The following is a 144,179-nucleotide window of genomic DNA, read 5'->3' on the forward strand; positions in this document are numbered from 1 at the left end:
TGAAAAGCACTACAAATGAACTCTGAAAATGTTGAAAGTTGGCATGCTATTATCATTTCACCCACATAGCATGTGTTAAAAAGTTGAGAGGGCTACGACAAAAACTGGATGCACTTCGTGCACAAAACGGACAATCTCTCTCGAAGTATCAGGGTTTCGAACGAGAACTCATCTCTTACAAAGGGATTTCATTTTTTTGAACTTATTTGAACTCCATACTTTTGTGTGTGTTCAAAATGCACCATTCAAAGGCACATAACAAAATTTCAACAATTTCTGTCTTCATTTGGTATGTTTCGTGGATTTACTTTTTTTTGAGCTAGTTGACCCTGAAATTGAAAAGCACTACAAATGAACTCTGAAAATGTTGAAAGTTGGCATGCTATCATCATTTCACCCACATAGCATGTGTTACAAAGTTGAGAGGGCTACGACAAAAACTGGATGCACTTCGTGTACAAAAAGGACAATCTCTCTCGAAGTACAAGGGTTTCGAACGAGAACTCATCTCTTACAAAGGGATTTCATTTTTTTGAACTTATTTGAACTCCATACTTTTTGTGTGTTCAAAATGCACCATTCAAAGGCACATCATAAAATTTCAACAATTTCTGACTTCATTTGGTATATTTCGTGCATTTACTTATTTTTTTTTGAGCTAGTTGACCCTGAAATTGAAAAGCACTACAAATGAAAATGTTGAAAGTTGGCATGCTATCATCATTTCACCCACATAGCATGTGTTACAAATTTGAGAGGGCTACGACAAAAACTGGATGCACTCCGTGTACAAAACGAACAATCTCTCTCGAAGTATCAAGGTTTCGAACGAGAACTTATCTCTTACAAAGGGATTTCATTTTTTTGAACTTATTTGAACTCCATACTTTTTGTGTGTTCAAAATGCACCATTCAAAGGCACATCACAAAATTTCAACAATTTCTGACTTCATTTGGTATATTTCGTGGATTTACTTTTTTTTTAGCTAGTTGACCCTGAAATTGAAAAGCACTACAAATGAACTCTGGAAATGTTCAAAGTTGGCATGCTATCATCATTTCACCCACATAGCATGTGTTAAAAAGTTGAGAGGGCTACGACAAAAACTGGATGCACTCCGTGTACAAAACGGACAATCTCTCTCGAAGTATCAGGGTTTCGAACGAGAACTCATCTCTTACAAAGGGATTTCATTTTTTGAACTTATTTGAACTCCATACTTTTGTGTGTGTTCAAAATGCACCATTCAAAGGCACATCACAAAAATTTCAACAATTTCTGTCTTCATTTGGTATGTTTCGTGGATTTACTTTTTTTTTTGAGCTAGTTGACCCTGAAATTGAAAATCACTACAAATGAACTCTGAAAATGTTGAAAGTTGGCATGCTATCATCATTTCACCCACATAGCATGTGTTACAAAGTTGAGAGGGCTACGACAAAAACTGGATGCACTCCGTGTACAAAACGGACAATCTCTCTCGAAGTATCAGGGTTTCGAACGAGAACTCATCTCTTACAAAGGGATTTCATTTTTTTGAACTTATTTGAACTCCATACTTTTTGTGTGTTCAAAATGCACCATTCAAAGGCACATCATAAGATTTCAACAATTTCTGACTTCATTTTGTATATTTCGTGCATTTACTTTTTTTTTTGAGCTAGTTGACCCTGAAATTGAAAAGCACTACAAATGAACTCTGAAAATGTTGAAAGTTGGCATGCTATCATCATTTCACCCACATAGCATGTGTTACAAATTTGAGAGGGCTACGACAAAAACTGGATGCACTCCGTGTACAAAACGAACAATCTCTCTCGAAGTATCAAGGTTTCGAACGAGAACTTTTCTCTTACAAAGGGATTTCATTTTTTTGAACTTATTTGAACTCCATACTTTTTGTGTGTTCAAAATGCACCATTCAAAGGCACATCACAAAATTTCAACAATTTCTGACTTCATTTGGTATATTTCGTGGATTTACTTTTTTTTTAGCTAGTTGACCCTGAAATTGAAAAGCACTACAAATGAACTCTGGAAATGTTCAAAGTTGGCATGCTATCATCATTTCACCCACATAGCATGTGTTAAAAAGTTGAGAGGGCTACGACAAAAACTGGATGCACTCCGTGTACAAAACGGACAATCTCTCTCGAAGTATCAGGGTTTCGAACGAGAACTCATCTCTTACAAAGGGATTTCATTTTTTGAACTTATTTGAACTCCATACTTTTGTGTGTGTTCAAAATGCACCATTCAAAGGCACATCACAAAATTTCAACAATTTCTGTCTTCATTTGGTATGTTTCGTGGATTTACTTTTTTTTTTGAGCTAGTTGACCCTGAAATTGAAAATCACTACAAATGAACTCTGAAAATGTTGAAAGTTGGCATGCTATCATCATTTCACCCACATAGCATGTGTTACAATGTTGAGAGGGCTATGACAAAAACTGGATGCACTCCGTGTACAAAACGGACAATCTCTCTCGAAGTATGAGGGTTTCGAACGAGAACTCATCTCTTACAAAGGGATTTCATTTTTTGAACTTATTTGAACTCCATACTTTTTGTGTGTTCAAAATGCACCATTCAAAAGCACATCACAAAATTTCAACAATTTCTGACTTCATTTGGTATATTTCGTGGATTCACTTTTTTTGAGCTAGTTGACCCTGAAATTGAAAAGCACTACAAATGAACTCTGAAAATGTTCAAAGTTGGCATGCTATCATCATTTCACCCACATAGCATGTGTTAAAAAGTTGAGAGGGCTACGACAAAAACTGGATGCACTCCGTGTACAAAACGGACAATCTCTCTCGAAGTATCAGAGTTTCGAACGAGAACACATCTCTTACAAAGGGATTTCATTTTTTGAACTTATTTGAACTCCATACTTTTGTGTGTGTTCAAAATTCACCATTCAAAGGCACATCACAAAATTTCAACAACTTCTGACTTCATTTGGTATGTTTCGTGGATTTACTTTTTTTTGAGCTAGTTGACCGTGAAATTGAAAAGCACCACAAATGAACTCTGAAAATGTTCAAAGTTGGCATGCTATCATCATTTCACCCACATAGCATGTGTTAAAAAGTTGAGAGGGCTACGACAAAAACTGGATGCACTCCGTGTACAAAACGGACAATCTCTCTCGAAGTATCATGGTTTCGAACGAGAACTCATCTCTTACAAAGTGATTTCATTTTTTGAACTTATTTGACCTCCATACTTTTTGTGTGTTCAAAATGCACCATTCAAAGGCACATCACAAAATTTCAACAATTTTTGACTTCATTTGGTATATTTCGTGCATTTACTTATTTTTTGGAGCTAGTTGACCCTGAAATTGAAAAGCACTACAAATGAACTCTGAAAATGTTGAAAGTTGGCATGCTATCACCATTTCACCCACATAGCATGTGTTAAGAAGTTGAGATGGCTACGACAAAAACTGGATGCACTCCGTGTACAAAACGGACAATCTCTCTCGAAGTATGAGGGTTTCGAACGAGAACTCATCTCTTACAAAGGGATTTCATTTTTTTAACGTATTTGAACTCCATACTTTTTGTGTGTTCAAAATGCACCATTCAAAGGCAAATCACAAAATTTCAACAATTTCTGACTTCATTTGGTATGTTTCGTGGATTTACTTTTTTTTTTGAGCTAGTTGACCCTGAAATTGAAAAGCACTACAAATGAACTCTGAAAATGTGGAAAGTTGGCATGCTATCATCATTTCACCCACATAGCATGTGTTACAAAGTTGAGAGGGCTACGACAAAAACTGGATGCACTCCGTGTACAAAACGAACAATCTCTCTCGAAGTATCAGGGTTTCGAACGAGAACTTATCTCTTACAAAGGGATTTCATTTTTTTGAACTTATTTGAACTCCATACTTTTTGTGTGTTCAAAATGCACCATTCAAAGGCACATCACAAAATTTCAACAATTTCTGACTTCATTTGGTATATTTCATGGATTTACTTTTTTTTTAGCTAGTTGACCCTGAAATTGAAAAGCACTACAAATGAACTCTGGAAATGTTCAAAGTTGGCATGCTATCATCATTTCACCCACATAGCATGTGTTAAAAAGTTGAGAGGGCTACGACAAAAACTGGATGCACTCCGTGTACAAAACGGACAATCTCTCTCGAAGTATCAGGGTTTCGAACGAGAACTCATCTCTTACAAAGGGATTTCATTTTTTTAACTTATTTGAACTCCATACTTTTGTGTGTGTTCAAAATGCACCATTCAAAGGCACATCAAAAAATTTCAACAATTTCTGTCTTCATTTGGTATGTTTCGTGGATTTACTTTTTTTTTGAGCTAGTTGACCCTGAAATTGAAAATCACTACAAATGAACTCTGAAGATGTTGAAAGTTGGCATGCTATCATCATTTCACCCACATAGCATGTGTTACAAAGTTGAGAGGGCTACGACACAAACTGGATGCACTCCGTGTACAAAACGGACAATCTCTCTCGAAGTATCAGGGTTTCGAACGAGAACTCATCTCTTACAAAGTGATTTCATTTTTTGAACTTATTTGACCTCCAAACTTTTTGTGTGTTCAAAATGCACCATTCAAAGGCACATCACAAAATTTCAACAATTTCTGACTTCATTTGGTATATTTCGTGCATTTACTTATTGTTTGGAGCTAGTTGACCCTGAAATTGAAAAGCACTACAAATGAACTCTGAAAATGTTCAAAGTTGGCATGCTATCATCATTTCACCCACATAGCATGTGTTAAAAAGTTGAGATGGCTACGACAAAAACTGGATGCACTTCGTGTACAAAACGGACAATCTCTCTCGAAGTATCAAGGTTTCGAACGAGAACTCATCTCTTACAAAGGGATTTCATTTTTTTGAACTTATATGAACTCCATACTTTTTACGTGTTCAAAATGCACCATTCAAAGGCACATCACAAAATTTCAATAATTTCTGACTTCATTTGGTATATTTCGTGGATTTACTTATTTTTTTGAGCTAGTTGACCCTGAAATTGAAAAGCACTACCAATGAACTCTGAAAATGTTGAAAGTTGGCATGTTATAATCATTTCACCCAAATAGCATGTGTTACAAAGTTGAGAGGGCTACGACAAAAACTGGATGCACTTCGTGTACAAAACGGACAATCTCTCTCGAAGTATCAGGGTTTCGAACGAGAACTCATCTCTTACAAAGGGATCTCATTTTTTTAACTTATTTGAACTCCATACTTTTTGTGTGTTCAAAATGCACCATTACAAGGCACATCACAAAAGTTCAACAATTTCTGACTTCATTTGGTATATTTCGTACATTTACTTTTTTTTTTTGAGCTAGTTGACCCTGAAATTGAAAAGCACTACAAATGAACTATGAAAATGTTGAAAGTTGGCATGCTATCATCATTTCACCCACATAGCATGTGTTAAAAAGTTGAGATGGCTACGACAAAAACTGGATGAACTTCGTGTACAAAACGGACAATCTCTCTCGAAGTATCAGGGTTTCGAACGAGAACTCATCTCTTACAAAGGGATCTCATTTTTTTGAACTTATTTGATCTCCATACTTTTTGTGTGTTCAAAATGCACCATTCAAAGGCACATAACAGAATTTCAACAATTTCAGACTTCATTTGGTATGTTTCGTGCATTTACTTATTTTTTTTGAGCTAGTTGACCCTGAAATTGAAAAGCACTACAAATGAACTCTGAAAATGTTGAAAGTTGGCATGCTATCATCATTTCACCCACATAGCATGTGTTAAAAAGTTGAGAGGGCTACGACAAAAACTGGATGCACTTCGTGTACAAAACGGACAATCTCTCTCGAAGTATCAGGTTTGAAACGAGAACTCATCTCTTACAAAGGGATTTCATTTTTTTTAACTTATTTGAACCCCTTGTTTTTCTGTGTTCAAAATGCACCATTCAAAGGCACATCACAAAATTTCAACAATTTCTGACTTCATTTGGTATATTTCGTGCATTTACTTATTTTTTTTGAGCTAGTTGACCCTGAAATTGAAAAGCACTACAAATGAACTCTGAAACTGGATGCACTTCGACAAAAACTGGATGCACTTCGTGTACAAAACGGACAATCTCTCTCGAAGTATCAGGGTTTCGAACGAGAACTCATCTCTTACAAAGGGATTTCATTTTTTTGAACTCCATACTTTTTGTGTGTTCAAAATGCACCATTCAAAGGCACATCACAAAATTTCAACAATTTCTGAATTCATTTGGTATATTTCGTTGATTTTTTTTTTCAGCTAGTTGACCCTGAAATTGAAAAGCATTACAAATGAAATCTAAAAATGTTGAAAGTTGGCATGCTATCATCATTTCACCCACATAGCATGTGTTAAAAATTTGAGAGGGCTACGACAAAAACTGGATGCACTTCGTGTACAAAACGGACAATCTCTCTTGAAGTATCATCGTTTCGAACGAGAACTCATCTCTTACAAAGGGATTTCATTTTTTTAACTTATTTGAACTCCATACTTTTTGTGTGTTCAAAATGCACCATTCAAAGGCACATCACAAAATTTGAACAATTTCTGACTTCATTTGGTATATTTCGTGCATTTACTTTTTTTTTTGAGCTAGTTGACCCTGAAATTGAAAAGCACTACAAATGAACTCCGAAAATGTTGAAAGTTGGCATCCTATCATCATTTCACCCACATAGCATGTGTTAAAAAGTTGAGATGGCTACGACAAAAACTGGATGCACTTCGTGTACAAAACGGACAATCTCTCTCGATGTATCAGAGTTTCGAACGAGAACTCATCTCTTACAAAGGGATTTCAGTTTTTTGAACTTTTTTGAACTCCATACTTTTTGTGTGTTCAAAATGCACCATTCAAAGGCACATCACAAAATTTCAACAATTTCTGACTTCATTTGGTATATTTCGTGGATTTACTTTTTTTTGAGCTAGTTGACCATGAAATTGAAAAGCACTACAAATGAACTCTGAAAATGTTGAAAGTTGGCATGCTATCATCATTTCACCCACATAGCATGTGTTACAATGTTGAGAGGGCTACGACAAAAACTGGATGCACTTCGTGTACAAAACGGACAATCTCTCTCGAAGTATGAGGGTTTCGAACGAGTACTCATCTCTTACAAAGGGATTTCTTTTTTTTGAACTTATATGAACTCCATACTTTTTGTGTGTTCAAAATACACCAATCAAAGGCACATCACAAAATTTCAACAATTTCTGACTTCATTTGGTATATTTCGTGCAATTACTTATTTTTTTGAGCTAGTTGACCCTGAAATTGAAAAGCACTACAAATGAACTCTGAAATGTTGAAAGTTGGCATGCTATCATCATTTCACCCACATAGCATGTGTTTAAAAGTTGAGATGGCTACGACAAAAACTGGATGCACTTCGTGTACAAAACGGACAATCTCTCTCGAAGTATCACGGTTTCGAACGAGAACTCATCTCTTACAAAGGGATTTCATTTTTTTGAACTTACTTGAACTCCATACTTTTTTGTGTGTTCAAAATTCACCATTCAAAGGCACATCACAAAATTTCAACAATTTCTGACTTCATTTGGTATATTTCGTGGATTTACTTTTTTTTTTTTGAGCTAGTTGACCCTGAAATTGAAAAAGCACTACAAATGAACTCTGAAAATGTTGAAAGTTGGCATGCTATCATCATTTCACCCACATAGCATGTGTTACAAAGTTGAGAGGGCTACGACAAAAACTGGATGCACTTCGTGTACAAAAAGGACAATCTCTCTCGAAGTATCAGGGTTTCGAACGAGAACTCATCTCTTACAAAGGGATTTCATTTTTTTAACTTATTTGAACTCCATACTTTTTGTGTGTTGAAAATGCACCATTCAAAGGCACATCATAAAATTTCAACAATTTCTGACTTCATTTGGTATATTTCGTGCATTTACTTATTTTTTTTGAGCTAGTTGACCCTGAAATTGAAAAGCACTACAAATGAACTCTGAAAATGTTGAAAGTTGGCATGCTATCATCATTTCACCCACATAGCATGTGTTACAAATTTGAGAGGGCTACGACAAAAACTGGATGCACTCCGTGTACAAAACGAACAATCTCTCTCGAAGTATCAGGGTTTCGAACGAGAACTTATCTCTTACAAAGGGATTTCATTTTTTTGAACTTATTTGAGCTCCATACTTTTTGTGTGTTCAAAATGCACCATTCAAAGGCACATCACAAAATTTCAACAATTTCTGACTTCATTTGGTATATTTCGTGGATTTACTTTTTTTTTAGCTAGTTGACCCTGAAATTGAAAAGCACTACAAATGAACTCTGGAAATGTTCAAAGTTGGCATGCTATCATCATTTCACCCACATAGCATGTGTTAAAAAGTTGAGAGGGCTACGACAAAAACTGGATGCACTCCGTGTACAAAACGGACAATCTCTCTCGAAGTATCAGGGTTTCGAACGAGAACTCATCTCTTACAAAGGGATTTCATTTTTTTAACTTATTTGAACTCCATACTTTTGTGTGTGTTCAAAATGCACCATTCAAAGGCACATCACAAAATTTCAACAATTTCTGTCTTCATTTGGTATGTTTCGTGGATTTACTTTTTTTTTTTGAGCTAGTTGACCCTGAAATTGAAAATCACTACAAATGAACTCTGAAAATGTTGAAAGTTGGCATGCTATCATCATTTCACCCACATAGCATGTGTTACAAAGTTGAGAGGGCTACGACAAAAACTGGATGCACTCCGTGTACAAAACGGACAATCTCTCTCGAAGTATCAGGGTTTCGAACGAGAACTCATCTCTTACAAAGTGATTTCATTTTTTGAACTTATTTGACCTCCATACTTTTTGTGTGTTCAAAATGCACCATTCAAAGGCACATCACAAAATTTCAACAATTTCTGACTTCATTTGGTATATTTCGTGCATTTACTTATTGTTTGGAGCTAGTTGACCCTGAAATTGAAAAGCACTACAAATGAACTCTGAAAATGTTCAAAGTTGGCATGCTATCATCATTTCACCCACATAGCATGTGTTAAAAAGTTGAGATGGCTACGATAAAAACTGGATGCACTTCGTGTACAAAACGGACAATCTCTCTCGAAGTATCAAGGTTTTGAACGAGAACTCATCTCTTACAAAGGGATTTCATTTTTTGAACTTTTTTGAACTCCATACTTTTTGTGTGTTCAAAATGCACCATTCAAAGGCACATCACAAAATTTCAACAATTTCTGACTTCATTTGGTATATTTCGTGGATTTACTTTTTTTTGAGCTAGTTGACCATGAAATTGAAAAGCACTACAAATGAACTCTGAAAATGTTGAAAGTTGGCATGCTATCATCATTTCACCCACATAGCATGTGTTACAATGTTGAGAGGGCTACGACAAAAACTGGATGCACTTCGTGTACAAAACGGACAATCTCTCTCGAAGTATGAGGGTTTCGAACGAGTACTCATCTCTTACAAAGGGATTTCTTTTTTTTGAACTTATTCGAACTCCATACTTTTTGTGTGTTCAAAATACACCAATCAAAGGCACATCACAAAATTTCAACAATTTCTGACTTCATTTGGTATATTTCGTGCAATTACTTATTTTTTTGAGCTAGTTGACCCTGAAATTGAAAAGCACTACAAATGAACTCTGAAATGTTGAAAGTTGGCATGCTATCATCATTTCACCCACATAGCATGTGTTTAAAAGTTGAGATGGCTACGACAAAAACTGGATGCACTTCGTGTACAAAACGGACAATCTCTCTCGAAGTATCACGGTTTCGAACGAGAACTCATCTCTTACAAAGGGATTTCATTTTTTTGAACTTACTTGAACTCCATACTTTTTTGTGTGTTCAAAATTCACCATTCAAAGGCACATCACAAAATTTCAACAATTTCTGACTTCATTTGGTATATTTCGTGGATTTACTTTTTTTTTTTTGAGCTAGTTGACCCTGAAATTGAAAAAGCACTACAAATGAACTCTGAAAATGTTGAAAGTTGGCATGCTATCATCATTTCACCCACATAGCATGTGTTACAAAGTTGAGAGGGCTACGACAAAAACTGGATGCACTTCGTGTACAAAAAGGACAATCTCTCTCGAAGTATCAGGGTTTCGAACGAGAACTCATCTCTTACAAAGGGATTTCATTTTTTTAACTTATTTGAACTCCATACTTTTTGTGTGTTGAAAATGCACCATTCAAAGGCACATCATAAAATTTCAACAATTTCTGACTTCATTTGGTATATTTCGTGCATTTACTTATTTTTTTTGAGCTAGTTGACCCTGAAATTGAAAAGCACTACAAATGAACTCTGAAAATGTTGAAAGTTGGCATGCTATCATCATTTCACCCACATAGCATGTGTTACAAATTTGAGAGGGCTACGACAAAAACTGGATGCACTCCGTGTACAAAACGAACAATCTCTCTCGAAGTATCAGGGTTTCGAACGAGAACTTATCTCTTACAAAGGGATTTCATTTTTTTGAACTTATTTGAGCTCCATACTTTTTGTGTGTTCAAAATGCACCATTCAAAGGCACATCACAAAATTTCAACAATTTCTGACTTCATTTGGTATATTTCGTGGATTTACTTTTTTTTTAGCTAGTTGACCCTGAAATTGAAAAGCACTACAAATGAACTCTGGAAATGTTCAAAGTTGGCATGCTATCATCATTTCACCCACATAGCATGTGTTAAAAAGTTGAGAGGGCTACGACAAAAACTGGATGCACTCCGTGTACAAAACGGACAATCTCTCTCGAAGTATCAGGGTTTCGAACGAGAACTCATCTCTTACAAAGGGATTTCATTTTTTTAACTTATTTGAACTCCATACTTTTGTGTGTGTTCAAAATGCACCATTCAAAGGCACATCACAAAATTTCAACAATTTCTGTCTTCATTTGGTATGTTTCGTGGATTTACTTTTTTTTTTTGAGCTAGTTGACCCTGAAATTGAAAATCACTACAAATGAACTCTGAAAATGTTGAAAGTTGGCATGCTATCATCATTTCACCCACATAGCATGTGTTACAAAGTTGAGAGGGCTACGACAAAAACTGGATGCACTCCGTGTACAAAACGGACAATCTCTCTCGAAGTATCAGGGTTTCGAACGAGAACTCATCTCTTACAAAGTGATTTCATTTTTTGAACTTATTTGACCTCCATACTTTTTGTGTGTTCAAAATGCACCATTCAAAGGCACATCACAAAATTTCAACAATTTCTGACTTCATTTGGTATATTTCGTGCATTTACTTATTGTTTGGAGCTAGTTGACCCTGAAATTGAAAAGCACTACAAATGAACTCTGAAAATGTTCAAAGTTGGCATGCTATCATCATTTCACCCACATAGCATGTGTTAAAAAGTTGAGATGGCTACGATAAAAACTGGATGCACTTCGTGTACAAAACGGACAATCTCTCTCGAAGTATCAAGGTTTTGAACGAGAACTCATCTCTTACAAAGGGATTTCATTTTTTTGAACTTCTATGAACTCCATTCTTTTTGTGTGTTCAAAATGCACCATTCAAAGGCACATCACAAAATGTCAACAATTTCTGACTTCATTTGGTATATTTCGTGGATTTACTTACTTTTTTTGAGCTAGTTGACCCTAAAATTGAAAAGCACTACAAATGAACTCTGAAAATGTTGAAAGTTGGCATGATATAATCATTTCACCCACATAGCATGTGTTACAAAGTTGAGAGGGCTACGACAAAAACTGGATGCACTTCGTGTACAAAACGGACAATCTCTCTCGAAGTATCAGGGTTTCAAACGAGAACTCATCTCTTACAAAGGGATCTCATTTTTTTTAACTTATTTGAACTCCATACTTTTTGTGTGTTCAAAATACACCATTAAAAGGCACATCACAAAATTTCAACAATTTCTGACTTCATTTGATATATTTCGTGCATTTACTTATTTTTTTTGAGCTAGTTGACCCTGAAATTGAAAAGCACTACAAATGAACTATGAAAATGTTGAAAGTTGGCATGCTATAATCATTTCACCCACATAGCATGTGTTAAAAAGTTGAGATGGCTACGACAAAAACTGGATGCACTTCGTGTACAAAACGGACAATCTCTCTCGAAGTATAAGGGTTTCGAACGAGAACTCATCTCTTACAAAGGGATCTCATTTTTTTGAACTTATTTGATCTCCATACTTTTTGTGTGTTCAAAATGCACCATTCAAAGGCACATCACAAAATTTCAACAATTTCTGACTTCATTTGGTATATTTCGTGCATTTACTTTGTTTTTGAGCTAGTTGACCCTGAAATTGAAAAGCACTACAAATGAACTCTGAAAATGTTGAAAGTTGGCATGCTATCATCATTTCACACACATAGCATGTTTTAAAAAGTTCAGAGGGCTACGACAAAAATTGGATGCACTTCGTGTACAAAACGGACAATCTCTCTCGAAGTATTAGGGTTTCGAACGAGAACTCGTCTCTTACAAAGGGATTTCATTTTTTTACTTACTTGAACTCTATACTTTTTGTGTGTTCAAAATGCACCATTCAAAGGCACATCACAAAATTTGAACAATTTCTGACTTCATTTGGTATATTTCGTGCATTTACTTATTTTTTTGACCTAGTTGACCCTGAAATTGAAAAGCACTACAAATGAACTCTGAAAATGTTGAAAGTTGGCATGCTATCATCATTTCACCCACATAGCATGTGTTAAAAAGTTGAGATGGCTACGACAAAAACTGGATGCACTTCCTGTACAAAACGGACAATCTCTCTCGAAGTATCAGGGTTTCGAACGAGAACTCATCTCTTACAAAGAGATTTCATTTTTTTGAAATTATTTGAACTCCATACTTTTTGTGTGTTGAAAATGCACCATTCAAAGGCACATCACAAAATTTCAACAATTTCTGACTTCATTTGGTATATTTCGTGGATTAACTATTTTTTTGAGCTAGTTGACCCTGAAATTGAAAAGCACTACAAATGAACTCTGAAAATGTTGAAAGTTGGCATGCTATCATCATTTCACCCACATAGCATGTGTTAAAAAGTTGAGAGGGCTACGACAAAAACTGGATGCACTTCGTGTACAAAACGGACAATCTCTCTCGAAGTATCAGGGTTTCGAACGAGAACTCATCTCTTACAAAGGGATTTCATTTTTTTGAACTTATTTGAACTCCATACTTTTTGTGTGTTCAAAAATCACCATTCAAAGGCACATAACAAAATTTCAACAATTTATGACTTCATTTGGTATATTTCGTGGATTTACTTTTTTTTTTGAGCTAGTTGACCCTGAAATTGAAAAGCACTACAAATGAACTCTGAAAATGTTGAAAGTTGGCATGCTATCATCATTTCACCCACATAGCATGTTTTAAAAAGTTGAGATGGCTACGACAAAAACTGGATGCACTTCGTGTACAAAACGGACAATCTCTCTCGAAGTATCAGGGTTTCGAACGAGAACTCATCTCTTACAAAGGGATTTCATTTTTTTGAACTTATTTGAACTCCATACTTTTGTGTGTGTTCAAAATGCACCATTCAAAGACACATCACAAAATTTCAACAATTTCTGTCTTCATTTGGTATGTTTCGTGGATTTACTTTTTTTTTTGAGCTAGTTGACCCTGAAATTGAAAAGCACTACAAATGAACTCTGAAAATGTTGAAAGTTGGCATGCTATCATCATTTCACCCACATAGCATGTGTTACAAAGTTGAGAGGGCTACGACAAAAACTGGATGCACTTCGTGTACAAAAAGGACAATCTCTCTCGAAGTATCAGGGTTTCGAACGAGAACTCATCTCTTACAAAGGGATTTCATTTTTTGAACTTATTTGAACTCCATACTTTTGTGTGTGTTCAAAATGCACCATTCAAAGGCACATCACAAAGTTTCAACAATTTCTGTCTTCATTTGGTATGTTTCGTGGATTTACTTTTTTTTTTGAGCTAGTTGACCCTGAAATTGAAAATCACTACAAATGAACTCTGAAAATGTTGAAAGTTGGCATGCTATCATCATTTCACCCACATAGCATGTGTTACAAAGTTGAGAGGGCTACGACAAAAACTGGATGCACTCCGTGTACAAAACGGACAATCTCTCTCGAAGTATCAGGGTTTCGAACGAGAACTCATCTCTTACAAAGTGATTTCATTTTTTGAACTTATTTGACCTCCATACTTTTTGTGTGTTCAAAATGCACCATTCAAAGGCACATCACAAAATGTCAACAATTTCTGACTTCATTTGGTATATTTCGTGCATTTACTTATTGTTTGGAGCTAGTTGACCCTGAAATTGAAAAGCACTACAAATGAACTCTGAAAATGTTCAAAGTTGGCATGCTATCATCATTTCACCCACATAGCATGTGTTAAAAAGTTGAGATGGCTACGATAAAAACTGGATGCACTTCGTGTACAAAAGGGACAATCTCCCTCGAAGTATCAAGGTTTTGAACGAGAACTCATCTCTTACAAAGGGATTTCATTTTTTTGAACTTCTATGAACTCCATTCTTTTTGTGTGTTCAAAATGCACCATTCAAAGGCACATCACAAAATTTCAACAATTTCTGACTTCATTTGGTATATTTCGTGGATTTACTTACTTTTTTTGAGCTAGTTGACCCTAAAATTGAAAAGCACTACAAATGAACTCTGAAAATGTTGAAAGTTGGCATGCTATAATCATTTCACCCACATAGCATGTGTTACAAAGTTGAGAGGGCTACGACAAAAACTGGATGCACTTCGTGTACAAAACGGACAATCTCTCTCGAAGTATCAGGGTTTCAAACGAGAACTCATCTCTTACAAAGGGATCTCATTTTTTTTTAACTTATTTGAACTCCATACTTTTTGTGTGTTCCAAATACACCATTAAAAGGCACATCACAAAATTTCAACAATTTCTGACTTCCTTTGGTATATTTCGTGCATTTACTTTTTTTTTTTGAGCTAGTTGACCCTGAAATTGAAAAGCACTACAAATGAACTATGAAAATGTTGAAAGTTGGCATGCTATCATCATTTCACCCACATAGCATGTGTTAAAAAGTTGAGATGGCTACGACAAAAACTGGATGCACTTCGTGTACAAAACGGACAATCTCTCTCGAAGTATAAGGGTTTCGAACGAGAACTCATCTCTTACAAAGGGATCTCATTTTTTTGAACTTATTTGATCTCCATACTTTTTGTGTGTTCAAAATGCACCATTCAAAGGCACATCACAAAATTTCAACAATTTCTGACTTCATTTGGTATATTTCGTGCATTTACTTTGTTTTTGAGCTAGTTGACCCTGAAATTGAAAAGCACTACAAATGAACTCTGAAAATGTTGAAAGTTGGCATGCTATCATCATTTCACACACATAGCATGTTTTAAAAAGTTCAGAGGGCTACGACAAAAACTGGATGCACTTCGTGTACAAAACGGACAATCTCTCTCGAAGTATTAGGGTTTCGAACGAGAACTCGTCTCTTACAAAGGGATTTCATTTTTTTTACTTACTTGAACTCTATACTTTTTGTGTGTTCAAAATGCACCATTCAAAGGCACATCACAAAATTTGAACAATTTCTGACTTCATTTGGTATATTTCGTGCATTTACTTATTTTTTTGACCTAGTTGACCCTGAAATTGAAAAGCACTACAAATGAACTCTGAAAATGTTGAAAGTTGGCATGCTATCATCATTTCACCCACATAGCATGTGTTAAAAAGTTGAGATGGCTACGACAAAAACTGGATGCACTTCCTGTACAAAACGGACAATCTCTCTCGAAGTATCAGGGTTTCGAACGAGAACTCATCTCTTACAAAGAGATTTCATTTTTTTGAACTTATTTGAACTCCATACTTTTTGTGTGTTCAAAATGCACCATTCAAAGGCACATCACAAAATTTCAACAATTTCTGACTTCATTTGGTATATTTCGTGGATTAACTTTTTTTTTGAGCTAGTTGACCCTGAAAATGAAAAGCACTACAAATGAACTCTGAAAATGTTGAAAGTTGGCATGCTATCATCATTTCACCCACATAGCATGTGTTAAAAAGTTGAGAGGGCTACGACAAAAACTGGATGCACTTCGTGTACAAAACGGACAATCTCTCTCGAAGTATCAGGGTTTCGAACGAGAACTCATCTCTTACAAAGGGATTTCATTTTTTTGAACTTATTTGAACTCCATACTTTTTGTGTGTTCAAAAATCACCATTCAAAGGCACATAACAAAATTTCAACAATTTATGACTTCATTTGGTATATTTCGTGGATTTACTTTTTTTTGAGCTAGTTGACCCTGAAATTGAAAAGCACTACAAATGAACTCTGAAAATGTTGAAAGTTGGCATGCTATCATCATTTCACCCACATAGCATGTTTTAAAAAGTTGAGATGGCTACGACAAAAACTGGATGCACTTCGTGTACAAAACGGACAATCTCTCTCGAAGTATCAGGGTTTCGAACGAGAACTCATCTCTTACAAAGGGATTTCATTTTTTTGAACTTATTTGAACTCCATACTTTTGTGTGTGTTCAAAATGCACCATTCAAAGACACATCACAAAATTTCAACAATTTCTGTCTTCATTTGGTATGTTTCGTGGATTTACTTTTTTTTTGAGCTAGTTGACCCTGAAATTGAAAAGCACTACAAATGAACTCTGAAAATGTTGAAAGTTGGCATGCTATCATCATTTCACCCACATAGCATGTGTTACAAAGTTGAGAGGGCTACGACAAAAACTGGATGCACTTCGTGTACAAAAAGGACAATCTCTCTCGAAGTACAAGGGTTTCGAACGAGAACTCATCTCTTACAAAGGGATTTCATTTTTTTGAACTTATTTGAACTCCATACTTTTTGTGTGTTCAAAATGCACCATTCAAAGGCACATCATAAAATTTCAACAATTTCTGACTTCATTTGGTATATTTCGTGCATTTACTTATTTTTTTTTGAGCTAGTTGACCCTGAAATTGAAAAGCACTACAAATGAAAATGTTGAAAGTTGGCATGCTATCATCATTTCACCCACATAGGATGTGTTACAAATTTGAGAGGGCTACGACAAAAACTGGATGCACTCCGTGTACAAAACGAACAATCTCTCTCGAAGTATCAAGGTTTCGAACGAGAACTTATCTCTTACAAAGGGATTTCATTTTTTTGAACTTATTTGAACTCCATACTTTTTGTGTGTTCAAAATGCACCATTCAAAGGCACATCACAAAATTTCAACAATTTCTGACTTCATTTGGTATATTTCGTGGATTTACTTTTTTTTAGCTAGTTGACCCTGAAATTGAAAAGCACTACAAATGAACTCTGGAAATGTTCAAAGTTGGCATGCTATCATCATTTCACCCACATAGCATGTGTTAAAAAGTTGAGAGGGCTACGACAAAAACTGGATGCACTCCGTGTACAAAACGGACAATCTCTCTCGAAGTATCAGGGTTTCGAACGAGAACTCATCTCTTACAAAGGGATTTCATTTTTTGAACTTATTTGAACTCCATACTTTTGTGTGTGTTCAAAATGCACCATTCAAAGGCACATCACAAAAATTTCAACAATTTCTGTCTTCATTTGGTATGTTTCGTGGATTTACTTTTTTTTTTGAGCTAGTTGACCCTGAAATTGAAAATCACTACAAATGAACTCTGAAAATGTTGAAAGTTGGCATGCTATCATCATTTCACCCACATAGCATGTGTTACAAAGTTGAGAGGGCTACGACAAAAACTGGATGCACTCCGTGTACAAAACGGACAATCTCTCTCGAAGTATCAGGGTTTCGAACGAGAACTCATCTCTTACAAAGGGATTTCATTTTTTTGAACTTATTTGAACTACATACTTTTTGTGTGTTCAAAATGCACCATTCAAAGGCACATCATAAAATTTCAACAATTTCTGACTTCATTTTGTATATTTCGTGCATTTACTTTTTTTTTTGAGCTAGTTGACCCTGAAATTGAAAAGCACTACAAATGAACTCTGAAAATGTTGAAAGTTGGCATGCTATCATCATTTCACCCACATAGCATGTGTTACAAATTTGAGAGGGCTACGACAAAAACTGGATGCACTCCGTGTACAAAACGAACAATCTCTCTCGAAGTATCAAGGTTTCGAACGAGAACTTATCTCTTACAAAGGGATTTCATTTTTTTGAACTTATTTGAACTCCATACTTTTTGTGTGTTCAAAATGCACCATTCAAAGGCACATCACAAAATTTCAACAATTTCTGACTTCATTTGGTATATTTCGTGGATTTACTTTTTTTTTAGCTAGTTGACCCTGAAATTGAAAAGCACTACAAATGAACTCTGGAAATGTTCAAAGTTGGCATGCTATCATCATTTCACCCACATAGCATGTGTTAAAAAGTTGAGAGGGCTACGACAAAAACTGGATGCACTCCGTGTACAAAACGGACAATTTCTCTCGAAGTATCAGGGTTTCGAACGAGAACTCATCTCTTACAAAGGGATTTCATTTTTTGAACTTATTTGAACTCCATACTTTTGTGTGTGTTCAAAATGCACCATTCAAAGGCACATCACAAAATTTCAACAATTTCTGTCTTCATTTGGTATGTTTCGTGGATTTACTTTTTTTTTTGAGCTAGTTGACCCTGAAATTGAAAATCACTACAAATGAACTCTGAAAATGTTGAAAGTTGGCATGCTATCATCATTTCACCCACATAGCATGTGTTACAAAGTTGAGAGGGCTACGACAAAAACTGGATGCACTCCGTGTACAAAACGGACAATCTCTCTCGAAGTATCAGGGTTTCGAACGAGAACTCATCTCTTACAAAGTGATTTCATTTTTTGAACTTATTTGACCTCCATACTTTTTGTGTGTTCAAAATGCACCATTCAAAGGCACATCACAAAATTTCAACAATTTCTGACTTCATTTGGTATATTTCGTGGATTTACTTTTTTTTTAGCTAGTTGACCCTGAAATTGAAAAGCACTACAAATGAACTCTGGAAATGTTCAAAGTTGGCATGCTATCATCATTTCACCCACATAGCATGTGTTAAAAAGTTGAGAGGGCTACGACAAAAACTGGATGCACTCCGTGTACAAAACGGACAATCTCTCTCGAAGTATCAGGGTTTCGAACGAGTACTCATCTCTTACAAAGGGATTTCATTTTTTGAACTTATTTGAACTCCATACTTTTGTGTGTGTTCAAAATGCACCATTCAAAGGCACATCACAAAATTTCAACAATTTCTGTCTTCATTTGGTATGTTTCGTGGATTTACTTTTTTTTTGAGCTAGTTGACCCTGAAATTGAAAATCACTACAAATGAACTCTGAAAATGTTGAAAGTTGGCATGCTATCATCATTTCACCCACATAGCATGTGTTACAAAGTTGAGAGGGCTACGACAAAAACTGGATGCACTCCGTGTACAAAACGGACAATCTCTCTCGAAGTATCAGGGTTTCGAACGAGAACTCATCTCTTACAAAGGGATTTCATTTTTTTGAACTTATTTGAACTCCATACTTTTTGTGTGTTCAAAATGCACCATTCAAAGGCACATCATAAAATTTCAACAATTTCTGACTTCATTTTGTATATTTCGTGCATTTACTTATTTTTTTTTGAGCTAGTTGACCCTGAAATTGAAAAGCACTACAAATGAACTCTGAAAATGTTGAAAGTTGGCATGCTATCATCATTTCACCCACATAGCATGTGTTACAAATTTGAGAGGGCTACGACAAAAACTGGATGCACTCCGTGTACAAAACGAACAATCTCTCTCGAAGTATCAAGGTTTCGAACGAGAACTTATCTCTTACAAAGGGATTTCATTTTTTTGAACTTATTTGAACTCCATACTTTTTGTGTGTTCAAAATGCACCATTCAAAGGCACATCACAAAATTTCAACAATTTCTGACTTCATTTGGTATATTTCGTGGATTTACTTTTTTTTAGCTAGTTGACCCTGAAATTGAAAAGCACTACAAATGAACTCTGGAAATGTTCAAAGTTGGCATGCTAACATCATTTCACCCACATAGCATGTGTTAAAAAGTTGAGAGGGCTACGACAAAAACTGGATGCACTCCGTGTACAAAACGGACAATCTCTCTCGAAGTATCAGGGTTTCGAACGAGAACTCATCTCTTACAAAGGGATTTCATTTTTTGAACTTATTTGAACTCCATACTTTTGTGTGTGTTCAAAATGCACCATTCAAAGGCACATCACAAAATTTCAACAATTTCTGTCTTCATTTGGTATGTTTCGTGGATTTACTTTTTTTTTTGAGCTAGTTGACCCTGAAATTGAAAATCACTACAAATGAACTCTGAAAATGTTGAAAGTTGGCATGCTATCATCATTTCACCCACATAGCATGTGTTACAAAGTTGAGAGGGCTACGACAAAAACTGGATGCACTCCGTGTACAAAACGGACAATCTCTCTCGAAGTATCAGGGTTTCGAACGAGAACTCATCTCTTACAAAGTGATTTCATTTTTTGAACTTATTTGACCTCCATACTTTTTGTGTGTTCAAAATGCACCATTCAAAGGCACATCACAAAATTTCAACAATTTCTGACTTCATTTGGTATATTTCGTGCATTTACTTATTGTTTGGAGCTAGTTGACCCTGAAATTGAAAAGCACTACAAATGAACTCTGAAAATGTTCAAAGTTGGCATGCTATCATCATTTCACCCACATAGCATGTGTTAAAAAGTTGAGATGGCTACGATAAAAACTGGATGCACTTCGTGTACAAAACGGACAATCTCTCTCGAAGTATCAAGGTTTTGAACGAGAACTCATCTCTTACAAAGGGATTTCATTTTTTTGAACTTCTATGAACTCCATTCTTTTTGTGTGTTCAAAATGCACCATTCAAAGGCACATCACAAAATTTCAACAATTTCTGACTTCATTTGGTATATTTCGTGGATTTACTTACTTTTTTTGAGCTAGTTGACCCTAAAATTGAAAAGCACTACAAATGAACTCTGAAAATGTTGAAAGTTGGCATGCTATAATCATTTCACCCACATAGCATGTGTTACAAAGTTGAGAGGGCTACGACAAAAACTGGATGCACTTCGTGTACAAAACGGACAATCTCTCTCGAAGTATCAGGGTTTCAAACGAGAACTCATCTCTTACAAAGGGATCTCATTTTTTTTAACTTATTTGAACTCCATACTTTTTGTGTGTTCAAAATACACCATTAAAAGGCACATCACAAAATTTCAACAATTTCTGACTTCATTTGGTATATTTCGTGCATTTACTTATTTTTTTTGAGCTAGTTGACCCTGAAATTGAAAAGCACTACAAATGAACTATGAAAATGTTGAAAGTTGGCATTCTATCATCATTTCACCCACATAGCATGTGTTAAAAAGTTGAGATGGCTACGACAAAAACTGGATGCACTTCGTGTACAAAACGGACAATCTCTCTCGAAGTATAAGGGTTTCGAACGAGAACTCATCTCTTACAAAGGGATCTCATTTTTTTGAACTTATTTGATCTCCATACTTTTTGTGTGTTCAAAATGCACCATTCAAAGGCACATCACAAAATTTCAACAATTTCTGACTTCATTTGGTATATTTCGTGCATTTACTTTGTTTTTGAGCTAGTTGACCCTGAAATTGAAAAGCACTACAAATGAACTCTGAAAATGTTGAAAGTTGGCATGCTATCATCATTTCACACACATAGCATGTTTTAAAAAGTTCAGAGGGCTACGACAAAAACTGGATGCACTTCGTGTACAAAACGGACAATCTCTCTCGAAGTATTAGGGTTTCGAACGAGAACTCGTCTCTTACAAAGGGATTTCATTTTTTTTACTTACTTGAACTCTATACTTTTTGTGTGTTCAAAATGCACCATTCAAAGGCACATCACAAAATTTGAACAATTTCTGACTTCATTTGGTATATTTCGTGCATTTACTTATTTTTTTGACCTAGTTGACCCTGAAATTGAAAAGCACTACAAATGAACTCTGAAAATGTTGGAAGTTGGCATGCTATCATCATTTCACCCACATAGCATGTGTTAAAAAGTTGAGATGGCTACGACAAAAACTGGATGCACTTCCTGTACAAAACGGACAATCTCTCTCGAAGTATTAGGGTTTCGAACGAGAACTCATCTCTTACAAAGGGATTTCATTTTTTTTAACTTATTTGAACTCCATACTTTTTGTGTGTTCAAAATGCACCATTCAAAGGCACATCACAAAATTTCAACAATTTCTGACTGCATTTGGTATATTTCGTGGATTAACTTTTTTTTTGAGCTAGTTGACCCTGAAATTGAAAAGCACTACAAATGAACTCTGAAAATGTTGAAAGTTGGCATGCTATCATCATTTCACCCACATAGCATGTGTTAAAAAGTTGAGAGGGCTACGACAAAAACTGGATGCACTTCGTGTACAAAACGGACAATCTCTCTCGAAGTATCAGGGTTTCGAACGAGAACTCATCTCTTACAAAGGGATTTCATTTTTTTGAACTTATTTGAACTCCATACTTTTTGTGTGTTCAAAAATCACCATTCAAAGGCACATAACAAAATTTCAACAATTTATGACTTCATTTGGTATATTTCGTGGATTTACTTTTTTTTTTGAGCTAGTTGACCCTGAAATTGAAAAGCACTACAAATGAACTCTGAAAATGTTGAAAGTTGGCATGCTATCATCATTTCACCCACATAGCATGTTTTAAAAAGTTGAGATGGCTACGACAAAAACTGGATGCACTTCGTGTACAAAACGGACAATCTCTCTCGAAGTATCAGGGTTTCGAACGAGAACTCATCTCTTACAAAGGGATTTCATTTTTTTGAACTTATTTGAACTCCATACTTTTGTGTGTGTTCAAAATGCACCATTCAAAGACACATCACAAAATTTCAACAATTTCTGTCTTCATTTGGTATGTTTCGTGGATTTACTTTTTTTTTGAGCTAGTTGACCCTGAAATTGAAAAGCACTACAAATGAACTCTGAAAATGTTGAAAGTTGGCATGCTATCATCATTTCACCCACATAGCATGTGTTACAAAGTTGAGAGGGCTACGACAAAAACTGGATGCACTTCGTGTACAAAAAGGACAATCTCTCTCGAAGTATGAGGGTTTCGAACGAGAACTCATCTCTTACAAAGGGATTTCATTTTTTTAACTTATTTGAACTCCATACTTTTTGTGTGTTCAAAATGCACCATTCAAAGGCACATCATAAAATTTCAACAATTTCTGACTTCATTTGGTATATTTCGTGCATTTACTTTTTTTTTTGAGCTAATTGACCCTGAAATTGAAAAGCACTACAAATGAACTCTGGAAATGTTCAAAGTTGGCATGCTATCATCATTTCACCCACATAGCATGTGTTAAAAAGTTGAGAGGGCTACGACAAAAACTGGATGCACTCCGTGTACAAAACGGACAATCTCTCTCGAAGTATCAGGGTTTCGAACGAGAACTCATCTCTTACAAAGGGATTTCATTTTTTGAACTTATTTGAACTCCATACTTTTGTGTGTGTTCAAAATGCACCATTCAAAGGCACATCACAAAATTTCAACAATTTCTGTCTTCATTTGGTATGTTTCGTGGATTTACTTTTTTTTCTGAGCTAGTTGACCCTGAAATTGAAAATCACTACAAATGAACTCTGAAAATGTTGAAAGTTGGCATGCTATCATCATTTCACCCTCATAGCATGTGTTACAAAGTTGAGAGGGCTACGACAAAAACTGGATGCACTCCGTGTACAAAACGGACAATCTCTCTCGAAGTATCAGGGTTTCGAACGAGAACTCATCTCTTACAAAGTGATTTCATTTTTTGAACTTATTTGACCTCCATACTTTTTGTGTGTTCAAAATGCACCATTCAAAGGCACATCACAAAATTTCAACAATTTCTGACTTCATTTGGTATATTTCGTGCATTTACTTATTGTTTGGAGCTAGTTGACCCTGAAATTGAAAAGCACTACAAATGAACTCTGAAAATGTTCAAAGTTGGCATGCTATCATCATTTCACCCACATAGCATGTGTTAAAAAGTTGAGATGGCTACGATAAAAACTGGATGCACTTCGTGTACAAAACGGACAATCTCTCTCGAAGTATCAGGGTTTCGAACGAGAACTCATCTCTTACAAAGTGATTTCATTTTTTGAACTTATTTGACCTCCATACTTTTTGTGTGTTCAAAATGCACCATTCAAAGCCACATCACAAAATTTCAACAATTTCTGACTTCATTTGGTATATTTCGTGCATTTACTTATTGTTTGGAGCTAGTTGACCCTGAAATTGAAAAGCACTACAAATGAACTCTGAAAATGTTCAAAGTTGGCATGCTATCATCATTTCACCCACATAGAATGTGTTAAAAAGTTGAGATGGCTACGATAAAAACTGGATGCACTTCGTGTACAAAACGGACAATCTCTCTCGAAGTATCAAGGTTTTGAACGAGAACTCATCTCTTACAAAGGGATTTCATTTTTTTGAACTTCTATGAACTCCATTCTTTTTGTGTGTTCAAAATGCACCATTCAAAGGCACATCACAAAATTTCAACAATTTCTGACTTCATTTGGTATATTTCGTGGATTTACTTACTTTTTTTGAGCTAGTTGACCCTGAAATTGAAAAGCACTACAAATGAACTCTGAAAATGTTGAAAGTTGGCATGCTATAATCATTTCACCCACATAGCATGTGTTACAAAGTTGAGAGGGCTACGACAAAAACTGGATGCACTTCGTGTACAAAACGGACAATCTCTCTCGAAGTATCAGGGTTTCAAACGAGAACTCATCTCTTACAAAGGGATCTCATTTTTTTTAACTTATTTGAACTCCATACTTTTTGTGTGTTCAAAATACACCATTAAAAGGCACATCACAAAATTTCAACAATTTCTGACTTCATTTGGTATATTTCGTGCATTTACTTATTTTTTTTGAGCAAGTTGACCCTGAAATTGAAAAGCACAACAAATGAACTCCAAAAATGTTGAAAGTTGGCATGCTATCATCATTTCACCCACATAGCATGTGTTAAAAAGTTGAGAGGGCTACGACAAAAACTGGATGCACTTCGTGTACAAAACGGACAATCTCTCTCGAAGTATCAGGGTTTCGAACGAGAACTCATCTCTTACAAAGGGATTTCATTTTTTTGAACTTATTTGAACTCCATACTTTTTGTGTGTTCAAAAATCACCATTCAAAGGCACATAACAAAATTTCAACAATTTATGACTTCATTTGGTATATTTCGTGGATTTACTTTTTTTTTTGAGCTAGTTGACCCTGAAATTGAAAAGCACTACAAATGAACTCTGAAAATGTTGAAAGTTGGCATGCTATCATCATTTCACCCACATAGCATGTTTTAAAAAGTTGAGATGGCTACGACAAAAACTGGATGCACTTCGTGTACAAAACGGACAATCTCTCTCGAAGTATCAGGGTTTCGAACGAGAACTCATGTCTTACAAAGGGATTTCATTTTTTTGAACTTATTTGAACTCCATACTTTTGTGTGTGTTCAAAATGCACCATTCAAAGACACATCACAAAATTTCAACAATTTCTGTCTTCATTTGGTATGTTTCGTGGATTTACTTTTTTTTTGAGCTAGTTGACCCTGAAATTGAAAAGCACTACAAATGAACTCTGAAAATGTTGAAAGTTGGCATGCTATCATCATTTCACCCACATAGCATGTGTTACAAAGTTGAGAGGGCTACGACAAAAACTGGATGCACTTCGTGTACAAAAAGGACAATCTCTCTCGAAGTATGAGGGTTTCGAACGAGAACTCATCTCTTACAAAGGGATTTCATTTTTTTAACTTATTTGAACTCCATACTTTTTGTGTGTTCAAAATGCACCATTCAAAGGCACATCATAAAATTTCAACAATTTCTGACTTCATTTGGTATATTTCGTGCATTTACTTTTTTTTTTGAGCTAATTGACCCTGAAATTGAAAAGCACTACAAATGAACTCTGGAAATGTTCAAAGTTGGCATGCTATCATCATTTCACCCACATAGCATGTGTTAAAAAGTTGAGAGGGCTACGACAAAAACTGGATGCACTCCGTGTACAAAACGGACAATCTCTCTCGAAGTATCAGGGTTTCGAACGAGAACTCATCTCTTACAAAGGGATTTCATTTTTTGAACTTATTTGAACTCCATACTTTTGTGTGTGTTCAAAATGCACCATTCAAAGGCACATCACAAAATTTCAACAATTTCTGTCTTCATTTGGTATGTTTCGTGGATTTACTTTTTTTTTTGAGCTAGTTGACCCTGAAATTGAAAATCACTACAAATGAACTCTGAAAATGTTGAAAGTTGGCATGCTATCATCATTTCACCCTCATAGCATGTGTTACAAAGTTGAGAGGGCTACGACAAAAACTGGATGCACTCCGTGTACAAAACGGACAATCTCTCTCGAAGTATCAGGGTTTCGAACGAGAACTCATCTCTTACAAAGTGATTTCATTTTTTGAACTTATTTGACCTCCATACTTTTTGTGTGTTCAAAATGCACCATTCAAAGGCACATCACAAAATTTCAACAATTTCTGACTTCATTTGGTATATTTCGTGCATTTACTTATTGTTTGGAGCTAGTTGACCCTGAAATTGAAAAGCACTACAAATGAACTCTGAAAATGTTCAAAGTTGGCATGCTATCATCATTTCACCCACATAGCATGTGTTAAAAAGTTGAGATGGCTACGATAAAAACTGGATGCACTTCGTGTACAAAACGGACAATCTCTCTCGAAGTATCAGGGTTTCGAACGAGAACTCATCTCTTACAAAGTGATTTCATTTTTTGAACTTATTTGACCTCCATACTTTTTGTGTGTTCAAAATGCACCATTCAAAGGCACATCACAAAATTTCAACAATTTCTGACTTCATTTGGTATATTTCGTGCATTTACTTATTGTTTGGAGCTAGTTGACCCTGAAATTGAAAAGCACTACAAATGAACTCTGAAAATGTTCAAAGTTGGCATGCTATCATCATTTCACCCACATAGAATGTGTTAAAAAGTTGAGATGGCTACGATAAAAACTGGATGCACTTCGTGTACAAAACGGACAATCTCTCTCGAAGTATCAAGGTTTTGAACGAGAACTCATCTCTTACAAAGGGATTTCATTTTTTTGAACTTCTATGAACTCCATTCTTTTTGTGTGTTCAAAATGCACCATTCAAAGGCACATCACAAAATTTCAACAATTTCTGACTTCATTTGGTATATTTCGTGGATTTACTTACTTTTTTTGAGCTAGTTGACCCTCAAATTGAAAAGCACTACAAATGAACTCTGAAAATGTTGAAAGTTGGCATGCTATAATCATTTCACCCACATAGCATGTGTTACAAAGTTGAGAGGGCTACGACAAAAACTGGATGCACTTCGTGTACAAAACGGACAATCTCTCTCGAAGTATCAGGGTTTCCAACGAGAACTCATCTCTTACAAAGGGATCTCATTTTTTTTAACTTATTTGAACTCCATACTTTTTGTGTGTTCAAAATACACCATTAAAAGGCACATCACAAAATTTCAACAATTTCTGACTTCATTTGGTATATTTCGTGCATTTACTTATTTTTTTTGAGCAAGTTGACCCTGAAATTGAAAAGCACAACAAATGAACTCTGAAAATGTTGAAAGTTGGCATGCTATCATCATTTCACACACATAGCATGTTTTAAAAAGTTCAGAGGGCTACGACAAAAACTGGATGCACTTCGTGTACAAAACGGACAATCTCTCTCGAAGTATTAGGGTTTCGAACGAGAACTCGTCTCTTACAAAGGGATTTCATTTTTTTTACTTACTTGAACTCTATACTTTTTGTGTGTTCAAAATGCACCATTCAAAGGCACATCACAAAATTTGAACAATTTCTGACTTGATTTGGTATATTTCGTGCATTTACTTATTTTTTTGACCTAGTTGACCCTGAAATTGAAAAGCACTACAAATGAACTCTGAAAATGTTGAAAGTTGGCATGCTATCATCATTTCACCCACATAGCATGTGTTAAAAAGTTGAGATGGCTACGACAAAAACTGGATGCACTTCCTGTACAAAACGGACAATCTCTCTCGAAGTATCAGGGTTTCGAACGAGAACTCATCTCTTACAAAGGGATTTCATTTTTTTGAACTTATTTGAACTCCATTCTTTTTGTGTGTTCAAAATGCACCATTCAAAGGCACATCACAAAATTTCAACAATTTCTGACTTCATTTGGTATATTTCGTGGATTAACTTTTTTTTTGAGCTAGTTGACCCTGAAATTGAAAAGCACTACAAATGAACTCTGAAAATGTTGAAAGTTGGCATGCTATCATCATTTCACCCACATAGCATGTGTTAAAAAGTTGAGAGGGCTACGACAAAAACTGGATGCACTCCGTGTACAAAACGGACAATCTCTCTCGAAGTATCAGGGTTTCGAACGAGAACTTATCTCTTACAAAGGGATTTCTTTTTTTTGAACTTATTTGAACTCCATACTTTTTGTGTGTTCAAAATGCACCATTCAAAGGCACATCACAAAATTTCAACAATTTCTGACTTCATTTGGTATATTTCGTGGATTTACTTTTTTTTTAGCTAGTTGACCCTGAAATTGAAAAGCACTACAAATGAACTCTGGAAATGTTCAAAGTTGGCATGCTATCATCATTTCACCCACATAGCATGTGTTAAAAAGTTGAGAGGGCTACGACAAAAACTGGATGCACTCCGTGTACAAAACGGACAATCTCTCTCGAAGTATCAGGGTTTCGAACGAGAACTCATCTCTTACAAAGGGATTTCATTTTTTGAACTTATTTGAACTCCATACTTTTGTGTGTGTTCAAAATGCACCATTCAAAGGCACATCACAAAATTTCAACAATTTTTGTCTTCATTTGGTATGTTTCGTGGATTTACTTTTTTTTTTGAGCTAGTTGACCCTGAAATTGAAAATCACTACAAATGAACTCTGAAAATGTTGAAAGTTGGCATGCTATCATCATTTCACCCACATAGCATGTGTTACAAAGTTGACAGGGCTACGACAAAAACTGGATGCACTCCGTGTACAAAACGGACAATCTCTCTCGAAGTATCAGGGTTTTGAACGAGAACTCATCTCTTACAAAGTGATTTCATTTTTTGAACTTATTTGACCTCCATACTTTTTGTGTGTTCAAAATGCACCATTCAAAGGCACATCACAAAATTTCAACAATTTCTGACTTCATTTGGTATATTTCGTGCATTTACTTATTGTTTGGAGCTAGTTGACCCTGAAATTGAAAAGCACTACAAATGAACTCTGAAAATGTTCAAAGTTGGCATGCTATCATCATTTCACCCACATAGCATGTGTTAAAAAGTTGAGATGGCTACGATAAAAACTGGATGCACTTCGTGTACAAAACGGACAGTCTCTCTCGAAGTATCAGGGTTTCGAACGAGAACTCATCTCCTACAAAGTGATTTCATTTTTTGAACTTATTTGACCTCCATACTTTTTGGGTGTTCAAAATGCACCATTCAAAGGCACATCACAAAATTTCAACAATTTCTGACTTCATTTGGTATATTTCGTGCATTTACTTATTGTTTGGAGCTAGTTGACCCTGAAATTGAAAAGCACTACAAATGAACTCTGAAAATGTTCAAAGTTGGCATGCTATCATCATTTCACCCACATAGAATGTGTTAAAAAGTTGAGATGGCTACGATAAAAACTGGATGCACTTCGTGTACAAAACGGACAATCTCTCTCGAAGTATCAAGGTTTTGAACGAGAACTCATCTCTTCAAAAGGGATTTCATTTTATTGAACTTCTATGAACTCCATTCTTTTTGTGTGTTCAAAATGCACCATTCAAAGGCACATCACAAAATTTCAACAATTTCTGACTTCATTTGGTATATTTCGTGGATTTACTTACTTTTTTTGAGCTAGTTGACCCTCAAATTGAAAAGCACTACAAATGAACTCTGAAAATGTTGAAAGTTGGCATGCTATAATCATTTCACCCACATAGCATGTGTTACAAAGTTGAGAGGGCTACGACAAAAACTGGATGCACTTCGTGTACAAAACGGACAATCTCTCTCGAAGTATCAGGGTTTCCAACGAGAACTCATCTCTTACAAAGGGATCTCATTTTTTTTAACTTATTTGAACTCCATACTTTTTGTGTGTTCAAAATACACCATTAAAAGGCACATCACAAAATTTCAACAATTTCTGACTTCATTTGGTATATTTCGTGCATTTACTTATTTTTTTTGAGCAAGTTGACCCTGAAATTGAAAAGCACTACAAATGAACTCTGAAAATGTTGAAAGTTGGCATGCTATCATCATTTCACACACATAGCATGTTTTAAAAAGTTCAGAGGGCTACGACAAAAACTGGATGCACTTCGTGTACAAAACGGACAATCTCTCTCGAAGTATTAGGGTTTCGAACGAGAACTCGTCTCTTACAAAGGGATTTCATTTTTTTTACTTACTTGAACTCTATACTTTTTGTGTGTTCAAAATGCACCATTCAAAGGCACATCACAAAATTTGAACAATTTCTGACTTCATTTGGTATATTTCGTGCATTTACTTATTTTTTTGACCTAGTTGACCCTGAAATTGAAAAGCACTACAAATGAACTCTGAAAATGTTGAAAGTTGGCATGCTATCATCATTTCACCCACATAGCATGTTTTAAAAAGTTGAGATGGGTACGACAAAAACTGGATGCACTTCCTGTACAAAACGGACAATCTCTCTCGAAGTATCAGGGTTTCGAACGAGAACTCATCTCTTACAAAGGGATTTCATTTTTTTGAACTTATTTGAACTCCATACTTTTTGTGTGTTCAAAATGCACCATTCAAAGGCACATCACAAAACTTCAACAATTTCTAACTTCATTTGGTATATTTCGTGGATTAACTTTTTTTTTGAGCTAGTTGACCCTGAAATTGAAAAGCACTACAAATGAACTCTGAAAATGTTGAAAGTTGGCATGCTATCATCATTTCACCCACATAGCATGTGTTAAAAAGTTGAGAGGGCTACGACAAAAACTGGATGCACTCCGTGTACAAAACGGACAATCTCTCTCGAAGTATCAGGGTTTCTAACGAGAACTTATCTCTTACAAAGGGATTTCATTTTTTTGAACTTATTTGAACTCCATACTTTTTGTGTGTTCAAAATGCACCATTCAAAGGCACATCACAAAATTTCAACAATTTCTGACTTCATTTGGTATATTTCGTGGATTTACTTTTTTTTTAGCTAGTTGACCCTGAAATTGAAAAGCACTACAAATGAACTCTGGAAATGTTCAAAGTTGGCATGCTATCATCATTTCACCCACATAGCATGTGTTAAAAAGTTGAGAGGGCTACGACAAAAACTGGATGCACTCCGTGTACAAAACGGACAATCTCTCTCGAAGTATCAGGGTTTCGAACGAGAACTCATCTCTTACAAAGGGATTTCATTTTTTGAACTTATTTGAACTCCATACTTTTGTGTGTGTTCAAAATGCACCATTCAAAGGCACATCACAAAATTTCAACAATTTCTGTCTTCATTTGGTATGTTTCGTGGATTTACTTTTTTTTTTGAGCTAGTTGACCCTGAAATTGAAAATCACTACAAATGAACTCTGAAAATGTTGAAAGTTGGCATGCTATCATCATTTCACCCACATAGCATGTGTTACAAAGTTGACAGGGCTACGACAAAAACTGGATGCACTCCGTGTACAAAACGGACAATCTCTCTCGAAGTATCAGGGTTTCGAACGAGAACTCATCTCTTACAAAGTGATTTCATTTTTTGAACTTATTTGACCTCCATACTTTTTGTGTGTTCAAAATGCACCATTCAAAGGCACATCACAAAATTTCAACAATTTCTGACTTCATTTGGTATATTTCGTGCATTTACTTATTGTTTGGAGCTAGTTGACCCTGAAATTGAAAAGCACTACAAATGAACTCTGAAAATGTTCAAAGTTGGCATGCTATCATCATTTCACCCACATAGCATGTGTTAAAAAGTTGAGATGGCTACGATAAAAACTGGATGCACTCCGTGTACAAAACGGACAATCTCTCTCGAAGTATCAGGGTTTCGAACGAGAACTCATCTCTTACAAAGTGATTTCATTTTTTGAACTTATTTGACCTCCATACTTTTTGTGTGTTCAAAATGCACCATTCAAAGGCACATCACAAAATTTCAACAATTTCTGACTTCATTTGGTATATTTCGTGCATTTACTTATTGTTTGGAGCTAGTTGACCCTGAAATTGAAAAGCACTACAAATGAACTCTGAAAATGTTCAAAGTTGGCATGCTATCATCATTTCACCCACATAGCATGTGTTAAAAAGTTGAGATGGCTACGATAAAAACTGGATGCACTCCGTGTACAAAACGGACAATCTCTCTCGAAGTATCAGGGTTTCGAACGAGAACTCATCTCTTACAAAGTGATTTCATTTTTTGAACTTATTTGACCTCCATACTTTTTGTGTGTTCAAAATGCACCATTCAAAGGCACATCACAAAATTTCAACAATTTCTGACTTCATTTGGTATATTTCGTGCATTTACTTATTGTTTGGAGCTAGTTGACCCTGAAATTGAAAAGCACTACAAATGAACTCTGAAAATGTTCAAAGTTGGCATGCTATCATCATTTCACCCACATAGCATGTGTTAAAAAGTTGAGATGGCTACGATAAAAACTGGATGCACTTCGTGTACAAAACGGACAGTCTCTCTCGAAGTATCAGGGTTTCGAACGAGAACTCATCTCCTACAAAGTGATTTCATTTTTTGAACTTATTTGACCTCCATACTTTTTGTGTGTTCAAAATGCACCATTCAAAGGCACATCACAAAATTTCAACAATTTCTGACTTCATTTGGTATATTTCGTGCATTTACTTATTGTTTGGAGCTAGTTGACCCTGAAATTGAAAAGCACTACAAATGAACTCTGAAAATGTTCAAAGTTGGCATGCTATCATCATTTCACCCACACAGCATGTGTTACAAAGTTGAGATGGCTACGACAAAAACTGGATGCACTTCGTGTACAAAACGGACAATCTCTCTCGAAGTATCAGGGTTTTGAACGAGAACTCATCTCTTCAAAAGGGATTTCATTTTATTGAACTTATTTGAACTCCATACTTTTTGTGTGTTCAAAATACACCATTCAAAGGCACATCACAAAATTTCAACAATTTCTGACTTCATTTGGTATATTTCGTGGATTTACTTACTTTTTTTGAGCTAGTTGACCCTCAAATTGAAAAGCACTACAAATGAACTCTGAAAATGTTGAAAGTTGGCATGCTATAATCATTTCACACACACAGCATGTTTTAAAAAGTTCAGAGGGCTACGACAAAAACTGGATGCACTTCGTGTACAAAACGGACAATCTCTCTCGAAGTATCAGGGTTTCCAACGAGAACTCATTTCTTACAAAGGGATCTCATTTTTTTTAACTTATTTGAACTCCATACTTTTTGTGTGTTCAAAATGCACCATTCAAAGGCACATCACAAAATTTGAACAATTTCTGACTTCATTTGGTATATTTCGTGCATTTACTTATTTTTTTTGACCTAGTTGACCCTGAAATTGAAAAGCACTACAAATGAACTCTGAAAATGTTGAAAGTTGGCATGCTATCATCATTTCACCCACATAGCATGTTTTAAAAAGTTCAGAGGGCTACGACAAAAACTGGATGCACTTCGTGTACAAAACGGACAATCTCTCTCGAAGTATTAGGGTTTCGAACGAGAACTCGTCTCTTACAAAGGGATTTCATTTTTTTTACTTACTTGAACTCTATACTTTTTGTGTGTTCAAAATGCACCATTCAAAGGCACATCACAAAATTTGAACAATTTCTGACTTCATTTGGTATATTTCGTGCATTTACTTATTTTTTTGACCTAGTTGACCCTGAAATTGAAAAGCACTACAAATGAACTCTGAAAATGTTGAAAGTTGGCATGCTATCATCATTTCACACACATAGCATGTTTTAAAAAGTTGAGATGGGTACGACAAAAACTGGATGCACTTCCTGTACAAAACGGACAATCTCTCTCGAAGTATCAGGGTTTCGAACGAGAACTCATCTCTTACAAAGGGATTTCATTTTTTTGAACTTATTTGAACTCCATACGTTTTGTGTGTTCAAAATGCACCATTCAAAGGCACATCACAAAATTTCAACAATTTCTAACTTCATTTGGTATATTTCGTGGATTAACTTTTTTTTTGAGCTAGTTGACCCTGAAATTGAAAAGCACTACAAATGAACTCTGAAAATGTTGAAAGTTGGCATGCTATCATCATTTCACCCACATAGCATGTGTTAAAAAGTTGAGAGGGCTACGACAAAAACTGGATGCACTCCGTGTACAAAACGGACAATCTCTCTCGAAGTATCAGGGTTTCTAACGAGAACTTATCTCTTACAAAGGGATTTCATTTTTTTGAACTTATTTGAACTCCATACTTTTTGTGTGTTCAAAATGCACCATTCAAAGGCACATCACAAAATTTCAACAATTTCTGACTTCATTTGGTATATTTCGTGGATTTACTTTTTTTTTAGCTAGTTGACCCTGAAATTGAAAAGCACTACAAATGAACTCTGGAAATGTTCAAAGTTGGCATGCTATCATCATTTCACCCACATAGCATGTGTTAAAAAGTTGAGAGGGCTACGACAAAAACTGGATGCACTCCGTGTACAAAACGGACAATCTCTCTCGAAGTATCAGGGTTTCGAACGAGAACTCATCTCTTACAAAGGGATTCCATTTTTTGAACTTATTTGAACTCCATACTTTTGTGTGTGTTCAAAATGCACCATTCAAAGGCACATCACAAAATTTCAACAATTTCTGTCTTCATTTGGTATGTTTCGTGGATTTACTTTTTTTTTTGAGCTAGTTGACCCTGAAATTGAAAATCACTACAAATGAACTCTGAAAATGTTGAAAGTTGGCATGCTATCATCATTTCACCCACATAGCATGTGTTACAAAGTTGACAGGGCTACGACAAAAACTGGATGCACTCCGTGTACAAAACGGACAATCTCTCTCGAAGTATCAGGGTTTCGAACGAGAACTCATCTCTTACAAAGTGATTTCATTTTTTGAACTTATTTGACCTCCATACTTTTTGTGTGTTCAAAATGCACCATTCAAAGGCACATCACAAAATTTCAACAATTTCTGACTTCATTTGGTATATTTCGTGGATTTACTTTTTTTTTAGCTAGTTGACCCTGAAATTGAAAAGCACTACAAATGAACTCTGGAAATGTTCAAAGTTGGCATGCTATCATCATTTCACCCACATAGCATGTGTTAAAAAGTTGAGAGGGCTACGACAAAAACTGGATGCACTCCGTGTACAAAACGGACAATCTCTCTCGAAGTATCAGGGTTTCGAACGAGAACTCATCTCTTACAAAGGGATTCCATTTTTTGAACTTATTTGAACTCCATACTTTTGTGTGTGTTCAAAATGCACCATTCAAAGGCACATCACAAAATTTCAACAATTTCTGTCTTCATTTGGTATGTTTCGTGGATTTACTTTTTTTTTTGAGCTAGTTGACCCTGAAATTGAAAATCACTACAAATGAACTCTGAAAATGTTGAAAGTTGGCATGCTATCATCATTTCACCCACATAGCATGTGTTACAAAGTTGACAGGGCTACGACAAAAACTGGATGCACTCCGTGTACAAAACGGACAATCTCTCTCGAAGTATCAGGGTTTCGAACGAGAACTCATCTCTTACAAAGTGATTTCATTTTTTGAACTTATTTGACCTCCATACTTTTTGTGTGTTCAAAATGCACCATTCAAAGGCACATCACAAAATTTCAACAATTTCTGACTTCATTTGGTATATTTCGTGCATTTACTTATTGTTTGGAGCTAGTTGACCCTGAAATTGAAAAGCACTACAAATGAACTCTGAAAATGTTCAAAGTTGGCATGCTATCATCATTTCACCCACATAGCATGTGTTAAAAAGTTGAGATGGCTACGATAAAAACTGGATGAACTTCGTGTACAAAACGGACAATCTCTCTCGAAGTATCAGGGTTTCGAACGAGAACTCATCTCTTACAAAGTGATTTCATTTTTTGAACTTATTTGACCTCCATACTTTTTTTGTGTTCAAAATGCACCATTCAAAGGCACATCACAAAATTTCAACAATTTCTAACTTCATTTGGTATATTTCGTGCATTTACTTATTGTTTGGAGCTAGTTGACCCTGAAATTGAAAAGCACTACAAATGAACTCTGAAAATGTTCAAAGTTGGCATGCTATCATCATTTCACCCACATAGCATGTGTTAAAAAGTTGAGATGGCTACGATAAAAACTGGATGCACTTCGTGTACAAAACGGACAATCTCTCTCGAAGTATCAAGGTTTTGAACGAGAACTCATCTCTTACTAAGGGATTTCATTTTTTTGAACTTCTATGAACTCCATTCTTTTTGTGTGTTCAAAATGCACCATTCAAAGGCACATCACAAAATTTCAACAATTTCTGACTTCATTTGGTATATTTCGTGGATTTACTTACTTTTTTTGAGCTAGTTGACCCTCAAATTGAAAAGCACTACAAATGAACTCTGAAAATGTTGAAAGTTGGCATGCTATAATCATTTCACACACACAGCATGTTTTAAAAAGTTCAGAGGGCTACGACAAAAACTGGATGCACTTCGTGTACAAAACGGACAATCTCTCTCGAAGTATCAGGGTTTCCAACGAGAACTCATTTCTTACAAAGGGATCTCATTTTTTTTAACTTATTTGAACTCCATACTTTTTGTGTGTTCAAAATGCACCATTCAAAGGCACATCACAAAATTTGAACAATTTCTGACTTCATTTGGTATATTTCGTGCATTTACTTATTTTTTTTGACCTAGTTGACCCTGAAATTGAAAAGCACTACAAATGAACTCTGAAAATGTTGAAAGTTGGCATGCTATCATCATTTCACCCACATAGCATGTTTTAAAAAGTTCAGAGGGCTACGACAAAAACTGGATGCACTTCGTGTACAAAACGGACAATCTCTCTCGAAGTATTAGGGTTTCGAACGAGAACTCGTCTCTTACAAAGGGATTTCATTTTTTTTACTTACTTGAACTCTATACTTTTTGTGTGTTCAAAATGCACCATTCAAAGGCACATCACAAAATTTGAACAATTTCTGACTTCATTTGGTATATTTCGTGCATTTACTTATTTTTTTGACCTAGTTGACCCTGAAATTGAAAAGCACTACAAATGAACTCTGAAAATGTTGAAAGTTGGCATGCTATCATCATTTCACACACATAGCATGTTTTAAAAAGTTGAGATGGGTACGACAAAAACTGGATGCACTTCCTGTACAAAACGGACAATCTCTCTCGAAGTATCAGGGTTTCGAACGAGAACTCATCTCTTACAAAGGGATTTCATTTTTTTGAACTTATTTGAACTCCATACTTTTTGTGTGTTCAAAATGCACCATTCAAAGGCACATCACAAAATTTCAACAATTTCTAACTTCATTTGGTATATTTCGTGGATTAACTTTTTTTTTGAGCTAGTTGACCCTGAAATTGAAAAGCACTACAAATGAACTCTGAAAATGTTGAAAGTTGGCATGCTATCATCATTTCACCCACATAGCATGTGTTAAAAAGTTGAGAGGGCTACGACAAAAACTGGATGCACTCCGTGTACAAAACGGACAATCTCTCTCGAAGTATCAGGGTTTCTAACGAGAACTTATCTCTTACAAAGGGATTTCATTTTTTTGAACTTATTTGAACTCCATACTTTTTGTGTGTTCAAAATGCACCATTCAAAGGCACATCACAAAATTTCAACAATTTCTGACTTCATTTGGTATATTTCGTGGATTTACTTTTTTTTTAGCTAGTTGACCCTGAAATTGAAAAGCACTACAAATGAACTCTGGAAATGTTCAAAGTTGGCATGCTATCATCATTTCACCCACATAGCATGTGTTAAAAAGTTGAGAGGGCTACGACAAAAACTGGATGCACTCCGTGTACAAAACGGACAATCTCTCTCGAAGTATCAGGGTTTCGAACGAGAACTCATCTCTTACAAAGGGATTCCATTTTTTGAACTTATTTGAACTCCATACTTTTGTGTGTGTTCAAAATGCACCATTCAAAGGCACATCACAAAATTTCAACAATTTCTGTCTTCATTTGGTATGTTTCGTGGATTTACTTTTTTTTTTGAGCTAGTTGACCCTGAAATTGAAAATCACTACAAATGAACTCTGAAAATGTTGAAAGTTGGCATGCTATCATCATTTCACCCACATAGCATGTGTTACAAAGTTGACAGGGCTACGACAAAAACTGGATGCACTCCGTGTACAAAACGGACAATCTCTCTCGAAGTATCAGGGTTTCGAACGAGAACTCATCTCTTACAAAGTGATTTCATTTTTTGAACTTATTTGACCTCCATACTTTTTGTGTGTTCAAAATGCACCATTCAAAGGCACATCACAAAATTTCAACAATTTCTGACTTCATTTGGTATATTTCGTGGATTTACTTTTTTTTTAGCTAGTTGACCCTGAAATTGAAAAGCACTACAAATGAACTCTGGAAATGTTCAAAGTTGGCATGCTATCATCATTTCACCCACATAGCATGTGTTAAAAAGTTGAGAGGGCTACGACAAAAACTGGATGCACTCCGTGTACAAAACGGACAATCTCTCTCGAAGTATCAGGGTTTCGAACGAGAACTCATCTCTTACAAAGGGATTCCATTTTTTGAACTTATTTGAACTCCATACTTTTGTGTGTGTTCAAAATGCACCATTCAAAGGCACATCACAAAATTTCAACAATTTCTGTCTTCATTTGGTATGTTTCGTGGATTTACTTTTTTTTTTGAGCTAGTTGACCCTGAAATTGAAAATCACTACAAATGAACTCTGAAAATGTTGAAAGTTGGCATGCTATCATCATTTCACCCACATAGCATGTGTTACAAAGTTGACAGGGCTACGACAAAAACTGGATGCACTCCGTGTACAAAACGGACAATCTCTCTCGAAGTATCAGGGTTTCGAACGAGAACTCATCTCTTACAAAGTGATTTCATTTTTTGAACTTATTTGACCTCCATACTTTTTGTGTGTTCAAAATGCACCATTCAAAGGCACATCACAAAATTTCAACAATTTCTGACTTCATTTGGTATATTTCGTGCATTTACTTATTGTTTGGAGCTAGTTGACCCTGAAATTGAAAAGCACTACAAATGAACTCTGAAAATGTTCAAAGTTGGCATGCTATCATCATTTCACCCACATAGCATGTGTTAAAAAGTTGAGATGGCTACGATAAAAACTGGATGAACTTCGTGTACAAAACGGACAATCTCTCTCGAAGTATCAGGGTTTCGAACGAGAACTCATCTCTTACAAAGTGATTTCATTTTTTGAACTTATTTGACCTCCATACTTTTTTTGTGTTCAAAATGCACCATTCAAAGGCACATCACAAAATTTCAACAATTTCTAACTTCATTTGGTATATTTCGTGCATTTACTTATTGTTTGGAGCTAGTTGACCCTGAAATTGAAAAGCACTACAAATGAACTCTGAAAATGTTCAAAGTTGGCATGCTATCATCATTTCACCCACATAGCATGTGTTAAAAAGTTGAGATGGCTACGATAAAAACTGGATGCACTTCGTGTACAAAACGGACAATCTCTCTCGAAGTATCAAGGTTTTGAACGAGAACTCATCTCTTACTAAGGGATTTCATTTTTTTGAACTTCTATGAACTCCATTCTTTTTGTGTGTTCAAAATGCACCATTCAAAGGCACATCACAAAATTTCAACAATTTCTGACTTCATTTGGTATATTTCGTGGATTTACTTACTTTTTTTGAGCTAGTTGACCCTCAAATTGAAAAGCACTACAAATGAACTCTGAAAATGTTGAAAGTTGGCATGCTATAATCATTTCACCCACATAGCATGTGTTACAAAGTTGAGAGGGCTACGACAAAAAATGGATGCACTTCGTGTACAAAACGGACAATCTCTCTCGAAGTATCAGGGTTTCCAACGAGAACTCATCTCTTACAAAGGGATCTCATTTTTTTTAACTTATTTGAACTCCATACTTTTTGTGTGTTCAAAATACACCATTAAAAGGCACATCACAAAATTTCAACAATTTCTGACTTCATTTGGTATATTTCGTGCATTTACTTATTTTTTTTGAGCAAGTTGACCCTGAAATTGAAAAGCACTACAAATGAACTCTGAAAATGTTGAAAGTTGGCATGCTATCATCATTTCACACACATAGCATGTTTTAAAAAGTTCAGAGGGCTACGACAAAAACTGGATGCACTTCGTGTACAAAACGGACAATCTCTCTCGAAGTATTAGGGTTTCGAACGAGAACTCGTCTCTTACAAAGGGATTTCATTTTTTTTACTTACTTGAACTCTATACTTTTTGTGTGTTCAAAATGCACCATTCAAAGGCACATCACAAAATTTGAACAATTTCTGACTTCATTTGGTATATTTCGTGCATTTACTTATTTTTTTTGAGCAAGTTGACCCTGAAATTGAAAAGCACTACAAATGAACTCTGAAAATGTTGAAAGTTGGCATGCTATCATCATTTCACACACATAGCATGTTTTAAAAAGTTCAGAGGGCTACGACAAAAACTGGATGCACTTCGTGTACAAAACGGACAATCTCTCTCGAAGTATTAGGGTTTCGAACGAGAACTCGTCTCTTACAAAGGGATTTCATTTTTTTTACTTACTTGAACTCTATACTTTTTGTGTGTTCAAAATGCACCATTCAAAGGCACATCACAAAATTTGAACAATTTCTGACTTCATTTGGTATATTTCGTGCATTTACTTATTTTTTTGACCTAGTTGACCCTGAAATTGAAAAGCACTACAAATGAACTCTGAAAATGTTGAAAGTTGGCATGCTATCATCATTTCACCCACATAGCATGTGTTAAAAAGTTGAGATGGGTACGACAAAAACTGGATGCACTTCCTGTACAAAACGGACAATCTCTCTCGAAGTATCAGGGTTTCGAACGAGAACTCATCTCTTACAAAGGGATTTCATTTTTTTGAACTTATTTGAACTCCATACTTTTTGTGTGTTCAAAATGCACCATTCAAAGGCACATCACAAAATTTCAACAATTTCTGACTTCATTTGGTATATTTCGTGGATTAACTTTTTTTTTGAGCTAGTTGACCCTGAAATTGAAAATCACTACAAATGAACTCTGAAAATGTTGAAAGTTGGCATGCTATCATCATTTCACCCACATAGCATGTGTTACAAAGTTGAGAGGGCTACGACAAAAACTGGATGCACTCCGTGTACAAAACGGACAATCTCTCTCGAAGTATCAGGGTTTCTAACGAGAACTTATCTCTTACAAAGGGATTTCATTTTTTTGAACTTATTTGAACTCCATACTTTTTGTGTGTTCAAAATGCACCATTCAAAGGCACATCACAAAATTTCAACAATTTCTGACTTCATTTGGTATATTTCGTGGATTTACTTTTTTTTTAGCTAGTTGACCCTGAAATTGAAAAGCACTACAAATGAACTCTGAAAATGTTCAAAGTTGGCATGCTATCATCATTTCACCCACATAGCATGTGTTAAAAAGTTGAGATGGCTACGATAAAAACTGGATGAACTTCGTGTACAAAACGGACAATCTCTCTCGAAGTATCAGGGTTTCGAACGAGAACTCATCTCTTACAAAGTGATTTCATTTTTTGAACTTATTTGACCTCCATACTTTTTGTGTGTTCAAAATGCACCATTCAAAGGCACATCACAAAAATTTCAACAATTTCTGACTTCATTTGGTATATTTCGTGCATTTACTTATTGTTTGGAGCTAGTTGACCCTGAAATTGAAAAGCACTACAAATGAACTCTGAAAATGTTCAAAGTTGGCATGATATCATCATTTCACCCACATAGCATGTGTTAAAAAGTTGAGATGGCTACGATAAAAACTGGATGCACTTCGTGTACAAAACGGACAATCTCTCTCGAAGTATCAAGGTTTTGAACGAGAACTCATCTCTTACTAAGGGATTTCATTTTTTTGAACTTCTATGAACTCCATTCTTTTTGTGTGTTCAAAATGCACCATTCAAAGGCACATCACAAAATTTCAACAATTTCTGACTTCATTTGGTATATTTCGTGGATTTACTTACTTTTTTTGAGCTAGTTGACCCTCAAATTGAAAAGCACTACAAATGAACTCTGAAAATGTTGAAAGTTGGCATGCTATAATCATTTCACCCACATAGCATGTGTTACAAAGTTGAGAGGGCTACGACAAAAAATGGATGCACTTCGTGTACAAAACGGACAATCTCTCTCGAAGTATCAGGGTTTCCAACGAGAACTCATCTCTTACAAAGGGATCTCATTTTTTTTAACTTATTTGAACTCCATACTTTTTGTGTGTTCAAAATACACCATTAAAAGGCACATCACAAAATTTCAACAATTTCTGACTTCATTTGGTATATTTCGTGCATTTACTTATTTTTTTTTGAGCAAGTTGACCCTGAAATTGAAAAGCACTACAAATGAACTCTGAAAATGTTGAAAGTTGGCATGCTATCATCATTTCACACACATAGCATGTTTTAAAAAGTTCAGAGGGCTACGACAAAAACTGGATGCACTTCGTGTACAAAACGGACAATCTCTCTCGAAGTATTAGGGTTTCGAACGAGAACTCGTCTCTTACAAAGGGATTTCATTTTTTTTACTTACTTGAACTCTATACTTTTTGTGTGTTCAAAATGCACCATTCAAAGGCACATCACAAAATTTGAACAATTTCTGACTTCATTTGGTATATTTCGTGCATTTACTTATTTTTTTTGAGCAAGTTGACCCTGAAATTGAAAAGCACTACAAATGAACTCTGAAAATGTTGAAAGTTGGCATGCTATCATCATTTCACACACATAGCATGTTTTAAAAAGTTCAGAGGGCTACGACAAAAACTGGATGCACTTCGTGTACAAAACGGACAATCTCTCTCGAAGTATTAGGGTTTCGAACGAGAACTCGTCTCTTACAAAGGGATTTCATTTTTTTTACTTACTTGAACTCTATACTTTTTGTGTGTTCAAAATGCACCATTCAAAGGCACATCACAAAATTTGAACAATTTCTGACTTCATTTGGTATATTTCGTGCATTTACTTATTTTTTTGACCTAGTTGACCCTGAAATTGAAAAGCACTACAAATGAACTCTGAAAATGTTGAAAGTTGGCATGCTATCATCATTTCACCCACATAGCATGTGTTAAAAAGTTGAGATGGGTACGACAAAAACTGGATGCACTTCCTGTACAAAACGGACAATCTCTCTCGAAGTATCAGGGTTTCGAACGAGAACTCATCTCTTACAAAGGGATTTCATTTTTTTGAACTTATTTGAACTCCATACTTTTTGTGTGTTCAAAATGCACCATTCAAAGGCACATCACAAAATTTCAACAATTTCTGACTTCATTTGGTATATTTCGTGGATTAACTTTTTTTTTGAGCTAGTTGACCCTGAAATTGAAAATCACTACAAATGAACTCTGAAAATGTTGAAAGTTGGCATGCTATCATCATTTCACCCACATAGCATGTGTTACAAAGTTGAGAGGGCTACGACAAAAACTGGATGCACTCCGTGTACAAAACGGACAATCTCTCTCGAAGTATCAGGGTTTCTAACGAGAACTTATCTCTTACAAAGGGATTTCATTTTTTTGAACTTATTTGAACTCCATACTTTTTGTGTGTTCAAAATGCACCATTCAAAGGCACATCACAAAATTTCAACAATTTCTGACTTCATTTGGTATATTTCGTGGATTTACTTTTTTTTTAGCTAGTTGACCCTGAAATTGAAAAGCACTACAAATGAACTCTGAAAATGTTCAAAGTTGGCATGCTATCATCATTTCACCCACATAGCATGTGTTAAAAAGTTGAGATGGCTACGATAAAAACTGGATGAACTTCGTGTACAAAACGGACAATCTCTCTCGAAGTATCAGGGTTTCGAACGAGAACTCATCTCTTACAAAGTGATTTCATTTTTTGAACTTATTTGACCTCCATACTTTTTGTGTGTTCAAAATGCACCATTCAAAGGCACATCACAAAATTTCAACAATTTCTGACTTCATTTGGTATATTTCGTGCATTTACTTATTGTTTGGAGCTAGTTGACCCTGAAATTGAAAAGCACTACAAATGAACTCTGAAAATGTTCAAAGTTGGCATGCTATCATCATTTCACCCACATAGCATGTGTTAAAAAGTTGAGATGGCTACGATAAAAACTGGATGCACTTCGTGTACAAAACGGACAATCTCTCTCGAAGTATCAAGGTTTTGAACGAGAACTCATCTCTTACTAAGGGATTTCATTTTTTTGAACTTCTATGAACTCCATTCTTTTTGTGTGTTCAAAATGCACCATTCAAAGGCACATCACAAAATTTCAACAATTTCTGACTTCATTTGGTATATTTCGTGGATTTACTTACTTTTTTTGAGCTAGTTGACCCTCAAATTGAAAAGCACTACAAATGTACTCTGAAAATGTTGAAAGTTGGCATGCTATAATCATTTCACCCACATAGCATGTGTTACAAAGTTGAGAGGGCTACGACAAAAAATGGATGCACTTCGTGTACAAAACGGACAATCTCTCTCGAAGTATCAGGGTTTCCAACGAGAACTCATCTCTTACAAAGGGATCTCATTTTTTTTAACTTATTTGAACTCCATACTTTTTGTGTGTTCAAAATACACCATTAAAAGGCACATCACAAAATTTCAACAATTTCTGACTTCATTTGGTATATTTCGTGCATTTACTTATTTTTTTTGAGCAAGTTGACCCTGAAATTGAAAAGCACTACAAATGAACTCTGAAAATGTTGAAAGTTGGCATGCTATCATCATTTCACACACATAGCATGTTTTAAAAAGTTCAGAGGGCTACGACAAAAACTGGATGCACTTCGTGTACAAAACGGACAATCTCTCTCGAAGTATTAGGGTTTCGAACGAGAACTCGTCTCTTACAAAGGGATTTCATTTTTTTTACTTACTTGAACTCTATACTTTTTGTGTGTTCAAAATGCACCATTCAAAGGCACATCACAAAATTTGAACAATTTCTGACTTCATTTGGTATATTTCGTGCATTTACTTATTTTTTTGACCTAGTTGACCCTGAAATTGAAAAGCACTACAAATGAACTCTGAAAATGTTGAAAGTTGGCATGCTATCATCATTTCACCCACATAGCATGTGTTAAAAAGTTGAGATGGGTACGACAAAAACTGGATGCACTTCCTGTACAAAACGGACAATCTCTCTCGAAGTATCAGGGTTTCGAACGAGAACTCATCTCTTACAAAGGGATTTCATTTTTTTGAACTTATTTGAACTCCATACTTTTTGTGTGTTCAAAATGCACCATTCAAAGGCACATCACAAAATTTCAACAATTTCTGACTTCATTTGGTATATTTCGTGGATTAACTTTTTTTTTGAGCTAGTTGACCCTGAAATTGAAAATCACTACAAATGAACTCTGAAAATGTTGAAAGTTGGCATGCTATCATCATTTCACCCACATAGCATGTGTTACAAAGTTGAGTGGGCTACGACAAAAACTGGATGCACTCCGTGTACAAAACGGACAATCTCTCTCGAAGTATCAGGGTTTCTTACGAGAACTTATCTCTTACAAAGGGATTTCATTTTTTTGAACTTATTTGAACTCCATACTTTTTGTGTGTTCAAAATGCACCATTCAAAGGCACATCACAAAATTTCAACAATTTCTGACTTCATTTGGTATATTTCGTGGATTTACTTTTTTTTTAGCTAGTTGACCCTGAAATTGAAAAGCACTACAAATGAACTCTGAAAATGTTCAAAGTTGGCATGCTATCATCATTTCACCCACATAGCATGTGTTAAAAAGTTGAGATGGCTACGATAAAAACTGGATGAACTTCGTGTACAAAACGGACAATCTCTCTCGAAGTATCAGGGTTTCGAACGAGAACTCATCTCTTACAAAGTGATTTCATTTTTTGAACTTATTTGACCTCCATACTTTTTGTGTGTTCAAAATGCACCATTCAAAGGCACATCACAAAATTTCAACAATTTCTGACTTCATTTGGTATATTTCGTGCATTTACTTATTGTTTGGAGCTAGTTGACCCTGAAATTGAAAAGCACTACAAATGAACTCTGAAAATGTTCAAAGTTGGCATGCTATCATCATTTCACCCACATAGCATGTGTTAAAAAGTTGAGATGGCTACGATAAAAACTGGATGCACTTCGTGTACAAAACGGACAATCTCTCTCGAAGTATCAAGGTTTTGAACGAGAACTCATCTCTTACTAAGGGATTTCATTTTTTTGAACTTCTATGAACTCCATTCTTTTTGTGTGTTCAAAATGCACCATTCAAAGGCACATCACAAAATTTCAACAATTTCTGACTTCATTTGGTATATTTCGTGGATTTACTTACTTTTTTTGAGCTAGTTGACCCTCAAATTGAAAAGCACTACAAATGAACTCTGAAAATGTTGAAAGTTGGCATGCTATAATCATTTCACCCACATAGCATGTGTTACAAAGTTGAGAGGGCTACGACAAAAAATGGATGCACTTCGTGTACAAAACGGACAATCTCTCTCGAAGTATCAGGGTTTCCAACGAGAACTCATCTCTTACAAAGGGATCTCATTTTTTTTAACTTATTTGAACTCCATACTTTTTGTGTGTTCAAAATACACCATTAAAAGGCACATCACAAAATTTCAACAATTTCTGACTTCATTTGGTATATTTCGTGCATTTACTTATTTTTTTTGAGCAAGTTGACCCTGAAATTGAAAAGCACTACAAATGAACTCTGAAAATGTTGAAAGTTGGCATGCTATCATCATTTCACACACATAGCATGTTTTAAAAAGTTCAGAGGGCTACGACAAAAACTGGATGCACTTCGTGTACAAAACGGACAATCTCTCTCGAAGTATTAGGGTTTCGAACGAGAACTCGTCTCTTACAAAGGGATTTCATTTTTTTTACTTACTTGAACTCTATACTTTTTGTGTGTTCAAAATGCACCATTCAAAGGCACATCACAAAATTTGAACAATTTCTGACTTCATTTGGTATATTTCGTGCATTTACTTATTTTTTTGACCTAGTTGACCCTGAAATTGAAAAGCACTACAAAGAACTCTGAAAATGTTGAAAGTTGGCATGCTATCATCATTTCACCCACATAGCATGTGTTAAAAAGTTGAGATGGCTACGACAAAAACTGGATGCACTTCCTGTACAAAACGGACAATCTCTCTCGAAGTATCAGGGTCTCGAACGAGAACTCATCTCTTACAAAGGGATTTCATTTTTTTGAAATTATTTGAACTCCATACTTTCTGTGTGTTCAAAATGCACCTTTCAATGGCACATCACAAAATTTCAACAATTTCTGACTTCATTTGGTATATTTCGTGGATTAACTTTTTTTTTGAGCTAGTTGACCCTGAAATTGAAAAGCACTACAAATGAACTCTGAAAATGTTGAAAGTTGGCATGCTATCATCATTTCACCCACATAGCATGTGTTAAAAAGTTGAGAGGGCTACGACAAAAACTGGATGCACTTCGTGTACAAAACGGACAATCTCTCTCGAAGTATGAGGGTTTCGAACGAGAACTCATCTCTTACAAAGGGATTTCATTTTTTTGAACTTATTTGAACTCCATACTTTTTGTGTGTTCAAAAATCACCATTCAAAGGCGCATAACAAAATTTCAACAATTTATGACTTCATTTGGTATATTTCGTGGATTTACTTTTTTTTTTTGAGCTAGTTGACCCTGAAATTGAAAAGCACTACAAATGAACTCTGAAAATGTTGAAAGTTGGCATGCTATCATCATTTCACCCACATAGCATGTTTTAAAAAGTTGAGATGGCTACGACAAAAACTGGATGCACTTCGTGTACAAAACGGACAATCTCTCTCGAAGTATCAGGGTTTCGAACGAGAACTCATCTCTTACAAAGGGATTTCATTTTTTTGAACTTATTTGAACTCCATACTTTTTGTGTGTTCAAAATGCACCATTCAAAGGCACATCACAAAATTTCAACAATTTCTGACTTCATTTGGTATATTTCGTGGATTAACTTTTTTTTTGAGCTAGTTGACCCTGAAATTGAAAATCACTACAAATGAACTCTGAAAATGTTGAAAGTTGGCATGCTATCATCATTTCACCCACATAGCATGTGTTACAAAGTTGAGAGGGCTACGACAAAAACTGGATGCACTCCGTGTACAAAACGGACAATCTCTCTCGAAGTATCAGGGTTTCTAACGAGAACTTATCTCTTACAAAGGGATTTCATTTTTTTGAACTTATTTGAACTCCATACTTTTTGTGTGTTCAAAATGCACCATTCAAAGGCACATCACAAAATTTCAACAATTTCTGACTTCATTTGGTATATTTCGTGGATTTACTTTTTTTTTAGCTAGTTGACCCTGAAATTGAAAAGCACTACAAATGAACTCTGAAAATGTTCAAAGTTGGCATGCTATCATCATTTCACCGACATAGCATGTGTTAAAAAGTTGAGATGGCTACGATAAAAACTGGATGAACTTCGTGTACAAAACGGACAATCTCTCTCGAAGTATCAGGGTTTCGAACGAGAACTCATCTCTTACAAAGTGATTTCATTTTTTGAACTTATTTGACCTCCATACTTTTTGTGTGTTCAAAATGCACCATTCAAAGGCACATCACAAAATTTCAACAATTTCTGACTTCATTTGGTATATTTCGTGCATTTACTTATTGTTTGGAGCTAGTTGACCCTGAAATTGAAAAGCACTACAAATGAACTCTGAAAATGTTCAAAGTTGGCATGCTATCATCATTTCACCCACATAGCATGTGTTAAAAAGTTGAGATGGCTACGATAAAAACTGGATGCACTTCGTGTACAAAACGGACAATCTCTCTCGAAGTATCAAGGTTTTGAACGAGAACTCATCTCTTACTAAGGGATTTCATTTTTTTGAACTTCTATGAACTCCATTCTTTTTGTGTGTTCAAAATGCACCATTCAAAGGCACATCACAAAATTTCAACAATTTCTGACTTCATTTGGTATATTTCGTGGATTTACTTACTTTTTTTGAGCTAGTTGACCCTCAAATTGAAAAGCACTACAAATGTACTCTGAAAATGTTGAAAGTTGGCATGCTATAATCATTTCACCCACATAGCATGTGTTACAAAGTTGAGAGGGCTACGACAAAAAATGGATGCACTTCGTGTACAAAACGGACAATCTCTCTCGAAGTATCAGGGTTTCCAACGAGAACTCATCTCTTACAAAGGGATCTCATTTTTTTTAACTTATTTGAACTCCATACTTTTTGTGTGTTCAAAATACACCATTAAAAGGCACATCACAAAATTTCAACAATTTCTGACTTCATTTGGTATATTTCGTGCATTTACTTATTTTTTTTGAGCAAGTTGACCCTGAAATTGAAAAGCACTACAAATGAACTCTGAAAATGTTGAAAGTTGGCATGCTATCATCATTTCACACACATAGCATGTTTTAAAAAGTTCAGAGGGCTACGACAAAAACTGGATGCACTTCGTGTACAAAACGGACAATCTCTCTCGAAGTATTAGGGTTTCGAACGAGAACTCGTCTCTTACAAAGGGATTTCATTTTTTTTACTTACTTGAACTCTATACTTTTTGTGTGTTCAAAATGCACCATTCAAAGGCACATCACAAAATTTGAACAATTTCTGACTTCATTTGGTATATTTCGTGCATTTACTTATTTTTTTGACCTAGTTGACCCTGAAATTGAAAAGCACTACAAATGAACTCTGAAAATGTTGAAAGTTGGCATGCTATCATCATTTCACCCACATAGCATGTGTTAAAAAGTTGAGATGGGTACGACAAAAACTGGATGCACTTCCTGTACAAAACGGACAATCTCTCTCGAAGTATCAGGGTTTCGAACGAGAACTCATCTCTTACAAAGGGATTTCATTTTTTTGAACTTATTTGAACTCCATACTTTTTGTGTGTTCAAAATGCACCATTCAAAGGCACATCACAAAATTTCAACAATTTCTGACTTCATTTGGTATATTTCGTGGATTAACTTTTTTTTTGAGCTAGTTGACCCTGAAATTGAAAATCACTACAAATGAACTCTGAAAATGTTGAAAGTTGGCATGCTATCATCATTTCACCCACATAGCATGTGTTACAAAGTTGAGTGGGCTACGACAAAAACTGGATGCACTCCGTGTACAAAACGGACAATCTCTCTCGAAGTATCAGGGTTTCTTACGAGAACTTATCTCTTACAAAGGGATTTCATTTTTTTGAACTTATTTGAACTCCATACTTTTTGTGTGTTCAAAATGCACCATTCAAAGGCACATCACAAAATTTCAACAATTTCTGACTTCATTTGGTATATTTCGTGGATTTACTTTTTTTTTAGCTAGTTGACCCTGAAATTGAAAAGCACTACAAATGAACTCTGAAAATGTTCAAAGTTGGCATGCTATCATCATTTCACCCACATAGCATGTGTTAAAAAGTTGAGATGGCTACGATAAAAACTGGATGAACTTCGTGTACAAAACGGACAATCTCTCTCGAAGTATCAGGGTTTCGAACGAGAACTCATCTCTTACAAAGTGATTTCATTTTTTGAACTTATTTGACCTCCATACTTTTTGTGTGTTCAAAATGCACCATTCAAAGGCACATCACAAAATTTCAACAATTTCTGACTTCATTTGGTATATTTCGTGCATTTACTTATTGTTTGGAGCTAGTTGACCCTGAAATTGAAAAGCACTACAAATGAACTCTGAAAATGTTCAAAGTTGGCATGCTATCATCATTTCACCCACATAGCATGTGTTAAAAAGTTGAGATGGCTACGATAAAAACTGGATGCACTTCGTGTACAAAACGGACAATCTCTCTCGAAGTATCAAGGTTTTGAACGAGAACTCATCTCTTACTAAGGGATTTCATTTTTTTGAACTTCTATGAACTCCATTCTTTTTGTGTGTTCAAAATGCACCATTCAAAGGCACATCACAAAATTTCAACAATTTCTGACTTCATTTGGTATATTTCGTGGATTTACTTACTTTTTTTGAGCTAGTTGACCCTCAAATTGAAAAGCACTACAAATGAACTCTGAAAATGTTGAAAGTTGGCATGCTATAATCATTTCACCCACATAGCATGTGTTACAAAGTTGAGAGGGCTACGACAAAAAATGGATGCACTTCGTGTACAAAACGGACAATCTCTCTCGAAGTATCAGGGTTTCCAACGAGAACTCATCTCTTACAAAGGGATCTCATTTTTTTTAACTTATTTGAACTCCATACTTTTTGTGTGTTCAAAATACACCATTAAAAGGCACATCACAAAATTTCAACAATTTCTGACTTCATTTGGTATATTTCGTGCATTTACTTATTTTTTTTGAGCAAGTTGACCCTGAAATTGAAAAGCACTACAAATGAACTCTGAAAATGTTGAAAGTTGGCATGCTATCATCATTTCACACACATAGCATGTTTTAAAAAGTTCAGAGGGCTACGACAAAAACTGGATGCACTTCGTGTACAAAACGGACAATCTCTCTCGAAGTATTAGGGTTTCGAACGAGAACTCGTCTCTTACAAAGGGATTTCATTTTTTTTACTTACTTGAACTCTATACTTTTTGTGTGTTCAAAATGCACCATTCAAAGGCACATCACAAAATTTGAACAATTTCTGACTTCATTTGGTATATTTCGTGCATTTACTTATTTTTTTGACCTAGTTGACCCTGAAATTGAAAAGCACTACAAAGAACTCTGAAAATGTTGAAAGTTGGCATGCTATCATCATTTCACCCACATAGCATGTGTTAAAAAGTTGAGATGGCTACGACAAAAACTGGATGCACTTCCTGTACAAAACGGACAATCTCTCTCGAAGTATCAGGGTCTCGAACGAGAACTCATCTCTTACAAAGGGATTTCATTTTTTTGAAATTATTTGAACTCCATACTTTCTGTGTGTTCAAAATGCACCTTTCAATGGCACATCACAAAATTTCAACAATTTCTGACTTCATTTGGTATATTTCGTGGATTAACTTTTTTTTTGAGCTAGTTGACCCTGAAATTGAAAAGCACTACAAATGAACTCTGAAAATGTTGAAAGTTGGCATGCTATCATCATTTCACCCACATAGCATGTGTTAAAAAGTTGAGAGGGCTACGACAAAAACTGGATGCACTTCGTGTACAAAACGGACAATCTCTCTCGAAGTATGAGGGTTTCGAACGAGAACTCATCTCTTACAAAGGGATTTCATTTTTTTGAACTTATTTGAACTCCATACTTTTTGTGTGTTCAAAAATCACCATTCAAAGGCGCATAACAAAATTTCAACAATTTATGACTTCATTTGGTATATTTCGTGGATTTACTTTTTTTTTTTGAGCTAGTTGACCCTGAAATTGAAAAGCACTACAAATGAACTCTGAAAATGTTGAAAGTTGGCATGCTATCATCATTTCACCCACATAGCATGTTTTAAAAAGTTGAGATGGCTACGACAAAAACTGGATGCACTTCGTGTACAAAACGGACAATCTCTCTCGAAGTATCAGGGTTTCGAACGATAACTCATCTCTTACAAAGGGATTTCATTTTTTTGAAATTATTTGAACTTCATACTTTTTGTGTGTTCAAAATGCACCATTCAAAGGCACATAACAAAATTTCAACAATTTCTGACTTCATTTGGTATATTTCGTGGATTTACTTTTTTTTTTGAGCTAGTTGACCCTGAAATTGAAAAGCACTACAAATGAACTCTGAAAATGTTGAAAGTTGGCATGCTATCATCATTTCACCCACATGGCATGTGTTAAAAAGTTGAGAGGGCTACGACAAAAACTGGATGCACTTCGTGTACAAAACGGACAATCTCTCTCGAAGTATCAGGGTTTCGAACGAGAACTCATCTCTTACAAAGGGATTTCATTTTTTAACTTATTTGAACTCCATACTTTTTGTGTGTTCAAAATGCACCATTCAAAGGCACATCACAAAATTTCAACAATTTCAGACTTCATTTGGTATGTTTCGTGCATTTACTCAATTTTTTTGAGCTAGTTGACCCTGAAATTGAAAAGCACTACAAATGAACTCTGAAAATGTAGAAAGTAGGCATGCTATCATCATTTCACCCACATAGCATGTGTTACAAAGTTGAGAGGGCTACGACAAAAACTGGATGCACTTCGTGTACAAAACGGACAATCTCTCTCGAAGTATCAGGGTTTCGAACGAGAACTCATCACTTACAAAGGGATTTCATTTTTTTGGAACTCCATACTTTTTGTGTGTTCAAAATGCACCATTCAAAGGCACATCACAAAATTCAACAATTTCTGAATTCATTTGGTATATTTCGTTGATTATTTTTTTTTGAGCTAGTTGACCCTGAAATTGAAAAGCATTACAAATGAACTCTGAAAATGTTGAAAGTTGGCATGCTATCATCATTTCACCCACATAGCATGTGTTAAAAATTTGAGAGGGCTACGACAAAAACTGGATGCACTTCGTGTACAAAACGGACAATCTCTCTTGAAGTATCAGGGTTTCGAACGAGAACTCATCTCTTACAAAGTGATTTCATTTTTTGAACTTATTTGACCTCCATTCTTTTTGTGTGTTCAAAATGCACCATTCAAAGGCACATTACAAAATTTCAACAATTTCTGACTTCATTTGGTATATTTCGTGCATTTACTTATTGTTTGGAGCTGGTTGACCCTGAAATTGAAAAGCACTACAAATGAACTCTGAAAATGTTCAAAGTTGGCATGCTATCATCATTTCACCCACATAGCATGTGTTAAAAAGTTGAGATGGCTACGATAAAAACTGGATGCACTTCGTGTACAAAACGGACAATCTCTCTCGAAGTATCAGGGTTTCGAACGAGAACTCATCTCTTACAAAGTGATTTCATTTTTTGAACTTATTTGACCTCCATACTTTTTGTGTGTTCAAAATGCACCATTCAAAGGCACATCACAAAATTTCAACAATTTCTGACTTCATTTGGTATATTTCGTGCATTTACTTATTGTTTGGAGCTAGTTGACCCTGAAATTGAAAAGCACTACAAATGAACTCTGAAAATGTTCAAAGTTGGCATGCTATCATCATTTCACCCACATAGCATGTGTTAAAAAGTTGAGATGGCTACGATAAAAACTGGATGCACTTCGTGTACAAAACGGACAATCTCTCTCGAAGTATCAAGGTTTTGAACGAGAACTCATCTCTTACAAAGGGATTTCATTTTTTTTGAACTTCTATGAACTCCATTCTTTTTGTGTGTTCAAAATGCACCATTCAAAGGCACATCACAAAATTTCAACAATTTCTGACTTCATTTGGTATATTTCGTGGATTTACTTACTTTTTTTGAGCTAGTTGACCCTCAAATTGAAAAGCACTACAAATGAACTCTGAAAATGTTGAAAGTTGGCATGCTATAATCATTTCACCCACATAGCATGTGTTACAAAGTTGAGAGGGCTACGACAAAAACTGGATGCACTTCGTGTACAAAACGGACAATCTCTCTCGAAGTATCAGGGTTTCCAACGAGAACTCATCTCTTACAAAGGGATCTCATTTTTTTTAACTTATTTGAACTCCATACTTTTTGTGTGTTCAAAATACACCATTAAAAGGCACATCACAAAATTTCAACAATTTCTGACTTCATTTGGTATATTTCGTGCATTTACTTATTTTTTTTGAGCAAGTTGACCCTGAAATTGAAAAGCACTACAAATGAACTCTGAAAATGTTGAAAGTTGGCATGCTATCATCATTTCACACACATAGCATGTTTTAAAAAGTTCAGAGGGCTACGACAAAAACTGGATGCACTTCGTGTACAAAACGGACAATCTCTCTCGAAGTATTATGGTTTCGAACGAGAACTCGTCTCTTACAAAGGGATTTCATTTTTTTTACTTACTTGAACTCTATACTTTTTGTGTGTTCAAAATGCACCATTCAAAGGCACATCACAAAATTTGAACAATTTCTGACTTCATTTGGTATATTTCGTGCATTTACTTATTTTTTTTGACCTAGTTGACCCTGAAATTGAAAAGCACTACAAATGAACTCTGAAAATGTTGAAAGTTGGCATGCTATCATCATTTCACCCACATAGCATGTGTTAAAAAGTTGAGATGGCTACGACAAAAACTGGATGCACTTCCTGTACAAAACGGACAATCTCTCTCGAAGTATCAGGGTTTCGAACGAGAACTCATCTCTTACAAAGGGATTTCATTTTTTTGAACTTATTTGAACTCCATACTTTTTGTGTGTTCAAAATGCACCATTCAAAGGCACATCACAAAATTTCAACAATTTCTGACTTCATTTGGTATATTTCGTGGATTAACTTTTTTTTTGAGCTAGTTGACCCTGAAATTGAAAAGCACTACAAATGAACTCTGAAAATGTTGAAAGTTGGCATGCTATCATCATTTCACCCACATAGCATGTGTTAAAAAGTTGAGAGGGCTACGACAAAAACTGGATGCACTCCGTGTACAAAACGGACAATCTCTCTCGAAGTATCAGGGTTTCGAACGAGAACTTATCTCTTACAAAGGGATTTCATTTTTTTGAACTTATTTGAACTCCATACTTTTTGTGTGTTCAAAATGCACCATTCAAAGGCACATCACAAAATTTCAACAATTTCTGACTTCATTTGGTATATTTCGTGGATTAACTTTTTTTTTGAGCTAGTTGACCCTGAAATTGAAAAGCACTACAAATGAACTCTGAAAATGTTGAAAGTTGGCATGCTATCATCATTTCACCCACATAGCATGTGTTAAAAAGTTGAGAGGGCTACGACAAAAACTGGATGCACTTCGTGTACAAAACGGACAATCTCTCTCGAAGTATCAGGGTTCCGAACGAGAACTCATCTCTTACAAAGGGATTTCATTTTTTTGAACTTATTTGAACTCCATACTTTTTGTGTGTTCAAAAATCACCATTCAAAGGCACATCACAAAATTTCAACAATTTCTGACTTCATTTGGTATATTTCGTGGATTTACTTTTTTTTTGAGCTAGTTGACCCTGAAATTGAAAAGCACTACAAATGAACTCTGAAAATGTTGAAAGTTGGCATGCTATCATCATTTCACCCACATAGCATGTTTTAAAAAGTTGAGATGGCTACGACAAAAACTGGATACACTTCGTGTACAAAACGGACAATCTCTCTCGAAGTATCAGGGTTTGGAACGAGAACTCATCTCTTACAAAGGGATTTCATTTTTTTGAACTTATTTGAACTCCATACTTTTTGTGTGTTCAAAATGCACCATTCAAAGGCACATCACAAAATTTCAACAATTTCTGACTTCATTTGGTATATTTCGTGGATTTACTTATTGTTTGGAGCTAGTTGACCCTGAAATTGAAAAGCACTACAAATGAACTCTGAAAATGTTCAAAGTTGGCATGCTATCATCATTTCACCCACATAGCATGTGTTAAAAAGTTGAGATGGCTACGATAAAAACTGGATGCACTTCGTGTACAAAACGGACAATCTCTCTCGAAGTATCAAGGTTTTGAACGAGAACTCATCTCTTACTAAGGGATTTCATTTTTTTGAACTTCTATGAACTCCATTCTTTTTGTGTGTTCAAAATGCACCATTCAAAGGCACATCACAAAATTTCAACAATTTCTGACTTCATTTGGTATATTTCGTGGATTTACTTACTTTTTTTGAGCTAGTTGACCCTCAAATTGAAAAGCACTACAAATGAACTCTGAAAATGTTGAAAGTTGGCATGCTATAATCATTTCACCCACATAGCATGTGTTACAAAGTTGAGAGGGCTACGACAAAAAATGGATGCACTTCGTGTACAAAACGGACAATCTCTCTCGAAGTATCAGGGTTTCCAACGAGAACTCATCTCTTACAAAGGGATCTCATTTTTTTTAACTTATTTGAACTCCATACTTTTTGTGTGTTCAAAATACACCATTAAAAGGCACATCACAAAATTTCAACAATTTCTGACTTCATTTGGTATATTTCGTGCATTTACTTATTTTTTTTGAGCAAGTTGACCCTGAAATTGAAAAGCACTACAAATGAACTCTGAAAATGTTGAAAGTTGGCATGCTATCATCATTTCACACACATAGCATGTTTTAAAAAGTTCAGAGGGCTACGACAAAAACTGGATGCACTTCGTGTACAAAACGGACAATCTCTCTCGAAGTATTAGGGTTTCGAACGAGAACTCGTCTCTTACAAAGGGATTTCATTTTTTTTACTTACTTGAACTCTATACTTTTTGTGTGTTCAAAATGCACCATTCAAAGGCACATCACAAAATTTGAACAATTTCTGACTTCATTTGGTATATTTCGTGCATTTACTTATTTTTTTGACCTAGTTGACCCTGAAATTGAAAAGCACTACAAAGAACTCTGAAAATGTTGAAAGTTGGCATGCTATCATCATTTCACCCACATAGCATGTGTTAAAAAGTTGAGATGGCTACGACAAAAACTGGATGCACTTCCTGTACAAAACGGACAATCTCTCTCGAAGTATCAGGGTTTCGAACGAGAACTCATCTCTTACAAAGGGATTTCATTTTTTTGAAATTATTTGAACTCCATACTTTCTGTGTGTTCAAAATGCACCTTTCAATGGCACATCACAAAATTTCAACAATTTCTGACTTCATTTGGTATATTTCGTGGATTAACTTTTTTTTTGAGCTAGTTGACCCTGAAATTGAAAAGCACTACAAATGAACTCTGAAAATGTTGAAAGTTGGCATGCTATCATCATTTCACCCACATAGCATGTGTTAAAAAGTTGAGAGGGCTACGACAAAAACTGGATGCACTTCGTGTACAAAACGGACAATCTCTCTCGAAGTATGAGGGTTTCGAACGAGAACTCATCTCTTACAAAGGGATTTCATTTTTTTGAACTTATTTGAACTCCATACTTTTTGTGTGTTCAAAAATCACCATTCAAAGGCGCATATCCAAATTTCAACAATTTATGACTTCATTTGGTATATTTCGTGGATTTACTTTTTTTTTTTGAGCTAGTTGACCCTGAAATTGAAAAGCACTACAAATGAACTCTGAAAATGTTGAAAGTTGGCATGCTATCATCATTTCACCCACATAGCATGTTTTAAAAAGTTGAGATGGCTACGACAAAAACTGGATGCACTTCGTGTACAAAACGGACAATCTCTCTCGAAGTATCAGGGTTTCGAACGATAACTCATCTCTTACAAAGGGATTTCATTTTTTTGAAATTATTTGAACTTCATACTTTTTGTGTGTTCAAAATGCACCATTCAAAGGCACATAACAAAATTTCAACAATTTCTGACTTCATTTGGTATATTTCGTGGATTTACTTTTTTTTTTGAGCTAGTTGACCCTGAAATTGAAAAGCACTACAAATGAACTCTGAAAATGTTGAAAGTTGGCATGCTATCATCATTTCACCCACATGGCATGTGTTAAAAAGTTGAGAGGGCTACGACAAAAACTGGATGCACTTCGTGTACAAAACGGACAATCTCTCTCGAAGTATCAGGGTTTCGAACGAGAACTCATCTCTTACAAAGGGATTTCATTTTTTAACTTATTTGAACTCCATACTTTTTGTGTGTTCAAAATGCACCATTCAAAGGCACATCACAAAATTTCAACAATTTCAGACTTCATTTGGTATGTTTCGTGCATTTACTCAATTTTTTTGAGCTAGTTGACCCTGAAATTGAAAAGCACTACAAATGAACTCTGAAAATGTAGAAAGTAGGCATGCTATCATCATTTCACCCACATAGCATGTGTTACAAAGTTGAGAGGGCTACGACAAAAACTGGATGCACTTCGTGTACAAAACGGACAATCTCTCTCGAAGTATCAGGGTTTCGAACGAGAACTCATCACTTACAAAGGGATTTCATTTTTTTGGAACTCCATACTTTTTGTGTGTTCAAAATGCACCATTCAAAGGCACATCACAAAATTCAACAATTTCTGAATTCATTTGGTATATTTCGTTGATTATTTTTTTTTGAGCTAGTTGACCCTGAAATTGAAAAGCATTACAAATGAACTCTGAAAATGTTGAAAGTTGGCATGCTATCATCATTTCACCCACATAGCATGTGTTAAAAATTTGAGAGGGCTACGACAAAAACTGGATGCACTTCGTGTACAAAACGGACAATCTCTCTTGAAGTATCAGGGTTTCGAACGAGAACTCATCTCTTACAAAGTGATTTCATTTTTTGAACTTATTTGACCTCCATTTTTTTTGTGTGTTCAAAATGCACCATTCAAAGGCACATTACAAAATTTCAACAATTTCTGACTTCATTTGGTATATTTCGTGCATTTACTTATTGTTTGGAGCTGGTTGACCCTGAAATTGAAAAGCACTACAAATGAACTCTGAAAATGTTCAAAGTTGGCATGCTATCATCATTTCACCCACATAGCATGTGTTAAAAAGTTGAGATGGCTACGATAAAAACTGGATGCACTTCGTGTACAAAACGGACAATCTCTCTCGAAGTATCAGGGTTTCGAACGAGAACTCATCTCTTACAAAGTGATTTCATTTTTTGAACTTATTTGACCTCCATACTTTTTGTGTGTTCAAAATGCACCATTCAAAGGCACATCACAAAATTTCAACAATTTCTGACTTCATTTGGTATATTTCGTGCATTTACTTATTGTTTGGAGCTAGTTGACCCTGAAATTGAAAAGCACTACAAATGAACTCTGAAAATGTTCAAAGTTGGCATGCTATCATCATTTCACCCACATAGCATGTGTTAAAAAGTTGAGATGGCTACGATAAAAACTGGATGCACTTCGTGTACAAAACGGACAATCTCTCTCGAAGTATCAAGGTTTTGAACGAGAACTCATCTCTTACTAAGGGATTTCATTTTTTTGAACTTCTATGAACTCCATTCTTTTTGTGTGTTCAAAATGCACCATTCAAAGGCACATCACAAAATTTCAACAATTTCTGACTTCATTTGGTATATTTCGTGGATTTACTTACTTTTTTTGAGCTAGTTGACCCTCAAATTGAAAAGCACTACAAATGAACTCTGAAAATGTTGAAAGTTGGCATGCTATAATCATTTCACCCACATAGCATGTGTTACAAAGTTGAGAGGGCTACGACAAAAAATGGATGCACTTCGTGTACAAAACGGACAATCTCTCTCGAAGTATCAGGGTTTCCAACGAGAACTCATCTCTTACAAAGGGATCTCATTTTTTTTAACTTATTTGAACTCCATACTTTTTGTGTGTTCAAAATACACCATTAAAAGGCACATCACAAAATTTCAACAATTTCTGACTTCATTTGGTATATTTCGTGCATTTACTTATTTTTTTTGAGCAAGTTGACCCTGAAATTGAAAAGCACTACAAATGAACTCTGAAAATGTTGAAAGTTGGCATGCTATCATCATTTCACACACATAGCATGTTTTAAAAAGTTCAGAGGGCTACGACAAAAACTGGATGCACTTCGTGTACAAAACGGACAATCTCTCTCGAAGTATTAGGGTTTCGAACGAGAACTCGTCTCTTACAAAGGGATTTCATTTTTTTTACTTACTTGAACTCTATACTTTTTGTGTGTTCAAAATGCACCATTCAAAGGCACATCACAAAATTTGAACAATTTCTGACTTCATTTGGTATATTTCGTGCATTTACTTATTTTTTTGACCTAGTTGACCCTGAAATTGAAAAGCACTACAAAGAACTCTGAAAATGTTGAAAGTTGGCATGCTATCATCATTTCACCCACATAGCATGTGTTAAAAAGTTGAGATGGCTACGACAAAAACTGGATGCACTTCCTGTACAAAACGGACAATCTCTCTCGAAGTATCAGGGTTTCGAACAAGAACTCATCTCTTACAAAGGGATTTCATTTTTTTGAAATTATTTGAACTCCATACTTTCTGTGTGTTCAAAATGCACCTTTCAATGGCACATCACAAAATTTCAACAATTTCTGACTTCATTTGGTATATTTCGTGGATTAACTTTTTTTTTGAGCTAGTTGACCCTGAAATTGAAAAGCACTACAAATGAACTCTGAAAATGTTGAAAGTTGGCATGCTATCATCATTTCACCCACATAGCATGTGTTAAAAAGTTGAGAGGGCTACGACAAAAACTGGATGCACTCCGTGTACAAAACGGACAATCTCTCTCGAAGTATGAGGGTTTCGAACGAGAACTCATCTCTTACAAAGGGATTTCATTTTTTTGAACTTATTTGAACTCCATACTTTTTGTGTGTTCAAAAATCACCATTCAAAGGCGCATAACAAAATTTCAACAATTTATGACTTCATTTGGTATATTTCGTGGATTTACTTTTTTTTTTTGAGCTAGTTGACCCTGAAATTGAAAAGCACTACAAATGAACTCTGAAAATGTTGAAAGTTGGCATGCTATCATCATTTCACCCACATAGCATGTTTTAAAAAGTTGAGATGGCTACGACAAAAACTGGATGCACTTCGTGTACAAAACGGACAATCTCTCTCGAAGTATCAGGGTTTCGAACGATAACTCATCTCTTACAAAGGGATTTCATTTTTTTGAAATTATTTGAACTTCATACTTTTTGTGTGTTCAAAATGCACCATTCAAAGGCACATAACAAAATTTCAACAATTTCTGACTTCATTTGGTATATTTCGTGGATTTACTTTTTTTTTTGAGCTAGTTGACCCTGAAATTGAAAAGCACTACAAATGAACTCTGAAAATGTTGAAAGTTGGCATGCTATCATCATTTCACCCACATGGCATGTGTTAAAAAGTTGAGAGGGCTACGACAAAAACTGGATGCACTTCGTGTACAAAACGGACAATCTCTCTCGAAGTATCAGGGTTTCGAACGAGAACTCATCTCTTACAAAGGGATTTCATTTTTTAACTTATTTGAACTCCATACTTTTTGTGTGTTCAAAATGCACCATTCAAAGGCACATCACAAAATTTCAACAATTTCAGACTTCATTTGGTATGTTTCGTGCATTTACTCAATTTTTTTGAGCTAGTTGACCCTGAAATTGAAAAGCACTACAAATGAACTCTGAAAATGTAGAAAGTAGGCATGCTATCATCATTTCACCCACATAGCATGTGTTACAAAGTTGAGAGGGCTACGACAAAAACTGGATGCACTTCGTGTACAAAACGGACAATCTCTCTCGAAGTATCAGGGTTTCGAACGAGAACTCATCACTTACAAAGGGATTTCATTTTTTTGGAACTCCATACTTTTTGTGTGTTCAAAATGCACCATTCAAAGGCACATCACAAAATTCAACAATTTCTGAATTCATTTGGTATATTTCGTTGATTATTTTTTTTTGAGCTAGTTGACCCTGAAATTGAAAAGCATTACAAATGAACTCTGAAAATGTTGAAAGTTGGCATGCTATCATCATTTCACCCACATAGCATGTGTTAAAAATTTGAGAGGGCTACGACAAAAACTGGATGCACTTCGTGTACAAAACGGACAATCTCTCTTGAAGTATCAGGGTTTCGAACGAGAACTCATCTCTTACAAAGTGATTTCATTTTTTGAACTTATTTGACCTCCATTTTTTTTGTGTGTTCAAAATGCACCATTCAAAGGCACATTACAAAATTTCAACAATTTCTGACTTCTTTTGGTATATTTCGTGCATTTACTTATTGTTTGGAGCTGGTTGACCCTGAAATTGAAAAGCACTACAAATGAACTCTGAAAATGTTCAAAGTTGGCATGCTATCATCATTTCACCCACATAGCATGTGTTAAAAAGTTGAGATGGCTACGATAAAAACTGGATGCACTTCGTGTACAAAACGGACAATCTCTCTCGAAGTATCAGGGTTTCGAACGAGAACTCATCTCTTACAAAGTGATTTCATTTTTTGAACTTATTTGACCTCCATACTTTTTGTGTGTTCAAAATGCACCATTCAAAGGCACATCACAAAATTTCAACAATTTCTGACTTCATTTGGTATATTTCGTGCATTTACTTATTGTTTGGAGCTAGTTGACCCTGAAATTGAAAAGCACTACAAATGAACTCTGAAAATGTTCAAAGTTGGCATGCTATCATCATTTCACCCACATAGCATGTGTTAAAAAGTTGAGATGGCTACGATAAAAACTGGATGCACTTCGTGTACAAAACGGACAATCTCTCTCGAAGTATCAAGGTTTTGAACGAGAACTCATCTCTTACAAAGGGATTTCATTTTTTTTGAACTTCTATGAACTCCATTCTTTTTGTGTGTTCAAAATGCACCATTCAAAGGCACATCACAAAATTTCAACAATTTCTGACTTCATTTGGTATATTTCGTGGATTTACTTACTTTTTTCGAGCTAGTTGACCCTCAAATTGAAAAGCACTACAAATGAACTCTGAAAATGTTGAAAGTTGGCATGCTATAATCATTTCACCCACATAGCATGTGTTACAAAGTTGAGAGGGCTACGACAAAAACTGGATGCACTTCGTGTACAAAACGGACAATCTCTCTCGAAGTATCAGGGTTTCCAACGAGAACTCATCTCTTACAAAGGGATCTCATTTTTTTTAACTTATTTGAACTCCATACTTTTTGTGTGTTCAAAATACACCATTAAAAGGCACATCACAAAATTTCAACAATTTCTGACTTCATTTGGTATATTTCGTGCATTTACTTATTTTTTTTGAGCAAGTTGACCCTGAAATTGAAAAGCACTACAAATGAACTCTGAAAATGTTGAAAGTTGGCATGCTATCATCATTTCACACACATAGCATGTTTTAAAAAGTTCAGAGGGCTACGACAAAAACTGGATGCACTTCGTGTACAAAACGGACAATCTCTCTCGAAGTATTATGGTTTCGAACGAGAACTCGTCTCTTACAAAGGGATTTCATTTTTTTTACTTACTTGAACTCTATACTTTTTGTGTGTTCAAAATGCACCATTCAAAGGCACATCACAAAATTTGAACAATTTCTGACTTCATTTGGTATATTTCGTGCATTTATTTATTTTTTTTGACCTAGTTGACCCTGAAATTGAAAAGCACTACAAATGAACTCTGAAAATGTTGAAAGTTGGCATGCTATCATCATTTCACCCACATAGCATGTGTTAAAAAGTTGAGATGGCTACGACAAAAACTGGATGCACTTCCTGTACAAAACGGACAATCTCTCTCGAAGTATCAGGGTTTCGAACGAGAACTCATCTCTTACAAAGGGATTTCATTTTTTTGAACTTATTTGAACTCCATACTTTTTGTGTGTTCAAAATGCACCATTCAAAGGCACATCACAAAATTTCAACAATTTCTGACTTCATTTGATATATTTCGTGGATTAACTTTTTTTTTGAGCTAGTTGACCCTGAAATTGAAAAGCACTACAAATGAACTCTGAAAATGTTGAAAGTTGGCATGCTATCATCATTTCACCCACATAGCATGTGTTAAAAAGTTGAGAGGGCTACGACAAAAACTGGATGCACTCCGTGTACAAAACGGACAATCTCTCTCGAAGTATCAGGGTTTCGAACGAGAACTTATCTCTTACAAAGGGATTTCATTTTTTTGAACTTATTTGAACTCCATACTTTTTGTGTGTTCAAAATGCACCATTCAAAGGCACATCACAAAATTTCAACAATTTCTGACTTCATTTGGTATATTTCGTGGATTAACTTTTTTTTTGAGCTAGTTGACCCTGAAATTGAAAAGCACTACAAATGAACTCTGAAAATGTTGAAAGTTGGCATGCTATCATCATTTCACCCACATAGCATGTGTTAAAAAGTTGAGAGGGCTACGACAAAAACTGGATGCACTTCGTGTACAAAACGGACAATCTCTCTCGAAGTATCAGGGTTCCGAACGAGAACTCATCTCTTACAAAGGGATTTCATTTTTTTGAACTTATTTGAACTCCATACTTTTTGTGTGTTCAAAAATCACCATTCAAAGGCACATAACAAAATTTCAACAATTTATGACTTCATTTGGTATATTTCGTGGATTTACTTTTTTTTTGAGCTAGTTGACCCTGAAATTGAAAAGCACTACAAATGAACTCTGAAAATGTTGAAAGTTGGCATGCTATCATCATTTCACCCACATAGCATGTTTTAAAAAGTTGAGATGGCTACGACAAAAACTGGATACACTTCGTGTACAAAACGGACAATCTCTCTCGAAGTATCAGGGTTTGGAACGAGAACTCATCTCTTACAAAGGGATTTCATTTTTTTGAACTTATTTGAACTCCATACTTTTTGTGTGTTCAAAATGCACCATTCAAAGGCACATAACCAAATTTCAACAATTTCTGACTTCATTTGGTATATTTCGTGGATTTACTTTTTTTTTGAGCTAGTTGACCCTGAAATTGAAAAGCACTACAAATGAACTCTAAAAATGTTGAAAGTTGGCATGCTATCATCATTTCACCCACATGGCATGTGTTAAAAAGTTGAGAGGGCTACGACAAAAACTGGATGCACTTCGTGTACAAAACGGACAATCTCTCTCGAAGTATCAGGGTTTCGAACGAGAACTCATCTCTTACAAAGGGATTTCATTTTTTTGAACTTATTTGAACTCCATACTTTTTGTGTGTTCAAAATGCACCATTCAAAGGCACATCACAAAATTTCAACAATTTCTGACTTCATTTGGTATATTTCGTGGATTAACTTTTTTTTTGAGCTAGTTGACCCTGAAATTGAAAAGCACTACAAATGAACTCTGAAAATGTTGAAAGTTGGCATGCTATCATCATTTCACCCACATAGCATGTGTTAAAAAGTTGAGAGGGCTACGACAAAAACTGGATGCACTTCGTGTACAAAACGGACAATCTCTCTCGAAGTATCAGGGTTTCGAACGAGAACTCATCTCTTACAAAGGGATTTCATTTTTTTGAACTTATTTGAACTCCATACTTTTTGTGTGTTCAAAAATCACCATTCAAAGGCACATAACAAAATTTCAACAATTTATGACTTCATTTGGTATATTTCGTGGATTTACTTTTTTTTTTGAGCTAGTTGACCCTGAAATTGAAAAGCACTACAAATGAACTCTGAAAATGTTGAAAGTTGGCATGCTATCATCATTTCACCCACATAGCATGTTTTAAAAAGTTGAGATGGCTACGACAAAAACTGGATGCACTTCGTGTACGAAACGGACAATCTCTCTCGAAGTGTCAGGGTTTCGAACGAGAACTCATCTCTTACAAAGGGATTTCATTTTATTGAACTTATTTGAACTCCATACTTTTTGTGTGTTCAAAATGCACCATTCAAAGGCACATAACAAAATTTCAACAATTTCTGACTTCATTTGGTATATTTCGTGGATTTACTTTTTTTTTTGAGCTAGTTGACCCTGAAATTGAAAAGCACTACAAATGAACTCTAAAAATGTTGAAAGTTGGCATGCTATCATCATTTCACCCACATGGCATGTGTTAAAAAGTTGAGAGGGCTACGAAAAAAACTGGATGCACTTCGTGTACAAAACGGACAATCTCTCTCGAAGTATCAGGGTTTCGAACGAGAACTCATCTCTTACAAAGGGATTTCATTTTTTTAACTTATTTGAACTCCATACTTTTTGTGTGTTCAAAATGCACCATTCAAAGGCACATCACAAAATTTCAACAATTTCAGACTTCATTTGGTATGTTTCGTGCATTTACTCAATTTTTTTGAGCTAGTTGACCCTGAAATTGAAAAGCACTACAAATGAACTCTGAAAATGTAGAAAGTGGGCATGCTATCATAATTTCACCCACATAGCATGTGTTACAAAGTTGAGAGGGCTTCGACAAAAACTGGATGCACTTCGTGTACAAAACGGACAATCTCTCTCGAAGTATCAGGGTTTCGAACGAGAACTCATCACTTACAAAGGGATTTCATTTTTTTGAACTCCATACTTTTTGTGTGTTCAAAATGCACCATTCAAAGGCACATCACAAAATTCAACAATTTCTGAATTCATTTGGTATATTTCGTTGATTATTTTTTTTTGAGCTAGTTGACCCTGAAATTGAAAAGCATTACAAATGAACTCTGAAAATGTTGAAAGTTGGCATGCTATCATCATTTCACCCACATAGCATGTGTTTAAAATTTGAGAGGGCTACGACAAAAACTGGATGCACTTCGTGTACAAAACGGACAATCTCTCTTGAAGTATCAGGGTTTCGAACGAGAACTCATCTCTTACAAAGGGATTTCATTTTTTTAACTTATTTGAACTCCATACTTTTTGTGTGTTCAAAATGCACCATTCAAAGGCACATCACAAAATCTGAACAATTTCTGACTTCATTTGATACATTTCGTGCATTTACTTTTTTTTTTGAGCTAGTTGACCGTGAAATTGAAAAGCACTACAAATGAACTCTGAAAATGTTGAAAGCTGGCATGCTATCATCATTTCACCCACATAGCATGTGTTAAAAAGTTGAGATGGCTACGACAAAAACTGGATGCACTTCGTGTACAAAACGGACAATCTCTCTCGATGTATCAGAGTTTCGAACGAGAACTCATCTCTTACAAAGGGATTTCATTTTTTTGAACTTTTTTGAACTCCATACTTTTTGTGTGTTCAAAATGCACCATTCAAAGGCACATCACAAAATTTCAACAATTTCTGACTTCATTTGGTATATTTCGTGGATTTACTTTTTTTTGAGCTAGTTGACCCTGAAATTGAAAAGCACTACAAATGAACTTTGAAAATGTTGAAAGTTGGCATGCTATCATCATTTCACCCACATAGCATGTGTTAAAAAGTTGAGAGGGCTACGACAAAAACTGGATGCACTCCGTGTACAAAACGGACAATCTCTCTCGAAGTATCAGGGTTTCGAACGAGAACTCATCTCTTACAAAGGGATTTCATTTTTTTAACTTATTTGAACTCCATACTTTTTGTGTGTTCAAAATGCACCATTCAAAGGCACATCACAAAATTTCAACAATTTCTGACTTCATTTGGTATATTTCGTGCATTTACTTATTGTTTGGAGCTAGTTGACCCTGAAATTGAAAAGCACTACAAATGAACTCTGAAAATGTTCAAATTTGGCATGCTATCATCATTTCACCCACATAGCATGTGTTAAAAAGGTGAGATGGCTACGATAAAAACTGGATGCACTTCGTGTACAAAACGGACAATCTCTCTCGAAGTATCAAGGTTTTGAACGAGAACTCATCTCTTACAAAGGGATTTCATTTTTTTGAACTTCTATGAACTCCATTCTTTTTGTGTGTTCAAAATGCACCATTCAAAGGCACATCACAAAATTTCAACAATTTCTGACTTCATTTGGTATATTTCGTAGATTTACTTACTTTTTTTGAGCTAGTTGACCCTAAAATTGAAAAGCACTACAAATGAACTCTGAAAATTTTGAAAGTTGGCATGCTATAATCATTTCACCCACATAGCATGTGTTACAAAGTTGAGAGGGCTACGACAAAAACTGGATGCACTTCGTGTACAAAACGGACAATCTCTCTCGAAGTATCAGGGTTTCAAACGAGAACTCATCTCTTACAAAGGGATCTCATTTTTTTTAACTTATTTGAACTCCATACTTTTTGTGTGTTCAAAATACACCATTCAAAGGCACATCACAAAATTTCAACAATTTCTGACTTCATTTGGTATATTTCGTGCATTTACTTATTTTTTTTGAGCTAGTTGACCCTGAAATTGAAAAGCACTACAAATGAACTATGAAAATGTTGAAAGTTGGCATGCTATCATCATTTCACCCACATAGCATGTGTTAAAAAGTTGAGATGGCTACGACAAAAACTGGATGCACTTCGTGTACAAAACGGACAATCTCTCTCGAAGTATAAGGGTTTCGAACGAGAACTCATCTCTTACAAAGGGATCTCATTTTTTTGAACTTATTTGATCTCCATACTTTTTGTGTGTTCAAAATGCACCATTCAATGGGACATCACAAAATTTCAACAATTTCTGACTTCATTTGGTATATTTCGTGCATTTACTTTGTTTTTGAGCTAGTTGACCCTGAAATTGAAAAGCACTACAAATGAACTCTGAAAATGTTGAAAGTTGGCATGCTATCATCATTTCACACACATAGCATGTTTTTAAAAGTTCAGAGGGCTACGACAAAAACTGGATGCACTTCGTGTACAAAACGGACAATCTCTCTCGAAGTATCAGGGTTTCGAACGAGAGCTCATCTCTTACAAAGGGATTTCATTTTTTTAACTTATTTGAACTCCATACTTTTTGTGTGTTCAAAATGCACCATTCAAAGGCACATCACAAAATTTCAACAATTTCAGACTTCATTTGGTATGTTTCGTGCATTTACTCTTTTTTTTGAGCTAGTTGACCCTGAAATTGAAAAGCACTACAAAAGAACTCTGAAAATGTTGAAAGTTGGCATGCTATCATCATTTCACCCACATAGCATGTGTTACAAAGTTGAGAGGGCTACGACAAAAACTGGATGCACTTCGTGTACAAAACAGACAATCTCTCTCGAAGTATCACGGTTTCGAACGAGAACTCATCTCTTACAAAGGTATTTCATTTTTTTGAACTCCATACTTTTTGTGTGTTCAAAATGCACCATTCAAAGGCACATCACAAAATTTCAACAATTTCTGAATTCATTTGGTATATTTCGTTGATTATTTTTTTTTGAGCTAGTTGACCCTGAAATTGAAAAGCATTACAAATGAACTCTGAAAATGTTGAAACTTGGCATGCTATCATCATTTCACCCACATAGCATGTGTTAAAAATTTGAGAGGGCTACGACAAAAACTGGATGCACTTCGTGTACAAAACGGACAATCTCTCTTGAAGAATCAGGGTTTTGAACGAGAACTCATCTCTTACAAAGGGATTTCATTTTTTTAACTTATTTGAACTCCATACTTTTTGTGTGTTCAAAATGCACCATTCGAAGGCACAGCACAAAATTTGAACAATTTCTGACTTCATTTGGTACATTTCGTGCATTTACTTTTTTTTTTGAGCTAGTTCACCCTGAAATTGAAAAGCACTACAAATGAACTCTGAAAATGTTGAAAGCTGGCATGCTATCATCATTTCACCCACATAGCATGTGTTAAAAAGTTGAGATGGCTACGACAAAAACTGGATGCACTTCGTGTACAAAATGGAAAAAATCTCTCGATGTATCAGAGTTTCGAACGAGAACTCATCTCTTACAAAGGGATTTCATTTTTTTGAACTTTTTTGAACTCCATACTTTTTGTGTGTTCAAAATGCACCATTCAAAGGCACATCACAAAATTTCAACAATTTCTGACTTCATTTGGTATATTTCGTGGATTTACTTTTTTTTTGAGCTAGTTGACCCTGAAATTGAAAAGCACTACAAATGAACTCTGAAAATGTTGAAAGTTGGCATGCTATCATCATTTCACCCACATAGCATGTGTTAAAAAGTTGAGAGGGCTACGACAAAAACTGGATGCACTCCGTGTACAAAACGGACAATCTCTCTCGAAGTATTAAGGTTTCGAACGAGAACTCATCTCTTACAAAGGGATTTCATTTTTTTGAACTTATTTGACCTCCATACTTTTTGTGTGTTCAAAATGCACCATTCAAAGGCACATCACAAAATTTCAACAATTTCTCACTTCATTTGGTATATTTCGTGCATTTACTTATTTTTTTTGAGCTAGTTGACCCTGAAATTGAAAAGCACTACAAATGAACTCTGAAAATGTTGAAAGTTGGCATGCTATCATCATTTGACGCACATAGCATGTGTTACAAAGTTGAGAGGGCTACGACAAAAACTGGATGCACTTCGTGTACAAAACAGACAATCTCTCTCGAAGTATGAGGGTTTCGAACGAGAACTCATCTCTTACAAAGGGATTTCTTTTTTTTGACCTTATTTAAACTCCATACTTTTTGTGTGGTCAAAATGCACCATTCAAAGGCACATCACAAAATTTCAACAATTTCTGACTTCATTTGGTATATTTCGTGCATTTACTTATTTTTTTTGAGCTAGTTGACCCTGAAATTGAAAAGCACTACAAATGAACTCTGAAAATGTTGAAAGTTGGCATCCTATCATAATTTCACCCACATAGCATGTTTTAAAAAGTTGAGATGGCTACGGCAAAAACTGGATGCACTTCGTGTACAAAACGGACAATCTCTCTCGAAGTATCAGGGTTTCGAACGAGAACTCATCTCTTACAAAGGGATTTCATTTTTTTGAACTTATTTGAACTCCATACTTTTTGTGTGTTCAAAATGCACCATTCAAAGGCACATAACAAAATTTCAACAATTTCTAACATCATTTGGTATATTTCGTGGATTTACTTTTTTTTTTTGAGCTAGTTGACCCTGAAATTGAAAAGCACTACAAATGAACTCTGAAAATGTTGAAAGTTGGCATGCTATCATCGTTTCACCCACATGGCATGTGATAAAAAGTTGAGAGGGCTACGACAAAAACTGGATGCACTTCGTGTACAAAACGGACAATCTCTCTCGAAGTATCAGGGTTTCGAACGAGAACTCATCTCTTACAAAGGGATTTCATTTTTTTAACTTATTTGAACTCCATACTTTTTGTGTGTTCAAAATGCACCATTCAAAGGCACATCACAAAATTTCAACAATTTCAGACTTCATTTGGTATGTTTCGTGCATTTACTCTTTTTTTTTGAGCTAGTTGACCCTGAAATTGAAAAGCAGTACAAAAGAACTCTGAAAATGTTGAAAGTTGGCATGCTATCATCATTTCACCCACATAGCATTTGTTACAAAGTTGAGAGGGCTACGACAAAAACTGGATGCACTTCGTGTACAAAACGGACAATCTCTCTCGAAGTATCAGGGTTTCGAACGAGAACTCATCTCTTACAAAGGGATTTCATTTTTTTGAACTCCATACTTTTTGTGTGTTCAAAATGCACCATTCAAAGGCACATCACAAAATTTCAACAATTTCGGAATTCATTTGGTATATTTCGTTGATTATTTTTTTTTGAGCTAGTTGACCCTGAAATTGAAAAGCATTACAAATGAACTATGAAAATGTTGAAACTTGGCATGCTATCATCATTTCACCCAAATAGCATGTGTTAAAAATTTGAGAGGGCTACGACAAAAACTGGATGCACTTCGTGTACAAAACGGACAATCTCTCTTGAAGTATCAGGGTTTCGAACGAGAACTCATCTCTTACAAAGGGATTTCATTTTTTTAACTTATTTGAACTCCATACTTTTTGTGTGTTCAAAATGCACCATTCAAAGGCACATCACAAAATTTGAACAATTTCTGACTTCATTTGGTATATTTCGTGCATTTACTTTTTTTTTTGAGCTAGTTGACCCTGAAATTGAAAAGCACTACAAATGAACTCTGAAAATGTTGAAAGTTGGCATGCTATCATCGTTTCACCCACATAGCATGTGTTAAAAACTTGAGATGGCTACGACAAAAACTGGATGCACTTCGTGTACAAAACGGACAATCTCTCTCGATGTATCAGAGTTTCGAACGAGAACTCATCTCTTACAAAGGGATTTCATTTTTTTGAACTTTTTTGAACTCCATACTTTTTGTGTGTTCAAAATGCACCATTCAAAGGCACATCACAAAATTTCAACAATTTCTGACTTCATCTGGTATATTTCGTGGATTTACTTTTTTTTGAGCTAGTTGACCCTGAAATTGAAAAGCACTACAAATGAACTCTGAAAATGTTGAAAGTTGGCATGCTATCGTCATTTCACCCACATAGCATGTGTTAAAAAGTTGAGAGGGCTACGACAAAAACTGGATGCACTCCGTGTACAAAACGGACAATCTCTCTCGAAGTATGAGGGTTTCGAACGAGAACTCATCTCTTACAAAGGGATTTCATTTTTTTGAACTTATTTGACCTCCATACTTTTTGTGTGTTCAAAATGCACCATTTAAAGGCACATCACAAAATTTCTACAATTTCTCACTTCATTTGGTATATTTCGTGCATTTACTTATTTTTTTTGAGCTAGTTGACCCTGAAATTGAAAAGCACTACAAATGAACTCTGAAAATGTTGAAAGTTGGCATGCTATCATCATTTCACCCACATAGCATGTGTTAAAAAGTTGAGATGGCTACGACAAAAACTGGATGCACTTCCTGTACAAAACGGACAATCTCTCTCGAAGTATCAGGGTTTCGAACGAGAACTCATCTCTTACAAAGGGATTTCATTTTTTTAAACTTATTTGAACTCCATACTTTTTGTGTGTTCAAAATGCACCATTCAAAGGCACATCACAAAATTTCAACAATTTCTGACTTCATTTGGTATATTTCGTGGATTAACATTTTTTTTGAGCTAGTTGACCCTGAAATTGAAAAGCACTACAAATGAACTCTGAAAATGTTGAAAGTTGGCATGCTATCATCATTTCACCCACATAGCATGTGTTAAAAAGTTGAGAGGGCTACGACAAAAACTGGATGCACTCCGTGTACAAAACGGACAATCTCTCTCGAAGTATCAGGGTTTCGAACGAGAACTTATCTCTTACAAAGGGATTTCATTTTTTTGAACTTATTTGAACTCCATACTTTTTGTGTGTTCAAAATGCACCATTCAAAGGCACATCACAAAATTTCTACAATTTCTGACTTCATTTGGTATATTTCGTGGATTAACTTTTTTTTTGAGCTAGTTGACCCTGAAATTGAAAAGCACTACAAATGAACTCTGAAAATGTTGAAAGTTGGCATGCTATCATCATTTCACCCACATAGCATGTGTTAAAAAGTTGAGAGGGCTACGACAAAAACTGGATGCACTTCGTGTACAAAACGGACAATCTCTCTCGAAGTATCAGGGTTCCGAACGAGAACTCATCTCTTACAAAGGGATTTCATTTTTTTGAACTTATTTGAACTCCATACTTTTTGTGTGTTCAAAAATCACCATTCAAAGGCACATAACAAAATTTCAACAATTTATGACTTCATTTGGTATATTTCGTGGATTTACTTTTTTTTTGAGCTAGTTGACCCTGAAATTGAAAAGCACTACAAATGAACTCTGAAAATGTTGAAAGTTGGCATGCTATCATCATTTCACCCACATAGCATGTTTTAAAAAGTTGAGATGGCTACGACAAAAACTGGATACACTTCGTGTACAAAACGGACAATCTCTCTCGAAGTATCAGGGTTTCGAACGAGAACTCATCTCTTACAAAGGGATTTCATTTTTTTGAACTTATTTGAACTCCATACTTTTTGTGTGTTCAAAATGCACCATTCAAAGGCACATAACAAAATTTCAACAATTTCTGACTTCATTTGGTATATTTCGTGGATTTACTTTTTTTTTGAGCTAGTTGACCCTGAAATTGAAAAGCACTACAAATGAACTCTAAAAATGTTGAAAGTTGGCATGCTATCATCATTTCACCCACATGGCATGTGTTAAAAAGTTGAGAGGGCTACGACAAAAACTGGATGCACTTCGTGTACAAAACGGACAATCTTTCTCGAAGTATCAGGGTTTCGAACGAGAACTCATCTCTTACAAAGGGATTTCATTTTTTTGAACTTATTTGAACTCCATACTTTTTGTGTGTTCAAAATGCACCATTCAAAGGCACATCACAAAATTTCAACAATTTCTGACTTCATTTGGTATATTTCGTGGATTAACTTTTTTTTTGAGCTAGTTGACCCTGAAATTGAAAAGCACTACAAATGAACTCTGAAAATGTTGAAAGTTGGCATGCTATCATCATTTCACCCACATAGCATGTGTTAAAAAGTTGAGAGGGCTACGACAAAAACTGGATGCACTTCGTGTACAAAACGGACAATCTCTCTCGAAGTATCAGGGTTTCGAACGAGAACTCATCTCTTACAAAGGGATTTCATTTTTTTGAACTTATTTGAACTCCATACTTTTTGTGTGTTCAAAAATCACCATTCAAAGGCACATAACAAAATTTCAACAATTTATGACTTCATTTGGTATATTTCGTGGATTTACTTTTTTTTTGAGCTAGTTGACCCTGAAATTGAAAAGCACTACAAATGAACTCTGAAAATGTTGAAAGTTGGCATGCTATCATCATTTCACCCACATAGCATGTTTTAAAAACTTGAGATGGCTACGACAAAAACTGGATGCACTTCGTGTACAAAACGGACAATCTCTCTCGATGTATCAGAGTTTCGAACGAGAACTCATCTCTTACAAAGGGATTTCATTTTTTTGAACTTTTTTGAACTCCATACTTTTTGTGTGTTCAAAATGCACCATTCACAGGAACATCACAAAATTTCAACAATTTCTGACTTCATCTGGTATATTTCGTGGATTTACTTTTTTTTGAGCTAGTTGACCCTGAAATTGAAAAGCACTACAAATGAACTCTGAAAATGTTGAAAGTTGGCATGCTATCGTCATTTCACCCACATAGCATGTGTTAAAAAGTTGAGAGGGCTACGACAAAAACTGGATGCACTCCGTGTACAAAACGGACAATCTCTCTCGAAGTATGAGGGTTTCGAACGAGAACTCATCTCTTACAAAGGGATTTCATTTTTTTGAACTTATTTGACCTCCATACTTTTTGTGTGTTCAAAATGCACCATTTAAAGGCACATCACAAAATTTCTACAATTTCTCACTTCATTTGGTATATTTCGTGCATTTACTTATTTTTTTTGAGCTAGTTGACCCTGAAATTGAAAAGCACTACAAATGAACTCTGAAAATGTTGAAAGTTGGCATACTATCATCATTTCACCCACATAGCATGTGTTAAAAAGTTGAGATGGCTACGACAAAAACTGGATGCACTTCCTGTACAAAACGGACAATCTCTCTCGAAGTATCAGGGTTTCGAACGAGAACTCATCTCTTACAAAGGGATTTCATTTTTTTGAACTTATTTGAACTCCATACTTTTTGTGTGTTCAAAATGCACCATTCAAAGGCACATCACAAAATTTCAACAATTTCTGACTTCATTTGGTATATTTCGTGGATTAACTTTTTTTTTGAGCTAGTTGACCCTGAAATTGAAAAGCACTACAAATGAACTCTGAAAATGTTGAAAGTTGGCATGCTATCATCATTTCACCCACATAGCATGTGTTAAAAAGTTGAGAGGGCTACGACAAAAACTGGATGCACTCCGTGTACAAAACGGACAATCTCTCTCGAAGTATCAGGGTTTCGAACGAGAACTTATCTCTTACAAAGGGATTTCATTTTTTTGAACTTATTTGAACTCCATACTTTTTGTGTGTTCAAAATGCACCATTCAAAGGCACATCACAAAATTTCAACAATTTCTGACTTCATTTGGTATATTTCGTGGATTAACTTTTTTTTTGAGCTAGTTGACCCTGAAATTGAAAAGCACTACAAATGAACTCTGAAAATGTTGAAAGTTGGCATGCTATCATCATTTCACCCACATAGCATGTGTTAAAAAGTTGAGAGGGCTACGACAAAAACTGGATGCACTTCGTGTACAAAACGGACAATCTCTCTCGAAGTATCAGGGTTCCGAACGAGAACTCATCTCTTACAAAGGGATTTCATTTTTTTGAACTTATTTGAACTCCATACTTTTTGTGTGTTCAAAATGCACCATTCAAAGGCACATAACAAAATTTCAACAATTTCTGACTTCATTTGGTATATTTCGTGGATTTACTTTTTTTTTGAGCTAGTTGACCCTGAAATTGAAAAGCACTACAAATGAACTCTAAAAATGTTGAAAGTTGGCATGCTATCATCATTTCACCCACATGGCATGTGTTAAAAAGTTGAGAGGGCTACGACAAAAACTGGATGCACTTCGTGTACAAAACGGACAATCTCTCTCGAAGTATCAGGGTTTCGAACGAGAACTCATCTCTTACAAAGGGATTTCATTTTTTTGAACTTATTTGAACTCCATACTTTTTGTGTGTTCAAAATGCACCATTCAAAGGCACATCACAAAATTTCAACAATTTCTGACTTCATTTGGTATATTTCGTGGATTAACTTTTTTTTTGAGCTAGTTGACCCTGAAATTGAAAAGCACTACAAATGAACTCTGAAAATGTTGAAAGTTGGCATGCTATCATCATTTCACCCACATAGCATGTGTTAAAAAGTTGAGAGGGCTACGACAAAAACTGGATGCACTTCGTGTACAAAACGGACAATCTCTCTCGAAGTATCAGGGTTTCGAACGAGAACTCATCTCTTACAAAGGGATTTCATTTTTTTGAACTTATTTGAACTCCATACTTTTTGTGTGTTCAAAAATCACCATTCAAAGGCACATAACAAAATTTCAACAATTTATGACTTCATTTGGTATATTTCGTGGATTTACTTTTTTTTTTGAGCTAGTTGACCCTGAAATTGAAAAGCACTACAAATGAACTCTGAAAATGTTGAAAGTTGGCATGCTATCATCATTTCACCCACATAGCATGTTTTAAAAAGTTGAGATGGCTACGACAAAAACTGGATGCACTTCGTGTACGAAACGGACAATCTCTCTCGAAGTATCAGGGTTTCGAACGAGAACTCATCTCTTACAAAGGGATTTCATTTTATTGAACTTATTTGAACTCCATACTTTTTGTGTGTTCAAAATGCACCATTCAAAGGCACATAACAAAATTTCAATAATTTCTGACTTCATTTGGTATATTTCGTGGATTTACTTTTTTTTTTGAGCTAGTTGACCCTGAAATTGAAAAGCACTACAAATGAACTCTAAAAATGTTGAAAGTTGGCATGCTATCATCATTTCACCCACATGGCATGTGTTAAAAAGTTGAGAGGGCTACGAAAAAAACTGGATGCACTTCGTGTACAAAACGGACAATCTCTCTCGAAGTATCAGGGTTTCGAACGAGAACTCATCTCTTACAAAGGGATTTCATTTTTTTAACTTATTTGAACTCCATACTTTTTGTGTGTTCAAAATGCACCATTCAAAGGCACATCACAAAATTTCAACAATTTCAGACTTCATTTGGTATGTTTCGTGCATTTACTCAATTTTTTTGAGCTAGTTGACCCTGAAATTGAAAAGCACTACAAATGAACTCTGAAAATGTAGAAAGTGGGCATGCTATCATCATTTCACCCACATAGCATGTGTTACAAAGTTGAGAGGGCTTCGACAAAAACTGGATGCACTTCGTGTACAAAACGGACAATCTCTCTCGAAGTATCAGGGTTTCGAACGAGAACTCATCACTTACAAAGGGATTTCATTTTTTTGAACTCCATACTTTTTGTGTGTTCAAAATGCACCATTCAAAGGCACATCACAAAATTCAACAATTTCTGAATTCATTTGGTATATTTCGTTGATTATTTTTTTTTGAGCTAGTTGACCCTGAAATTGAAAAGCATTACAAATGAACTCTGAAAATGTTGAAAGTTGGCATGCTATCATCATTTCACCCACATAGCATGTGTTAAAAATTTGAGAGGGCTACGACAAAAACTGGATGCACTTCGTGTACAAAACGGACAATCTCTCTTGAAGTATCAGGGTTTCGAACGAGAACTCATCTCTTACAAAGGGATTTCATTTTTTTAACTTATTTGAACTCCATACTTTTTGTGTGTTCAAAATGCACCATTCAAAGGCACATCACAAAATCTGAACAATTTCTGACTTCATTTGATACATTTCGTGCATTTACTTTTTTTTTTTGAGCTAGTTGACCGTGAAATTGAAAAGCACTACAAATGAACTCTGAAAATGTTGAAAGCTGGCATGCTATCATCATTTCACCCACATAGCATGTGTTAAAAAGTTGAGATGGCTACGACAAAAACTGGATGCACTTCGTGTACAAAACGGACAATCTCTCTCGATGTATCAGAGTTTCGAACGAGAACTCATCTCTTACAAAGGGATTTCATTTTTTTGAACTTTTTTGAACTCCATACTTTTTGTGTGTTCAAAATGCACCATTCAAAGGCACATCACAAAATTTCAACAATTTCTGACTTCATTTGGTATATTTCGTGGATTTACTTTTTTTTGAGCTAGTTGACCCTGAAATTGAAAAGCACTACAAATGAACTCTGAAAATGTTGAAAGTTGGCATGCTATCATCATTTCACCCACATAGCATGTGTTAAAAAGTTGAGAGGGCTACGACAAAAACTGGATGCACTCCGTGTACAAAACGGACAATCTCTCTCGAAGTATCAGGGTTTCGAACGAGAACTCATCTTTTACAAAGGGATTTCATTTTTTTAACTTATTTGAACTCCATACTTTTTGTGTGTTCAAAATGCACCATTCAAAGGCACATCACAAAATTTCAACAATTTCTGACTTCATTTGGTATATTTCGTGCATTTACTTATTGTTTGGAGCTAGTTGACCCTGAAATTGAAAAGCACTACAAATGAACTCTGAAAATGTTCAAATTTGGCATGCTATCATCATTTCACCCACATAGCATGTGTTAAAAAGGTGAGATGGCTACGATAAAAACTGGATGCACTTCGTGTACAAAACGGACAATCTCTCTCGAAGTATCAAGGTTTCGAACGAGAACTCATCTCTTACAAAGGGATTTCATTTTTTTGAACTTCTATGAACTCCATTCTTTTTGTGTGTTCAAAATGCACCATTCAAAGGCACATCACAAAATTTCAACAATTTCTGACTTCATTTGGTATATTTCGTAGATTTACTTACTTTTTTTGAGCTAGTTGACCCTAAAATTGAAAAGCACTACAAATGAACTCTGAAAATGTTGAAAGTTGGCATGCTATAATCATTTCACCCACATAGCATGTGTTACAAAGTTGAGAGGGCTACGACAAAAACTGGATGCACTTCGTGTACAAAACGGACAATCTCTCTCGAAGTATCAGGGTTTCAAACGAGAACTCATCTCTTACAAAGGGATCTCATTTTTTTTAACTTATTTGAACTCCATACTTTTTGTGTGTTCAAAATACACCATTCAAAGGCACATCACAAAATTTCAACAATTTCTGACTTCATTTGGTATATTTCGTGCATTTACTTATTTTTTTTGAGCTAGTTGACCCTGAAATTGAAAAGCACTACAAATGAACTATGAAAATGTTGAAAGTTGGCATGCTATCATCATTTCACCCACATAGCATGTGTTAAAAAGTTGAGATGGCTACGACAAAAACTGGATGCACTTCGTGTACAAAACGGACAATCTCTCTCGAAGTATAAGGGTTTCGAACGAGAACTCATCTCTTACAAAGGGATCTCATTTTTTTGAACTTATTTGATCTCCATACTTTTTGTGTGTTCAAAATGCACCATTCAAAGGGACATCACAAAATTTCAACAATTTCTGACTTCATTTGGTATATTTCGTGCATTTACTTTGTTTTTGAGCTAGTTGACCCTGAAATTGAAAAGCACTACAAATGAACTCTGAAAATGTTGAAAGTTGGCATGCTATCATCATTTCACACACATAGCATGTTTTTAAAAGTTCAGAGGGCTACGACAAAAACTGGATGCACTTCGTGTACAAAACGGACAATCTCTCTCGAAGTATCAGGGTTTCGAACGAGAGCTCATCTCTTACAAAGGGATTTCATTTTTTTAACTTATTTGAACTCCATACTTTTTGTGTGTTCAAAATGCACCATTCAAAGGCACATCACAAAATTTCAACAATTTCAGACTTCATTTGGTATGTTTCGTGCATTTACTCTTTTTTTTGAGCTAGTTGACCCTGAAATTGAAAAGCACTACAAAAGAACTCTGAAAATGTTGAAAGTTGGCATGCTATCATCATTTCACCCACATAGCATGTGTTACAAAGTTGAGAGGGCTACGACAAAAACTGGATGCACTTCGTGTACAAAACAGACAATCTCTCTCGAAGTATCACGGTTTCGAACGAGAACTCATCTCTTACAAAGGGATTTCATTTTTTTGAACTCCATACTTTTTGTGTGTTCAAAATGCACCATTCAAAGGCACATCACAAAATTTCAACAATTTCGGAATTCATTTGGTATATTTCGTTGATTATTTTTTTTTGAGCTAGTTGACCCTGAAATTGAAAAGCATTACAAATGAACTCTGAAAATGTTGAAACTTGGCATGCTATCATCATTTCACCCAAATAGCATGTGTTAAAAATTTGAGAGGGCTACGACAAAAACTGGATGCACTTCGTGTACAAAACGGACAATCTCTCTTGAAGTATCAGGGTTTCGAACGAGAACTCATCTCTTACAAAGGGATTTCATTTTTTTAACTTATTTGAACTCCATACTTTTTGTGTGTTCAAAATGCACCATTCAAAGGCACATCACAAAATTTGAACAATTTCTGACTTCATTTGGTACATTTCGTGCATTTACTTTTTTTTTTGAGCTACTTGACCCTGAAATTGAAAAGCACTACAAATGAACTCTGAAAATGTTGAAAGCTGGCATGCTATCATCATTTCACCCACATAGCATGTGTTAAAAAGTTGAGATGGCTACGACAAAAACTGGATGCACTTCGTGTACAAAATGGAAAAAATCTCTCGATGTATCAGAGTTTCGAACGAGAACTCATCTCTTACAAAGGGATTTCATTTTTTTGAACTTTTTTGAACTCCATACTTTTTGTGTGTTCAAAATCCACCATTCAAAGGCACATCACAAAATTTCAACAATTTCTGACTTCATCTGGTATATTTCGTGGATTTACTTTTTTTTTGAGCTAGTTGACCCTGAAATTGAAAAGCACTACAAATGAACTCTGAAAATGTTGAAAGTTGGCATGCTATCATCATTTCACCCACATAGCATGTGTTAAAAAGTTGAGAGGGCTACGACAAAAACTGGATGCACTCCGTGTACAAAACGGACAATCTCTCTCGAAGTATTAAGGTTTCGAACGAGAACTCATCTCTTACAAAGGGATTTCATTTTTTTGAACTTATTTGACCTCCATACTTTTTGTGTGTTCAAAATGCACCATTCAAAGGCACATCACAAAATTTCAACAATTTCTCACTTCATTTGGTATATTTCGTGCATTTACTTATTTTTTTTGAGCTAGTTGACCCTGAAATTGAAAAGCACTACAAATGAACTCTGAAAATGTTGAAAGTTGGCATGCTATCATCATTTGACGCACATAGCATGTGTTACAAAGTTGAGAGGGCTACGACAAAAACTGGATGCACTTCGTGTACAAAACAGACAATCTCTCTCGAAGTATGAGGGTTTCGAACGAGAACTCATCTCTTACAAAGGGATTTCTTTTTTTTGACCTTATTTAAACTCCATACTTTTTGTGTGGTCAAAATGCACCATTCCAAGGCACATCACAAAATTTCAACAATTTCTGACTTCATTTGGTATATTTCGTGCATTTACTTATTTTTTTTGAGCTAGTTGACCCTGAAATTGAAAAGCACTACAAATGAACTCTGAAAATGTTGAAAGTTGGCATCCTATCATAATTCCACCCACATAGCATGTTTTAAAAAGTTGAGATGGCTATGACAAAAACTGGATGCACTTCGTGTACAAAACGGACAATCTCTCTCGAAGTATCAGGGTTTCGAACGAGAACTCATCTCTTACAAAGGGATTTCATTTTTTTGAACTTATTTGAACTCCATACTTTTTGTCTGTTCAAAATGCACCATTCAAATGCACATAACAAAATTTCAACAATTTCTGACATCATTTGGTATATTTCGTGGATTTACTTTTTTTTTTTGAGCTAGTTGACCCTGAAATTGAAAAGCACTACAAATGAACTCTGAAAATGTTGAAAGTTGGCATGCTATCATCGCTTCACCCACATGGCATGTGATAAAAAGTTGAGAGGGCTACGACAAAAACTGGATGCACTTCGTGTACAAAACGGACAATCTCTCTCGAAGTATCAGGGTTTCGAACGAGAACTCATCTCTTACAAAGGGATTTCATTTTTTTAACTTATTTGAACTCCATACTTTTTGTGTGTTCAAAATGCACCATTCAAAGGCACATCACAAAATTTCAACAATTTCAGACTTCATTTGGTATGTTTCGTGCATTTACTCTTTTTTTTTGAGCTAGTTGACCCTGAAATTGAAAAGCAGTACAAAAGAACTCTGAAAATGTTGAAAGTTGGCATGCTATCATCATTTCACCCACATAGCATGTGTTACAAAGTTGAGAGGGCTACGACAAAAACTGGATGCACTTCGTGTACAAAACGGACAATCTCTCTCGAAGTATCAGGGTTTCGAACGAGAACTCATCTCTTACAAAGGGATTTCATTTTTTTGAACTCCATACTTTTTGTGTGTTCAAAATGCACCATTCAAAGGCACATCACAAAATTTCAACAATTTCGGAATTCATTTGGTATATTTCGTTGATTATTTTTTTTTGAGCTAGTTGACCCTGAAATTGAAAAGCATTACAAATGAACTATGAAAATGTTGAAACTTGGCATGCTATCATCATTTCACCCAAATAGCATGTGTTAAAAATTTGAGAGGGCTACGACAAAAACTGGATGCACTTCGTGTACAAAACGGACAATCTCTCTTGAAGTATCAGGGTTTCGAACGAGAACTCATCTCTTACAAAGGGATTTCATTTTTTTAACTTATTTGAACTCCATACTTTTTGTGTGTTCAAAATGCACCATTCAAAGGCACATCACAAAATTTGAACAATTTCTGACTTCATTTGGTATATTTCGTGCATTTACTTTTTTTTTGAGCTAGTTGACCCTGAAATTGAAAAGCACTACAAATGAACTCTGAAAATGTTGAAAGTTGGCATGCTATCATCGTTTCACCCACATAGCATGTGTTAAAAACTTGAGATGGCTACGACAAAAACTGGATGCACTTCGTGTACAAAACGGACAATCTCTCTCGATGTATCAGAGTTTCGAACGAGAACTCATCTCTTACAAAGGGATTTCATTTTTTTGAACTTTTTTGAACTCCATACTTTTTGTGTGTTCAAAATGCACCATTCAAAGGCACATCACAAAATTTCAACAATTTCTGACTTCATCTGGTATATTTCGTGGATTTACTTTTTTTTGAGCTAGTTGACCCTGAAATTGAAAAGCACTACAAATGAACTCTGAAAATGTTGAAAGTTGGCATGCTATCGTCATTTCACCCACATAGCATGTGTTAAAAAGTTGAGAGGGCTACGACAAAAACTGGATGCACTCCGTGTACAAAACGGACAATCTCTCTCGAAGTATGAGGGTTTCGAACGAGAACTCATCTCTTACAAAGGGATTTCACTTTTTTGAACTTATTTGACCTCCATACTTTTTGTGTGTTCAAAATGCACCATTTAAAGGCACATCACAAAATTTCTACAATTTCTCACTTCATTTGGTATATTTCGTGCATTTACTTATTTTTTTTGAGCTAGTTGACCCTGAAATTGAAAAGCACTACAAATGAACTCTGAAAATGTTGAAAGTTGGCATGCTATCAGCATTTCACCCACATAGCATGTGTTACAATGTTGAGAGGGCTACGACAAAAACTGGATGCACTTCGTGTACAAAACGGACAATCTCTCTCGAAGTATGAGGGTTTCGAACGAGAACTCATCTCTTACAAAGGGATTTCTTTTTTTTGAACTTATTTGAACTCCATACTTTTTGTGTGGTCAAAATGCACCATTCAAAGGCACATCACAAAATTTCAACAATTTCTGACTTCATTTGGTATATTTCGTGCATTTACTTATTTTTTTTTGAGCTAGTTGACCCTGAAATTGAAAAGCACTACAAATGAATTCTGAAAATGTTGAAAGTTGGCATGCTATCATCATTTCACCCACATAGCATGTTTTAAAAAGTTGAGATGGCTACGACAAAAACTGGATGCACTTCGTGTACAAAACGGACAATCTCTCTCGAAGTATCAGGGTTTCGAACGAGAACTCATCTCTTACAAAGGGATTTCAATTTTTTGAACTTATTTGAACTCCATACTTTTTGTGTGTTCAAAATGCACCATTCAAAGGGACATAACAAAATTTCAACAATTTCTGACATCATTTGGTATATTTCGTGGATTTACTTTTTTTTTTTGAGCTAGTTGACCCTGAAATTGAAAAGCACTACAAATGAACTCTGAAAATGTTGAAAGTTGGCATGCTATCATCATTTCACCCACATAGCATGTGTTACAAAGTTGAGAGGGCTACGACAAAAACTGCATGCACTTCGTGTACAAAACGGACAATCTTTCTCGAAGTATCAGGGTTTCGAACGAGAACTCATCTCTTACAAAGGGATTTCATTTTTTTGAACTCCATACTTTTGTGTGTTCAAAATGCACCATTCAAAGGCACATCACAAAATTTCAACAATTTCTGAATTCATTTGGTATATTTCGTTGATTTTTTTTTTGAGCTAGTTGACCCTGAAATTGAAAAGCATTACAAATGAACTCTGAAAATATTGAAAGTTGGCATGCTATCATCATTTCACCCACATAGCATGTGTTAAAAATTTGAGAGGGCTACGACAAAAACTGGATGCACTTCGTGTACAAAACGGACAATCTCTCTTGAAGTATCAGGGTTTCGAACGAGAACTCATCTCTTACAAAGGGATTTCATTTTTTTAACTTATTTGAACTCCATACTTTTTGTGTGTTCAAAATGCACCATTCAAAGGCACATCACAAAATTTGAACAATTTCTGACTTCATTTGGTATATTTCGTGCATTTACTTTTTTTTTGAGCTAGTTGACCCTGAAATTGAAAAGCACTACAAATGAACTCTGAAAATGTTGAAAGTTGGCATGCTATCATCATTTCACCCACATAGCATGTGTTCAAAAGTTGAGAGGGCTACGACAAAAACTGGATGCACTCCGTGTACAAAACGGACAATCTCTCTCGAAGTATTAAGGTTTCGAACGAGAACTCATCTCTTACAAAGGGATTTCATTTTTTTGAACTTTTTTGAACTCCATACTTTTTGTGTGTTCAAAATGCACCATTCAAAGGCACATCACAAGATTTCAACAATTTCTCACTTCATTTGGTATATTTCGTGCATTTACTTATTTTTTTTGAGCTAGTTGACCCTGAAATTGAAAAGCACTACAAATGAACTCTGAAAATGTTGAAAGTTGGCATGCTATCATCATTTCACCCACATAGCATGTGTTACAATGTTGAGAGGGCTACGACAAAAACTGGATGCACTTCATGTACAAAACGGACAATCTCTCTCGAAGTATGAGGGTTTCGAACGAGAACTCATCTCTTACAAAGGGATTTCTTTTTTTTGAACTTATTTGAACTCCATACTTTTTGTGTGGTCAAAGTGCACCATTCAAAGGCACATCACAAAATTTCAACAATTTCTGACTTCATTTGGTATATTTCGTGCATTTACTTATTTTTTTTTGAGCTAGTTGACCCTGAAATTGAAAAGCACTACAAATGAACTCTGAAAATGTTGAAAGTTGGCCTGCTATCATCATTTCACCCACATAGCATGTTTTAAAAAGTTGAGATGGCTACGACAAAAACTGGATGCACTTCGTGTACAAAACGGACAATCTCTCTCGAAGTATCAGGGTTTCGAACGAGAACTCATCTCTTGCAAAGGGATTTCATTTTTTTGAACTTATTTGAACTCCATACTTTTTGTGTGTTCAAAATGCACCATTCAAAGGGACATAACAAAATTTCAACAATTTCTGACATCATTTGGTATATTTCCTGGATTTACTTTTTTTTTTGAGCTAGTTGACCCTGAAATTGAAAAGCACTACAAATGAACTCTGAAAATGTTGAAAGTTGGCATGCTATCATCATTTCACCCACATGGCATGTGTTAAAAAGTTGAGAGGGCTACGACAAAAACTGGATGCACTTCGTGTACAAAACGGACAATCTCTCTCGAAGTATCAGGGTTTCGAACGAGAACTCATCTCTTACAAAGGGATTTCATTTTTTTTAACTTAATTGAACTCCATACTTTTTGTGTGTTCAAAATGCACCATTCAAAGGCACATCACAAAATTTCAACAATTTCAGACTTCATTTGGTATGTTTCGTGCATTTACTCATTTTTTTGAGCTAGTTGACCCTGAAATTGAAAAGCACTACAAATGAACTCTGAAAATGTTGAAAGTTGGCATGCTATCATCATTTGACCCACATAGCATGTGTTACAAAGTTGAGAGGGCTACGACAAAAACTGGATGCACTTCGTGTACAAAACGGACAATCTCTCTCGAAGTATCAGGGTTTCGAACGAGAACTCATCTCTTACAAAGGGATTTCATTTTTTGAACTCCATACTTTTTGTGTGTTCAAAATGCACCATTAAAAGGCACATCACAAAATTTCAACAATTTCTGAATTCATTTGGTATATTTCGTTGATTATTTTTTTTGAGCTAGTTGACCCTGAAATTGAAAAGCATTACAAATGAACTCTGAAAATGTTGAAAGTTGGCATGCTATCATCATTTCACCCACATAGCATGTGTTAAAAATTTGACAGGGCTACGACAAAAACTGGATGCACTTCGTGTACAAAACGGACAATCTCTCTTGAAGTATCAGGGTTTCGAACGAGAACTCATCTCTTACAAAGGGATTTCATTTTTTTAACTTATTTGAACTCCATACTTTTTGTGTGTTCAAAATGCACCATTCGAAGGCACATCACAAAATTTGAACAATTTCTGACTTCATTTGGTATATTTCGTGCATTTACTTTTTTTTCAGCTAGTTGACCCTGAAATTGAAAAGCACTACAAATGAACTCTGAAAATGTTGAAAGTTGGCATGCTATCATCATTTCACCCACATAGCATGTGTTAAAAAGTTGAGATGGCTACGACAAAAACTGGATGCACTTCGTGTACAAAACGGACAATCTCTCTCGATGTATCAGAGTTTCGAACGAGAACTCATCTCTTACAAAGGGATTTCATTTTTTTGAACTTTTTTGAACTCCATACTTTTTGTGTGTTCAAAATGCACCATTCAAACGCACATCACAAAATTTCAACAATTTCTGACTTCATTTGGTATATTTCGTGGATTTACTTTTTTTTTTGAGCTAGTTAACCCTGAAATTGAAAAGCACTACAAATGAACTCTGAAAATGTTGAAAGTTGGCATGCTATCATCATTTCACCCACATAGCATGTGTTAAAAAGTTGAGAGGGCTACGACAAAAACTGGATGCACTCCGTGTACAAAACGGACAATCTCTCTCGAAGTATTAAGGTTTCGAACGAGAACTCATCTCTTACAAGGGGATTTCATTTTTTTGAACTTATTTGACCTCCATACTTTTTGTGTGTTCAAAATGCACCATTCAAAGGCACATCACAAAATTTCAACAATTTCTCACTTCATTTGGTATATTTCGTGCATTTACTTATTTTTTTTGAGCTAGTTGACCCTGAAATTGAAAAGCACTACAAATGAACTCTGAAAATGTTGAAAGTTGGCATGCTATCATCATTTCACCCACATAGCATGTGTTAAAAAGTTGAGAGGGCTACGACAAAAACTGGATGCACTTCGTGTACAAAACGGACAATCTCTCTCGAAGTATGAGGGTTTCGAACGAGAACTCATCTCTTACAAAGGGATTTCTTTTTTTTTTAACTTATTTGAACTCCATACTTTTTGTGTGGTCAAAATGCACCATTCAAAGGCACATCACAAAATTTCAACAATTTCTGACTTTATTTGGTATATTTCGTGCATTTACTTGTTTTTTTTGAGCTAGTTCACCCTGAAATTGAAAAGCACTACAAATGAACTCTGAAAATGTTGAAAGTTGGCATGCTATCATCATTTCACCCACATAGCATGTTTTAAAAAGTTGAGATGGCTACGACAAAAACTGGATGCACTTCGTGTACAAAACGGACAATCTCTCTCGAAGTATCAGGGTTTCGAACGAGAACACATCTCTTACAAAGGGATTTCATTTTTTTGAACTTATTTGAACTCCATACTTTTTGTGTGTTCAAAATGCACCATTCAAAGGGACATAACAAAATTTCAACAATTTCTGACATCATTTGGTATATTTCGTGGATTTACTTTTTTTTTGAGCTAGTTGACCCTTAAATTGAAAAGCACTACAAATGAACTCTGAAAATGTTGAAAGTTGGCATGCTATCATCATTTCACCCACATGGCATGTGTTAAAAAGTTGAGAGGGCTACGAAAAAAACTGGATGCACTTCGTGTACAAAACGGACAATCTCTCTCGAAATATCAGGGTTTCGAACGAGAACTCATCTCTTACGAAGGGATTTCATTTTTTTAACTTATTTGAACTCCATACTTTTTGTGTGTTCAAAATGCACCATTCAAAGGCACATCACAAAATTTCAACAATTTCAGACTTCATTTGGTATGTTCCGTGCATTTACTCATTTTTTTTGAGCTAGTTGACCCTGAAATTGAAAAGCACTACAAATGAACTCTGAAAATGTTGAAAGTTGGCATGCTATCATCATTTCACCCACATAGCATGTGTTACAAAGTTGAGAGGGCTACGACAAAAACTGGATGCACTTCGTGTACAAAACGGACAATCTCTCTCGAAGTATCAGGGTTTCGGACGAGAACTCATCTCTTACAAAGGGATTTCATTTTTTTGAACTCCATACTTTTTGTGTGTTCAAAATGCACCATTCAAAGGCACATCACAAAATTTCAACAATTTCTGAATTCATTTGGTATATTTCGTTGATTATTTTTTTTTGAGCTAGTTGACCCTTAAATTGAAAAGCATTACAAATGAACTCTGAAAATGTTGAAAGTTGGCATGCTATCATCATTTCACCCACATAGCATGTGTTAAAAATTTGAGAGGGCTACGACAAAAACTGGATGCACTTCGTGTACAAAACGGACAATCTCTCTTGAAGTATGAGGGTTTCGAACGAGAACTCATCTCTTACAAAGGGATTTCATTTTTTTAACTTATTTGAACTCCATACTTTTTGTGTGTTCAAAATGCACCATTCAAAGTCACATCACAAAATTTGAAGAATTTCTGATTTCATTTGGTATATTTCGTGCATTTACTTATTTTTTTGACCTAGTTGACCCTGAAATTGAAAAGCACTACAAATGAACTCTGGAAATGTTGAAAGTTGGCATGCTATCATCATTTCACCCACATAGCATGTGTTAAAAAGTTGAGAGGGCTACGACAAAAACTGGATGCACTCCGTGTACAAAACAGACAATCTCTCTCGAAGTATCAGGGTTTCGAACGAGAACTCATCTCTTACAAAGGGATTTCATTTTTTTAACTTATTTGAACTCCATACTTTTTGTGTGTTCAAAATGCACCATTCAAAGGCACATCACAAAATTTGAACAATTTCTGATTTCATTTGGTATATTTCGTGCATTTACTTTTTTTTTTGAGCTAGTTGACCCTGAAATTGAAAAGCACTACAAATGACCTCTGAAAATGTTGAAAGTTGGCATGCTATCATAATTTCACCCACATAGCATGTGTTAAAAAGTTGAGATGGCTACGACAAAAACTGGATGCACTTCGTGTACAAAACGGACAATCTCTCTCGATGTATCAGAGTTTCGAACGAGAACTCATCTCTTACAAAGGGATTTCATTTTTTTGAACTTTTTTGAACTCCATACTTTTTGTGTGTTCAAAATGCACCATTCAAAGGCACATCACAAAATTTCAACAATTTCTGACTTCATTTGGTATATTTCGTGGATTTACTTTTTTTTTGAGCTAGTTGACCCTGAAATTGAAAAGCACTACAAATGAACTCTGAAAATGTTGAAAGTTGGCATGCTATCATCATTTCACCCACATAGCATGTGTTAAAAAGTTGAGAGGGCTACGACAAAAACTGGATGCACTCCGTGTACAAAACGGACAATCTCTCTCGAAGTATTAAGGTTTCGAACGAGAACTCATCTCTTACAAGGGGATTTCATTTTTTGAACTTATTTGACCTCCATACTTTTTGTGTGTTCAAAATGCACCATTCAAAGGCACATCACAAAATTTCAACAATTTCTCACTTCATTTGGTATATTTCGTGCATTTACTTATTTTTTTGAGCTAGTTGACCCTGAAATTGAAAAGCACTACAAATGAACTCTGAAAATGTTGAAAGTTGGCATGCTATCATCATTTCACCCACATAGCATGTGTTAAAAAGTTGAGAGGGCTATGACAAAAACTGGATGCACTTCGTGTACAAAACAGACAATCTCTCTCGAAGTATCAGGGTTTCGAACGAGAACTCATCTCTTACAAAGGGATTTCATTTTTTTAACTTATTTGAACTCCATACTTTTTGTGTGTTCAAAATGCACCATTCAAAGGCACATCACAAAATTTCAACAATTTCTGACTTCATTTGGTATATTTCGTGGATTTACGTTTTTTTTTTGAGCTAGTTGACCCTGAAATTGAAAAGCACTACAAATGAACTCTGAAAATGTTGAAAGTTGGCATGCTATCATCATTTCACCCACATAGCATGTGTTAAAAAGTTGAGAGGGCTATGACAAAAACTGGATGCACTTCGTGTACAAAACAGACAATCTCTCTCGAAGTATCAGGGTTTCGAACGAGAACTCATCTCTTACAAAGGGATTTCATTTTTTTAACTTATTTGAACTCCATACTTTTTGTGTGTTCAAAATGCACCATTCAAAGGCACATCACAAAATTTCAACAATTTCTGACTTCATTTGGTATATTTCGTGCATTTACTTTTTTTTTTGAGCTAGTTGACCCTGAAATTGAAAAGCACTACAAATGAACTCTGAAAATGTTGAAAGTTGGCATGCTATCATCATTTCACCCACATAGCATGTGTTAAAAAGTTGAGATGGCTACGACAAAAACTGGATGCACTTCGTGTACAAAACGGACAATCTCTCTCGATGTATCAGAGTTTCGAACGAGAACTCATCTCTTACAAAGGGATTTCATTTTTTTGAACTTTTTTGAACTCCATACTTTTTGTGTGTTCAAAATGCACCATTCAAAGGCGCATCACAAAATTTCAACAATTTCTGACTTCATTTGGTATATTTCGTGGATTTACTTTTTTTTTTGAGCTAGTTGACCCTGAAATTGAAAAGCATTACAAATGAACTCTGAAAATGTTGAAAGTTGACATGCTATCATCATTTCACCCACATAGCATGTGTTAAAAAGTTGAGAGGGCTACGACAAAAACTGGATGCACTCCGTGTACAAAACGGACAATCTCTCTCGAAGTATTAAGGTTTCGAACGAGAACTCATCTCTTACAAAGGGATTTCATTTTTTTTGAACTTATTTGACCTCCATACTTTTTGTGTGTTCAAAATGCACCATTCAAAGGCACGTCACAAAATTTCAACAATTTCTCACTTCATTTGGTATATTTCGTGCATTTACTTATTTTTTTTGAGCTAGTTGACCCTGAAATTGAAAAGCACTACAAATGAACTCTGAAAATGTTGAAAGTTGGCATGCTATCATCATTTCACCCACATAGCATGTGTTACAATGTTGAGAGGGCTACGACAAAAACTGGATGCACTTCGTGTACAAAACGGACAATCTCTCTCGAAGTATGAGGGTTTCAAACGAGAACTCATCTCTTACAAAGGGATTTCTTTTTTTTGAACTTATTTGAACTCCATACTTTTTGTGTGGTCAAAATGCACCATTCAAAGGCACATCACAAAATTTCAACAATTTCTGACTTCATTTGGTATATTTCGTGGATTTTTTTTTTGAGCTAGTTAACCCTGAAATTCAAAAGCACTACAAATGAACTCCGAAAATGTTGAAAGTTGGCATGCTATCATCATTTCACCCACATAGCATGTTTTAAAAAGTTGAGATGGCTACGACAAAAACTGGATGCACTTCGTGTACAAAACGGACAATCTCTCTCGAAGTATCAGGGTTTCGAACGAGAACTCATCTCTTACAAAGGGATTTCATTTTTTTAACTTATTTGAACTCCATACTTTTTGTGTGTTCAAAATGCACCATTCAAAGGCACATCACAAAATTTCAACAATTTCAGACTTCATTTGGTATGTTTCGTGCATTTACTCATTTTTTTTGAGCTAGTTGACCCTGAAATTGAAAAGCACTACAAATGAACTCTGAAAATGTTGAAAGTTGGCATGCTATCATCATTTCACCCACATAGCATGTGTTACAAAGTTGAGAGGGCTACGACAAAAACTGGATGCACTTCGTGTACAAAACGGACAATCTCTCTCGAAGTATCAGGGTTTCGAACGAGAACTCATCTCTTACAAAGGGATTTCATTTTTTTGAACTCCATACTTTTTGTGTGTTCAAAATGCACCATTCAAAGGCACATCACAAAATTTCAACAATTTCTAAATTCATTTGGTATATTTCGTTGATTATTTTTTTTGAGCTAGTTGACCCTGAAATTGAAAAGCATTACAAATGAACTCTGAAAATGTTGAAAGTTGGCATGCTATCATCATTTCACCCACATAGCATGTGTTAAAAATTTGAGAGGGCTACGACAAAAACTGGATGCACTTCGTGTACAAAACGGACAATCTCTCTTGAAGTATCAGGGTTTCGAACGAGAACTCATCTCTTACAAAGGGATTTCATTTTTTTAACTTATTTGAACTCCATACTTTTTGTGTGTTCAAAATGCACCATTCAAAGGCACATCACAAAATTTGAACAATTTCTGACTTCATTTGGTATATTTCGTGCACTTACTTTTTTTTGAGCTAGTTGACCCTGAAATTGAAAAGCACTACAAATGAACTCTGAAAATGTTGAAAGTTGGCATGCTATTATCATTTCACCCACATAGCATGTGTTAAAAAGTTGAGATGGCTACGACAAAAACTGGATGCACTTCGTGTACAAAACGGACAATCTCTCTCGATGTATCAGAGTTTCGAACGAGAACTCATCTCTTACAAAGGGATTTCATTTTTTTGAACTTTTTTGAACTCCATACTTTTTGTGTGTTCAAAATGCACCATTCAAAGGCACATCACAAAATTTCAACAATTTCTGACTTCATTTGGTATATTTCGTGGATTTACTTTTTTTTGAGCTAGTTTACCCTGAAATTGAAAAGCACTACAAATGAACTCTGAAAATGTTGAAAGTTGGCATGCTATCATCATTTCACCCACATAGCATGTGTGAAAAAGTTGAGAGGGCTACGACAAAAACTGGATGCACTCCGTGTACAAAACGGACAATCTCTCTCGAAGTATTAAGGTTTCGAAAGAGAACTCATCTCTTACAAGGGGATTTCATTTGTTTGAACTTATTTGACCTCCATACTTTTTGTGTGTTCAAAATGCACCATTCAAAGGCACATCACAAAATTTCAACAATTTCTCACTTCATTTGGTATATTTCGTGCATTTACTTATTTTTTTGAGCTAGTTGACCGTGAAATTGAAAAGCACTACAAATGAACTATGAAAATGTTGAAAGTTGGCATGCTATCATAATTTCACCCACATAGCATGTGTTACAAAGTTGAGAGGGCTACGACAAAAACTGGATGCACTTCGTGTACAAAACGGACAATCTCTCTCGAAGTATGAGGGTTTCGAACGAGAACTCATCTCTTACAAAGGGATTTCTTTTTTTGAACTTATTTGAACTCCATACTTTTTGTGTGTTCAAAATGCACCATTCAAAGGCACATCACAAAATTTCAACAATTTCTGACTTCATTTGGTATATTTCGTGCATTTACTTTTTTTTTTTAGCTAGTTGACCCTGAAATTGAAAAGCACTACAAATGAACTCTGAAAATGTTGAAAGTTGGCATGCTATCATCATTTCACCCACATAGCATGTGTTGAAAAGTTGAGATGGCTACAACAAAAACTGGATGCACTTCGTGTACAAAACGGACAATCTCTCTCGAAGTATCACGGTTTCGAACGAGAACTCATCTCTTACAAAGGGATTTCATTTTTTTGAACTTACTTGAACTCCATACTTTTTGTGTGTTCAAAATGCACCATTCAAAGGCACATCACAAAATTTCAACAATTTCTGACTTCATTTGGTATATTTCGTGGATTTACTTTTTTTTTTTGAGGTAGTTGACCCTGAAATTGAAAAGCACTACAAATGAACTCTGAAAATGTTGAAAGTTGGCATGCTATCATCATTTAACCCACATAGCATGTGTTACAAAGTTGAGAGGGCTACGACAAAAACTGGATGCACTTCGTGTACAAAAAGGACAATCTCTCTCGAAGTATCAGGGTTTCGAACGAAAACTCATCTCTTACAAAGGGATTTCATTTTTTTTAACTTATTTGAACTCCATACTTTTTGTGTGTGGAAAATGCACCATTCAAAGGCACATCATAAAATTTCAACAATTTCTGACTTCATTTGGTATATTTCGTGCATTTACTTATTTTTTTTGAGCTAGTTGACCCTGAAATTGAAAAGCACTACAAATGAACTCTGAAAATGTTGAAAGTTGGCATGCTATCATCATTTCACCGACATAGCATGTGTTAAAAAGTTGAGAGGGCTACGACAAAAACTGGATGCACTCCGTGTACAAAACGGACAATCTCTCTCGAAGTATTAAGGTTTCGAACGAGAACTCATCTCTTACAAGGGGATTTCATTTTTTTGAACTTATTTGACCTCTATACTTTTTGTGTGTTCAAAATGCACCATTCAAAGGCACATCACAAAATTTCAACAATTTCTCACTTCATTTGGTATATTTCGTGCATTTACTTATTTTTTTTGAGCTAGTTGACCCTGAAATTGAAAAGCACTACAAATGAACTCTGAAAATGTTGAAAGTTGGCATGCTATCATCATTTCACCCACATAGCATGTGTTACAAAGTTGAGAGGGCTACGACAAAAACTGGATGCACTTCGTGTACAAAACGGACAATCTCTCTCGAAGTATCAGGGTTTCGAACGAGAACTCATCCCTTACAATGGGATTTCATTTTTTTGATCTTATTTGAACTCCATACTTTTTGTGTGTGCAAAATGCACCATTCAAAGGCACATCACAAAATTTCAACAATTTCTGACTTCATTTGGTATATTTCGTGCATTTACTTATTTTTTTTTTGAGCTAGTTGACCCTGAAATTGAAAAGCACTACAAATGAACTCTGAAAATGTTGAAAGTTGGCATGCTATCATCATTTCACCCACATAGCATGTGTTACAAAGTTGAGAGGGCTACGACAAAAACTGGATGCACTTCGTGTACAAAACGGACAATCTCTCTCGAAGTATGAGGGTTTCGAACGAGAACTCATCTCTTACAAAGGGATTTCATTTTTTTGAACTTACTTGAACTCCATACTTTTTGTGTGTTCAAAATTCACCATTCAAAGGCACATCACAAAATTTCAACAATTTCTGACTTCATTTGGTATATTTCGTGGATTTACTTTTTTTTTAGCTAGTTGACCCTGAAATTGAAAAGCACTACAAATGAACTCTGAAAATGTTGAAAGTTGGCATGCTATCATCATTTAACCCATATAGCATGTGCTACAAAGTTGAGAGGGCTACGACAAAAACTGGATGCACTTCGTGTACAAAAAGGACAATCTCTCTCGAAGTATCAGGGTTTCGAACGAGAACTCATCTCTTACAAAGGGATTTCATTTTTTTTAACTTATTTGAACTCCATACTTTTTGTGTGTTGAAAATGCACCATTCAAAGGCACATCATAAAATTTCAACAATTTCTGACTTCATTTGGTATATTTCGTGCATTTACTTATTTTTTTTGAGCTAGTTGACCCTGAAATTGAAAAGCACTACAAATGAACTCTAAAAATGTTGAAAGTTGGCATGCAATCATCATTTCACCCACATAGCATTGTTAAAAAGTTGAGAGGGCTACGACAAAAACTGGATGCACTTCGTGTACAAAACGGACAATCTCTCTCGAAGTATGAGGGTTTCGAAGGAGAACTCATCTCTTACAAAGGGATTTCATTTTTTTGAACTTATTTGAGCTCCATACTTTTTGTGTGTTCAAAATGCACCATTCAAAGGCACATCACAAAATTTCAACAATTTCTGACTTCATTTGGTATATTTCGTGGATTTACTTTTTTTTTGAGCTAGTTGACCCTGAAATTGAAAAGCACTACAAATGAACTCTGAAAATGTTGAAAGTTGGCATGCTATCATCATTTCACCCACATAGCATGTGTTAAAAAGTTGAGAGGGCTACGACAAAAATTGGATGCACTTCGTGTACAAAACGGACAATCTCTCTCGAAGTATCACGGTTTCGAACGAGAACTCATCTCTTACAAAGGGATTTCATTTTTTTAACTTATTTGAACTCCACACTTTTTGTATGTTCAAAATGCACCATTCAAAGGCGCATCACAAAATTTCAACAATTTCTGACTTCATTTGGCATATTTCGTGCACTTACTTATTTTTTTTGAGCTAGTTGACCCTGAAATTGAAAAGCACTACAAATGAAATTTGAAAATGTTGAAAGTTGGCATGCTATCATCATTTCACCCACATAGCATGTGTTAAAAAGTTGAGATGGCTACGACAAAAACTGGATGCACTTCGTGTACAAAACGGACAATCTCTCTCGAATTATGAGGGTTTCGAACGAGAACTCATCTCTTACAAAGGGATTTCATTTTTTTGAACTTATTTGAAATCCATACTTTTTGTGTGTTCAAAATGCACCATTCAAAGGCACATCACAAAATTTCAACAATTTCAGACTTCATTTGGTATATTTCGTGGATTTACTTTTTTTTTTGAGCTAGTTGACCCTGAAATTAAAAAGCACTACAAATGAACTCTGAAAATGTTGAAAGTTGGCATGCTATCATCATTTCACCCACATAGCATGTGTTAAAAAGTTGAGAGGGCTACGACAAAAACTGGATGCACTTCGTGTACAAAACGGACAATCTCTCTCGAAGTATCAGGGTTTCGAACGAGAACTCATCTCTTACAAAGGGATTTCATTTTTTTAACTTATTTGAACTCCATACTGTTTGTGTGTTCAAAATGCACCATTCAAAGGCACATCACAAAATTTCAACAATTTCTGACTTCATTTGTTATATTTCGTGCATTTACTTACTTTTTTTGAGCTAGTTGACCCTGAAATTGAAAAGCACTACAAATGAACTCTGAAAATGTTGAAAGTTGGCATGCTATCATAATTTCACCCACATAGCATGTGTTAAAAAGTTGAGAGGGCTACGACAAAAACTGGATGCACTTCGTGTACAAAACGGACAATCTCTCTCGAAGTATCAGCGTTTTGAACGAGAACTCATCTCTTACAAAGGGATTTCATTTTTTTGAACTTATTCGAACTCCATACTTTTTGCGTGTTCAAAATGCACCATTCCAAGGCACATCACAAAATTTCAACAATTTCTGACTTCCTTTGGTATATTTCGTGGATTTACTTTTTTTTTGAGTTAGTTGACCCTGAAATTGAAAAGCACTACAGATGAACTCTGAAAATGTTGAAAGTTGGCATGCTATCATCATTTCACCCACATAGCATGTGTTAAAAAGTTGAGAGGGCTACGACAAAAACTGGATGCACTTCGTGTACAAAACGGACAATCTCTCTCGAAGTATCAGGGTTTCGAACGACAACTCATCTCTTACAAAGGGATTTCATTTTTTTGAAATTATTTGAACTCCATACTTTTTGTGTGTTCAAAATGCACCATTCAAGGGCACATCACAAAATTTCAACAATTTCTGACTTCATTTGGTATATTTCGTGGATTTACTTTTTTTGAGCTAGCTGACCCTGAAATTGAAAAGCACTACAAATGAACTCTGAAAATGTTGAAAGTTGGCATTCTATCATCATTTCACCCACATAGCATGTGTTAAAAAGTTGAGAGGGCTACGACAAAAACTGGATGCACTTCGTGTACAAAAAGGACAATGTCTCTCGAAGTATCAGGGTTTCGAACGAGAACTCATTTCTTACAAAGGGATTTCATTTTTTTTAACTTATTTGAACTCCATACTTTTTGTGTGTTGAAAATGCACCATTCAAAGGCACATCATAAAATGTCAACAATTTCTGACTTCATTTGGTATATTTCGTGCATTTACTTATTTTTTTGAGCTAGCTGACCCTGAAATTGAAAAGCACTACAAATGAACTCTGAAAATGTTGAAAGTTGGCATGCAATCATCATTTCACCCACATAGCATGTGTTAAAAAGTTGAGAGGGCTACGACAAAAACTAGATGCACTTCGTGTACAAAACGGACAATCTCTCTCGAAGTATGAGGGTTTCGAAGGAGAACTCATCTCTTACAAAGGGATTTCATTTTTTTGAACTTATTTGAACTCCATACTTTTTGTGTGTTCAAAATGCACCATTCAAAGGCACATCACAAAATTTCAACAATTTCTGACTTCATTTGGTATATTTCATGGATTTACTTTTTTTTTGAGCTAGTTGACCCTGAAATTGAAAAGCACTACAAATGAACTCTGAAAATGTTGAAAGTTGGCATGCTATCATCATTTCACCCACATAGCATGTGTTAAAAAGTTGAGATGGCTACGACAAAAATTGGATGCACTTCGTGTACAAAACGGACAATCTCTCTCGAAGTATCACGGTTTCGAACGAGAACTCATCTCTTACAAAGGGATTTCATTTTTTTAACTTATTTGAACTCCACACTTTTTGTGTGTTCAAAATGCACCATTCAAAGGCACATCACAAAATTTCAACAATTTCTGACTTCATTTGGTATATTTCGTGCATTTACTTATTTTTTTTGAGCTAGTTGACCCTGAAATTGAAAAGCACTACAAATGAAATTTGAAAATGTTGAAAGTTGGCATGCTATCATCATTTCACGCACATCGCATGTGTTAAAAAGTTGAGATGGCTACGACAAAAACTGGATGCACTTCGTGTACAAAACGGACAATCTCTCTCGAATTATGAGGGTTTCGAACGAGAACTCATCTCTTACAAAGGGATTTCATTTTTTTGAACTTATTTGAAATCCATACTTTTTGTGTGTTCAAAATGCACCATTCAAAGGCACATCACAAAATTTCAACAATTTCTGACTTCATTTGGTATATTTCGTGGATTTACTTTTTTTTTTTGAGCTAGTTGACCCTGAAATTGAAAAGCACTACAAATGAACTCTGAAAATGTTGAAAGTTGGCATGCTATCATAATTTCACCCACATAGCATGTGTTAAAAAGTTGAGAGGGCTACGACAAAAACTGGATGCACTTCGTGTACAAAACGGACAATCTCTCTCGAAGTATGAGCGTTTCGAACGAGAACTCATCTCTTACAAAGGGATTTCATTTTTTTGAACTTATTCGAACTCCATACTTTTTGCGTGTTCAAAATGCACCATTCCAAGGCACATCACAAAATTTCAACAATTTCTGACTTCCTTTGGTATATTTCGTGGATTTACTTTTTTTTTGAGTTAGTTGACCCTGAAATTGAAAAGCACTACAGATGAACTCTGAAAATGTTGAAAGTTGGCATGCTATCATCATTTCACCCACATAGCATGTGTTAAAAAGTTGAGAGGGCTACGACAAAAACTGGATGCACTTCGTGTACAAAACGGACAATCTCTCTCGAAGTATCAGGGTTTCGAACGACAACTCATCTCTTACAAAGGGATTTCATTTTTTTGAAATTATTTGAACTCCATACTTTTTGTGTGTTCAAAATGCACCATTCAAGGGCACATCACAAAATTTCAACAATTTCTGACTTCATTTGGTATATTTCGTGGATTTACTTTTTTTGAGCTAGCTGACCCTGAAATTGAAAAGCACTACAAATGAACTCTGAAAATGTTGAAAGTTGGCATTCTATCATCATTTCACCCACATAGCATGTGTTAAAAAGTTGAGAGGGCTACGACAAAAACTGGATGCACTCCGTGTACAAAACGGACAATCTCTCTCGAAGTATTAGGGTTTCGAACGAGAACTCATCTCTTACAAAGGGATTTCATTTTTTTGAACTTATTTGACCTCCATACTTTTTGTGTGTTCAAAATGCATCATTCAAAGGCACATCACAAAATTTCAACAATTTCTGACTTCATTTGGTATATTTCGTGCATTTACTTGTTTTTTTTGAGCTAGTTGACCCTGAAATTGAAAAGCACTACAAATGAACTCTGAAAATGTTGAAAGTTGGCATGCAATCATCATTTCACCCACATAACATGTGTTAAAAAGTTGAGAGGGCTATGACAAAAACTGGATGCACTTCGTGTACAAAACGGACAATCTCTCTCGAAGTATGAGGGTTTCGAAGGAGAACTCATCTCTTACAAAGGGATTTCATTTTTTTGAACTTATTTGAACTCCATACTTTTTGTGTGTTCAAAATGCACCATTCAAAGGCACATCACAAAATTTCAACAATTTCTGACTTCATTTGGTATATTTCGTGGATTTACTTTTTTTTTGAGCTAGTTGACCCTGAAATTGAAAAGCACTACAAATGAACTCTGAAAATGTTGAAAGTTGGCATGCTATCATCATTTCACCCACATAGCATGTGTTAAAAAGTTGAGAGGGCTACGACAAAAATTGGATGCACTTCGTGTACAAAACGGACAATCTCTCTCGAAGTATCAGGGTTTCGAACGAGAACTCATCTCTTACAAAGGGATTTCATTTTTTTAACTTATTTGAACTCCATACTTTTTGTGTGTTCAAAATGCACCATTCAAAGTCACATCACAAAATTTCAACAATTTCTGACTTCATTTGGTATATTTCGTGCATTTACTTTTTTTTTTGAGCTAGTTGACCCTGAAATTGAAAAGCACTACAAATGAAATTTGAAAATGTTGAAAGTTGGCATGCTATCATCATTTCACCCACATAGCATGTGTTAAAAAGTTGAGATGGCTACGACAAAAACTGGATGCACTTCGTGTACAAAACGGACAATCTCTCTCGAATTATGAGGGTTTCGAAGGAGAACTCATCTCTTACAAAGGGATTTCATTTTTTTGAACTTATTTGAAATCCATACTTTTTGTGTGTTCAAAATGCACCATTCAAAGGCACATCACAAAATTTCAACAATTTCTGACTTCATTTGGTATATTTCGTGCATTTACTTATTTTTTTTGAGCTAGTTGACCCTGAAATTGAAAAGCACTACAAATGAACTCTGAAAATGTTGAAAGTTGGCATGCTATCATCATTTCACCCACATAGCATGTGTTAAAAAGTTGAGAGGGCTACGACAAAAACTGGATGCACTTCGTGTACAAAACGGACAATCTCTCTCGAAGTATCAGGGTTTCGAACGAGAACTCATCTCTTACAAAGGGATTTCATTTTTTTAACTTATTTGAACTCCATACTTTTTGTGTGTTCAAAATGCACCATTCAAAGGCACATCACAAAATTTCAACAATTTCTGACTTCATTTGTTATATTTCATGCATTTACTTACTTTTTTTGAGCTAGTTGACCCTGAAATTGAAAAGCACTACAAATGAACTCTGAAAATGTTGAAAGTTGGCATGCTATCATAATTTCACCCACATAGCATGTGTTAAAAAGTTGAGAGGGCTACGACAAAAACTGGATGCACTTCGTGTACAAAACGGACAATCTCTCTCGAAGTATGAGCGTTTCGAACGAGAACTCATCTCTTACAAAGGGATTTCATTTTTTTGAACTTATTCGAACTCCATACTTTTTGCGTGTTCAAAATGCACCATTCCAAGGCACATCACAAAATTTCAACAATTTCTGACTTCCTTTGGTATATTTCGTGGATTTACTTTTTTTTTGAGTTAGTTGACCCTGAAATTGAAAAGCACTACAGATGAACTCTGAAAATGTTGAAAGTTGGCATGCTATCATCATTTCACCCACATAGCATGTGTTAAAAAGTTGAGAGGGCTACGACAAAAACTGGATGCACTTCGTGTACAAAACGGACAATCTCTCTCGAAGTATCAGGGTTTCGAACGACAACTCATCTCTTACAAAGGGATTTCATATTTTTGAAATTATTTGAACTCCATACTTTTTGTGTGTTCAAAATGCACCATTCAAGGGCACATCACAAAATTTCAACAATTTCTGACTTCATTTGGTATATTTCGTGGATTTACTTTTTTTGAGCTAGCTGACCCTGAAATTGAAAAGCACTACAAATGAACTCTGAAAATGTTGAAAGTTGGCATTCTATCATCATTTCACCCACATAGCATGTGTTAAAAAGTTGAGAGGGCTACGACAAAAACTGGATGCACTTCGTGTACAAAAAGGACAATGTCTCTCGAAGTATCAGGGTTTCGAACGAGAACTCATTTCTTACAAAGGGATTTCATTTTTTTTTAACTTATTTGAACTCCATACTTTTTGTGTGTTGAAAATGCACCATTCAAAGGCACATCACAAAATGTCAACAATTTCTGACTTCATTTGGTATATTTCGTGCATTTACTTATTTTTTTGAGCTAGTTGACCCTGAAATTGAAAAGCACTACAAATGAACTCTGAAAATGTTGAAAGTTGGCATGCAATCATCATTTCACCCACATAGCATGTGTTAAAAAGTTGAGAGGGCTACGACAAAAACTGGATGCACTTCGTGTACAAAACGGACAATCTCTCTCGAAGTATGAGGGTTTTGAAGGAGAACTCATCTCTTACAAAGGGATTTCATTTTTTTGAACTTATTTGAACTCCATACTTTTTGTGTGTTCAAAATGCACCATTCAAAGGCACATCACAAAATTTCAACAATTTCTGACTTCATTTGGTATATTTCATGGATTTACTTTTTTTTTTGAGCTAGTTGACCCTGAAATTGAAAAGCACTACAAATGAACTCTGAAAATGTTGAAAGTTGGCATGCTATCATCATTTCACCCACATAGCATGTGTTAAAAAGTTGAGATGGCTACGACAAAAATTGGATGCACTTCGTGTACAAAACGGACAATCTCTCTCGAAGTATCACGGTTTCGAACGAGAACTCATCTCTTACAAAGGGATTTCATTTTTTTAACTTATTTGAACTCCACACTTTTTGTGTGTTCAAAATGCACCATTCAAAGGCACATCACAAAATTTCAACAATTTCTGACTTCATTTGGTATATTTCGTGCATTTACTTATTTTTTTTGAGCTAGTTGACCCTGAAATTGAAAAGCACTACAAATGAAATTTGAAAATGTTGAAAGTTGGCATGCTATCATCATTTCACCCACATCGCATGTGTTAAAAAGTTGAGATGGCTACGACAAAAACTGGATGCACTTCGTGTACAAAACGGACAATCTCTCTCGAATTATGAGGGTTTCGAACGAGAACTCATCTCTTACAAAGGGATTTCATTTTTTTGAACTTATTTGAAATCCATACTTTTTGTGTGTTCAAAATGCACCATTCAAAGGCACATCACAAAATTTCAACAATTTCTGACTTCATTTGGTATATTTCGTGGATTTACTTTTTTTTTTTGAGCTAGTTGACCCTGAAATTAAAAAGCACTACAAATGAACTCTGAAAATGTTGAAAGTTGGCATGCTATCATCATTTCACCCACATAGCATGTGTTAAAAAGTTGAGAGGGCTACGACAAAAACTGGATGCACTTCGTGTACAAAACGGACAATCTCTCTCGAAGTATGAGGGTTTCGAACGAGAACTCATCTCTTACAAAGGGATTTCATTTTTTTAACTTATTTGAACTCCATACTTTTTGTGTGTTCAAAATGCACCATTCAAAGGCACATCACAAAATTTCAACAATTTCTGACTTCATTTGTTATATTTCGTGCATTTACTTACTTTTTTTGAGCTAGTTGACCCTGAAATTGAAAAGCACTACAAATGAACTCTGAAAATGTTGAAAGTTGGCATGCTATCATAATTTCACCCACATAGCATGTGTTAAAAAGTTGAGAGGGCTACGACAAAAACTGGATGCACTTCGTGTACAAAACGGACAATCTCTCTCGAAGTATGAGCGTTTCGAACGAGAACTCATCTCTTACAAAGGGATTTCATTTTTTTGAACTTATTCGAACTCCATACTTTTTGCGTGTTCAAAATGCACCATTCCAAGGCACGTCACAAAATTTCAACAATTTCTGACTTCCTTTGGTATATTTCGTGGATTTACTTTTTTTTTGAGTTAGTTGACCCTGAAATTGAAAAGCACTACAGATGAACTCTGAAAATGTTGAAAGTTGGCATGCTATCATCATTTCACCCACATAGCATGTGTTAAAAAGTTGAGAGGGCTACGACAAAAACTGGATGCACTTCGTGTACAAAACGGACAATCTCTCTCGAAGTATCAGGGTTTCGAACGACAACTCATCTCTTACAAAGGGATTTCATTTTTTTGAAATTATTTGAACTCCATACTTTTTGTGTGTTCAAAATGCACCATTCAAGGGCACATCACAAAATTTCAACAATTTCTGACTTCATTTGGTATATTTCGTGGATTTACTTTTTTTGAGCTAGCTGACCCTGAAATTGAAAAGCACTACAAATGAACTCTGAAAATGTTGAAAGTTGGCATTCTATCATCATTTCACCCACATAGCATGTGTTAAAAAGTTGAGAGGGCTACGACAAAAACTGGATGCACTCCGTGTACAAAACGGACAATCTCTCTCGAAGTATTAGGGTTTCGAACGAGAACTCATCTCTTACAAAGGGATTTCATTTTTTTGAACTTATTTGACCTCCATACTTTTTGTGTGTTCAAAATGCATCATTCAAAGGCACATCACAAAATTTCAACAATTTCTGACTTCATTTGGTATATTTCGTGCATTTACTTATTTTTTTTGAGCTAGTTGACCCTGAAATTGAAAAGCACTACAAATGAACTCTGAAAATGTTGAAAGTTGGCATGCAATCATCATTTCACCCACATAGCATGTGTTAAAAAGTTGAGAGGGCTACGACAAAAACTGGATGCACTTCGTGTACAAAACGGACAATCTCTCTCGAAGTATGAGGGTTTCGAAGGAGAACTCATCTCTTACAAAGGGATTTCATTTTTTTGAACTTATTTGAACTCCATACTTTTTGTGTGTTCAAAATGCACCATTCGAAGGCACATCACAAAATTTCAACAATTTCTGACTTCATTTGGTATATTTCGTGGATTTACTTTTTTTTTGAGCTAGTTGACCCTGAAATTGAAAAGCACTACAAATGAACTCTGAAAATGTTGAAAGTTGGCATGCTATCATCATTTCACCCACATAGCATGTGTTAAAAAGTTGAGAGGGTTACGACAAAAATTGGATGCACTTCGTGTACAAAACGGACAATCTCTCTCGAAGTATCAGGGTTTCGAACGAGAACTCATCTCTTACAAAGGGATTTCATTTTTTTAAGTTATTTGAACTCCATACTTTTTGTGTGTTCAAAATGCACCATTCAAAGTCACATCACAAAATTTCAACAATTTCTGACTTCATTTGGTATATTTCGTGCATTTACTTTTTTTTTTGAGCTAGTTGACCCTGAAATTGAAAAGCACTACAAATGAAATTTGAAAATGTTGAAAGTTGGCATGCTATCATCATTTCACCCACATAGCATGTGTTAAAAAGTTGAGATGGCTACGACAAAAACTGGATGCACTTCGTGTACAAAACGGACAATCTCTCTCGAATTATGAGGGTTTCGAACGAGAACTCATCTCTTACAAAGGGATTTCATTTTTTTGAACTTATTTGAAATCCATACTTTTTGTGTGTTCAAAATGCACCATTCAAAGGCACATCACAAAATTTCAACAATTTCTGACTTCATTTGGTATATTTCGTGGATTTACTTATTTTTTTTGAGCTAGTTGACCCTGAAATTAAAAAGCACTACAAATGAACTCTGAAAATGTTGAAAGTTGGCATGCTATCATCATTTCACCCACATAGCATGTGTTAAAAACTTGAGAGGGCTACGACAAAAACTGGATGCACTTCGTGTACAAAACGGACAATCTCTCTCGAAGTATCAGGGTTTCGAACGAGAACTCATCTCTTACAAAGGGATTTCATTTTTTTAAGTTATTTGAACTCCATACTTTTTGTGTGTTCAAAATGCACCATTCAAAGGCACATCACAAAATTTCAACAATTTCTGACTTCATTTGGTATATTTCGTGCATTTACTTATTTTTTTGAGCTAGCAGACCCTGAAATTGAAAAGCACTACAAATGAACTCTGAAAATGTTGAAAGTTGGCATGCTATAATCATTTCACCCACGTAGCATGTGTTAAAAAGTTGAGAGGGCTACGACAAAAACTGGATGCACTTCGTGTACAAAACGGACAATCTCTCTCGAAGTATAAGGGTTTCGAACGAGAACTCATCTCTTACAAAGGGATTTCATTTTTTTGAACTTATTTGACCTCCATACTTTTTGCGTGTTCAAAATGCACCATTCCAAGGCACATCACAAAATTTCAACAATTTCTGACTTCCTTTGGTATATTTCGTGGATTTACTTTTTTTTGAGTTAGTTGACCCTGAAATTGAAAAGCACTACAGATGAACTCTGAAAATGTTGAAAGTTGGCATGCTATCATCATTTCACCCACATAGCATGTGTTAAAAAGTTGAGAGGGCTACGACAAAAATTGGATGCACTTCGTGTACAAAACGGACAATCTCTCTCGAAGTATCAGGGTTTCGAACGAGAACTCATCTCTTACAAAGGGATTTCATTTTTTTAAGTTATTTGAACTCCATACTTTTTGTGTGTTCAAAATGCACCATTCAAAGTCACATCACAAAATTTCAACAATTTCTGACTTCATTTGGTATATTTCGTGCATTTACTTTTTTTTTTGAGCTAGTTGACCCTGAAATTGAAAAGCACTACAAATGAAATTTGAAAATGTTGAAAGTTGGCATGCTATCATCATTTCACCCACATAGCATGTGTTAAAAAGTTGAGATGGCTACGACAAAAACTGGATGCACTTCGTGTACAAAACGGACAATCTCTCTCAAATTATGAGGGTTTCGAACGAGAACTCATCTCTTACAAAGGGATTTCATTTTTTTGAACTTATTTGAAATCCATACTTTTTGTGTGTTCAAAATGCACCATTCAAAGGCACATCACAAAATTTCAACAATTTCTGACTTCATTTGGTATATTTCGTGGATTTACTTATTTTTTTTGAGCTAGTTGACCCTGAAATTAAAAAGCACTACAAATGAACTCTGAAAATGTTGAAAGTTGGCATGCTATCATCATTTCACCCACATAGCATGTGTTAAAAACTTGAGAGGGCTACGACAAAAACTGGATGCACTTCGTGTACAAAACGGACAATCTCTCTCGAAGTATCAGGGTTTCGAACGAGAACTCATCTCTTACAAAGGGATTTCATTTTTTTAAGTTAGTTGAACTCCATACTTTTTGTGTGTTCAAAATGCACCATTCAAAGGCACATCACAAAATTTCAACAATTTCTGACTTCATTTGGTATATTTCGTGCATTTACTTATTTTTTTGAGCTAGCAGACCCTGAAATTGAAAAGCACTACAAATGAACTCTGAAAATGTTGAAAGTTGGCATGCTATAATCATTTCACCCACATAGCATGTGTTAAAAAGTTGAGAGGGCTACGACAAAAACTGGATGCACTTCGTGTACAAAACGGACAATCTCTCTCGAAGTATAAGGGTTTCGAACGAGAACTCATCTCTTACAAAGGGATTTCATTTTTTTGAACTTATTTGACCTCCATACTTTTTGCGTGTTCAAAATGCACCATTCCAAGGCACATCACAAAATTTCAACAATTTCTGACTTCCTTTGGTATATTTCGTGGATTTACTTTTTTTTGAGTTAGTTGACCCTGAAATTGAAAAGCACTACAGATGAACTCTGAAAATGTTGAAAGTTGGCATGCTATCATCATTTCACCCACATAGCATGTGTTAAAAAGTTGAGAGGGCTACGACAAAAACTGGATGCACGTCGTGTACAAAACGGACAATCTCTCTCGAAGTATCAGGGTTTCGAACGAGAACTCATCTCTTACAAAGGGATTTCATTTTTTTAACTTATTTGAAGTCCATACTTTTTGTGTGTTCAAAATGCACCATTCAAAGTCACATCACAAAATTTCAACAATTTCTGACTTCATTTGGTATATTTCGTGCATTTACTTTTTTTTTTTGAGCTAGTTGACCCTGAAATTGAAAAGCACTACAAATGAAATTTGAAAATGTTGAAAGTTGGCATGCTATCATCATTTCACCCACATAGCATGTGTTAAAAAGTTGAGATGGCTACGACAAAAACTGGATGCACTTCGTGTACAAAACGGACAATCTTTCTCGAATTATGAGGGTTTCGAACGAGAACTCATCTCTTACAAAGGGATTTCATTTTTTTGAACTTATTTGAAATCCATACTTTTTGTGTGTTCAAAATGCACCATTCAAAGGCACATCACAAAATTTCAACAATTTCTGACTTCATTTGGTATATTTCGTGGATTTACTTTTTTTTTTTGAGCTAGTTGACCCTGAAATTAAAAAGCACTACAAATGAAATTTGAAAATGTTGAAAGTTGGCATGGTATCATCATTTCACCCACATAGCATGTGTTAAAAACTTGAGAGGGCTACGACAAAAACTGGATGCACTTCGTGTACAAAACGGACAATCTCTCTCGAAGTATCAGGGTTTCGAACGAGAACTCATCTCTTACAAAGGGATTTCATTTTTTTAACTTATTTGAACTCCATACTTTTTGTGTGTTCAAAATGCACCATTCAAAGGCACATCACAAAATTTCAACAATTTCTGACTTCATTTGGTATATTTCGTGGATTTTCTTACTTTTTTTGAGCTAGTTGACCCTGAAATTGAAAAGCACTACAAATGAACTCTGAAAATGTTGAAAGTTGGCATGCTATCATCATTTCACCCACATAGCATGTGTTAAAAACTTGAGAGGGCTACGACAAAAACTGGATGCACTTCGTGTACAAAACGGACAATCTCTCTCGAAGTATCAGGGTTTCGAACGAGAACTCATCTCTTACAAAGGGATTTCATTTTTTTAACTTATTTGAACTCCATACTTTTTGTGTGTTCAAAATGCACCATTCAAAGTCACATCACAAAATTTCAACAATTTCTGACTTCATTTGGTATATTTCGTGCATTTACTTATTTTTTTGAGCTAGTTGACCCTGAAATTGAAAAGCACTACAAATGAAATTTGAAAATGTTGAAAGTTGGCATGCTATCATCATTTCACCCACATAGCATGTGTTAAAAAGTTGAGAGGGCTACGACAAAAACTGGATGCACTTCGTGTACAAAACGGACAATCTCTCTCGAATTATGAGGGTTTCGAACGAGAACTCATCTCTTACAAAGGGATTTCATTTTTTTGAACTTATTTGAAATCCATACTGTTTGTGTGTTCAAAATGCACCATTCAAAGGCACATCACAAAATTTCAACAATTTCTGACTTCATTTGGTATATTTCGTGGATTTACTTATTTTTTTTGAGCTAGTTGACCCTGAAATTAAAAAGCACTACAAATGAACTCCGAAAATGTTGAAAGTTGGCATGCTATCATCATTTCACCCACATAGCATGTGTTAAAAAGTTGAGAGGGCTACGACAAAAACTGGATGCACTTCGTGTACAAAACGGACAATCTCTCTCGAAGTATCAGGGTTTCGAACGAGAACTCATCTCTTACAAAGGGATTTCATTTTTTTAACTTATTTGAACTCCATACTTTTTGTGTGTTCAAAATGCACCATTCAAAGGCACATCACAAAATTTCAACAATTTCTGACTTCACTTGTTATATTTCGTGCATTTACTTACTTTTTTTGAGCTAGTTGACCCTGAAATTGAAAAGCACTACAAATGAACTCTGAAAATGTTGAAAGTTGGCATGCTATCATAATTTCACCCACATAGCATGTGTTAAAAAGTTGAGAGGGCTACGACAAAAACTGGATGCACTTCGTGTACAAAACGGACAATCTCTCTCGAAGTATGAGGGTTTCGAACGAGAACTCATCTCTTACAAAGGGATTTCATTTTTTTAACTTATGTGAAGTCCATACTTTTTGTGTGTTCAAAGTGCACCATTCAAAGTCACATCACAAAATTTCAACAATTTCTGACTTCATTTGGTATATTTCGTGGATTTACTTTTTTTTTTGAGTTAGTTGACCCTGAAATTGAAAAGCACTACAGATGAACTCTGAAAATGTTGAAAGTTGGCATGCTATCATCATTTCACCCACATAGCATGTGTTAAAAAGTTGAGATGGCTACGACAAAAACTGGATGCACTTCGTGTACAAAACGGACAATCTTTCTCGAATTATGAGGGTTTCGAACGAGAACTCATCTCTTACAAAGGGATTTCATTTTTTTGAAATTATTTGAACTCCATACTTTTTGTGTGTTCAAAATGCACCATTCAAAGGCACATCACAAAATTTCAACAATTTCTGACTTCATTTGTTATATTTCATGCATTTACTTACTTTTTTTGAGCTAGTTGACCCTGAAATTGAAAAGCACTACAAATGAACTCTGAAAATGTTGAAAGTTGGCATGCTATCATCATTTCACCCACATAGCATGTGTTAAAAAGTTGAGAGGGCTACGACAAAAACTGGATGCACTCCGTGTACAAAACGGACAATCTCTCTCGAAGTATCAGGGTTTCGAACGAGAACTCATCTCTTATAAAGGGATTTCATTTTTTTGAACTTATTTGAACTCCATACTTTTTAGTGTTCAAAATGCACCATTCAAAGGCACATCACAAAATTTTAACAATTTCTGACTTCATTTGGTATATTTCGTGCATTTACTTACTTTTTTTGAGCTAGTTGACCCTGAAAATGAAAAGCACTACAAATGAACTCTGAAAATGTTGTAAGTTGGCATGCTATCATCATTTCACCCACATAGCATGTGTTAAAAAGTTGAGAGGGCTACGACAAAAACTGGATGCATTTCGTGTACAAAACGGACAATCTCTCTCGAAGTATGAGGGTTCCGAACGAGAACTCATCTCTTACAAAGGGATTTCATTTTTTTGAACTTATTCGAACTCCATACTTTTTGTGTGTTCAAAATGCACCATTCAAAGGCACATCACAAAATTTCAAGAATTTCTGACTTCCTTTGGTATTATTTCGTGGATTTACTTTTTTTCTGAGTTAGTTGACCCTGAAATTGAAAAGCACTACAAATGAACTCTGAAAATGTTGAAAGTTGGCATGCTATCATCATTTCACCCACATAGCCTGTGTTAAAAAGTTGAGAGGGCTACGACAAAAACTGGATGCACTTCGTGTACAAAACAGACAATCTCTCTCGAAGTATCACGGTTTCGAACGACAACTCATCTCTTACAAAGGGATTTCATTTTTTTGAAACTATTTGAACTCCATACTTTTTGTGTGTTCAAAATGCACCATTCAAAGGCACATCACAAAATTTCAACAATTTCTGACTTCATTTGGTATATTTCATGGATTTACTTTTTTTGAGCTAGTTGACCCTGAAATTGAAAAGCACTACAAATGAACTCTGAAAATGTTGAAAGTTGGCATGCTATCATCATTTCACCCACATAGCATGTGTTAAAAAGTTGAGAGGGCTACGACAAAAACTGGATGCACTCCGTGTACAAAACGGACAATCTCTCTCGAAGTATCAGGGTTTCGAACGAGAACTCATCTCTTATAAAGGGATTTCATTTTTTTGAACTTATTTGAACTCCATACTTTTTGTGTGTTCAAAATGCACCATTCAAAGGCACATCACAATATTTTAACAATTTCTGACTTCATTTGGTATATTTCGTGCATTTACTTATTTTTTTAGCTAGTTGTCCCTAAAATTGAAAAGCACTACAAATGAACTCTGAAAATGTTGAAAGTCGGCATGCTATCATCATTTCACTCACATAGCATGTGTTAAAACGTTGAGAGGGCTACGACAAAAACTGGATGCACTTCGTGTACAAAACGGACAATCTCTCTCGATGTATCACGGTTTCGAACGAGAACTCATCTCTTACAAAGGGATTTCATTTTTTTGAACTTATTTGAACTCCATACTTTTTGTGTGTTCAAAATGCACCATTCAAAGGCACATCACAAAATTTCAACAATTTCTGACTTCATTTGGTATATTTCGTGGATTTACTTTTTTTGAGCTAGTTGACCCTGAAATTGAAAAGCACTACAAATGAACTCTGAAAATGTTGAAAGTTGGCATGCTATCATCATTTCACCCACATAGCATGTGTTAAAAAGTTGAGAGGGCTACGACAAAAACTGGATGCACTCCGTGTACAAAACGGACAATCTCTCTCGAAGTATCAGGGTTTCGAACGAGAACTCATCTCTTATAAAGGGATTTCATTTTTTTGAACTTATTTGAACTCCATACTTTTTGTGTGTTCAAAATGCACCATTCAAAGGCACATCACAATATTTTAACAATTTCTGACTTCATTTGGTATATTTCGTGCATTTACTTATTTTTTTAGCTAGTTGTCCCTAAAATTGAAAAGCACTACAAATGAACTCTGAAAATGTTGAAAGTCGGCATGCTATCATCATTTCACTCACATAGCATGTGTTAAAACGTTGAGAGGGCTACGACAAAAACTGGATGCACTTCGTGTACAAAACGGACAATCTCTCTCGATGTATCACGGTTTCGAACGAGAACTCATCTCTTACAAAGGGATTTCATTTTTTTGAACTTATTTGAACTCCATACTTTTTGTGTGTTCAAAATGCACCATTCAAAGGCACATCACAAAATTTCAACAATATCTGACTTCATTTGGTATATTTCGTGGAGTTACTTTTTTTTTAGCTAGTTGACCCTGAAATTGAAAAGCACTACAAATGAACTCTGAAAATGTTGAAAGTTGGCATGCTATCATCATTTCACCCACATAGCATGTTTTTAAAAGTTGAGAGGGCTACGACAAAAACTAGATGCACTCCGTGTACAAAACGGACAATCTCTCACGAAGTATTAGGGTTTCGAACGAGAACTCATCTCTTACAAAGGGATTTCATTTTTTTGAACTTATTTGACCTCCATACTTTTTGTGTGTTCAAAATGCATCATTCAAAGACACATCACAAAATTTCAACAATTTCTGACTTCATTTGGTATATTTCGTGCATTTACTTATTTTTTTTGAGCTAGTTGACCCTGAAATTGAAAAGCACTATAAATGAACTCTGAAAATGTTGAAAGTTGGCATGCTATCATCATTTCACCCACATAGCATGTGTTACAAAGTTGAGAGGGCTACGACAAAAACTGGATGCACTTCGTGTACAAAACGGACAATCTCTCTCGAAGTATCAGGGTTTCGAACGAGAACTCATCTCTTACAAAGGGATTTCATTTTTTTGAACTTATTTGAACTCCATACTTTTTGTGTGTGCAAAATGCACCATTCAAAGGCACATCACAAAATTTCAACAATTTCTGACTTCATTTGGTATATTTCGTGCATTTACTTTTTTTTTTGAGCTAGTTGACCCTGAAATTGAAAAGCACTACAAATGAACTCTGAAAATGTTGAAAGTTGGCATGCTATCATCATTTCACCCACATAGCATGTGTTACAAAGTTGAGAGGGCTACGACAAAAACTGGATGCACTTCGTGTACAAAACGGACAATCTCTCTCGAAGTATCAGGGTTTCGAACGAGAACTCATCTCTTACAAAGGGATTTCATTTTTTTGAAATTATTTGAACTCCATACTTTTTGTTTGTTCAAAATGCACCATTCAAAGGCACATCACAAAATTTCAACAATTTCTGACTTCATTTGGTATATTTCGTGGATTTACTTTTTTTTGAGCTAGTTGACCCTGAAATTGAAAAGCACTACAAATGAACTCTGAAAATGTTGAAAGTTGGCATGCTATCATCATTTCACCCACATAGCATGTGTTACAAAGTTGAGAGGGCTACGAGAAAAACTGGATGCACTTCGTGTACAAAACGGACAATCTCTCTCGAAGTATCAGGGTTTCGAACGAGAACTCATCCCTTACAAAGGGATTTCATTTTTTTGAACTTATTTGAACTCCATACTTTTTGTGTGTTCAAAATGCACCATTCAAAGGCACATCACAAAATTTCAACAATTTCTGACTTCATTTGGTATATTTCGTCCATTTACTTATTTTTTTTTAGCTAGTTCACCCTGAAAATGAAAAGCACTACAAATGAACTCTAAAAATGCTGAAAGTTGGCATGCTATCATCATTTCACCCACATAGCATGTGTCAAAAAGTTGAGAGGGCTACGACAAAAACTGGATGCACTCCGTGTACAAAACGGACAATCTCTCTCGAAGTATCAGGGTTTCGAACGAGAACTCATCTCTTACAAAGGGATTTCATTTTTTTGAACTTGTTTGAACCCCCTTGTTTTTCTGTGTTCAAAATGCACTATTCAAGGCACATCACAAAATTTCAACAATTTCTGACTTCATTTGGTATATTTCGTGGATTTACTTATTTTTTTTGAGCTAGTTGACCCTGAAATTGAAAAGCACTACAAATGAACTCTGAAAATGTTGAAAGTTGGCATTCTATCATCATTTCACCCACATAGCATGTGTTAAAAAGTTGAGAGGGCTACGACAAAAACTGGATGCACTTCGTGTACAAAACGGACAATCTCTCTCGAAGTATCACGGTTTCGAACGACAACTCATCTCTTACAAAGGGATTTCATTTTTTTGAAATTATTTGAACTCCATACTTTTTGTGTGTTCAAAATGCACCATTCAAAGGCACATCACAATATTTCAACAATTTCTGACTTCATTTGGTATATTTCGTGGATTTACTTTTTTTTGAGCTAGTTGACCCTAAAATTGAAAAGCACTACAAATGAACTCTGAAAATGTTGAAAGTTGGCATGCTATCATCATTTCACCCACATAGCATGTGTTAAAAAGTTGAGAGGGCTACGACAAAAACTGGATGCACTCCGTGTACAAAACGGACAATCTCTCTCGAAGTATCAGGGTTTCGAACGAGAACTCATCTCTTATAAAGGGATTTCATTTTTTTGAACTTATTTGAACTCCATACTTTTTGTGTGTGCAAAATGCACCATTCAAAGGCACATCACAAAATTTCAACAATTTCTGACTTCATTTGGTATATTTCGTGCATTTACTTTTTTTTTTGAGCTAGTTGACCCTGAAATTGAAAAGCACTACAAATGAACTCTGAAAATGTTGAAAGTTGGCATGCTATCATCATTTCACCCACATAGCATGTGTTACAAAGTTGAGAGGGCTACGACAAAAACTGGATGCACTTCGTGTACAAAACGGACAATCTCTCTCGAAGTATCAGGGTTTCGAACGAGAACTCATCTCTTACAAAGGGATTTCATTTTTTTGAAATTATTTGAACTCCATACTTTTTGTGTGTTCAAAATGCACCATTCAAAGGCACATCACAAAATTTCAACAATTTCTGACTTCATTTGGTATATTTCGTGGATTTACTTTTTTTTGAGCTAGTTGACCCTGAAATTGAAAAGCACTACAAATGAACTCTGAAAATGTTGAAAGTTGGCATGCTATCATCATTTCACCCACATAGCATGTGTTACAAAGTTGAGAGGGCTACGAGAAAAACTGGATGCACTTCGTGTACAAAACGGACAATCTCTCTCGAAGTATCAGGGTTTCGAACGAGAACTCATCCCTTACAAAGGGATTTCATTTTTTTGAACTTATTTGAACTCCATACTTTTTGTGTGTTCAAAATGCACCATTCAAAGGCACATCACAAAATTTCAACAATTTCTGACTTCATTTGGTATATTTCGTCCATTTACTTATTTTTTTTGAGCTAGTTCACCCTGAAAATGAAAAGCACTACAAATGAACTCTAAAAATGCTGAAAGTTGGCATGTTATCATCATTTCACCCACATAGCATGTGTCAAAAAGTTGAGAGGGCTACGACAAAAACTGGATGCACTCCGTGTACAAAACGGACAATCTCTCTCGAAGTATCAGGGTTTCGAACGAGAACTCATCTCTTACAAAGGGATTTCATTTTTTTGAACTTGTTTGAACCCCCTTGTTTTTCTGTGTTCAAAATGCACTATTCAAGGCACATCACAAAATTTCAACAATTTCTGACTTCATTTGGTATATTTCGTGGATTTACTTATTTTTTTTGAGCTAGTTGACCCTGAAATTGAAAAGCACTACAAATGAACTCTGAAAATGTTGAAAGTTGGCATTCTATCATCATTTCACCCACATAGCATGTGTTAAAAAGTTGAGAGGGCTACGACAAAAACTGGATGCACTTCGTGTACAAAACGGACAATCTCTCTCGAAGTATCACGGTTTCGAACGACAACTCATCTCTTACAAAGGGATTTCATTTTTTTGAAATTATTTGAACTCCATACTTTTTGTGTGTTCAAAATGCACCATTCAAAGGCACATCACAAAATTTCAACAATTTCTGACTTCATTTGGTATATTTCGTGGATTTACTTTTTTTGAGCTAGTTGACCCTAAAATTGAAAAGCACTACAAATGAACTCTGAAAATGTTGAAAGTTGGCATGCTATCATCATTTCACCCACATAGCATGTGTTAAAAAGTTGAGAGGGCTACGACACAAACTGGATGAACTCCGTGTACAAAACGGACAATCTCTCTCGAAGTATCAGGGTTTCGAACGAGAACTCATCTCTTATAAAGGGATTTCATTTTTTTGAACTTATTTGAACTCCATACTTTTTGTGTGTTCAAAATGCACCATTCAAAGGCACATCACAATATTTTAACAATTTCTGACTTCATTTGGTATATTTCGTGCATTTACTTATTTTTTTTAGCTACTTGACCCTAAAATTGAAAAGCACTACAAATGAACTCTGAAAATGTTGAAAGTTGGCATGCTATCATCATTTCACTCACATAGCATGTGTTAAAACGTTGAGAGGGCTACGACAAAAACTGGATGCACTTCGTGTACAAAACGGACAATCTCTCTCGATGTATCACGGTTTCGAACGAGAACTCATCTCTTACAAAGGGATTTCATTTTTTTGAACTTATTTGAACTCCATACTTTTTGTGTGTTCAAAATGCACCATTCAAAGGCACATCACAAAATTTCAACAATTTCTGACTTCATTTGGTATATTTCGTGGAGTTACTTTTTTTTTTAGCTAGTTGACCCTGAAATTGAAAAGCACTACAAATGAACTCTGAAAATGTTTAAAGTTGGCATGCTATCATCATTTCACCCACATAGCATGTGTTAAAAAGTTGAGAGGGCTACGACAAAAACTGGATGCACTCCGTGTACAAAACGGACAATCTCTCTCGAAGTATTTGGTTTCGAACGAGAACTCATCTCTTACAAAGGGATTTCATTTTTTTGAACTTATTTGACCTCCATAATTTTTGTGTGTTCAAAATGCACCATTCAAAGGCACATCACAAAATTTCAACAATTTCTGACTTCATTTGGTATATTTCGTGCATTTACTTATTTTTTTTGAGCTAGTTGACCCTGAAATTGAAAAGCACTACAAATGAACTCTGAAAATGTTGAAAGTTGGCATGCTATCATCATTTCACCCACATAGCATGTGTTACAAAGTTGAGAGGGCTACGACAAAAACTGGATGCACTTCGTGTACAAAACGGACAATCTCTCTCGAAGTATCAGGGTTTCGAACGAGAACTCATCCCTTACAATGGGATTTCATTTTTTTGATCTTATTTGAACTCCATACTTTTTGTGTGTGCAAAATGCACCATTCAAAGGCACATCACAAAATTTCAACAATTTCTGACTTCATTTGGTATATTTCGTGCATTTACTTATTTTTTTTTTGAGCTAGTTGACCCTGAAATTGAAAAGCACTACAAATGAACTCTGAAAATGTTGAAAGTTGGCATGCTATCATCATTTCACCCACATAGCATGTGTTACAAAGTTGAGAGGGCTACGACAAAAACTGGATGCACTTCGTGTACAAAACGGACAATCTCTCTCGAAGTATGAGGGTTTCGAACGAGAACTCATCTCTTACAAAGGGATTTCATTTTTTTGAACTTATTTGAACTCCATACTTTTTGTGTGTTCAAAATGCACCATTCAAAGGCACATCACAAAATTTCAACAATTTCTGACTTCATTTGGTATATTTCGTGGATTTACTTTTTTTTGAGCTAGTTGACCCTGAAATTGAAAAGCACTACAAATGAACTCTGAAAATGTTGAAAGTTTGCATGCTATCATCATTTCACCCACATAGCATGTGTTACAAAGTTGAGAGGGCTACGAGAAAAACTGGATGCACTTCGTGTACAAAACGGACAATCTCTCTCGAAGTATCAGGGTTTCGAACGAGAACTCATCCCTTACAAAGGGATTTCATTTTTTTGAACTTATTTGAACTCCATACTTTTTGTGTGTTCAAAATGCACCATTCAAAGGCACATCACAAAATTTCAACAATTTCTGACTTCATTTGGTATATTTCGTCCATTTACTTATTTTTTTTGAGCTAGTTCACCCTGAAAATGAAAAGCACTACAAATGAACTCTCAAAATGCTGAAAGTTGGCATGCTATCATCATTTCACCCACATAGCATGTGTTAAAAAGATGAGAGGGCTACGACAAAAACTGGATGCACTCCGTGTACAAAACGGACAATCTCTCTCGAAGTATCAGGGTTTCGAACGAGAACTCATCTCTTACAAAGGGATTTCATTTTTTTGAACTTGTTTGAACCCCCTTGTTTTTCTGTGTTCAAAATGCACTATTCAAGGCACATCACAAAATTTCAACAATTTCTGACTTCATTTGGTATATTTCGTGGATTTACTTATTTTTTTTGAGCTAGTTGACCCTGAAATTGAAAAGCACTACAAATGAACTCTGAAAATGTTGAAAGTTGGCATTCTATCATCATTTCACCCACATAGCATGTGTTAAAAAGTTGAGAGGGCTACGACAAAAACTGGATGCACTTCGTGTACAAAACGGACAATCTCTCTCGAAGTATCAGGGTTTCGAACGAGAACTCATCTCTTACAAAGGGATTTCATTTTTTTGAACTTATTTGAACTCCATACTTTTTGTGTGTTCAAAATGCACCATTCAAAGGCACATCACAAAATTTCAACAATTTCTGACTTCATTTGGTATATTTCGTGCATTTACTTATTTTTTTTGAGCTAGTTGACCCTGAAATTGAAAAGCACTACAAATGAACTCTGAAAATGTTGAAAGTTGGCATGCTATCATCATTTCACCCACATAGCATGTGTGAAAAAGTTGAGAGGGCTACGGCAAAAACTGGATGCACTTCGTGTACAAAACGGACATTCTCTCTCGAAGTATCAGGGTTTCGAACGAGAACTCATCTCTTACAAAGGGATTCCATTTTTTTGAACTTCTTTGAACTCCATACTTTTTGTGTGTTCAAAATGCACCATTCAAAGGCACATCACAAAATTTCAACAATTTCTGACTTCATTTGGTATATTTCGTGGATTTACTTTTTTTTTTGAGCTAGTTGACCCTGAAATTGAAAAGCACTACAAATGAACTCTTAAAATGTTGAAAGTTGGCATTCTATCATCAATTCACCCACATAGCATGTGTTAAAAAGTTGAGAGGGCTACGACAAAAACTGGATGCACTTCGTGTACAAAACGGACAATCTGTCTCGAAGTATCAGGGTTTCGAATGAGAACTCATCTCTTACAAAGGGATTTCATTTTTTTAACTTATTTGAACTCCATACTTTTTGTGTGTTCAAAATGCACCATTCAAAGGCACATCACAATATTTCAACAATTTCTGACTTCGTTTGGTATATTTCTTGCATTTACTTTTTTTTTGAGCTAGTTCACCCTGAAAATGAAAAGCACTACAAATGAACTCTGAAAATGTTGAAAGTTGGCATGCTATCATCATTTCACCCACATAGCATGTGTTAAAAAGTTGAGAGGGCTACGACAAAAACTGGATGCACTTCGTGTACAAAACGGACAATCTCTCTCGAAGTATCAGGTTTCGAACGAGAACTCATCTCTTACAAAGGGATTTCATTTTTTTTAACTTATTTGAACCCCTTGTTTTTCTGTGTTCAAAATGCACCATTCAAAGGCACATCACAAAATTTCAACAATTTCTGACTTCATTTGGTATATTTCGTGCATTTACTTATTTTTTTTGAGCTAGTTGACCCTGAAATTGAAAAGCACTACAAATAAACTCTGAAAATGTTGAAAGTTGGCATGCTATCATCATTTCACCCACATAGCATGTGTTGAAAAGTTGAGATGGCTATGACAAAAACTGGATGCACTTCGTGTACAAAACGGACAATCTCTCTCGAAGTATCAGGGTTTCGAACGAGAAGTCATCTCTTACAAAGGGATTTCATTTTTTTGAACTTATTTGAACTCCATACTTTTTGTGTGTTCAAAATGCACCATTCAAAGGCACATCACAAAATTTCAACAATTTCTGACTTCATTTGCTATATTTCGTGGATTTACTTTTTTTGAGCTAGTTGACCCTGAAATTGAAAAGCACTACAAATGAACTCTTAAAATGATGAAAGTTGGCATGCTATCATCATTTCACCCACATAGCATGTGTTAAAAAGTTGATAGGGCTACGACAAAAACTGGATGCACTTCGTGTACAAAACGGACAATCTCTCTCGAAATATCAGGGTTTCGAACAAGAACTCATCTCTTACAAAGGGATTTCATTTCTTTAAGTTATTTGAACTCCATACTTTTTGTGTGTTCAAAATGCACCATTCAAAGGCACATCACAAAATTTCAACAATTTCTGACTTCATTTGGTATATTTCTTGCATTTACTTATTTTTTTTTGAGCTAGTTGACCCTGAAATTGAAAAGCACTACAAATGAACTCTTAAAATGTTGAAATTTGGCATGCTATCATCATTTCACCCACATAGCATGTGCTAAAAAGTTGAGAGGGCTACGACAAAAACTGGATGCACTTCCTGTACAAAACGGACAATCTCTCTCGAAGTATCAGGGTTTCGAACGAGAACTCATCTCTTACAAAGGGATTTCATTTTTTGAAACTTATTTGAACTCCATACTTTTTGTGTGTTCAAGATGCACCATTCAAAGGCACATCACAAAATTTCAACAATTTCTGACTTCATTTGGTATATTTCGTGCATTTACTTATTTTTTTTGAGCTAGTTGACCCTGAAATTGAAAAGCACTACAAATGAACTCTGAAAATGTTGAAAGTTGGCATGCTATCATCATTTCACCCACATAGCATGTGTGAAAAAGTTGAGAGGGCTACGACAAAAACTGGATGCACTTCGTGTACAAAACGGACATTCTCTCTCGAAGTATCAGGGTTTCGAACGAGAACTCATCTCTTACAAAGGGATTTCATTTTTTTGAACTTATTTGAACTCCATACTTTTTGTGTGTTCAAAATGCACCATTCAAAGGCACATCACAAAATTTCAACAATTTCTGACTTCATTTGGTATATTTCGTGGATTTACTTTTTTTTTTGAGCTAGTTGACCCTGAAATTGAAAAGCACTACAAATGAACTCTTAAAATGTTGAAAGTTGGCATTCTATCATCAATTCACCCACATAGCATGTGTTAAAAAGTTGAGAGGGCTACGACAAAAACTGGATGCACTTCGTGTACAAAACGGACAATCTCTCTCGAAGTATCAGGGTTTCGAATAAGAACTCATCTCTTACAAAGGGATTTCATTTTTTTAACTTATTTGAACTCCATACATTTTGTGTGTTCAAAATGCACCATTCAAAGGCACATCACAATATTTCAACAATTTCTGACTTCATTTGGTATATTTCTTGCATTTACTTATTTTTTTTTGAGCTAGTTGACCCTGAAATTGAAAAGCACTACAAATGAACTCTGAAAATGTTGAAAGTTGGCATGCTATCATCATTTCACCCACATAGCATGTGTTAAAAAGTTGAGATGGCTACGACAAAAACTGGATGCACTTCGTGTACAAAACGGACAATCTCTCTCGAAGTTTTAGGGTTTCGAACGAGAACTCATCTCTTACAAAGGGATTTCATTTTTTTGAACTTATTTGAACTCCATACTTTTTCTGTGTTGAAAATGCACCATTCAAAGGCACATCACAAAATATCAACAATTTCTGACTTCATTTGGTATATTTCGTGCATTTACTTATTTTTGTTGAGCTAGTTCACCCTGAAAATGAAAAGCACTACAAATGAACTCTGAAAATGTTTAAAGTTGGCATGCTATCATCATCTCACCCACATAGCATGTGTTAAAAAGTTGAGAGGGCTACGACAAAAACTGGATGCACTTCGTGTACAAAACGGACAATCTCTCTCGAAGTATCAGGTTTCGAACGAGAACTCATCTCTTACAAAGGGATTTCATTTTTTTTAACTTATTTGAACCCCTTGTTTTTCTGTGTTCAAAATGCACCATTCAAAGGCACATCACAAAATTTCAACAATTTCTGACTTCATTTGGTATATTTCGTGCATTTACTTATTTTTTTCAGCTAGTTGACCCTGAAATTGAAAAGCACTACAAATAAACTCTGAAAATGTTGAAAGTTGGCATGCTATCATCATTTCACCCACATAGCATGTGTTGAAAAGTTGAGATGGCTACGACAAAAACTGGGTGCACTTCGTGTACAAAACGGACAATCTCTCTCGAAGTATCAGGGTTTCGAACGAGAAGTCATCTCTTACAAAGGGATTTCATTTTTTTAACTTATTTGAACTCCATACTTTTTGTGTGTTCAAAATGCACCATTCAAAGGCACATCACAAAATTTCAACAATTTCTGACTTCATTTGGTATATTTCTTGCATTTACTTATTTTTTTTTGAGCTAGTTGACCCTGAAATTGAAAAGCACTACAAATGAACTCTTAAAATGTTGAAATTTGGCATGCTATCATCATTTCACCCACATAGCATGTGCTAAAAAATTGAGAGGGCTACGACAAAAACTGGATGCACTTCGTGTACAAAACGGACAATCTCTCTCGAAGTATCAGGGTTTCGAACGAGAACTCATCTCTTACAAAGGGATTTCATTTTTTTGAACTTATTTGAACTCCATACTTTTTGTGTATTCAAAATGCACCATTCAGAGGCACATCACAAAATTTCAACAATTTCTGACTTCATTTGGTATATTTCGTGGATTTACTTTTTTTTTGAGCTAGTTGACCCTGAAATTGAAAAGCACTACAAATGAACTCTTAAAATGTTGAAAGTTGGCATTCTATCATCAATTCACCCACATAGCATGTGTTAAAAAGTTGAGAGGGCTACGACAAAAACTCGATGCACTTCGTGTACAAAACGGACAATCTCTCTCGAAGTATCAGGTTTCGAACGAGAACTCATCTCTTACAAAGGGATTTCATTTTTTTAACTTATTTGAACCCCTTGTTTTTCTGTGTTCAAAATGCACCATTCAAAGGCACATCACAAAATTTCAACAATTTCTGACTTCATTTGGTATATTTCGTGCATTTACTTATTTTTTTTGAGCTAGTTGACCCTGAAATTGAAAAGCACTACAAATAAACTCTGAAAATTTTGAAAGTTGGCATGCTATCATCATTTCACCCACATAGCATGTGTTGAAAAGTTGAGATGGCTACGACAAAAACTGGATGCACTTCGTGTACAAAACGGACAATCTCTCTCGAAGTATCACGGTTTCGAACGAGAAGTCATCTCTTACAAAGGGATTTCATTTTTTTGAACTTATTTGAACTCCATACTTTTTGTGTGTTCAAAATGCACCATTCAAAGGCACATCACAAAATTTCAACAATTTCTGACTTCGTTGGGTATATTTCGTGGATTTACATTTTTTGAGCTAGTTGACCCTGAAATTGAAAAGCACTACAAATGAACTCTGAAAATGTTGAAAGTTGGCATGCTATCATCATTTCACCCCCATAGCATGTGTTAAAAAGTTGAGATGGCTACGACAAAAACTGGATGCACTTCGTGTACAAAACGGACAATCTCTCTCGAAATATCAGGGTTTCGAACAAGAACTCATCTCTTACAAAGGGATTTCATTTTTTTAATTTATTTGAACTCCATACTTTTTGTGTGTTCAAAATGCACCATTCAAAGGCACATCACAAAATTTCAACAATTTCTGACTTCATTTGGTATATTTCGTGGATTTACTTTTTTTTTGAGCTAGTTGACCCTGAAATTGAAAAGCACTACAAATGAACTCTTAAAATGTTGAAAGTTGGCATTCTATCATCAATTCACCCACATAGCATGTGTTAAAAAGTTGAGAGGGCTACGACAAAAACTGGATGCACTTCGTGTACAAAACGGACAATCTCTCTCGAAGTATCAGGGTTTCGAATGAGAACTCATCTCTTACAAAGGGATTTCATTTTTTTAACTTATTTGAACTCCATACTTTTTGTGTGTTCAAAATGCACCATTCAAAGGCACATCACAATATTTCAATAATTTCTGACTTCATTTGGTATATTTCTTGCATTTACTTATTTTTTTTGAGCTAGTTGACCCTGAAATTGAAAAGCACTACAAATGAACTCTGAAAATGTTGAAAGTTGGCATGCTATCATCATTTCACCCACATAGCATGTGTTAAAAAGTTGAGATGGCTACGACAAAAACTGGATGCACTTCGTGTACAAAACGGACAATCTCTCTCGAAGTTTCAGGGTTTCGAACGAGAACTCATCTCTTACACAGGGATTTCATTTTTTTGAACTTATTTGAACTCCATACTTTTTCTGTGTTTAAAATGCACCATTCAAAGGCACATCACAAAATATCAACAATTTCTGACTTCATTCGGTATATTTCGTGCATTTACTTATTTTTTTTGAGCTAGTTCACCCTGAAAATGAAAAGCACTACAAATGAACTCTGAAAATGTTGAAAGTTGGCATGCTATCATCATTTCACCCACATAGCATGTGTTAAAAAGTTGAGAGGGCTACGACAAAAACTGGATGCACTTCGTGTACAAAACGGACAATCTCTCTCGAAGTATCAGGTTTCGAACGAGAACTCATCTCTTACAAAGGGATTTCATTTTTTTAAACTTATTTGAACCCCTTGTTTTTCTGTGTTCAAAACGCACCATTCAAAGGCACATCACAAAATTTCAACAATTTCTGACTTCATTTGGTATATTTCGTGCATTTACTTTTTTTTTGAGCTAGTTGACCCTGAAATTGAAAAGCACTACAAATAAACTCTGAAAATGTTGAAAGTTGGCATGCTATCATCATTTCACCCACATAGCATGTGTTGAAAAGTTGAGATGGCTACGACAAAAACTGGATGCACTTCGTGTACAAAACGGACAATCTCTCTCGAAGTATCACGGTTTCGAACGAGAAGTCATCTCTTACAAAGGGATTTCATTTTGTTGAACTTATTTGAACTCCATACTTTTTGTGTGTTCAAAATGCACCATTCAAAGGCACATCACAAAATTTCAACAATTTCTGACTTCATTGGGTATATTTCGTGGATTTACTTTTTTTGAGCTAGTTGACCCTGAAATTGAAAAGCACTACAAATGAACTCTGAAAATGTTGAAAGTTGGCATGCTATCATCATTTCACCCACATAGCATGTGTTAAAAAGTTGAGATGGCTACGACAAAAACTGGATGCACTTCGTGTACAAAACGGACAATCTCTCTCGAAATATCACGGTTTCGAACAAGAACTCATCTCTTACAAAGGGATTTCATTTTTTTAATTTATTTGAACTCCATACTTTTTGTGTGTTCAAAATGCACCATTCAAAGGCACATCACAAAATTTCAACAATTTCTGACTTCATTTGGTATATTTCGTGGATTTACTTTTTTTTTGAGCTAGTTGACCCTGAAATTGAAAAGCACTACAAATGAACTCTTAAAATGTTGAAAGTTGGCATTCTATCATCAATTCACCCACATAGCATGTGTTAAAAAGTTGAGAGGGCTACGTCAAAAACTGGATGCACTTCGTGTACAAAACGGACAATCTCTCTCGAAGTATCAGGGTTTCGAATGAGAACTCATCTCTTACAAAGGGATTTCATTTTTTTAACTTATTTGAACTCCATACTTTTTGTGTGTTCAAAATGCACCATTCAAAGGCACATCACAATATTTCAACAATTTCTGACTTCATTTGGTATATTTCTTGCATTTACTTATTTTTTTTGAGCTAGTTGACCCTGAAATTGAAAAGCACTACAAATGAACTCTGAAAATGTTGAAAGCTCGCATGCTATCATCATTTCACCCACATAGCATGTGTTAAAAAGTTGAGATGGCTACGACAAAAACTGGATGCACTTCGTGTACAAAACGGACAATCTCTCTCGAAGTTTCAGGGTTTCGAACGAGAACTCATCTCTTACAAAGGGATTTCATTTTTTTGAACTTATTTGAACTCCATACTTTTTCTGTGTTTAAAATGCACCATTCAAAGGCACATCACAAAATATCAACAATTTCTGACTTCATTCGGTATATTTCGTGCATTTACTTATTTTTTTTGAGCTAGTTCACCCTGAAAATGAAAAGCACTACAAATGAACTCTGAAAATGTTGAAAGTTGGCATGCTATCATCATTTCACCCACATAGTATGTGTTAAAAAGTTGAGAGGGCTACGACAAAAACTGGATGCACTTCGTGTACAAAACGGACAATCTCTCTCGAAGTATCAGGTTTCGAACGAGAACTCATCTCTTACAAAGGGATTTCATTTTTTTAACTTATTTGAACCCCTTGTTTTTCTGTGTTCAAAATGCACCATTCAAAGGCACATCACAAAATTTCAACAATTTCTGACTTCATTTGGTATATTTCGTGCATTTACTTATTTTTTTTGAGCTAGTTGACCCTGAAATTGAAAAGCACTACAAATAAACTCTGAAAATTTTGAAAGTTGGCATGCTATCATCATTTCACCCACATAGCATGTGTTGAAAAGTTGAGATGGCTACGACAAAAACTGGATGCACTTCGTGTACAAAACGGACAATCTCTCTCGAAGTATCACGGTTTCGAACGAGAAGTCATCTCTTACAAAGGGATTTCATTTTTTTGAACTTATTTGAACTCCATACTTTTTGTGTGTTCAAAATGCACCATTCAAAGGCACATCACAAAATTTCAACAATTTCTGACTTCGTTGGGTATATTTCGTGGATTTACATTTTTTGAGCTAGTTGACCCTGAAATTGAAAAGCACTACAAATGAACTCTGAAAATGTTGAAAGTTGGCATGCTATCATCATTTCACCCCCATAGCATGTGTTAAAAAGTTGAGATGGCTACGACAAAAACTGGATGCACTTCGTGTACAAAACGGACAATCTCTCTCGAAATATCAGGGTTTCGAACAAGAACTCATCTCTTACAAAGGGATTTCATTTTTTTAATTTATTTGAACTCCATACTTTTTGTGTGTTCAAAATGCACCATTCAAAGGCACATCACAAAATTTCAACAATTTCTGACTTCATTTGGTATATTTCGTGGATTTACTTTTTTTTTGAGCTAGTTGACCCTGAAATTGAAAAGCACTACAAATGAACTCTTAAAATGTTGAAAGTTGGCATTCTATCATCAATTCACCCACATAGCATGTGTTAAAAAGTTGAGAGGGCTACGACAAAAACTGGATGCACTTCGTGTACAAAACGGACAATCTCTCTCGAAGTATTAGGGTTTCGAATGAGAACTCATCTCTTACAAAGGGATTTCATTTTTTTAACTTATTTGAACTCCATACTTTTTGTGTGTTCAAAATGCACCATTCAAAGGCACATCACAATATTTCAATAATTTCTGACTTCATTTGGTATATTTCTTGCATTTACTTATTTTTTTTGAGCTAGTTGACCCTGAAATTGAAAAGCACTACAAATGAACTCTGAAAATGTTGAAAGTTGGCATGCTATCATCATTTCACCCACATAGCATGTGTTAAAAAGTTGAGATGGCTACGACAAAAACTGGATGCACTTCGTGTACAAAACGGACAATCTCTCTCGAAGTTTCAGGGTTTCGAACGAGAACTCATCTCTTACAAAGGGATTTCATTTTTTTGAACTTATTTGAACTCCATACTTTTTCTGTGTTTAAAATGCACCATTCAAAGGCACATCACAAAATATCAACAATTTCTGACTTCATTCGGTATATTTCGTGCATTTACTTATTTTTTTTGAGCTAGTTCACCCTGAAAATGAAAAGCACTACAAATGAACTCTGAAAATGTTGAAAGTTGGCATGCTATCATCATTTCACCCACATAGCATGTGTTAAAAAGTTGAGAGGGCTACGACAAAAACTGGATGCACTTCGTGTACAAAACGGACAATCTCTCTCGAAGTATCAGGTTTCGAACGAGAACTCATCTCTTACAAAGGGATTTCATTTTTTTAAACTTATTTGAACCCCTTGTTTTTCTGTGTTCAAAACGCACCATTCAAAGGCACATCACAAAATTTCAACAATTTCTGACTTCATTTGGTATATTTCGTGCATTTACTTTTTTTTTGAGCTAGTTGACCCTGAAATTGAAAAGCACTACAAATAAACTCTGAAAATGTTGAAAGTTGGCATGCTATCATCATTTCACCCACATAGCATGTGTTGAAAAGTTGAGATGGCTACGACAAAAACTGGATGCACTTCGTGTACAAAACGGACAATCTCTCTCGAAGTATCACGGTTTCGAACGAGAAGTCATCTCTTACAAAGGGATTTCATTTTGTTGAACTTATTTGAACTCCATACTTTTTGTGTGTTCAAAATGCACCATTCAAAGGCACATCACAAAATTTCAACAATTTCTGACTTCATTGGGTATATTTCGTGGATTTACTTTTTTTGAGCTAGTTGACCCTGAAATTGAAAAGCACTACAAATGAACTCTGAAAATGTTGAAAGTTGGCATGCTATCATCATTTCACCCACATAGCATGTGTTAAAAAGTTGAGATGGCTACGACAAAAACTGGATGCACTTCGTGTACAAAACGGACAATCTCTCTCGAAATATCACGGTTTCGAACAAGAACTCATCTCTTACAAAGGGATTTCATTTTTTTAATTTATTTGAACTCCATACTTTTTGTGTGTTCAAAATGCACCATTCAAAGGCACATCACAAAATTTCAACAATTTCTGACTTCATTTGGTATATTTCGTGGATTTACTTTTTTTTTGAGCTAGTTGACCCTGAAATTGAAAAGCACTACAAATGAACTCTTAAAATGTTGAAAGTTGGCATTCTATCATCAATTCACCCACATAGCATGTGTTAAAAAGTTGAGAGGGCTACGTCAAAAACTGGATGCACTTCGTGTACAAAACGGACAATCTCTCTCGAAGTATCAGGGTTTCGAATGAGAACTCATCTCTTACAAAGGGATTTCATTTTTTTAACTTATTTGAACTCCATACTTTTTGTGTGTTCAAAATGCACCATTCAAAGGCACATCACAATATTTCAACAATTTCTGACTTCATTTGGTATATTTCTTGCATTTACTTATTTTTTTTGAGCTAGTTGACCCTGAAATTGAAAAGCACTACAAATGAACTCTGAAAATGTTGAAAGCTCGCATGCTATCATCATTTCACCCACATAGCATGTGTTAAAAAGTTGAGATGGCTACGACAAAAACTGGATGCACTTCGTGTACAAAACGGACAATCTCTCTCGAAGTTTCAGGGTTTCGAACGAGAACTCATCTCTTACAAAGGGATTTCATTTTTTTGAACTTATTTGAACTCCATACTTTTTCTGTGTTTAAAATGCACCATTCAAAGGCACATCACAAAATATCAACAATTTCTGACTTCATTCGGTATATTTCGTGCATTTACTTATTTTTTTTGAGCTAGTTCACCCTGAAAATGAAAAGCACTACAAATGAACTCTGAAAATGTTGAAAGTTGGCATGCTATCATCATTTCACCCACATAGTATGTGTTAAAAAGTTGAGAGGGCTACGACAAAAACTGGATGCACTTCGTGTACAAAACGGACAATCTCTCTCGAAGTATCAGGTTTCGAACGAGAACTCATCTCTTACAAAGGGATTTCATTTTTTTAACTTATTTGAACCCCTTGTTTTTCTGTGTTCAAAATGCACCATTCAAAGGCACATCACAAAATTTCAACAATTTCTGACTTCATTTGGTATATTTCGTGCATTTACTTATTTTTTTTGAGCTAGTTGACCCTGAAATTGAAAAGCACTACAAATAAACTCTGAAAATTTTGAAAGTTGGCATGCTATCATCATTTCACCCACATAGCATGTGTTGAAAAGTTGAGATGGCTACGACAAAAACTGGATGCACTTCGTGTACAAAACGGACAATCTCTCTCGAAGTATCACGGTTTCGAACGAGAAGTCATCTCTTACAAAGGGATTTCATTTTTTTGAACTTATTTGAACTCCATACTTTTTGTGTGTTCAAAATGCACCATTCAAAGGCACATCACAAAATTTCAACAATTTCTGACTTCGTTGGGTATATTTCGTGGATTTACATTTTTTGAGCTAGTTGACCCTGAAATTGAAAAGCACTACAAATGAACTCTGAAAATGTTGAAAGTTGGCATGCTATCATCATTTCACCCCCATAGCATGTGTTAAAAAGTTGAGATGGCTACGACAAAAACTGGATGCACTTCGTGTACAAAACGGACAATCTCTCTCGAAATATCAGGGTTTCGAACAAGAACTCATCTCTTACAAAGGGATTTCATTTTTTTAATTTATTTGAACTCCATACTTTTTGTGTGTTCAAAATGCACCATTCAAAGGCACATCACAAAATTTCAACAATTTCTGACTTCATTTGGTATATTTCGTGGATTTACTTTTTTTTTGAGCTAGTTGACCCTGAAATTGAAAAGCACTACAAATGAACTCTTAAAATGTTGAAAGTTGGCATTCTATCATCAATTCACCCACATAGCATGTGTTAAAAAGTTGAGAGGGCTACGACAAAAACTGGATGCACTTCGTGTACAAAACGGACAATCTCTCTCGAAGTATTAGGGTTTCGAATGAGAACTCATCTCTTACAAAGGGATTTCATTTTTTTAACTTATTTGAACTCCATACTTTTTGTGTGTTCAAAATGCACCATTCAAAGGCACATCACAATATTTCAATAATTTCTGACTTCATTTGGTATATTTCTTGCATTTACTTATTTTTTTTGAGCTAGTTGACCCTGAAATTGAAAAGCACTACAAATGAACTCTGAAAATGTTGAAAGTTGGCATGCTATCATCATTTCACCCACATAGCATGTGTTAAAAAGTTGAGATGGCTACGACAAAAACTGGATGCACTTCGTGTACAAAACGGACAATCTCTCTCGAAGTTTCAGGGTTTCGAACGAGAACTCATCTCTTACAAAGGGATTTCATTTTTTTGAACTTATTTGAACTCCATACTTTTTCTGTGTTTAAAATGCACCATTCAAAGGCACATCACAAAATATCAACAATTTCTGACTTCATTCGGTATATTTCGTGCATTTACTTATTTTTTTTGAGCTAGTTCACCCTGAAAATGAAAAGCACTACAAATGAACTCTGAAAATGTTGAAAGTTGGCATGCTATCATCATTTCACCCACATAGCATGTGTTAAAAAGTTGAGAGGGCTACGACAAAAACTGGATGCACTTCGTGTACAAAACGGACAATCTCTCTCGAAGTATCAGGTTTCGAACGAGAACTCATCTCTTACAAAGGGATTTCATTTTTTTAAACTTATTTGAACCCCTTGTTTTTCTGTGTTCAAAACGCACCATTCAAAGGCACATCACAAAATTTCAACAATTTCTGACTTCATTTGGTATATTTCGTGCATTTACTTTTTTTTTGAGCTAGTTGACCCTGAAATTGAAAAGCACTACAAATAAACTCTGAAAATGTTGAAAGTTGGCATGCTATCATCATTTCACCCACATAGCATGTGTTGAAAAGTTGAGATGGCTACGACAAAAACTGGATGCACTTCGTGTACAAAACGGACAATCTCTCTCGAAGTATCACGGTTTCGAACGAGAAGTCATCTCTTACAAAGGGATTTCATTTTGTTGAACTTATTTGAACTCCATACTTTTTGTGTGTTCAAAATGCACCATTCAAAGGCACATCACAAAATTTCAACAATTTCTGACTTCATTGGGTATATTTCGTGGATTTACTTTTTTTGAGCTAGTTGACCCTGAAATTGAAAAGCACTACAAATGAACTCTGAAAATGTTGAAAGTTGGCATGCTATCAGCATTTCACCCACATAGCATGTGTTAAAAAGTTGAGATGGCTACGACAAAAACTGGATGCACTTCGTGTACAAAACGGACAATCTCTCTCGAAATATCAGGGTTTCGAACAAGAACTCATCTCTTACAAAGGGATTTCATTTTTTTAATTTATTTGAACTCCATACTTTTTGTGTGTTCAAAATGCACCATTCAAAGGCACATCACAAAATTTCAACAATTTCTGACTTCATTTGGTATATTTCGTGGATTTACTTTTTTTTTGAGCTAGTTGACCCTGAAATTGAAAAGCACTACAAATGAACTCTTAAAATGTTGAAAGTTGGCATTCTATCATCAATTCACCCACATAGCATGTGTTAAAAAGTTGAGAGGGCTACGTCAAAAACTGGATGCACTTCGTGTACAAAACGGACAATCTCTCTCGAAGTATCAGGGTTTCGAATGAGAACTCATCTCTTACAAAGGGATTTCATTTTTTTAACTTATTTGAACTCCATACTTTTTGTGTGTTCAAAATGCACCATTCAAAGGCACATCACAATATTTCAACAATTTCTGACTTCATTTGGTATATTTCTTGCATTTACTTATTTTTTTTGAGCTAGTTGACCCTGAAATTGAAAAGCACTACAAATGAACTCTGAAAATGTTGAAAGCTCGCATGCTATCATCATTTCACCCACATAGCATGTGTTAAAAAGTTGAGATGGCTACGACAAAAACTGGATGCACTTCGTGTACAAAACGGACAATCTCTCTCGAAGTTTCAGGGTTTCGAACGAGAACTCATCTCTTACAAAGGGATTTCATTTTTTTGAACTTATTTGAACTCCATACTTTTTCTGTGTTTAAAATGCACCATTCAAAGGCACATCACAAAATATCAACAATTTCTGACTTCATTCGGTATATTTCGTGCATTTACTTATTTTTTTTGAGCTAGTTCACCCTGAAAATGAAAAGCACTACAAATGAACTCTGAAAATGTTGAAAGTTGGCATGCTATCATCATTTCACCCACATAGCATGTGTTAAAAAGTTGAGAGGGCTACGACAAAAAATGGATGCACTTCGTGTACAAAACGGACAATCTCTCTCGAAGTATCAGGTTTCGAACGAGAACTCATCTCTTACAAAGGGATTTCATTTTTTTAAACTTATTTGAACCCCTTGTTTTTCTGTGTTCAAAATGCACCATTCAAAGGCACATCACAAAATTTCAACAATTTCTGACTTCGTTTGGTATATTTCGTGCATTTACTTATTTTTTTTGAGCTAGTTGACCCTGAAATTGAAAAGCACTACAAATAAACTCTGAAAATGTTGAAAGTTGGCATGCTATCATCATTTCACCCACATAGCATGTGTTGAAAAGTTGAGATGGCTACGACAAAAACTGGATGCACTTCGTGTACAAAACGGACAATCTCTCTCGAAGTATCACGGTTTCGAATGAGAAGTCATCTCTTACAAAGGGATTTCATTTTTTTGAACTTATTTGAAATCCATACTTTTTGTGTGTTCAAAATGCACCATTCAAAGGCACATCACAAAATTTCAACAATTTCTGACTTCATTGGGTATATTTCGTGGATTTACTTTTTTTGAGCTAGTTGACCCTGAAATTGAAAAGCACTACAAACGAACTCTTAAAATATTGAAAGTTGGCATGCTATCATCATTTCACCCACATAGCATGTGTTAAAAAGTTGAGAGGGCTACGACAAAAACTGGATGCACTTCGTGTACAAAACGGACAATCTCTCTCGAAATATCAGGGTTTCGAACAAGAACTCATCTCTTACAAAGGGATTTCATTTTTTTAACTTATTTGAACTCCATACTTTTTGTGTGTTCAAAATGCACCATTCAAAGGCACATCACAAAATTTCAACAATTTCTGACTTCATTTTGTATATTTCTTGCATTTACTTATTTTTTTTGAGCTAGTTGACCCTGAAATTGAAAAGCACTACAAATGAACTCTTAAAATGTTGAAAGTTGGCATGCTATCATCATTTCACCCACATAGCATGTGTTAAAAAGTTGAGAGGGCTACGACAAAAACTGGATGCACTTCGTGTACAAGACGGACAATCTCTCTCGACGTATCACGGTTTCGAACGAGAACTCATCTCTTACAAAGGGATTTCATTTTTTTGAACTTATTTGAACTCCATACTTTTTGTGTGTTCAAAATGCACCATTCAAAGGCACATCACAAAATTTCAACAATTTCTGACTTCATTTGGTATATTTCGTGGATTTACTTTTTTTGAGCTAGTTGACCCTGAAATTGAAAAGCACTACAAATGAACTCTTAAAATGTTGAAAGCTCGCATGCTATCATCATTTCACCCACATAGCATGTGTTAAAAAGTTGAGAGGCCTACGACAAAAACTGGATGCACTTCGTGTACAAAACGGACAATCTCTGTCGAAATATCAGGGTTTCGAACAAGAACTCATCTCTTACAAAGGGATTTCATTTTTTTAACTTATTTGAACTCCATACTTTTTGTGTGTTCAAAATGCACCATTCAAAGGCACATCACAAAATTTCAACAATTTCTGACTTCATTTGGTATATTTCTTGCATTTACTTATTTTTTTTGAGCTAGTTGACCCTGAAATTGAAAAGCACTACCAATGAACTCTTAAAATGTTGAAAGTTGGCATGCTATCATCATTTCACCCACATAGCATGTGTTAAAAAGTTGAGAGGGCTACGACAAAAACTGGATGCACTTCGTGTACAAAACGGACAATCTCTCTCGAAGTATCAGGGTTTCGAACGAGAACTCATCTCTTACAAAGGGATTTCATTTTTTTGTACTTATTTGAACTCCATACTTTTTCTGTGTTGAAAATGCACCATTCAAAGGCACATCACAAAATTTCAACAATTTCTGACTTCATTTGGTATATTTCGTGCATTTACTTATTTTTTTTGAGCTAGTTGACCATGAAATTCAAAAGCACTACAAATGAACTCTGAAAATGTTGAAAGTTGGCATGCTATCATCATTTCACCCACATAGCACGTGTTAACAAGTTGAGATGGCTACGACAAAAACTGGATGCACTTCGTGTACAAAACGGACAATCTCTCTCGAATTATCAGGGTTTCGAACGAGAACTCATCTCTTACAAAGGGATTTCATTTTTTTGAACTTATTTGAACTCCATACTTTTTGTGTGTTCAAAATGCACCATTCAAAGGCACATCACAAAATTTCAACAATTTCTGACTTCATTTGGTATATTTCGTGTATTTACTTTCTTTTTGAGCTAGTTGACCCTGAAATTGAAAAGCACTACAAATGAACTCTTAAAATGTTGAAAGTTGGCATTCTATCATCAATTCACCCACATAGCATGTGTTAAAAAGTTGAGAGGGCTACGACAAAAACTGGATGCACTTCGTGTACAAAACGGACAATCTCTCTCGAAGTATCAGGGTTTCGAACGAGAACTCATCTCTTACAATGGGATTTCATTTTTTTAACTTATTTGAACTCCATACTTCTTGTGTGTTCAAAATGCACCATTCAAAGGCACATCACAATATTTCAACAATTTCTGACTTCATTTGGTATATTTCATGGATTTACTTATTTTTTTTGAGATAGTTGACCCTGAAATTGAAAAGCACTACAAATTAACTCTGAAAATGTTGAAAGTTGGCATGCTATCATCATTTCACCCACATAGCATGTGTTAAAAAGTTGAGATGGCTACGACAAAAACTGGATGCACTTCGTGTACAAAACTGACAATCTCTCTCGAAGTATCAGGGTTTCGAACGAGAACTCATCTCTTACAAAGGGATTTCATTTTTTAAACTTATTTGAACTCCATACTTTTTGTGTGTTCAAAATGCACCATTCAAAGGCACATCACAAAACATCAACAATTTGTGACTTCATTTGGTGTATTTCGTGCATTTACTTATTTTTTTGAGCTAGTTCACCCTGAAAATGAAAAGCACTACAAATGAACTCTGAAAATGTTGAAAGTTGGCATGCTATCATCATTTCACCCACATAGCATATTTTAAAAAGTTAAGAGGGCTACGACAAAAACTGGATGCACTTCGTGTACAAAACGGACAATCTCTCTCGAAGTATCAGGTTTCGAACGAGAACTCATCTCTTACAAAGGGATTTCATTTTTTTGAACTTATTTGAACCCCCTTGTTTTTCTGTGTTCAAAATGCACCATTCAAAGGCACATCACAAAATTTCAACAATTTCTGACTTCATTTTGTATTATTTCGTGCATTTACTTATTTTTTTTTGAGCTAGTTGACCCTAAAATTGAAAAGCACTACAAATAAACTCTGAGAATGTTGAAAGTTGGCATGCTATCATCATTTCACCCACATAGCATGTGTTAAAAAGTTGAGATGGCTATGACAAAAACTGGATGCACTTCGTGTACAAAACGGACAATCTCTCTCGAAGTATTAGGGCTTCGAACGAGAACTCATCTCTTACAAAGGGATTTCATTTTTTTAACTTATTTGAACTCCATACTTTTTGTGTGTTCAAAATGCACCATTCAAAGGCACATCACAAAATTTCAACAATTTCTGACTTCATTTGGTATATTACTTGCATTTACTTATTTTATTTGAGCTAGTTGACCCTGAAATTGAAAAGCACTACAAATGAACTCTGAAAATGTTGAAAGTTGGCATGCTATCATCATTTCACCCACATAGCATGTGTTAAAAAGTTGAGATGGCTACGACAAAAACTGGATGCACTTCGTGTACAAAACGGACAATCTCTCTCGAAGTTTCAGGGTTTCGAACGAGAACTCATCTCTTACAAAGGGATTTCATTTTTTTGAACTTATTTGAACTCCATACTTTTTGTGTGTTCAAAATGCACCATTCAAAGGCACATCACAAAATATCAACAATTTCTGACTTCATTTGGTATATTTCGTGCATTTACTTATTTTTTCTGAGCTAGTTCACCCTGAAAATGAAAAGCACTACAAATGAACTCTGAAAATGTTGAAAGTTGGCATGCTATCATCATTTCACCCAAATAGAATGTGTTAAAAAGTTGACATGGCTACGACAAAAACTGGATGCACTTCATGTACAAAACGGACAATCTCTCTCGAAGTATCAGGGTTTCGAACGAGAACTCATCTCTTACAAAGGGATTTCATTTTTTTGAACTTATTTGAACCACCTTGTTTTTCTGTGTTCAATATGCACCATTCAAAGGCACATCACAAAATTTCAACAATTTCTGACTTCATTTGGTATTATTTCGTGCATTTACTTATTTTTTTTTGAGCTAGTTGACCCTGAAATTGAAAAGCACTACAAATAAACTCTGAAAATGTTGAAAGTTGGCATGCTATCATCATTTCACCCACATAGCATGTGTTAAAAAGTTGAGATGACCACGACAAAAACTAGATGCACTTCGTGTACAAATCGGACAATCTCTCTCGAAGTATTAGGGCTTCGAACGAGAACTCATCTCTTACAAAGGGATTTCATTTTTTTGAACTTATTTGAACTCCATACTTTTTGTGTGTTCAAAATGCACCATTCAAAGGCACATCACAAAATATCAACAATTTCTGACTTCATTTGGTATATTTCGTGGATTTACTTATTTTTTTTGAACTAGTTGACCCTGAAATTGAAAAGCACTACAAATGAACTCTAAAAATGTTGAAAGTAGGCATTCTATCATCATTTCACCCACATAGCATGTGTTAAAAAGTTGAGAGGGCTACGACAAAAACTGGATGCACTTCGTGGACAAAACGGACAATATCTCTCGAAGTATCAAGGTTTCGAACGAGAACTCATCTCTTACAAAGGGATTTCATTTTTTTGAACTTATTTGAACCACCTTGTTTTTCTGTGTTCAAAATGCACCATTCAAAGGCACATCACAAAATTTCAACAATTTCTGACTTCATTTGGTATATTTCGTGCATTTACTTGTTTTTTTTGAGCTAGTTGACCCTGAAATTGAAAAGCACTACAAATAAACTCTGAAAATGTTGAAAGTTGGCATGCTATCATCATTTCACCCACATAGCATGTGTTAAAAAGTTGAGATGGCTACGACAAAAACTGGATGCACTTCGTGTACAAAACGGACAATCTCTTTCGAAGTATCAGGGTTTCGAACGAGAACTCATCTCTTACAAAGGGATTTCATTTTTTTGAACTTATTTGAACTCCATACTTTTTGTGTGTTCAAAATGCACCATTCAAAGGCACAACACAAAATATCAACAATTTCTGACTTCATTTGGTATATTTCGTGCATTTACCTCTTTTTTTTTGAGCTAGTTCACCCTGAAAATGAAAAGCACTACAAATGAACTCTGAAAATGTTGAAAGTTGGCATGCTATCATCATTTCACCCACATAGCATGTGTTAAAAAGTTGATATGGCTACGACAAAAACTGGATGCACTTCGTGTACAAAACGGACAATCTCTCTCGAAGTATCAGGGTTTCGAACGAGAACTCATCTCTTACAAAGGGATTTCATTTTTTTGAACTTATTTGAATCACCTTGTTTTTCTGTGTTCAAAATGCACAATTCAAAGGCACATCACAAAATTTCAACAATTTCTGACTTCATTTGGTATATTTCGTGCATTTACTTATTTTTTTGAGCTAGTTGACCCTGAAATTGAAAAGCACTACAAATAAACTCTGAAAATGTTGAAAGTTGGCATGCTATCATCATTTCACCCACATAGCATGTGTTAAAAAGTTAAGATGGCTACGACAAAAACTGGATGCACTTCGTGTACAAAACGGACAATCTCTCTCTCGAAGTATTAGGGCTTCGAACGAGAACTCATCTCTTACAAAGGGATTTCATTTTTTTGAACTTATTTGAACTCCATACTTTTTGTGTGATTAAAATGCACCATTCAAAGGCACATCACAAAATATCAACAATTTTTGACTTCATTTGGTATATTTCGTGGATTTACTTTTTTTTTTGAGCTAGTTGACCCTGAAATTGAAAAGCACTACAAATGAACTCTGAAAATGTTGAAAGTTGGCATTCTATCATCATTTCACCCACATAGCATGTGTTAAAAAGTTGAGAGGGCTACGACAAAAACTGGATGCACTTCGTGTACAAAATGGACAATCTCTCTCGAAGTATCAGGGTTTCGAACGACAACTCATCTCTTACAAAGGGATTTCATTTTTTTGAACTTATTTGAACTCCATAATTTTTGTGTGTTCAAAATGCACCATTCAAAGGCACATCACAAAATTTTAACAATTTTTGACTTCATTTGGTATATTTCGTGCATTTACTTATTTTTTTTGAGCTAGTTCACCCTGAAAATGAAAAGCACTACAAATGAACTCTGAAAATGTTGAAAGTAGGCATGCTATCATCATTTAACCCACATAGCATGTGTTAAAAAGTTGAGAGGGCTACGACGAAAACTGGATGCACTTCGTGTACAAAACGGACAATCTCTCTCGAAGTCTCAGGGTTTCGAACGAGAACTCATCTCTTACAAAGGGATTTCATTTTTTGAACTTATTTGAACCCCCTTGTTTTTCCGTGTTCAAAATGCACCATTCAAAGGCACATCACAAAATTTCAACAATTTCTGACTTCATTTGGTATATAACGTGCATTTACTTTTTTTTTGAGCTAGTTGACCCTCAAATTGAAAAGCACTACAAATGAACTCTGAAAATGTTGAAAGTTGGCATGCTATCATCATTTCACCCACATAGCATGTGTTAAAAAGTTGCGAGGGCTACGACAAAAACTGGATGCACTTCGTGTACAAAACGGACAATCTCTCTCGAAGTATCAGGGTTTCGAACGAGAACTCATCTCTTACAAAGGGATTTCATTTTTTTAACTTATTTTAACTCCATACTTTTTGTGTGTTCAAAATGCACCATTCAAAGGCACATCACAAAATTTCAACAATTTCTGACTTCATTTGGTATATTTCGTGCATTTACTTATTTTTTTTGAGCTAGTTGACCCTGAAATTGAAAAGCACTACAAATGACCTCTGAAAATATTGAAAGTTGGCATGCTATCATCATTTCACCCACATAGCATGTGTTAAAAAGTTGAGATGGCTACGACAAAAACTGGATGCACTACGTGTACAAAACGGACAATCTCTCTCGAAGTATCAGGGTTTCGAACGAGAACTCATCTCTTACAAAGGGATTTCATTTTTTTGAACTTATTTAAACTCCATACTTTTTGTGTGTTCAAAATGCACCATTCAAAGGCACATCACAAATTTCAACAATTTCTGACTTCATTTGGTATATTTCGTGGATTTACTTTTTTTTTTGAGCTAGTTGACCCTGAAATTGAAAAGCACTACAAATGAACTCTTAAAATGTTGACAGTTGGCATGCTATCATCATTTCACCCACATAGCATGTGTTAAAAAGTTGAGAGGGCTACGACAAAAACTGGATGCACCTCGTGTACAAAACGGACAATCTCTCTCGAAGTATGAGGGTTTCGAACGAGAACTCATCTCTTACAAAGGGATTTCATTTTTTTAACTTATTTGAACTCCATACTTTTTGTGTGTTCAAAATGCACCATTCAAAGGCACATCACAAAATTTCAACAATTTCTGACTTCATTTGTTATATTTCGTGGATTTACTTATTTTTTTTGAGCTAGTTGACCCTGAAATCGAAAAGCACTACAAATGAACTCTGAAAATGTTGAAAGTTGGCATGCTATCATCATTTCACCCACATAGCATGTGTTAAAAAGTTGAGATGGCTACGACAAAAACTGGATGAACTTCGTGTACAAAACGGACAATCTCTCTCGAAGTATCAGGGTTTCGAACGAGAACTCATCTCTTACAAAGGGATTTCATTTTTTTAACTTATTTGAACTCCATACTTTTTGTGTTTTCAAAATGCACCATTGAAAGGCACATCACAAAATTTCAACAATTTCTGACTTCATTTGGTATATTTCTTGCATTTACTTTTTTTTTGAGCTAGTTGACCCTGAAAATGAAAAGCACTACAAATGAACTCAGAAAATGTTGAAAGTTGGCATGCTATCATCATTTCACCCACATAGCATGTTTTAAAAAGTTGAGAGGGCTACGACAAAAACTGGATGCACTTCGTGTACAAAACGGACAATCTCTCTCGAACTATCAGGGTTTCGAACGAGAACTCATCTCTTACAAAGGGATCTCATTTTTTTGAACTTATTGGATCTCCATACTTTTTGTGTGTTCAAAATGCACCATTCAAAGGCACATCGCAAAATTTCAACAATTTCTGACTTCATTTGGTATATTTCTTGCATTTACTTTTTTTTTGAGCTAGTTGACCCTGAAATTGACAAGCACAACAAATGAACTCTGAAAATGTTGAAAGTTGGCATGCTATCATCATTTCACCCACATAGCATGTGTTAAAAAGTTCAGAGGGCTACGACAAAAAATGGATGCACTTCGTGTACAAAACGGACAATCTCTCTCGATGTATCACGGTTTCGAACGAGAACTCATCTCTTACAAAGGGATTTCATTTTTTTGAACTTATTTGACCTCCATACTTTTTGTGTGTTCAAAATGCACCATTCAAAGGCACATCACAAAATTTCAACAATTTCTGACTTCATTTGGCATATTTCGTGCATTTACTTTTTTTTGACCTAGTTGACCCTGAAATTGAAAAGCACTACAAATGAACTCTGAAAATGTTGAAAGTAGGCATTCTATCATCATTTC

This window comes from Hordeum vulgare, chromosome 1H (assembly GCF_904849725.1).
Source record: "Hordeum vulgare subsp. vulgare chromosome 1H, MorexV3_pseudomolecules_assembly, whole genome shotgun sequence".
Lineage (NCBI taxonomy): Eukaryota > Viridiplantae > Streptophyta > Magnoliopsida > Poales > Poaceae > Hordeum > Hordeum vulgare.